Below are 144,179 nucleotides of genomic sequence, written 5' to 3'. Positions count from 1 at the left end.
TGATTTTATTGTTTGATGATTACTCGAACAGTCGTTATTTTACCGATATTCCTTGAGTGTGCTTTTTTTTAATTTAAACACGCAATCGGTGAATAGGACGAATTAAAGTAAATGAAATTTCCAATTGCATTGCAAATCTATACCCATCCAGAGAATAGGCATGTATAAACGGTACCATTTGAGAAAAAAAAATAAGAAAGAAATTTCTTCCAAGCTTCCAAGCTAAAAATCGTTAAATGTCAAACCATATTAAATGTTTGATATATGGCTAGATGATCAGACTCTAAGATTGACAAGCTTCTAAAATTACGCTTCTTTTGTATATGAGACATTAAAGATAAGTACGATATATATAGTTATGAAACTACATCAACTTATTTTATATGCGATCATAATTAAACAGAACTATAACAAAACTAACACAATCCATACACTGTTGATGGAATACTAAAAACAGCGTCACTGGGCAGGCGAGTGACTTTAAAAATCTACAGAAGCATTTAACGGTGTCATTAGAAACAAAGGGTAATGAGTCTCTCTTTCTCTCTTAATGGACAGAAGGTAAAGATGATGTAACTAGCAATGCAGGTCAATATATTTCTCCAAGGACAGAAGTTTTAACCGGGGTCACTGGAATTACAGTTTGGTGGACAAAATCGTAACTCGGAGTACTTGAATAAACAGGTTGGTGGTGTTTCACCTTAGACTAGGGAGTGAGTAAATTGTTAATCGTTAGCTATATATACTCATTTTAGCTGTTTCCGTCTCAAATTTATTTGACATTGAATAACTATATCTTAGCATTATATCGATTACAACACGACGTTTTAGAGTGGCAAGTCAAATTTCGAGCCACTAGTAAAAGAGTATCAAAAACTTTATCCAAGAATCCCCCAACTTCTGAATTGGCCTACATCTCTTTGTTCACCGGTAGAATCAGTGCTGGTAGTCGATCTAGCCTTTTTGTCAGCTTTGATGACAGCTACCAGTGTGCCGCTGATTTAGGGTTGCGTAGGATCAAATGTCCTGTTTGTGTTAGTATTTTGGCATACATTTACCAAGTTCTCTTTCTGCATACATGTTTATAGTTATTTCAGATCAATATGCGTTTGGGATTACCAGACATCGTATTTACAGATGAGATACCTTCACATTATATATTGCAAACACTGTTTCAACTTGATTTAAAGTTGTTTGTTTTTCTGCTTGCAGTTCTAAACAACAATTTTAAATTGCCTAATTATTCTGAAAGAGAGATACCTCGGATCAATGAACGTTCCGTTAAGTTTTATAATCCTTTGGCAGATAAACCTGTTCATTAAACGCATTATGAAGCAACCGAATGTTTGTGTTATTTAGCATTATTTTAGTTTATCAAAGGCATTATATAAACGAAATTATTTTTTAAGTATTGCGCGAACTTGTGTTGAGTGAACTGAGCCATGTACGTGTAAGTGCTTTTGAAAAGCCACTGAGAATTTTTAATTATCATCTTTCACGCGTCTCGCCACAGAAGCTAACAAATAAAAATAGTTTTTGTAATATGATCGGCTTAACGAGTTCTCGTTTAATAATAAAACACAAACACCCATTTTTTCTCAGTATTGTTCAGTAATATCTATTTTGTTTAAGTTGTTACCATGCCAACAATTTCTCGACAACATGAAAACTTAAAGTCAAATGTCATTAAAAGAGATTAAAGAAATATTTTCTACAATAGTCTGTTCAGTTTAATCACTTGAGAAAAAAAGATAAATTTCAACCCAAAGTAACGATTTCATATTTACTTTAATCGGAATTAAAATGGATATGGCAAAATCATGTGAACATTACTACGTATTTCATTATTAAATAGGTAATTAGGAAATGAAATGTCTCTTTTATATAACCAGTTATATCATATATGAATTATGTTACACTCAAACGTTATTTAATGTAATTTGTTATCCGAAACATTTTTCAATGTGCTCCTTGTCTCATACATGTTTTTTTTTGGATTTTGTCACAACAATATCATACAGTCATATTTACTCAATGTGTTGCTTAAAGACCAACTTTTGGAATGTAAAAACAAAACTTACATTAGGCCACACCAAATTGATGTTTGGTTCCGCGGATTTACCGCTCCTATTTTTTGAAAATGTAAAAACAATTTTAATTTTTTGTGCGTCCGCACCTTCATTTTGATCGGCAACAGATAATAGTTTTTTAAAAGGTTGAATAAAATCAATTACAATTTTTCTACGCTAGTTTACGTGTTTTTGTGAAGGGAAGTTACCGATGCGTGGTGTTTTTATACTTATATAAATCGGTTTAGCATGGGTTCCAAAAAATTCAATCTAAATGGCGGATTTCGGTATACACATTGTGGCTCAAATTTTGGAAATTAAATCTTATTTTTGATAATAAATATGTTTTAAGCATGCTTGAAGTCATTGTTCATCGTCTTATGCACTTAAGGATCATAAATTGAAGCAATAATTATGCAATAAAGCATGTGTATCTGAGACTGGTAGCTATTATATTATGTTGTTACAGACTAGATTTGGATGGAAATCGGATTAATCAACTTTAAGTATTATTTTGTTCAAGTCATAATACAAGTGAACAAAATTTAACCTTGTTACGATGATGCTGAAGATGACAGCTCAACTTTACAGGAACATAAGTCATTGTTTGGTCCAAATGAATGTATCAAGCTCATCTTGACCAAATCTGACAAAACAACAGTTTTGAATAAATATCCTTTCACCAATAGCGATATAAACACTGGTCTGGATTGACCAAAACATACGTAAGCCTAAGTTTAACACCTTAAATTTGGTTTTAATTTGCAGCATAACTCACCAGTCAATTGGAACCACTGCCCCCAGCCCGGGGACAGCGGGGACAATGGGCCGTGTTTGTACCTTTCAGGTGGCCCCGCAGTGCCAAGTGAATGCAGTGGTTTTGTCTTCACACTGAAAATAGCGGGAATTGGCCATACCTAGGTATTCCGGGGGGGGGGGGGGCAATTCGGCAGGGATTTTACCAACAGTTTGTCCCTGGGATTTTACCCGGGATTGGTAAAAATCATTTTTTGCAAATCCAAAATCAATCGTTAATATGTCTCAATACAGTTGCATATGATGTTAAAGTGATTAAGGTAGATTTATATAAGTCCTTTCAAACTTTTTACTAAAACCTGGGTTATTTTTTTATGAATGATCGCCATATTAAAATAGGTTTTAATTATTTTATAAATTTGATTTATCCATATAATGTTTGTACTAAACACGGATGATCGATAGTATGTATTCCGACATTTTTCCAATGTCGATAAGAGGTTCAGTTCAAGATTGCATTTAAATGGGTTAAAGGGCAATCATATTAAACAATCTTTCTTATTTATATTGATAATAAGGAAAAAATATATTTTCGCTCTTCGCTCGCTTCGAGTTTAATCAAAACTGACAAAAAAATTTTTTTTCGCTCGCTCGCATGTTTAATTGTGCGACTTATAATCTTATGAATCACAAATTAAACAAACCTATCAGGGAATTATGTTAAGACTCGTTTAATGGATTAATGCTTTATGGGAATTGTTTGTCTTTGTCAGTTGTCTTATAACGTATTTGCATTTATCTATCAGAAATATTGAACCTCGTGAAAAACAGTCCCTTTTTCGTTAATACTCAGGTATTTTTAGTTCATTTTTTAATATTCAAGAGTTTTGAGGACTGAACCAGTTAACTGCTTAAAGCGCTTTCCATTGAACTATCAATCTCACTCTTCCTTAGCGATTTTCACGCTCTGTTCAAATCTGCTTCAATTTAGAAATACTTAAAGTATTCGTCCCCATTTGTACGGCCTTGAAGAGTATCATAAATTGATAGCAGAAAACGCCATGTTATTGGAAACTTAAGCATTTAGTTGGCAGAGCTCTTTCCTAAACTTGTAGGCAGTAATTGCTGAAAAGTGTTATTTAGGAATTTCTGAATTATTTTTTAACACACACCCACGTTAGATTGGAAATAATAATTTCAAGATTTTACTCAACATTTGATATAACGTTTCGCATGGTAAGCCATTGTTGTAAATAGAAATACGGATTCATATAAGGTTACGGTTAACGTTAATCATTCTTGAATGTCCGTCGGCCCTCATTTAAATTCCGTGTAAACAGTCTAGCATCCAAAACACTCTCTAAATAGAAGGTGGCATCAAATTAAATGATGTGAGTTCCAATTATCTTTCATGTAAGCACAATAAATGACTCCCTTTCGCACAATTCATTTTTGCCTACGTTCCTATTTATTACGTTCTAGAACGTCTTATTAGGGTTCATTTCATTGCAAACTAATTATTTTTTTAAATAAACAAGAGCTGTCACAGAGACAGCGCGCTCAAATATTCCGCCGCTTTTCAATGTAAGGATTGAGAAGTTTTGGCGAAACATGCATGGATCACAGTTAGATTAGATTTCAATGCAATACATGGTGTGCTGAGATATTAACATAAACATGGTTTCATGCAAAATTTTAACGAGAATTTCTAAGTCTTATAATAAAGGGCCATTATCTGCAAAATACAGTTATCTAACTTGGTTATTCATTTAAGTTGGGTGGTTAAATACCATTGTATAAAGTCTCAACGCAATACATCAAATAGTTGCTGAGATATTATCCTATGTGTGCTAACATGCAAGACCCAAAATTTCTTAGTCGCATAATAAAGGGGCAAAAATTATATATTATAAAAGATAGAGTTATCTTACTTGATTAAATAAGAAGGTTAAATAGATGGGAGCCTGTGTGTAATGTTTCAATGCAATACATGATGTATTCGCTGAGGTATTGACTTAAAAGTGGTTACATGCAAAACCTTAACAAGAATTTCTATGTCAAATAAAAAAGGGGCCATTTTTTAATTTAATGCAAACTTGAGTTATCTTACTTGGTTATTTAAGTAGATTGGATGGTTGAGTACCATTGTATAAAGTCTCAATGCAATCCATCAAGTAATTGCTGAGATATTAACCTATGTTTGCTTACATGCAAAATCTTAACCAGAATTTCTAAGTCAAATAATAAAGGCCCATAATTTGCATTATATTCAAAAAGTATTATCTGGGAATACATATCTAATGTTTCAATGCAATACATGATATATTTGCTGACAAATTGACTTAAATGTGGTTACATGCAAAACCTTAACAAGAATTTCTAAGTCGAATAATAAAGGGCAATTATTTTGCATTTAATGCAAACTAGACTTATCTAACTTGGTTAATTAAGTAGGTTGGATGGTTGCCTACCATTGTATAAAGTCTCAATGCAATACCTCAAGTAGTTGCTGAGATATTAACCTATGTGTGCTTACACGCAGAACCTTAACCAGAATTTCTAAGTCGAATAATAAAGGGCAATTAATTGCATTAAATTCAAACCAGAGTTATCTAACTTGGTTAATTTAGTAGGTTGGATGGTTGAGTACTATTGTATCAAGTATCAATGCAATACCTCAAGTAGTTGCTGAGATATTAACCTATGTGTGCTTACACGCAAAACCTTAACCAGAATTTCTAAGTCGAATAATAAAGGCCTATTATTTGCATTATATTCAAATAATTGTAATCTAACTTCATTAATTTAGTATGTAAGTTAGTTGGGAATACATATCCAAAGTTTCAATGCAATAACTGATGTATTTACTGAGATAATGACTTAAAGGTGCTTACATGCAAAACCTTAACCAAGGTGTGCCGCCGCCGCCGACGCCGCCGCCGACGCCAGGGTGAGTAGTATAGCTCTCCTTATTCTTCGAATAGTCGAGCTAAAAACGTGAAAAGTGACATGCTTAGTTTATGTAATTGATAAGTTTTCATGCGTTTAAACTTGTGAAACAAATTTACACATTATTTGAAATAAATACTGTCAAGCCTTGGCAATATTAGAATTTTGATAAGCGCAACTGTGGTATTTTGCTGTTGAAAAAAAACTTTGTATGCGGAGTAAAACCATTAGTCCGGCTTCTTGCTAATTGGAAACCTAACAAATCCCCATAGTAATGGTTTTATCAGAATAACGAAATAACAATTATTACTTAAAGAATATTCAGCTTAGCAATATTTCCTTTTGAGTTCATTACAGCGATATTATGCGTAGATGTCTCATTATGAGTGCTATTACAGCCTAATTGATCGACACATTGTCTGAATACGATTTTTTATAAAGTATCAGATGCTCTCCCTCAGCATTTATATTGGTCATGAAACCTACTTGCAACCGACCTTCGACCTCAGCAGACCTAATTGTCTTGATATATCGCCCGTAGGGAGTTTAGAAAAGCGACGTATTTACGATCAAACGTTCAAGCAGTGATCACCGGTATTTTTAAGGATTGAAGTAGATTGAGCTCTAGTTTTCACTGACCGTTCCAAGGCGGAAACTACATCATTTAACGGTAAAGCAATGTCGATGAGAGAATGGTTTGTTTTTGGTGTTTGTATTTATATATGTTGTGTAATTTGTTTCCGGTGCTTTCTTTTGTGAACTAGATGATAGTATGCCTTTGTCTATAGCTCATGGTCGTTTGGACCATTGCCTTGTGTCCTAAACAGGCTTTAATTTTGAATCTTCGACTACTGGGCTTGTCCCTGTAATTTTCATTGTTTTATTTTAGAAGAAGACCACAAATAATCTTAATTAATTGTAAAATAATCATTATTAATTCAAAAGAAATTAGTAGAATATACCTAGAAACAAAAAAGATAAAAACAAACCATTTCCACATTTTATTCTATATAATCCAACATACAACATTTATAGGTAGACAAAGATTTCAAACAAACCATACACATAATAAAAACAGGTATATAACGACGGATTTTAACATACTTAATGTACATAGATAAATACTGTGACAGCATTCATTTAAATCAGTCAGGTAAATTATTTAAGTCGACTGTAATGAGAGCCATGACGTTTAGTATGTTCAAATGATTATAAATTCAAACACAATGAAAATGGTAAATAACGAAGCGTTACTTTAGTCAAAGCCTCAACAGTGTTGAGCAGAAGTCCCCTTTGGTCAGTATAAAGTGGACAGAAAACAAGATAATGATACATTGTTTCCTGAACTCCACACGCACAGAGGGATGAGAGAACAATATTTTTTTACTCGTTAGCGAGTGTGGATGACCTGTAATCGACGTTTTCCATAATAAATCAGAGTGTTTGGTTTGGAATTATCCGACTTAAGGTACGCTTTAAAACCAGAAACAGTGTCAATGTTTTGTGCTTCAGCTGGGAGACTATTCCATGCTGAGATTGATGAAGGAAGGAAGGAATTCATATAAAGTGACGTATGTGTACGAAAGCTAGTGATCTTGTTGATGCTTGACAGACTGTATAAGGAACCAAACTTGGAAGATAATCAGGGGAGAGACCATTTTTCATTTTGTAAAAGAATAAATGCTTGTGTTTTTCATGCCTTGTTTCCAAGCTCTCAACGCCAGATTTAATGTGAAGCAGACGCAAAGAAAGAAGGCGAGTGCAACCAGTAACTATGCGTTCGCATTCGTTTTGAATTTTGTAAAGATCATTCTTTTCATACTGTGTACAATTATTCCAGATGACATCCGCATACTCCAAGATTGGCCTAATAAAAGAGAAATAAATAATCTCCAGAGACCTCCTATCTAGTGATAGTGTAGACTTTTCATGATGTTAACTCTAGACCAAGCGTTGTTTTAATATAGTTAATGTGAGTATGCAAACATGTACAAAGGCGGATGAATGGGTTTGTCTCGTTTCCGAGAAATGACCATTTATTCAGATGTGTTAGGATTCTATTTAACAAGTTTTTAAGCTGCAGTAAGGGCGTGTTCACGATAACAAATAGACTTGTATCACCAGCACAAAGGTTGACATTTGCATCTATCTCGTTTACTATGTCATTTATGTATATAAGAAACAAAAGAGGACCCAAAATTGAGCCCTGTGGAACTCCAGCTTCAATCAGTTTTAATGCAGAAGTGGCTCCCGGAATTACCACACACTGGCGCCTATTCAGTAAGTGACCACAAATGCCTGCTTTTTCGAGTTTATACAGTACACCACGATGCCAAACTTTGTCAAATGCTTTACTGATATCAAAAAGACAACTCGTATTTCAAGACCATTGTCGACAGCTTGACAGAAAAAAATATAGAGGTAGGTAAGCTGGTTGACAGTAGAATCTCCTGGCAGAAAGCCGGATTGGGATCGGGTAAACAAACTTGTATCACGAAGAAAGTTAAATACATGTTTAAATATAATTCTTTCAAAGACCTTCTCCATAGTATTCAACAAAGCGATTGGGTGATAATTTGATGGATCGGAAGGATTCCGCCTTTTAAAGACAGCGCAAACATTTGAATATTTCCCATTAGACGGAACAACACAAGAAGTTAATGAGGCATTGAACAAATCACACAAAGGTTGGCTAAGTTCTAAGAAAAATACGATTATCAATGCCATCAGGCCCAAATGCTTTACCAACGGACATACTACTTATAGCATCTTTGACTTCGGAAGGTACGATAACAATCGAATCAAGTTTGCACCATCATTAGTGAAATCAAGTTCATGTAATATTTGAGATGAATCGTCAACGTAGGTCTAAAGGACAAAGAAATCATTAAGGAGTTCGGCCTTACCTTGGTCTTCTGCAACGTACTGACCATCTAATGGGTTGAGTAGTGAAGGAATGCATCGTGATTAAACCGGAGTGATAAATGACTTAAGTGTTTTCCACCAGTCCCTAGAACTAAGTTCACTGGATTTAAGTTTCAAAGCAAGAGAGTCAAAGTATTTTAGTTTTGAACTCCGAATAAGAGCGACAACTTCGTAACGCAATTTGCGAAACTAAGTCAAATGTATCGGATTGTTAGTGCTTTTGACCTTTCTACAAGCTCTATTACGCTGTCGAATTTTTATTTTAATGTCATTATTCATCCAAGGAGGTTGAAGAGGATTGATAGTAATAACCTTGATATGAACACACTGTTTGAAATATCAATAATTGATTTAGTAAAATTAGAGGTGAACAAATCAATATTTGTATTTTTAACTAGTGACCAATTTGAGTTGGAAATAAATAAGAAATCGATAATTGAGGGAAAAGTTTCTGTAAAGTGTGTTGGATCTGAGATGCATTGATCAATGACAAACTGTTGTGTTAAAGAGTTGATTTTTCGCCCCGAACTATCGACTTAAGTGTACAAATTGAAATCACCTGTAATGATAATATCTTCAATACCGCTTTCTCTCGCCAAACATATAGAATCTTTAATAAGGCTATACTAGTTATTATCAGAGTAAGGAGGACGATAGAACACACCGATTAGTACACGTTTAGACGTGCGTATTTTTATTTCTAACCGAAGACACTCTAGTGCAATTAACTCCAAATCATTCCTTCTTTTAAAATTGATACCGTCTTTGATATAAGCGGCAACACAACCATATGAATCTCCTTGCCGATCACGCCGAACTGGTCTTGAGAAGCCAGGGATTAGAATATGGTCGTCTGTGATTGCTTCAGCTAACGTAGTTTCAGAAAATGTAAGGATATCGAAAGAACTTAGTTCAGTTGACAATAAATCCAGTTTCGTTAGGAGACATTGAATATCATAGTGCATAATAGAAAGGTTGTTAGGATAATACAGAAAAGTTGAACGATTAGTGGACATATCGCTATGTGAACTACCACGGGAAGTGTCGTGTCTTGTACTGGGACCAGGATTAGGTTGAATATCACCTGACAGTTAAAGAAAACTATGCAACCAAGTTAAAACCATGGAAAACATAAATCACAAGCAATGTTTTGTGAAACTTGCATTTGTACTAAACGTTTCAATTGTCGTGTGACTTAATGTCCAACTGTACTTCGATCGCATACGTTGATCAAATTTGATTTGGAATCTTTGACGTGCAAGAATACCTTAGTTAGATGTAGCTGTGAGATTTAACTTTAAAGAATAAACATGACCTGCGTCGCTTGCTAAGCTCAGTAGAAAGAAAAGATTCACAGTAAGATGGAAACGACCGTTGTACCTATATTAAGCAATTCATTTTTGTTTGCCTATTAATGTAATTGAACTAACAAAACTGAGATATGCTAGAATTTTCGGCGAAACAATGTTACAAACAAGGTACGACCAAGATGTTTCTTTATTAGAACATGAAATATCCAGAACCACACCACCACTACACTGAAAGTGAAAGAAAGAGAGAGTACAAAGAAAGCAATGAGTATGTATATGATTAATCATATGATAGTGTATATGGAGGACATAGTATATCAGATTTTGTACCATTTATGAATAAAATTGTCAATGTTCATAGATCTATATGAAGACGTTTGACAAAATATAAAGAGAGCATATAGTCTGAAGTACAAGTAAACAGACGAAAAATCGTAAAGGATGCTGGAAGCGAAGTCAAGTACGTTATGTAAAAATAAATATAGGAATGCCTAAGAATAGCAATGATTATTTTTGTTATTAAACAAGAATTCGTTAAGCCGATCTTATTACAAGCAGTATTTTTATTTGTTTACTTATGTGGTAGAAAGCGTTTACAGATGATAATTAACAATTCTCATGCAAGGTCTTTTCAAAAGCTCTTACGCGAGTGTGGCTCAGTTCACTCAGCACAAGTACGCACACTACTTTTGTTTTCGTTTTTCTATTACCTTTAATGAACTAAACGACGGCAAAATATATGCTTCAACCAAACCGTGATTGCTGTGGCCGTGAATGGAACGTGTTTTATCCGAAGGATCTTTCTCCCCCCAAAATATTATCTATATATATTTTTTTAATCCCACCCTCCTTTTTTCTATATCAGATAATCGCAATAAAATTGGTTTCTTCATATGAGAAATTCTTTTTTATATACATGTCAAATGTTTTCTACGTATAGCTGTATGAGGTGCTTTTTGTATACGTTTCAATAATAAAAAAAATATTATATATATTTCACAGTTCATTCCAACTAGATCACATTATACTACAATTAAGATTAAGGCGTTTAATTAACGGATGGATATGTGAAAGGATTACTAAACTTTACTTTTATCAAACTGAGATGGCTGTGCATAATGATCTCTCCAGAACCATTTATCAAATTAAATTGATGTCTAAAGTTGCACACTCAGCTGTCTTACCAGTGAATCCACTTTACCCTTCTGTAATCTGTACATCCGAAACTGTACTCGAGCACGAAACGCCATTGTATCATGTCAATCACGATGTTTTTTCAAGACAGCGTCCAATAGGAAGCTAGCGAATAGGTAGATTTTGTCATCTATGATCCACACTGTAAATTGTTTATATATGTTATGTAATTTATCATTATTTGAATAGCTTATGTTTAATTATAATGGAATAATGCTTTATGAGAATTGTTTGTCTGCCTCAGTTACTGTCTTGTATCGTATTTGCATTTGACTACCAGAAATATAAAACCTCGTGAAAAAGCAGTCGCATTTTAATTAATACTCAGGTATGTTTTAGTTTCCTTTTTAAAATTGTTAAGTATTAAGGACTGGACAATTCAACTTCTAAAGGCGCTTTCCATTGAACCATCAATCTCATTCTTTCTTAGTTTTTCGAACTCTGTTCAGATCAGCTTCAATTTAGGAATACTTAAGGCATATGTTTCCCATTTACACAGGTTTAAAGAGTATCATAAATTGGTAGCAGAAAACGCCATGATTTTGGTAACTTAAGCATTCAGTTCACAGAGCTCTTTCTTAAACTTGCAGGCAGTTATTGCTGAAAAGGGTAATTTACAAATTTCTAAATTATTTTTTAACACATTCCAGTAATATTGGAAATAATTACTTGGAGCATTCATTTACAACAACTATCTTGTGTTAAGGCTTCGGTCATGTAAGCTTATGCGCAAAGTCGGAATACGAGTTTTTTGTTAAGAGTAATGGTCCTTGTTTAAATAGTGATTTCATATTTAAATGTCTGCTACAGAACTGTTCTGTATAGCGTTTCTCAGTTAATCAGAATAATAACGTTCAGGAAATAAAAGTATATCATTCGGTCATATCAAAGCTCTTAGTCAAATCATAGAAAAACCATTAAAAGTCCTAGATTAAAAAAATGTAAATTTTAGCAAAAAGGATTCTCTGATTAAAGGCCACATCTTTGATCAGCTGTTAACAAACCGGAATATCATTATCAATAAACAATTAGATGAGTTTGATACCAATAATAAAATGGAGACTAGAACTAGATTTGAAAAAACGGATTCGGATCTATAGTTTACTTTCAACACCGAATCTTAGCAACAGTTTGTACCAATCAAACCTCAACGAGATGTGATACTTGAGCAGTAATGCTTGCGCGTATTTGATGCTAATTCAATATTGTGTTAATGCGAATCATATAAAATTGTGTAAACACTATTGATGTTAATGTTTTAGTTTTGTAATGAATATGTAAAGATGACCAATGATAAGAATTTTCAGTTTTATTAAAGATCAGGACCAGATCATACTGGTCGCTGAACTGGATCAATAACTAGTAAAATATAAAAACCTTGTTTGGAAGCTAAGTTCTACAATAATAACACAAACTAAAATAATTTGTTTTAAATAAAATTGATTTTACCAAATGTTATAACTAGGTGTTTCGTACCGCCTGGAGGCACTTGTTTAGATTCAATGAAAATTTATGTATATTGCGTGTGTTTGCTAATTGAATTATGAATTCTGACACGTGACGGTTAATGCGGCTTGACGAAACCTGGTGAATGTATGAACAAATGTGCAGGTTATGTGACTCGACGTTCTTAAAAGGAGTAGAGAACTAAATACATCATGTTAAATTATAATATAAACACTATCAGTGTGCTGTTGGCGCGAATGAACTGTGAAATATATACGCGTTTGATTAATGTTGTTTTGGGATAAAGATCCTTCGGATAAAACACATCCCATTCACGGACACAGCAATCACCATTTGGTAGAAGCATATAAATTGTTATTATTTAACCGTCTATTAGTTCATTAAAGGTATCTTAAAAACGAAAACAAAAGTATTATGCGAAATTTTATTGAGTGAACTGAGCCATATATGTCTTAAATCTCTGAAAAGCCTTTGTTTGAGAATTGTTAATTATCATCCGTAAACGCCATCTGCCACAGATGTTAACCAATCAAAATAGTGCTTGTTATAAGATAGGTTTAATGAGTTTTCGTTTAATGATAAAACACAAACACACAATTATTCTCAATATAATTCAGGAATAACTACTTCAGAACGTTGTTACCATGCCAACAATTTCTCGACAACATAAATACTTAAAGGTTAATGGAATTAAAAAAGATTGAAGATATATGTGACTTAATTATTTTCTGTTTACATTCAGTTGCAAGTTGTCAATATTTAAATTAAACCCTAAGAAATTGAATGGCATGGAGTATGCTCAATATTAAGGTCAAATTTATGCGTATTGACATCGCTATTTTACCCATGAGATTCTTATTTTTAACAAAACATCTTAGTTTATTGTGTACAATGTCACAAAAGGTTTCCAGTTGATGTAATATTTCTTTACAAAATCACGTGTATCGTATATGAATTGTGTTACACTCAAACGTTTTTTAAGGTGTTTTATTACCCGAAACATTTTTCAAAGTGCTCCTTGTTTGAGACCCTGTGTTTTCTTGAAAATGGTAACTTCAATATGATTCAGTCATATTCACTCGATATATTGCTTGAATTATCCGTAAAGAGTAACTTTTTGACAGAAAAAAAGCTTAAAAATACATTGATATATTATTTTTCAGAAATAAAAAGCCTGTTCAAGAAATTTAATATCAGCCCTCATAGTTCAATTCTAGTAATGTTTAGTTTTGCTTTGTTTTACTTTGGAGTATTTATGTTCTAATTATGTCGAAATTTTGTTCTAGCCATATAGTCTTGTGTTCCAGTTATGTTCTTATGTGGTAGAAGTTATGCTGAATATATGTTTAAGTTATATTCTATTAGTTATATTAGTTATGTTGTTTAAGTAGTTATGTAGAAATATTTATCCCAGTTATGTCTCCGTGAGGTTCAATAGTTAAGATTATTTTGACGTTTGTCTATCATTTAGATGGCTTTGCCACAAATATTCACATTTAAACAACAATTATGTCTTTCATTCAAAAAATTAATCTAATGTTTTCCTAGGGAATGGTTGTGGCATATAAATGTCAGTATGTTGATAGTATGGCGTTTAAGGTTGACAATATAGGTAAATGCATTGCATCAGACAGGCGTATTTATTTACCTGTTTTTATATATGTATAATTAGTTTGAAATCTCTATCTTACAATATATGTTTTATGTTGGAATATAAGAATGCAATGTGGGAAAGGTTTGTTTTTATCTTTTTTGTTTCTAATTTTATCCTTCTAACTGATTTTGAATTAATAAGGATGATTTTACAATTGATGAAGATTCTTTGTCGTCCTATTTAAAGCTGCACTCTCACAGATTAAAGGTTTTGACAACTTCTTTATTTTTGTCTTGGAACGACCCAATTTTGCGAAAATCCATAGAAACCAGTTATTAAAGACTGCTGACAAAAAAAAAGCATCACAAATTTATATATTTCAGTTCATAAATTAATGTTTTATGCATTTTCTTAAACCGTTAGTAACGGGTTAAATCATAAAACATCAATATTCGAACGGCATTTGCAAATTTCAAATAAATAATAAGTATTCAATGAAATGAAAAACTACAGAAACAAGCTCAGTAGCACAAAGATTAAACATAAATCCGGTTTAATGGCACTGGGTAAACGCCAAAGACATAGACCACAAAAACAAATCACAAACAAGATACATGGAAGAACAATACTGGGGGTTTTAAACCAGTTTACGTGCACAAACCTCACTCTTATCCCAACAATCTTAAATAATGAAAAAACGTAAAAGGTAAATCTTATCAAAGTATGCAATAACTTGAGGAAACCTAATAACAACACAAATAATAATAAACATATAGGTGAACCCCAAGTACTTCAATGATAAAAGATCCCAACTCTTTCTGCAGACGGAGGAATTCAATTCAGAGCATCTAATGCAAAAAAAATCAAAGATACGATGTAGTCATTGTTTGAAACTATGAGCATCACACACAGTCTGCCTTATAAAATAAAAGGTTTAATATTGTGTGATCATAGCGTTTCATAATAAAAAGCATCATTGTACTAAAACTGGGAACAAATAAAAAAACACATTATTAAAAATAAACATGTATTAGCTAAGCTTTTTTTCCAAATGTTATTAACTTAAGTAAAATATTTGAAGAAAATGACGTCACATGCCAAAACACTCCGAGTCAGCCAAAGAAGGTTTTAAAGATAACATTAATTTGCAAAATTTTCATAAAATCAAAGGACTGAAAGCTTAAATATGTAAGGATGCTATATTTAACCCTATATTTTGTTTCAGGAATTCATCTTCAAAAACAAGAAGGCAATTGCTCTTCAAAGTATTGCCTTTATAACCACGGTTTAAATAAAATCCAAGTAATTCATTAAGTCTATCTGTGCATAAAGAACCCTAATAAGATGGTCTAGAACGTAAAAAATAGGAACGCAGGCAAAAATGAAATTGTGCGAAGCAATCATTTATTATGCTTAGATAAAGGATAATTACCACGCACATCATTAAATTTGATAACATCTGATATTAAGGGAGTGTGTAAAGGAAATGGGCATGGTCATTTATATTCGAACTGAAAAATATTACAATGATATGAAATCGTGCTTTCGATATCAGTGGAACCCCTACGATATCAGAATACAATGTCGTGAATGCTATGCATTTAGTCCTTGGAAAAGGCCTCATTTATAATATTCCTTGGTAGTTTATCATTACGATTCATTCGCGAGTCAATTTCATAATTTTGGAATTACATGAAATGCCATCTAAACATTAAATGGATTGTGTTCCATAATGTTCAAGAAGTGAATCTGGGAATCGTTGCACTTAAACGTCGTAGCTTAACGCATTGTTACAAAGCGGAGCCACATCATTACGTGACCATTTATGTCTTTTACACGCCGAATTTTCACAATTTCCGACTGTTCTTAGAAAGCTTTTAGGTATAATTAGGCACGATGCCTTCACTTTCACCCAATTACAAAGTCGTGTTTTTAAGTATTCAAGTTCAGACAGATGACAGTTTTAAAGTTCCTGATGTGAAGCTTTATTCAATATCAAAATGATCGTTTACTTTATCAGACTGAAATCCTTACATTGTTTCTCATTATCCAATGGTAACACTTTAATAGCAATTTGAAGTTTGGCTTTGCAATATTAAATAGCAGATATTTAAAAAAAGGAATTTGAGTAAAATGAACCGGAAGTTAATACAACAACAATGAAAAGCTATTTGGTCTCTATACCTTTTAGAATTATACTACAATAGCCTTCACACCTGTTTATAGAGGTATAAAAGTAAGCTTCCTTTAGACTAATGACAACTAGCATTGATATTTTTTTTAGAATTTGTTTCAAAATCGCCTTTTAATGTCTTTAATTGTTGATGTATTTCTAAAACCGCGTGGCGCAGAATTATTTAAAGAATAAATATTCATTTGGTATTATTCAAGCCAGACAATGAAGTAATTGACTTATTGTGCACCGGAACATTAACAAAGTGGTTAACAATTCTTAATGAAACAATAAAATAACCCCGAATCTGAATCCAAATTTTACTAAAGAGGATTGTTGGTAGCTGCGAAAACAATTAATTTATTTGTGTGCACAACGCTTTTACACGTTTGCCTTTTTATCTGTTGTAATAAAACGCATATCACTGTCCGATAAAGATATAATTGATTTGGGTGGCAATAATTGGTCGATGGTTACTCGAACAGCCATTATTTTAGCCCTTCAATGCGTTATTCTTGGGTGTATTTTTCTGATTAAAATACCCATTCGGTGAATATGACAATTAAAAATAAATTTCAAATTGTTTTGAAGTTATATACCCCTTCATGGATTTGGCATGTATGAATGGTCGAGAAAAAATAAGATAGAATTTTATTACAAGCTTCCAAGCTAAATATCGTTAAATTTTTCTACCATATATATGTTCAATAATTGTCTAGATAAGTAGATTATTCGCGTGAAAGGCTTCTAGAATTACACTTCTTTGGTTTATGAGACAATAAATATGATAACAATATATATAGTTATCAAATGCCATCAAATTCGTCTTACATATTCGATTATAATTCGAACAGAAATACTTCAAAACTAACGCAATCCATAAAATGTTGAAGGAAGGCTTAAAATGGCGTCACTGGACAGGCAAGTGACTTTCTTAATGAACAGAGCATTAAACTTTGTCGTTGCAAAACATGGGTTAATGACTCTTTCTCTCTTTCTAAATGGACAGAAGCGTAGAATTGCGTAACTGAAAACATAGGTCAGTAAATTTATACAAATACAGAAGCTTTAAACGGGGTCACTGAATATGTAGCGTAGTGAATTTTTTCATGAACAGAATCGTAAAACGGCGACACTTGGTATACAGATTAAAGGATTCGTACATGAACTAGAGCAAAAATCGGCGTCACTTGATATACAGCTTAGGGGCTTTCTACTTGGACAGAAGCGTAAAACTGCGTCACTGGATATACAGGTTGGTGGTGTTTAACATTAGGTAAGGGAGTAAGTAAATTGTTAATTCTTAGCTTAATATTCATTTTGGACTTGTGCACTTTCAAATTCATTTGGTGTTAAATGATTATATCTGAAAACTAAATCGATTCCGTCACGACGTTTTACAGTGGCAACAAGGAAGCTGATGTGTTAGGGTGCGTGGGATCGAAATTCCTGTTTGTAATAGTATGTTCTACATACATTTACCATATTCTCTTAATCTTAATAATAGATAAGATACCTAAGTACATGAAATAGATATACATAATATATATAATTTAGATTTGAAGTAAGTTGTTGTCTTTCTACTTGCAGTCTTAAACATCAATTTTAAATTGCCTACTGATTCTGGAAGAGAGATCCTTCGGTTAAAAACAAAAATAATCTAAGTATTGTGCTAGCTTGTTTTGAGGGAACTGAGCCATGTACGTATTAGAGCTTTTGAAAAACCATTGAGAATTGTTAATTATCATCGTTCACGCCTCCCGCCACAAAAGCTTACAAATAACAGTAAACGTCTGTTCAGTATAATCATTTGAGAAAAAAAGATGAATTTCAATGTAAAGTAATGATTTCATATTTACATTTATCGGAATTAAAACGAATATGGCGAAACCATGTGTACATAAGTATGACAATATTAAATGGGTATTCAGGATATGAAAGATCTCTTTTATATAACCAGTTATATCATATATGAATTTTATTACACTCAAACGTTAATTCGGGTATTTTATTATCCGAAACATTTTTCAAAGTGCCCCTTGTCTCATACTCAGTATTATCTTGGAATTTGTAACTATAGTATCATACAGTCATATTTACTCAATCTGTTGCTTACACACTGACTTTTTGAAATGTAAAAATAAAATAACATCAATATATAATTACCACAAAAGAAAACTGTTGTTCAATAAATTCAATATCAACCCGCATAGGTCTGTCCTCATAATGTTTTAGTTATGCTTTGTTCTACATATATAGCAGTAACGTTCTAATTATGTCGTAGTTTTATTCTGGTCATACAGTCCTTTTCTTCCAGTTTTATTCTTATGTTGTCGAAGTTAAGTTGAATGCCTGTTCTAGTTTTAAACTTATGTTAAAGTTATGTTAGAATTATGAATAAGTTATATTCTGGTTATCACGAAGTTACATTCTACGGTTCTAGTTATGTTGAACATTGTCGATCATTCTGGTGCCTTTGCCACAAACATTCACGCATAGCTGTATGGAATAATTATTGTCAGTAACTAGAGAGTATGGCGTTTCAAGATGATAAAATCGGCTGATGCACTGCACCAGACAGGCGTTCTTATTCATTGAAGAATCTCAAGACATGAATACATTTACAATTAATTTATACAAAAGCGAGAACTTTATAACAAGGAAGGTAATAATAATGAAAATATAAATTTTAACTACAGTATTGAAAAAAATGGAAACCATTCCATTTTTTCCACCTTAGAACTGTTATGTCAGGTGGAGGTTCATTTATAAAGCATAACGGACATTAGCCGATACAGGACCCAAGGATATGGGTAACTACTTGGTATGATAAGAGGTAAAGAAATTCTTGTTAAAGTTTTGTTGGGTTAAATCGACCCCTTTTGTTTTATCATTTCTACGTTAGTTCTGTGAAGTCTGGTGTTTTTTCGAAAGGTGGAAATACAGAAAGCAGCTATGTATAAGAAGGGAGGTAATAATAATGAAAATATAAATATAAATTTTAACTGCAGTACTGAAATGATAGAAACCGTTCCGTCTTTTCCATCTTGGAAGTGTTTTGTTAAGTGGAGGCTCATTTATGAACGAAACAAAGACATTAGCGGATACATAACTTAAGGCTATAGGGATCGTATTTGGTACAGTTAGAGGCAAATTATTTGTTAAGAGTATTATGGAATTGTTTGACTCGTTTGTTTCATCTTTTTTCATATAAATATTAGCCAAAACTGAGTTAATAAATGTTCTAACACAGACTTATTGATATGTTTTTTCAATATGTATTACCAAAACAGACTTTGTACTTTTTTAAGAAATCAATTATTTTATCCATGCATACATTTTGTCCAATTTATATTTCGATTCAGCCGGTGGTGTAGGCTCTTGATCGTAACAACTTGAAGGTTATCCTATGTTTCGACAATGTGACCTTGGTAGTAACCGAGCATTTTAACGGTATACCTTTATTTCCTGTACTTTATCAATCTTCTTTAATCCGATACTAGCGTGTGGATCATAAATAACAACATCTACGTGCTCGCTGGCTTACTAGTGAACGCTGTCTTGAACAAACGAACAGAGACTTATTAATATGACCAAAACCGACTTATAAGTTTTAAAAGAAATCAATTATTTCATCCATGCATCCATTGTGTCCAAATTATGTTTCGATTCAGATGGTATTATAGTCTCGATCGTAACAAGGTTATCCAATGTTTTGACATTGTACCTGGGTAGTAACCGTACATATTAACGATATTCCTTTATTTCCTGTACGTTATTAATCTGTTTAACTGAGAAACGCTGTACAAAACTGTTCAGTAGCAGATATTTTAATATGAAATCATTATTTTAACAAGGACCATTAACCTTAGCAAAGAGCTCGTTTTCCGACTTTGCGCGTAAGCTTATATTCTGGTTATCACAAAGAAAAAAATATATAAATTCTTAAATAACACTTTTTAGCAATAACTGCAAGTTTGCTATGTCAACTGAATGCTTAAGTTACCATGGCGTTTTCTGTTACCAATTTATGATACTCTTTAAACCTGTACAAATGAGAAAAATATGCTTTAAGCATTTCTAAATTGAAGCAGATCTGAACAGAGTGCGAAAATCACTAAGAAAGAATGAGATTGATGGTTCAATGGAAAGCGCTTTTCGCATTTAACTGGTACAGTCCTTAACACTTAACAATTTTAAAAAGGGAACTAAAAATACCTGAATATTTATTAAAATGCGACTGCTTTTTCACGAGGTTTTATATATCTGATAGTCAAATACAAACACGTTATAAGACAGTAACTGAGGCAGACAAGCAATCCCCATAAAGCATTATTCCATTAAACATAAGCTATTCAAATAATGATGTGTTACATAACATTCATAGAAGTTTTTCAGGACGCCGGTTGTTAATCAACAATTAATTTTATAAATGACTTCTTTTGTCAAAATAAAGTGCTGACTAAGACCGTGATATTCTGAGGACAAGACGATGTCATCCTGTACTGCCCAAACTCTATATTGGAGATTTTGCGTATTCATTTACTCCCATATCAGATTGTCACCAAATACCCGGTGCTTTACCATGAAATACTAGCGTGTGGATCATAGATGACAAAATCTTTGTATTTGCTAGCTTCCTATTGAACGCTGTCTTGAAAAAACCTTCGTGATTGACATGCGTTTCGCGCTCGAGTATAATTTCGGACGTACAGGTTACCGAAGGGTAAAGTGGATTCACTGTTTAGACAGCTAAGTGTGCAACCTTAAACATCAATTTAATTTGATAAATGATTCTGGAGAAATCATTTTGCACAGCCATCTTGGTTTGTCGAAGTAAAGTTTAGTAATCCTTTCACATATCCATCCGTTAATTAAACGCCTTATTTAGCATCTGAATCGTAGTATAATGTGATCTAGTTGAAATGAACTGTGAAATATATACGCGTTTCATTAATATGTTGGGGGGATCAAGATCCTTCGGATAAAACACGTCCCATTCACGTCCACAGCAATCTCGTTCTTTGTTATTATTTAGCCGTCTATTACGTCATTAAAGGTATCATAAAAACGAAAAGTATTTTGCGAACTTCTGTTGAATGAAATGAGCCATACACGTGTTTTGAAAAACCTTTGCATGAGAATTGTTAATTCTGCCAAAGATGTTAACAAATCAAAAAATGCTTGTAATAAGTTTGGCTGAACGAGTTCGGGTGTAATAATAAAACACAAACACAAACATTTTCTCATTGATATTTCCAAGTTGTTACCATGCCAACAATTTATTGACAACATGAACCCTTAAAAGTTCAATGTAATTAAAAGAGATTGAAGAGATATTTGACTTAATTATTTTCTGTTTACATTCAGCTGCAAGTTGTCAATGTTCAAATTAAATCCTAAGAAATTGAATTGCATTAGCGCATGCTCAGAATTAACGTAAAATTAACGTTTTCACAACGCTATTTTACCCATGAGTTACATAAGCCCATCAACTTCTTTTTATGTTATTAATAACAAAAACATCATATCTTATTGTGTTTAATGTCACAAACGATATTTATTTTGTGTAATATCTCTTTACAAAAGCAGGTGTATCATATATGAGTTGATACAAACGTTTTTTAAAAGGTATTTTATTACCCGAAACTTTTTTCAAAGTGCTCCTTGGATCAAACCCTGTGTTTTCTTGGAAATGGTTACTACAATATGATACAGTCATTTTACTTACATTGCTTGAAATATACGTAAAGAGTGTCTTTTTGAAAAATAACTTAAAAATACATTAATATAGTATTTCTCGGAAATAAAGAAACACCTGTTCAAGAAATTTAATATCAGCCCTGTTTTACTTTGGAGTATTTATGTTCTAATTATGTCGAAATTTTGTTCTAGCCATATAGTCTTGTGTTCCAGTTATGTTCTTGTGTGATAGAGGTTATGCTGGATGTATGTTTTAGTTTATTCTAGTCATTTAGTTATGTTGTATAAGTTGTTATGTAGAAATTTTATTCTAGTTATGTCTCAGTAATATTCAACAGTTATAGTTATTTTGACGATTGTCGATCATTTAGATGCCTTTGCCACAAATACTCACATTTAAAACAACCAATCATGCTTTTCGTTCAAACAATTAATGTGTTGTTTCCCTAGGGAATGGCTGTAGCATATAAATGTCAGTATTTCGACGCGCTTTAGGTTGATAATATACGTAAATGCACTGCATAACACAGGCGCATTTATTTACCTGCATTTATTATGTGGTTTATGTTTTATCTTTTTGCTACTGAGCTTGTTTCTGTAGCTTTTCGCATAAATATTGTTTGAAATCCCTGTCTTACAGTAGATGTTTTATGTTCGATTATATAATAGTAAAATGTGGAAAAGGTTTGTTTTTATCTCTACTTGTTTCTATGTTTATCCGACTAATTGAATTTAAATTAATAAAGATTCATTTACAATAAATGAAGATTCTTTGTCGTCTTATTTAATATAATACAATGAAAAAACATGGACAAGTCCAGTAGTCGAAAATTCAAAAATAAACCCTGTTTAGGACACAAGGCAAGGATCCAAACGACAAAAGCATACTATCATCACATTCACAAATAAAAACATCGGAAAAAAACAACATATATAAATAAAAATACCAAAAACAAACCATACCCTCATCGACATTGCTTTACTGTTAAATAATGGGATTTCCGCCTTAGAACGGTCAGTGAAACAAAAGTTCACTGGAACTCAATCTACTACAATCCTTAAAAGTACCCGTGTCTAATGATCACTGCTTGAACGTTTGATCGTAAATTCGTCGTTTTTCTAAACTCCCTGCGGATGATATATCAAGGCAATTTTGACTACTCAGGTCGATGGTCGGTCGCAAGTAGCTTTTCATGACCAATCTTAATGCCTGAGGGAGAGCATCTGATACTTTATGAAATCGTATCCAGACAATGTGTCGATTAATTAGGCTGTGTTCGCACTCATAATGCGACTTCTACGCATCATATTGGTGTGATGAACTCAAAACTCAATTTAGCTAAGCTAAAATTCCTTAAATGATTGTTATTTCGTTATTCGAATAAAACCGTTACTATGGGGGATGTGTTAGGTTTCCAGTCAGCAAGAAGCCGGACCAATGGTTTTCCAACGCATACAAAGGTTTTATCAACAGCAACATACCACAGTTTTGCTAATCAAAATTCTAACTTTATTGACAAGGCTTGGCGGTATTTTTTTCTAATTATGTTGAAATGTGGTTCACAGGTTTAAACTCATGAAACCGTATCAATAGCATAAACTAAACATGAGACGTTTTACGTTTTTTTATTTTAAATTATAAGAAGATTTCAATGAAATGAACCCTGATAAGACGTTCTAGAAAGTAATAAATAGGAACGCAGTCACAAATGAAATTGTGCTAAAAGGAGTCATTTATTATTCTTAGATGAAAGATATTTAGCACGAACATCGTTTAATTTGATGCCACCTGATATTTAGGGAGTATGTAAAGGATACTCAAAGCAATGGGAATGGTCCTTCATATTCGAACTGAAAAATATTACAATGATTAAGTCGTGCTTACAATATCAGTGGAGCCTCTACGATATCAGAATACAATGTCGTGAATGCTATGTATTAAGTCCTTGGAAAGGGCCTTATTTATTACATTCCTTAAGAGTTTATCTATATGATTCATTCGCGATTCAATAGCTTAACGCATTGTTACAAAGCGGAGCAACATCATTACGTGACCATTTATGTCTTTAATATGGCGAATATTTACAATTTCCGATTGTTATTAGAAAGCTTTTAGGTATAATTAGGCACGATGCCTTCATTTTCTCTCAATTTCAAAGTCGTGGATTCAAGCATTCACGTTCAGACTGATGACATTTTTAAAGTTCCTGATGTGAAGGTTTATTCAGTTTCAAAATGATCGTTTCCTATATCAAACTGAAATCCTTACATTGTTTCTCATTATCCAATGGTAATAACAAATTGAAGTTTGGCTTTGCAATTGTAAATAGCAGATAGTAAAAGATGAATTTGAGTTAAATGAATGGGAAGTTAAAACAACATCAATGAAAAGCTATTTGGTCTCTAAAACTTTTAGAATTATACGACAATAGCCTTTACACCTGTTTATAGAGGTATAAAAGTAAGCTTCCTTCAGACTAATGACAACTAACATTATTATTTTTCTAAGAATTTGATTCAAAATTGCCTTTTAATGTCTTAATTGTTGATGTATTTCTAAAACCGCGTGGCGCTGAGTTATTTAATGAATAAATATTCATTTGGTATTATTCAAGCCAGACAATGAAGTTATTGACTTAATGTGCACCGGGACGTTAATAAATCAGAAAACAATTCTTAATGAAACAATAAAATTACCCTGAATCTGAATCCAAATTTTACTCAAGAGGATTGTTTGTAGCTGCGAAAACAAATAATTTATTCGTGCGCACAACGTTATGCCGCTGTTTTAGAGTTGCGTAGGATCAAATTTCCTTGTTGTACTTGCAGTTCTAAACATCAATTTAAGATTGTCTAATTATTCTGGAAGAGAGATCCTTCGGAAGAAAGAGTGTTCCATTTACGACCACCGCTATCTCAGTTTTATTCAACTTAAGTTTTTTAATCCTTTGGCAGATAAATCTGCTAATTAAACAAACGTATAAACAAGCAATTGAAATTAAGATGTTGTTTTTATTTAGCACTATATTAGTTCATCAATATTATTATATGAACGACAAAAATCTAAGTATTGTGCGAATTTGTGTTGGGTGAACTGAGCCATGTACGTGCTGTTTGCTTTTGCAAAGGGAATCGAGATTTATTAATTTTTATCTTTCACACCTCTCGCTACAGAGGCTTACAAATAAAAATTGACTTTGTAATAGAATCGGCTTAACAAGTTCTTGTTAAATATAACAACACGCAAAACACATTTTTTTTCTCAGTATTGTTCAGTAATCACTATTTCAGAAAGTTGTTACTATGCCAACACTTTCTCGACAACATGAAAACTTAAAAGTCAAATGTGATTAAAAGAGATTGAAGAGATATTTGACTTGTCTTTTATGTGTTTACAAAAGTCTATTCAATATAATCACCTGAGTAAAACAAAAAATGCATTTCCACCAAAAGTTTGGATTTCACATTTACATAAATCGGGATTAAAACTGATATGGCGAAAGCATGTCGAGGGCTCAACGCAATACTGACGTAACTCCATTTTTCAAAATTGTTCAGGAGAAGGAAAAAACTTTCTTAATTAATTTGTGTTTGATATATTTGAAGTATTTGAACATAGCAATGCTGAACTGTATGTTAGTTTTAAACCAAAAAATATCATATATTAAAACATTGAACACAAAAGATGAATTTGATGAAAATTTGACTTACTACAGTTTTCCACCTCAAAAGTCAGATTTCATCAACGTATATATTTATGCAACACTGTCGTAACTTGACTTACGACAGTTTTCCACCTAACTTTATTTCAATTAGTGAAAATATATTTATGCAACACTGTAGCACTTTTTATTTTGTCATTATCAATGAGAAATATGGTTAATAACTGAATGCTAATGGACAACTGTTATATATGATAATTGTTACAACCACGTGGGGAAAAAGCCAGGTTCTATGAGCCTTAAAACAATGAAGCATAAACGAGAACATAACACAACATTACTGTATTACTTTTGAACATTTAATCACTCAAGTATTTAATTTGCCAACATCCTGAATCTCAAATTTAACAACAATGTTTAAGCTTTTACAAATCATAAATTCAAAAACAGCTCTAATTGATATCATTTTCTCAAAGCCAAGCACACTTACAATACCATCATTCAATTTTAAAATACATTTATTTTACATTCTTAACTTTATAACAATCATACCCATATAACTGAAAAAATGGCAAATTTCTTGATAATTCCATCTGACTATATCAAAATAAAACGACCTGCAATGGAATCTAATAATGACAATAGTGACCATTGTTTTTAAATATAGAAATTTTGGTTTGTTTCCATAAAGGGGAATTTCTTATTAATGTACAAAAGTTCACTTGGTTTATGAGCTGTAACTCAACCGGTTCAAAAACATTTTTGGTCATTGCCAGAAAAAGTGGTTTAGTAAAAGCAGCATAACATCAAGTAAAACAAGAACATCAAACTAACTTATTTTTTTCGGATGAATGCGAAAAATTATTTTCAGACTATACCAATGTATAGAATTCATGTGTTTTAAGCATCATTACATTTAAACAGTCATGTTTTCTTATTTGCCATGGCTACCCTAGACTTTGACACTGCAGTGTCGTGTGGGAGTAGGAGGGAAAAGGGGTGATGGACATCTGGAATGAAAAATGGACCATTGTGATGTTCCTGATATTTCAAGGCATTTGGACTGTCAGACGTGATATTAATAACCTTTATCTTGTTCCAATAGACCTTAAACCCATCAGTATTGACTTCAAAGTTTTTGATATTCTTGGACAATTGCTTGAAGTCAATGAAGTCTTTAAATGACATTTCCCTGACATTATATGGGTGGTCTCTCCATTCTTATAACAGCAGCCCACTGTGGTGTGGTATAGATTTTGACATGTTTACTTGCCTTTTCAATAGTTGCGTGAATGGAATCATTCTCATTCTGAGTGTGCCCCTTTTCTAGGTACCTGTGAGTTATGGACTTAAGTTTGAATTTCAAAAGGCAAAACCACAGCATTGTATCATAAAATTTGTTTTTATTCTGGGAACAGAGTTGTCACTGTAAAAGATGAATTGCGTTTTACCTTCAAGTGCTTTTTGGGCTATGAAATTATAAACGCATGTTGCTATTTCACAGGCTCCTCGGTTTGATATGGACTCATTCCATAAAAAACAATGACCATTTCTGTTTGCCATGTCATACACTGTTAAATTGAAAGTATTCAGGCGCCTCTTGTAGTAAAGGCTGCTTTCAAAGCTACTAGGGGTAAGAAGAATTTGCTGCAAATCAAAACAAGCACAAACTAGTGATGCATCTGTTTTTGCCCTTACCTTGTCCATTTCTTTTGCCTCACGTGTCAATGTCTTATTCTCTATGTGAGTTTTGTAAATATTCTGAAGTTTGGCCTTCTGTTCTTCATTTGAATTTTCAAATGAAACACATAAGTCACACTGATCTTTTATGGGATGATGAAAGGCAATGTTGTATTCATAGTTAAATATTTTCCGGTAAATGGATAGCGAAACTGGAGACTGTGATTGTTCTCTGCATTTTTCTAAATACAAAGAATACAATTTTGAAACACTCAACTCAGGGCCCAAATAGTCTTTGTTTGTATCTTTCCTGCAGTAATGGCTTTCCATTGTTGGAAAACTTTCAATGTGTAATCTTACCATATTTACCTTCGCAGGGGATATTCGGTTTGGCCGATTGGTATGCCGTCCCCTTTTGTCATCCTGACAAAACCCTGTTGTAGATACCCTATGGGCAGTGCTAATATACCTTTCCGATATGGAAAGAGTGTGCAAAAAGAATGTCTTGCACACTTTGACAACTTTAGTATTATCATGAACAGGAAAGTTGTAGGACACTGAAATATTTCGTCTTTGAGGCTTACCTTTTCTCTCAGTCCTCTTTTTCATACATGCAAACTTTGAAATAAAGCTTCTTTGTTTGTTTATATCACCCATTTGCCAAAACTTGTGAAATAATGTGTGCCTTTCAGTTGTGTTTAAGTGTTGGTGACAATGTACCTACATTTTGTTCAACATCCTGGTTTGACAGCCCTGGCTTTTTTTACACTACCTGTTTTTGTAATGTATTCCTTACCTTCATTTCTCCTACGTTTTGCTATGTTCCTTTTCCACTGGTCTATATTTCTGACCCTTTTCCTGCATCTCATTGTTTTGGACTGACCTGTTGTAACATTGGTTGGTTTTTTAATTGGGCTTTTATAAGCTAATGAAATTTCACCATTCTTAACAAGATTAATCAACGGTATGTAATCATCTTCCTCAAAAAGACCACCATCATCATCAACATCAGCATCTTTGCCATCACCCGAATCAGCATCATAACCATCAACATCAACATCATTGCCATCAACCAAATCAGCATCATAACTATTAACATCACCCCCATCAACAGCATTGCCATCAACCAAATCAGCATCATAACTATTAACATCACCCCCATCAACAGCATTGCCATCAACCAAATCAGCATCATAACTATTAACATCACCCCCATCAACAGCATTGCCATCAACTAAATCAGCATCATAACTATTAACATCACCCCCATCAACAGCATTGCCTTCATCCACACCAACAGCATAACCATTAACATCAACATCATTCCCATCAACATTATTACTATACATCCCAGTCCCTTCTACATCATAACTCTTAACATCACCTCCTTCACCATCACAATCATAACTATCAACACCAACCCCATCAACATCAGCTCCCTCAACATCATGCCCATCAATGCTGTCATTTGTAATGTAAACAGTAACATCATCACTGTGCAAGGTCTCACAAACATTTACATTATTTTGATAAGCATCTCTTAAATTATTCAAATCAAATGTTTCAAGGAATTCTGAACTGTTATTTAAGTCTGTCATTGCCTCATTCAGAAACAGGTCATCTAAAATGTAACTGTCTGTGTCCTCATTATCTGTACTGCCACATTCTTCACTGCTGACGTCCGATATATCTGAAACTTCCTGAGCCATGACTTCGCAAACATGCTCATTTGCTAGATATAGTTTGCAAGTTATTTCGCCCTCACTCATCTCACTAAACCCCGACCAATCTGAATCTGTATCTTCTTCAGTATTCATTTTGACTTTGAGTACTTCAAACGGTATATTTCTACTTGTCCCAGGCTCAAGAGACTCGGCTAACTGGTGAATAAACAATGTCATGCTGTCGATATCTTCATGACCTAACAGGACAGCTGACCCATCACATACAGGCATTCCTTTATTGGACCTACTATGGGGATCAAAAAAGAAGATGGTCTGTCTGTTTTTCATGATTGCGCATGTGTATGCTGGACTAGAACTACCCATGGTAAATATGCATTTGGAAGAATCCAATTCTAATGCATCTGCTAGGGCATCATTTAGAGACCAAAAGGGAACTTCGGTACTTTTTCTTTCTAAAGTTCCATGCAGTGAATATTCCTTTACAATGTTAACAAAGTCCAGAACATCAGGAATGTCATCTGTTGACCAGTATTGCCTTTTCAAACTGACATCGCTATAAAGTTTGTCACCCCTAAATAAAATTTCATCCATCATTTTCTCATTCCAGTTTGTTGGTTGAATTGTATAGGATGTTACTAATGCGCACACTGAATTTGCTACACATTGTCTCCCTCTGCCACAAAACACTTCGCTTCCTTGATGCCTAGAAGCTTTTGCTTGAAGCATGATGTGAAATCTGAAGATTGATAACGAAAAACTGACAAGAACTGCACTTAAATCAGCATTATTTGATTCGCAACCATTGTTACTTCTCAACTTCAGGGAGCAAAAATTTAATCACAATATTTTGCCTTATTATTTTTTTTTTCACCCAAAATAAGATTTCCAATACAAATTAAAAATGCAAGATATTTTAACTACTATGGCAAAGACCTATTAGTTAGACTCATTTATTTAACAAATATGCTATCATAAATATCCTATAAGTTTTATAAATTTGTTATGGAGAGTTTTATTAAGATAAGACTAAATTCACTTAAGATGCTACTGCACTAATTTATACAGCCTCAAAATATCATATATTTTAAGGTTATCATTTTACTTCCTTAAGCATAAGTTACAATACATAATTAAGATAAGGACTATTTTGATAAGTATTTAATAAACAAAACAAATAAAAATACTTACAAACTGTCTCCAGATGTGGCGTAAATAAATCTTCAAAATTCTTTGGATTTCATATTTGTTATTATATAAATGTTAATTTTACTGTTATTGTTTTTTTTTCTAAGAAAAGTGACATCACATCACTCATGACAACCTCATTATGACATCATTTTCTTCAAATTCATTGAGTTACTACAGTGTTGCATATTTTTTTTTAAATCAAACTTGGCATAGTTTTCAGTGCAATACTGTATGTAACTCAAGTTACGACAGTGTTGCATAAATGAAAATATTCAAATTAAGATACGACTTTTGGACAACTTTTCATTTTAAGTACTTAAAAATCAATATTTTTCAAAAATATTTTTATGACAGATGGAAAACTGTTAAAAGTTGTGAAAAATGCGAAAACATCATTTTGTGGAAAAAATTGAGTTACGACACTATTGCGTTGAGCCCTCGATGTGTGCAAACGTATGATATAATTAAACAACATTCAGTTTCATGTTGTTAATGTTCAAATTAAATCTTAAGAAAATGAATTGCATGGAGTTTTCTCAGAGTTAATGTCAATTTTATGCGTTTTGACATCGCTATTTTGAGATCTTCGCCAAAAAAATACATTTAAAGCAATCAAAATACCTTTCGTTCAAACAATTAGTGTGCTGTCTCCCTAGGGAATGGCTGTGGGAAATACATGCCATTAATTTGATAGTATGGCGTTTCAGTTTGATAATATAGGTAGATGCATTGCATCAGACAGGCGTATTTATTTATTTAAAACAAAATCAATATATCAGAAATGATTAACCCCAACAGTGAAAACATATATATCGTATTCAATATCATACAGCAATTGTAACATTTCTTTTTTGAAAATAAATTTCAATCGCGAATAAATCTTTCACTATAATATAGTCCATCGCCTAAGATGGTTTTAGATTTATGACAGTAAATATGATACTTTTCAAAGAACAATCCTACTGGTATTATTTCCAAGAAGTCATATAGTTATTACCTTAGTGTTAAGGTGTTGTGTGACGGTATTCAAAGATCATTAAACAGTAAACATGCATATAGGGGTAAGTGGAAAGTTTAATGTTAATGTTGATAAAAGGAAAAGCTATTTATAAGAAGGGAGATAATAATAATGAAAATATAAATCTTAGGTATGGTATGAATTAATATAAACAGTTTTATCTTATAACTGTTTTGGAATTGTTCGGTTCAGTGGAGGTTAAGCAATGAACAAAATAGAGACATTAGCAGATAAAGGTGTTAAAGCTATAGGAATTTTATGTGATACAACTAGAAGGAAAGAAATTACTGTAAATATTATATTTGGTTTATTCGTCTCATTTGTTTCATTTTTTACCTTATTCCTGCGAAGTATGGGGCTTTTATTAAGCTAAATTTATACGAATGGTCCATAGGAAATTTATATAAAGACTAGTTGAGGTAAAACTTTGTACAAGTACCTCTGTAATATATGGCTAACAAGGGCGATTCCTGCTTTATGGCACTAGACATGTATTTATAGGAAGATATTTCCTTAAAATTTATGAATTTAAAACAAATACTTGCTTTTTATACCATATACTACAAAGCTTAAGCAGAAAATAAACCAAACTCCAAGTAATTGGTGTTCCAACAATCGCATTGTGTTACAAAACGCATGATTACATGAGTAATCAAGTATTAAGAGTCTTTTCTTATCTGACATATTTTTGGGGGTACTGGTAAAATCCCATAAACACATTAGGCTCACTTGTGTAAGAGAACTTAGAACTTCTAAAAATATATCTTATATAAAAAATTTGCATAGCTATAAACTTAAGAATAGTATCGCTTGGCTAAGATTGTCTTCTCACATGTTAAACGTTGAAATAGGCAGATATGTAAATTTTGGAATAAATGAACGTTAATTTGTTTTATGTATTAAAAATGAATTTGAAGATAAAAACGAGTTTGTTTTGGTTTGTCCACAATATTTTGAATCACAATAAAAAGATAAAAGATACATTAATGATTTGTAATGTACGACCAATTACGATATGTTTAAATTTATCGAACTTTTAATTTCTGAAACTACTGCATGTCTAAGTAATTTAGCATTATAATAAATGACAGTATAACGTTTTTATACTAATATTAATGATACTTAACTTAAATCATTTTAACATGTGTTCATATTATAACATATTACACTCACTCATTTAATTTTTGTTGCCATACCATGTATTTATGTTATTGTTACAGCGATAAACTATACATGTTCAAGTTAACAACAACTGTTCTGTTCTGCTGTGTATGTTTGTATATCAGTAAATGTTCAATTTAGGTGAAATAAAAACGAATTTATCTCGCCTTCAAAAGCAGAAAACACAATATCATGTCCGTTCTGCCATTATCACACTCAGTCTGATAGTATTTATCATATATTAGAACATTAAACATTTAGTTCTATATTCCTTTCGAGAACGACAGATCACATAACCTGCGCATGTGTTTCATACATTCACCGCCTTTCGTCAAACCTCATTACCCACCTCGTGTCTGAACTCCTTATTCAGAAAGCAATTGCGCAATATACCTATATCTTTAAATGAATCTTAAAGCTGCATTCTCACAGATTTACCGTTTTGACAACTGTTTTTATCTTTTGTCTTGGAATGAACCAAATGGCATAAATATCTGCAAACTAAAGGTATATGACTGCTGACAAAAGATAAGATCGCAGATTTTCATATTTATGTTCGAAAAATATGTTTTATGTCTTAAACCGTTACTAACGGTTTAAGAAAAATGCATAAAACATCAATTTTTGAAATTAAATATGAAAATCTGCGATCTACATTTTCGTCAGCAATCTTATCAGTCATATCACTGGTTTCCATACATTTTGAATAATTGGCTCGTCCCAAGACAAAAAAATAAAAATGTTGTCAAAACGTTTAATCTGTAAGAGTGCAGCTTTAACAAGTGCCTGCGGAAGGTACGGAACACCTAGGTATAACATTTGGTAAAAACAAGTGTACAATGTATTTAAATAAATCATTTCAATTTGTGTTAATATTGTAGTACTGAACTTATAACAATGTTTCTCTATTTTGCATAGTATTTACCTAATTCACCAGCCATTACGATCTGGTTGTGATCCTAAATGATGCTGAAATTCTTATTTTTGGTCATCTTTACATAATCATTATAATAAACATTCACCGCAATAGTGTAAATACAATTCGTTGTGGGTTCACATTAACACAATATTGATTTAGCTTAAGCTACGCTGTAGTATAAATGTTCAAGGATCCAATATGGTTCAGTTTGGTTTGGTGTTATTAAGATTGGGTAAAAATAACACCTTTGGAAAGTAAAATATTGTCCCGATGCGGTATTCTTTACATCAAGATGACTCTGGTAGTATTCATGGTATCATCGGTATCAAATTCATCTATCTGTCTGTTGATAATGATATTCTGGTTCGTGTCTATTGGTCAATGATGTAGCCCGTGAGCAAAGTATAATTTTACTTATTTATTATAATAAATGTAAGACCTGTCTTTTCTATGATTTGATTAATTGCTGTTAAATGATTCACTCAATAATCTAGTGTTTTTTTTTAAAATCCAGAATACCCAGTTTCAAGGTCGTCAGAAATGGAATCGACACGAAAATTCTGGGGAAATTAAATTAATTTTAATCCTAAACTGTATCTATAAATGTTTTAACAAAGATCTAATTTGGAATGTTTGCCAATATGTTTGACTCAAAAAGCTCAATATCTTTATTATGAGGAATCAACAAATTCAACAATACATCCATTTCGTCAAATTTATATTTCGATTCAGCCGGTAGTATGGTTTCTAAATTGTAACTAGATTATCGTATGTTTTGACATTGTGACCTGGGTTTAATTTAACATATTTACGCTAGACATTTATTTCTTGTTTAATCTGATTTACTGAGAAACACAGGTCATAGAGTGCAGGAGCAATATTTATATTATTACATCAATGGCCATTACACTTGACAAAAGACTCGTACTCCGACCTTGCCTCTAAACTTACTTTTTACTGAATTCTAACAGCTTCATGAATTGAGATATTACGCTGTTCACACATGGGGCATTTGATGAGTAACGACAGATATCCAAGTAAACTTAAGTTCATTACAATCCGTATTTCTTTGAATTAAAACAACGTCTTATAATGCGAAAAGTAATTTCAGATTATAAAGTAAAATTTTAAGTTTGTATTTCCCTAATTCTAAAATAACTGTTGTCAGCAGTAACGGCCTGCAAGTTTAAGAAAGAGCTCTTTCACCTGAATGCTTAAGTTATCAAAAACATTGCATTTTCTGCTACCAATTTTTGAATCTCTGCAATCTCGTACAAATGGAACAACTTCTTCTATAAGTATGCTTAAATTGAGGCAAATTTGAGTCAGAGTACACATGTAACTAAGAAAGAGTGAGATTGATAATTGAATGGAAAACGCTTAAAGCAGCTCACTTGTCGAAGGGATGATACATTTAAGCATCATCAGTGATAGTAGATTGGTAGGGAAGAAATGGTATCCTGAATTGTCCCATTACTAATAGAGACTAACGACAACAAATTTAGTGAAAAAAATGTACATTGACATTAATACAGTGCATATGCAAATAAGAGTTAGTGACATTTTAATTGCGATCTGACCCTCATACTATAAGTTAACGTCCTTCAATTTAAAGCAAAACAATTAAACTTAAACGAAGATAACTAATTATCAAAAATTCATTTGTTCTTATCATTTTAATGTTTATTTTTTCACTAAAAATATATAACATTTTCGATTTCGTCGATTTAAATATGCACTTACGGAAAATGTTGACAGTTTTTGGGGATATGAGGACAAAAGAAGTGTTATTTTTTCCTATTTACAACGCAGCCAACGATTTCAGGTTGTATGTCCTCAATAGCCGCAAAATAATCATTTAATAGGTCGCATTCGAATAGGAAAATCTTTTCGACTTCCATTTGGCCTAGTTTACATAGTCCGCATGTTCTCTGATCTTATTGTTCTCCAATATAATGTCCAGTTTCTATCCTCAGTGGTACGATTCCAATTCCCAATTGAAACAACAGTGATGTTTCCATTCTTTCTAAGATTAAGACTAATTTACTTCTCTATATTAAATGTACTTTTGAAATGTCTATTTGACCGTACATTCGGCTTTGGATTTCCTGACGCCTTACATTTGCGTTGTGTTTTTATATCTATTCATTTGCCTGTGGAAGGTTAACAAATATATTATTTTCAAACGTATTCGTAAAGTGTATAACACTGAACATTTCTTTAACACCCTTAGTCCAATTCGTGTTGTGTATTTGGCTAGTGTAGTCAACAATAAACACTTTCTTGGTTATTTTGTCGTCGTTTATTAATGCTAAACTGTTTTAGTATCGAATCATGCAGTGCCAGTGCCTACAAATAGTTGGAAGCCATCTAGTGTCCCCGATATAGCGAGAATTGGCGTGAAGCCGTGAACGCCAAATAAAATCGTTTGCCCTGTTATATGCATTGGCAATAGCCTAGTTCTTGAACTATTATCTATTTAATATCATTTCAAACCGTCTGCATTTGTTATACAAACTTCCTTAACTTTCACACAGCAATTAACTGATTAATTAAAATACCCTACCACAGCTTTCGTCAGAATACCTTTTCTATGGAAAAACATTAGTATGAGTGTCTGTTCATTTTCCGGAGAGGTTTCATTGCAGAACCAACGAAACTGCCTCATTTGGTCATTCATGATAACTACACGTTCTCAACCAAATCGCCAAGGAACACAATGACAAAAGCGCATATGTTTTAAGGTATACGATTATAAAGATATTTGACGATATGACAATATTGATGATATGACGAAGCATTTTTAGTAGCCGTATACCGCCGGTCAGCAATAAAGCTTACGTCACTAAGCCAAAAACAACTGAAATGTAAGGTTGAAGTCGATTTTGAATTATGGTGTTAACTATGCCATGTATTCTTACCTTATTGGGATGCAGCGCTGTCTTCAACTAACCAGCTTAACACAGAGTTGCCTCTTAGTAAGGCAGCTGCCTGTATACGTGTGTGGGCACCTGCAAACGCTTGTAGAATTCAGTGAGGCGATTGTACGCCCGTCAAATCACAGGCCTACTGGAGCTTCAATTTGGGGATTAGACAATCGGATGTAAGCCCACATTTGATGTGCGCGTATGATAAACAGAAGTTCCAAAACTGTGACATCAAATTTATTTAATAAAATAGTGATTAATACATTTCCAAAACTATGTTTCTAGTTCAGTTAACATGAAAAAAATACATTTAGTAATTCATTTCTTAATCTTGCGGTTACGTTTTTCGTATCCTTTGGGATTTACGGTAATGTAACCAGGTTTCGTTCAACACTCTGAAGACCAACTATGCACCATTAGTAAATGTTTATGTAATGACTAAACTTGTTTGAGTTATTCTTATAACATATCTGTCAAATTTGGCAATCGAATTCTCGCCATCGATCACAACATTCTGACCTTCCGTGAAGTTTTTTTATAAATGCATTGACGGTAGTTGTAACCAGGTCCCCGGGAAGCCTCGCGAGTGTCTGCCTCAGCACGCCTCCTAGACTTGCATCGCGCGGTAGGTCATGTTCGTATAAATTGTTATAAAAATTGGACTCATATTAGCCTTGAAGTGTCAGTGAGAAAAAGGTAGATTTAGAACAGGACTAACGTAAGTTCAAATAAGTCAATCAAAAATGTTGATGACCATGGCTTCTCTAATACTTAAAGACGGTATGTATACTACTACGTTCTATAGAACAGATATACGATGTGTTTGGTTTATCGTTCTCTATTTTTAGAATGCTGATTGTACCACGAGGAAAGTTAACAGCGTTGCGTTTAAGAATCGTGCGTGTTCAATGGAAAACGAGTTTAAGTGTTTAGGGGATTCCATTTTGGAATAACATAAACGGTAATGGTTAGTATCTGGTTTTGAATCGCCTTCATCATTTAAAAAGGCGAAAACATTTCTCATTTTATCTCCCCCTTGAAGCTCATTTTGCCATTAGGTTTAGCGGGAAATTACCCCCAGCTCGAAAGCTTGTGTGCCATGGAAGGTGGAAATATTTACGAAAAACATTGCTGAAGCAACATTTTTTTACGATATTGAAGATGAATGTTAGTTTTAATTGCAACCAAACTTCGGTGTATAACCACACAATGCGCATATGTTTCCGATAGTGCATACATCATTTAAACGCAATCAAATCAAATTTCAATTCCTATAAATGCAACTTTAAAAAAAACAAAATGTATTTAATTCAAATTGTTTACGAATCGCAATCGGTCCCTTTCCCGTACTTTTAATGAATTGTAGCTTTCAATCGACTTGTGAATACCGTTGTCCCTAGAGACGAATTAACTATTATTTAAACATTTCAACGGATAGGTTGGCACAATTTGAGACAAAAACAGTACATCAAGAGAAAGCAAGTATTTCAATGAAAGAAAGACAATATTTGGCATTAGTGAATGGATGAGGTGGCAAATTCACCACAAACAAAGGTTGTGCGTATTATATCGTATAAGGTTACTTGTGTGTCACGTAACGTGTCCGTCTGTCAGTCAATCATTTTGAATTAGATTTGTGTAGAAAAATACCGATTTGTAAAATTGACAGCATACAACTGAATTATCCATCCTAGTATATTATATTGTTTCGCTAATACAATTTTGATGCTATCTTAACATAGTTGACGGTTCCGCTTTGGGAAAAAGGTACTTAAAGCAATTTTGTAACCTATAGTTCTGCTTATGTCTCAAATGCATAATAAGCTAGCAAATTCATGGAACCATTTCCCATAACGATAGAAGATGCTTTATTGCTATCAAGAGCATCATTTAACATGTTTTGTTTTTGTTTTTAGCAACCTATTCATCCGAACTTATTGTAACAGGTTTGCTAAAATACGACCTTTTTGTCACATTCCTAATCATAGGTTCGCATTAATTGTTAATTGCACTTATTGCCAATTGTTAACATAAATGTCATCTGATGTTTTATTGTTAACTGCATCACAGGAAAAAAAACAACATTGTTTTACACAAACCATATTATTGTCACATGAATCATGAGATATTATTGCATCTTGCACACGTTATGTCAGGTTTATGCTAGTGATGATATACAAGAAATGCGCATTGCATGGCACTATACGTTTAGTTGGCATTGCATTTCGATACTTGAGACCGACATAGTATTATTTCAGGTTGATGGTTTAAACATACTAGCAAAGAAAGCATCGTAACATTGAAATTGCGATTAAGATTAATCCAATCACATTAATGTCGACCTAAGACCGGTTGGACTTCGGGGATTGATAAAAAGGGCCGAAAGTGACATGAATTGTGTTTTGGTCAGACTAAATCGCAGTTATTATTGAAAAAAATCAACGACAAAAGCAACACAACATGTCATCAATAAGACGAAGGTTCCGTGCATACATCAAGGCCATATTTATATCAATCATGCTTTTAATGCCTTTGAAATTGTTAGTAAAAAGAAACAAATGTTCAATACATTCTGGAGACGTAGTAATTCAAGTGAATGTGCACATACAGTTTGTGACCCTATTTTGGTATAGATATAACACGCGAGGGAATCGAAGCAAATATTTAGAGATATACGTGTGGTCGAGTACAGGCTTTTTATGTTTATCATGATGGTCCTCGTATCTCCGGAATTTGTCCCAAAACGTCTGTTTAGGTATTGAATTATGGCCATCAATCAGAATGTTCTCGTCTTCCGTGACGTTTATATAAAGCTATTGTAAGCAGTCGTAAAACCAAGCCACCGGGAAGCTTCGTTAGTATCTCAATCAGACATTCCGCCCAGACTAGGTAATATATGTGCTGTGTGTGTAGGTAAAACGTATCAGACCGTATGCCGATTTATTTCACCGTTCCATTGTTTAAAAAAGCATGACTTACAATAATGTATTGTATAAACATATGACAGAAGATGCTTCAGATGCGGCACGTATAACCGAATAAATTCAGTGAGCAATATGGTTCAGTTAGCTGATTAAATGGCCATACACCAAAGTGTAGCCAAATAACCGGAATCCTAGTTTATGATGGGTACTTATATGCCTATTGTATACCTCTTTTCTGACAATAATTTAGATTAATATTATTTTGAGTAAAGTCCTAAAAATATATTTAAGAATGCGAAATGTAGTAGAAGGACTGCAGGATCCAGGACTGGGCGGCAGAGCATAGTTTGGTGAAGTTTCTACACGAAAAAGAACTGCTATGAAACTCAAAGAAGACAGTGTACAGAAAAAAGGCGAAACGGCAACGGATACTCGAGACCAAGGCCACAGAGACGGTAATCCGGGTGAACCACTTGCGGCACAGTTACTTGGTATTTGGACTGCATTTTTGTCCAGTCGAGCTACCTGATTCGAGCGATTGGTCCCTAGGTTGATCTCTTGGGCTGAGAATCATAAAAATGTGTTTTAGTACTCTATGATACACATAATAAACAAATAATCCACTTTTGGTCGTTAATTTTACATATTAAATATTTTAAAATTTCATACAATCTTTATCATTCACAAGTTATGAAGGTTACCGGGTTTCGGATTGAGACATATGTATGGAAACGAGCTCAGATCTACAAGATTTTTCAATAAAACAAATGTATACGTCGCATGCATGTTCAGAAGGAAGTTATCTCCAAGGTGCAATCGCTCAACAAGCACAAACTAATAGCGTTTTCGCAAATTTCTTTGATAACTCTTCCAAGAATACTGTTTATTTTCCTACTCACAGATCTTCGCCAGTAATTTTGACCATGCACACCGGCCGGACCCGGCATGCGCTTTTCAACTTTACGCGCGAACGGGAACCGGGGATATGTTTACCTCGTGACTGGTACCCGTCCGCGCATAAAGTTGAAAAGCGCATGCCGGGTTCGGCCCTTGTGCATACTCAAAAGTACTGGCGAAGATCTGTGAGTCGGTATATAAACAGTATTCTTGGCAGAGTTATTAAAGAAAATTGCGAACACGCGTCTAGTTTGTGCTTGTTGAGCGATTGCACCTTGGAGATAACTTCCTTCTGAACATGCATGCGACGTATACAGTTGTTTTATCGAAGAAATCTTGTAGATCTGAGCTCATTTCCATACATATGTCTCAATCCGAAATCCGCTAACCTTCATAACTTGTGAATGTTAAGATTGTATGAAATTTTAAAATATTTAATTTGTAAAAATAAACGACCAAAAGTGGATTATTTGTTTATAATGTGTATCATAGAGTACTAAAACACATTTTTTGTGATTCTCAGCCCAAGAGATCAACCTAGGGACCAATCGCTCGAATCAGGTAGCTCGACTGGACAAAAATGCAGTCCAAATACCAAGTAACTGTGACTTGCGGACCTGGTTCATGTCCCTCAGGGATATGTTCACAGGGTCATTCAGTGTCTTTCCAGTGGAAGGCGATCATAGCCCAGACCAGGGGAGAACTGGATTAGGTCGAGCGGGAATGAATACTTGTGAGAATGTGCGAGTGTGATAAGCATTCCCGTTTTGTAGTATAATATTATATTCATGAACTTTTATCATCACTATGAATAACAAAATAATGGCTGTTATTCCTGGTGTTGGATGTTATTATTAAAAGATTTTTTTTTTTTAATTTGACACTGAATTTGTGTTTCTAAATGTATTTTGTTTACTAGACATATCCGTACACATTGTCAGCCAGTATTCCTGGTGTTGGATGTTATTATTAAAAAAAACAATTGCCACTGAATTTGTGTTTCTTAATGTAATTTGTTTACTATACATATCCGTACACATTGTCAATGCCACAAGATTCATCATAACATATCAATCTGCCATGGAACAGCACCAGCCTTCGAGTTACCCCAGACTGTTATGACATTCTTTGGCGTTTCCCCTATCTGTTATCGAATTTGTACCTTCTGACACTGACGGTTTCCTTAATATTACACTGATTTCTCCACTGTCCAGGAATCACTTGTCGGCACGAAGGTTCTGCTGACGTGAATACGATGTTGTAGACAAACATGGCTTGATGATGTTAATAATCCCTCACGTTGTGATACTTTAAATGCTTTAAGTCTTTATTGAATGTTGAAAGATACCTAAATATCACTTTGCCGTTTCCTATACCTCTAGTCATAAACTCCATATTGCAATTGGTCGATTTTTTAGTATTGATATAAATGATTGCTTCCGTATTTATTGTTAATTGGATAAAGTCATAGAGGATATTTGTTTATTTTAGTGTAAGATCGTATTTTATTTCACGAGTGTCATAGAAAAACATATTTTCACGAGTGGCGAAGCCACGAGTGGAAATGTAGTTTTTTATGATCACGAGTTAATATTCAGTCATCTTGCTGTCAGAGACCAGTCTGTTTCGCTTTCCAGATAAAGAGTAAATGTCACGCTAGTTTGTTGACACATTTTGAAGAGTGGGTGGGGTAATAAATATCGGATCTATCTGTAAATTGTTATGTGAATTCTCCAGGAAGCTCATTGTACGTACTACAACGGTTAACAGTTAAAAATACATTTGAACGATGATATAAAAATGTATTTATGTTCGAACAGTTGTTTTTGTCTGTTATTTGTTTGGTATGAAAGCAACTGTTCGAACATTCAGCTTCAAAGATCAGTAAAATGTTTGATAAACGGGATAACCGGTAATAAACGGTAAGTTGTTAATTTCCAATTATAAATTTATTTAAATTTATAAAATATTTCTTTATTATTTTTAACATTTTTTGACATAATTTACTGAAGTCCAGTGTTCTGTTTTGATCAAGGCAAGTACATGTAACAACAAAGGAATTTAAAAGTAGTTCTGAAAATTGATAGTTTCACTCCTTATTTTGCAGTGAAAATATCAAATTGATCTTTTCACTGTTGTTATTTCACTGTTAAAACCACATATTTCATCGTAAAGCATGAAAGAAATACTTGTTATTGAAGATGAATATCATGTATTTTTTACGTGTACAAGATTTCATGAAATCCGGGAAAACTATTTGTTTTCTAGGTATTGTGGAAATATTGACATTGTTCATTTCTATAATTTGATGGCATCGGAATATGTTACCCATATTAAATCCATTACTCTGTACGCTCATAAACTCATGTTAGCTATAGATAACACTTAACTTTGTTAACCAAAAGACACAACTCTTAGTTAGTTACACATATGTATTTTGTTATTTTTGATTTGCATTGTAGCATGTATTATGGGCCGGGGGCCTTTTTTAAATAAACTTTCGTTCGTTATATACCCCATACGCATGAAATTGTGCAAACACATGCAAGAAGTAACGATAGGTTTTAAGCCAGGTTCTAGGGACTCACGGTATGACGTCATTCTGCCTCTAAAACGCTCAGGGTTCTCATGAAACATTTCGAGAGGCATGCGCATGAGTTTGGGTAAAAGAACTAAGTTCCTCCCAGCGAAGCTTAACAAAGTGTTAATTGTGCAGTCCAAAATCTTGGTGCTCAAGATCAATGATTTAGTCCTGCGTTGTCGTCTTCGTCGGGGACAATTTCTTTGCAGGTGAGGTCCTTCAGTTTGCTCGGTTAAGGTTCAGTTCGTCTACACTATGCTGGACTATGGCAAGCATATGTACCCCAACCCCTTTGTCATTTTGGTTCCTTCATTGCGGGTGTACTCTATGGTAGCCCAACATAACTGAACTTGCATTAAAAGCATCGTTTGATATACCCCCATGGACGTTCGGGGATCGCCTAATTGACGTTCATTGGACGTCATATTGCGTTCGTGTGACTTTACACCCTGCGAGCGATAGAGGTCCTTGGTTGTGAATGATTAATAACAACCACGAACGTACTCCAGCAATCTTCAGCTTTTAAGCTTCAAACTCCGCCGATCACCGACGATTATCCGTAACTTTTGAATTAAGATTGCAAGTTCTTCGTAAATACGTTCTTAACGTATGAGTGTATTTATAAATGTTAATTTAATAAATGAATTTGCGTGTGTTTGAGGGAATCAGAAATTCCAACACAAAGCGGTTAATTCTGTTAAAGGGTGGTGCCTTTGATTTACGAAGCCCGGTGAATGTATAAACAAGCCTGTCCTTTGCGCAAGATATATGTCTGTATGTAATTAAGAGGAGTCCAGAATTAATTGCATAATGAAAATGTAAGTGAAATATTGGAAGAACTAAAAACATAACTTGAAACAAGTTTGAGCTACTTTTATCATTTGCTGCTCTACAATTTGCTTTTCGCCAACATCAATGTAATCTGCTTCAAATAAATCCAGTATTGTTGTTGAAATAATTTTAAAACCAACTTTGCCAATTACCCACAGAAACAATAACAGTTCCAATTTTGTAAAATACAAAAAAATATTAACGGGTTTGTTTAAGATTTAAATGTTTATGTTCTATTGATTACAGGGGTTTCTTTAATAATCTACCTAAGACGTAATTTTTAACCAAAGGCATCAACTTTTGACGAAACCCTACAACCGAATAAGAACCTAGAAAAGAACCATAATAACAATAACTCAATTACATGGATGGAATATAACTTGACCATCAATATAACCTTTGTTAGAACATAATAAGAAAACAACCACTATATTACTAAATTATAATAACAACAAACTACAACATAACACATTCGTAATACCAACATAGCTAGAACACAGCTATTACATACATTACCTAAAACATAATTGCAGCATAACTTAAACATACATACTACATTAATTGACCATAGCTAGATCATACAATATACATAACTAAAACATAACTGGAATACGGCTGCGGCTGTTCTTAAGGGTTTGCGGATAGCCTTTATATAAAATGTTTTTAACATATGGAGTTGTATCAAATTCAAAGAATTATTTTTAAAATCCCTAGTAGTTATCTGCCCTTAAAGCATAAAGATTACTTCTGAAACAGAAAACGTTGCCAAAAATACTTTGACATTTAAATATATGTTCTCATATGTTTAGATAAATGTGTGAAATGTTTGGAAATATAGAACTTACCTTTTATTAGAAATATGAAAGTCTTGTTTTTCAAACGTTTTCTTGGACTTTGTAGCTGAGTGTTCGAACAATTGTGTTCATGAAAACAAATTATAGACGAATTATAGACGAAAACAACTGCTCGATCATAAATAGGATGTTACATCATTGTTCAAATAACTATTTAAACTGCTTGACGCTGAAATAGGTAATACGAACTTCCCGAAAAACACACAACAAAAACATATTAACTGATTTTTTTATACCCAACCAATGCTTCAACATTTATCAATAACCTAGCGTGGGTTTTTGTTTCTGTTGATTTTATATAGGTTTCGGGTAAAGAGTACATCAGTAATAATCCTTATAGTTCACTCTTCACTTTGAAAACGTCCTCTCTTCAAGCGAGCCAGACTGCTATCTCACAAACTAAGAAAACTTAGAAAATTGTTATTGTTTTTCTTCAGTGGTTATCCGCAATTGTTTTGCTTACACGCTCGACCTTTCAAATTGTATTCAATAAATGGCGTCGTAGTTTTTATGTCATGTTATCAGACTCTGTTTAATTGAAAAGCGGTTTCTTTTTCCATTGGATCATATGTGAATTTATAAAAGTTCTTTGATTTATGTTCATAAAAAATTTGCACTAAAAACTAGTGAATTATAAACTATAAATAACATGGTAGAATGTTTATATCCACGAATCGGAAAGAGAAAGTTGACGGTTACATCATCTGCATTATGCGTGAGGGGAGTCACACGGATTGCGGCGTATAAGACAACATTAAAGAGGGCCTATTCAGAAAAGTAAATTAAGATACTAAAAACTCTGCATTAAAAATATGCATTAAAGTAACAGAAAATTTGTTTAGCATAGACAAACTTTATTTTCTATGACCTTCGTGAAACAAGATCTTACACTGTAATCAACAAATATCCTCTGTCCATATATATGTATATATGTACATGCATGTGTGTGTGTGTGTGTGTGTGTGCGCGCGTGTGCGCGCGCATGTGTGTGCGTGTGCGTGTACGTCTGTGTGTATTCGGTTACTGATGTTGAGTAACAGTGGTTAACAAGGAGTGAAATGTAACATTTTATTAACCGAAGGTCAACTGGAGTCAATTCACATGAATTGTATATTGCTCTTTTTAATTTCTATTTGGAATTGAAATAAATGTCGCTAAACCAATATTGATCACTTGTCATACAGCGTTCTTTTAAATCAAGTCAACTACGATACAAGGAGTGTTAAAGATAATGGATGTTTTTGATGTAAAGTTAACACTTTTAAAATGTCACTTACTACGTATGATTTAAAGCACTTTTTAAACAATTGTAACTTGCAGCTGAATAATTTATGTATCTCGAATGCGAATGTTTTCGCCACATTCGCTTCATCTAGATTAATTGAAACACACTTGTTCCGTTTGATGGAGAACTCTTTTTACTAAAGTAATTATACTAAACAATCGTTTGTAAAAACAATTAAAGTCAAGTCAAATACCCCTTCTATTTCTTTTAAATGCATTTTCCATTTAAGTGTTCATGTCGGTGATAATGTGTTGTCATGGTTACAACTTTCTGTAAAAGTTATTGTTTAGCTTTGTCCTGTTTTATACTGAAAAACGTTGTGTGTTGATATTTTATTATTTTCAAGGGAACTCTTTAAACGGATCCGTAAATGAAATTTCTTAATTCATAAGCTTCTTTTCGCGTTTAGTAATGACATTTTAGCATTTTGCAAAGGCTATTCAAAAGCTATAACACGTTTATTGTTCTCGTTATCTAACACTTTCGCACAATACAAACATTAGCTTTTTATTATTTTTCAAAGCGTTAAATGAACTAATGAACCTGCAATAAAAGAAGAAAGCTTATGTTAAAATCAAATTTCTGATACCTTTTAGGGTCTTTTTAATTGCAAAAAAGTAAGATTTGTTTTCAACATTTTTGTATCTTTTGTCTGTCATATTTGTAGTATTTTGCTTAAAAAATATTTAATGTTTTCCTTTGAAATTGGATCAGAAAAAGATGCGAGCTTTCCGTGATTCTTTTTTAAAAGTTTCTATGCCAAGAGAGAAAAACAAATTGCGATAATCATTGTTGCATCTTTTTATTTTCTTCGATAACGTCCAAGAGGTTTTACCATCTAAATAACGTACCAAAACGTACAATTGAAAAACGCGTCATTTTAGCAAACAATTATAGCGCTGTTTTCTTGGTCAATTTCTTAAGGTGAGGGGCAGGGACGCAATAGCTGAGGCCGTAAATGGAACGTTGTTTTATCCGAGGGATCGCCCTTCAAGAGTCGTTTATCAAGTGAGAATTGATGCTTAAGAATGCAAACTAAAATTCCTGGGTAAAACCGTGTTTGCTAAATTTGGCACTGATTTGGACTTGATCTTCATCAGGAAACCCACTTTGATTTTTAGGGTCAAACATTTCAATGTGGTCGTACTGATTTTATGGTTCAGGCTCAATGGATTATTAAAAAATACGAGTGCTGCACGGCGAGGTGCGATCGCGTCTGCCTGTGCTGGTTTTGTAAGGTGTTGCATCCAATCGAACTCTTCACTACTAAGAATAGTTTACTTTTACAGACGACTATGCTTTAAATACAGAAAAGCACGATTGGTATACAAAGTTCTCTTAATCTCATAAAACGGTTAAACAGGAAAAGTCATGTTCATGTATATGAGACTGAATTCCAAAATTCATTATTGAATTTTCAAAACGCACCTTCTCATTTTATAGCCCAGTTATAAACCACATTTTCACACTTTTATATTTACCAATGTTCGTGTAATTCACCAATTTGTTTTTCTTACTTCGCCATATCACTGAATGTGGTAAAAGTATACTCTTCGTTCTGAAAAGTTGCAAACACCGATAAATACAGATATACATAATGTTAAAAACTTAAAATACAACCTCCATTCTCAGCCAATGGAATGGCAGTTTGGCATTCATAAAATACTAGATCTTATCATTAAGAATTTCATTTTACATGTAGGTTAAAAGGTCCGCCTACTGTCACTCATCCAATACACAACCCCTGAGTCAGATTTTGCGTTTACAGTGTGTCAGCCAATGATGTTGTATTTTAAGTCAATCAAATAATCTGAAGTAATATCTTAATCATAAAGAATGGGTCGTTCGCTACGCTCACTACGGCTGTTCTTAATCACTTAAATTTTACCTCATGTCTAACACTAGCGCTTTTTATCTCAGACTTGGGAAACTAAAATGTATACTTTCAGACGCGTGTGCTATGTGAAAGTATCATGTCAACTAGTCAAAACTGTCAGTGTGTGGCAGTATAAAATTGTCCATGATGGGTATATGATCATTTAACACGGCAAGGTCACGTGAGGTATACTAACAGCAAAGATTGCACAGTACGCATTACGTTGAAGAAATTGCACAGTACATACTCTATTGATATTGAAATCAGGATCAGTGTTTGTGAAGGACATACATTCCCCATATTGACTACGTGATCCTACATTCAAGTATTCGGATTAACTTGTGTGTGGTTTCCAATCTCATATTAATCTTCTTAAAAAAGAATGCATCAGTTTCATACGTTTTCTGTTAATTATTATCCAATATAAGGGCGGAACGTTATGGGGTTTTATAACGATAAACATTTCTTACACACCAAGAAGAATACATGTAAACGTTTTTTTAGAAAATAAAATATTACGAGTGTAACGAGTTCCCTTGAAATAATAAAATCATATAAAAGTACAAATTGAACATTTTACGATTTTTTCTGAAAATAGTCTTGCTTTTGTTGGTCGCTGTTTTAACTTAAACATTACTCACACCCTAGAATTGCACAAGCTTGCAATGCGGAAGAATGCAGGACGAGTCGTTTTGTAAGACCTTATATAGCATAGAAGTCAAATCGATTTGAAACTAAGAATTCTTTAAGTGGATTCATTCTATTTTTTTAAACCGGTTTCGGTTTAAGACCTCATTTTTATCTGAGCATTGAAAAGGTATTTGGCCACTATACCTTCTGCGTTTTAACGCCGTTTACTTCTACAAAGAACATACAACTAAGTTCAATCCTTTCGTAAGATTGATGACAACCAGCAATCGTATCGTATCCTATCAGGAATTTGTACAACCGTTAGTATTTTGCAGACCTTATCGAATTCAATAAAAAACTGTTTAAATAAATAATATTATACAATTTCTTTAGTAATAAAATTAAGAGAGTGGTGAGCAGCGACAAGTATATATATGATCTGATTGCCAAGACTATTTAAACACAAACGCTTCATGGAAGACTAAGGATGCCAAATAGACTAACCTTACACTGGATGAGGCTGATAGCATTGTTCTCGAAGGTAAGCAGAAATCAAAACAAGAAAAGGAACTATTTCCAATGGGAGTTTTAAGTGCCGAGAAGTATGAAGTAAAAAACGAAACGATGCATACGCAGGCGCGTGTCAGAACAAAGTTCCATGTAAATGGTAGTGCTGTGTGAGGGCAAATATTTCAGTTATTTTATGATGTGAAACGGACATTGCTAAATAATATTATCCAGGACGTAAAAAACACCAGCAACAGACCACGAGTGCATGGGAACACAGGGCGGCGTCCGAAGCACGCACTGTATTTCGATGATGTTCAGAGCGTAGTGTAATTAATATTGAATCAGGCTGAAGAAAAGGGTATCCCGTATCCGGTAGCACCCCGTGGCCGTGACAAGCTGCCTACAGTAGTTTTGCCGTCCGAAGTTGCTTCTCCATAAAGACTACAGTGGTATTTGCACAGAAAAGAATGTACGGCAAGTGAAACTGCATTTAAAACAATCTGGTCATCATGCGTCCCCTATAATAAAATGGCAAAGCCAAGAGATGACGTGTGCGCATAATGCGAGAAAATGAGACAGCAGATCGCCAACGCCGTCACTGAGGAAGAGAAGATGGAGGCAACGGTAGCCATACGCGCCCATATCATTGAGGCTCAACAGGTACACACAAGCATTTGTACAATAAGAGTTTGACTGAAATCTATCAATTAGTATTACACGTTTAAACGATATTTATGTAATAGAGATATTCTACGCGGTGTCTTTGATATATAGAGTGATGGTATTTTATTCACGTATTTTAAAAAAAAAAAGTTACCATATTGAAATATGCAGGCGATATACCATACAGCAATGTTTACAGAATTACGAAAGGTCATTACTTATAGATATGCAGTGCAATCAATTAACTATGCACTTATGTGTTTACATTATGGGAAAGGGAGGAATATAATGTGTGTGTAGCGAGGGCCAAGATGAAACCAGACACATTCAACCATTACAGGTTTGATTTCAGTCAGTGTGGTAGTGTCACCCACTACAGTCGACAGATTAGCCCAATATGCCTCCTCTCCCTGCGAAAAGTAGATGAAGATGAAGCCATGGGAAAAGATTGGAAGGAAACACATGGTCCCAACGCCATCCTGTCCATGACCAACTATGCGCTTTACGCGGGGGTTGCATCTTAAAAGATCTTCATGTTATATGTAGTGATCGGATTTAAGTGACACTTAATAAACATGTTTTGTCAAGTTATCCATAGCTGTTAAACATTGCATTTTAAAAACTCGACAAATATTGATAGAAAATTAACATCGAAAAAATCGTAGGTACACCCCATACACGATTATTGTATAACGTTCAGAAAACGACCGTTTTGAAACTCAAGAGAACATAACATCAATAACTTTGCAATGTCATTATGGGATTTCTTAAAAGCAAGACGTAGTAATTGTGAGAAAGTGAAAGCATCGTTCATAATTATGCCTAAAAGCTTTGATGAAGGTTGATAATTGGAAAATGTATAAAAGTAAAAAATGTATTAATTGGAAAGTTAATGATGGTCTCCACTTTGCTATAACGCGTTCTATACACAGTTTCAAAGTCTCAATTGGCATAGACTTTTGCAAAGATGGTGTACGTGTTAATAATCGTTTGCCCGCTCTTAATAAATATCTCACGTTCCAAAAGTTTCATGATTCGTTTACATTTCTATTTATAACGTTTTTATTAACGTCTTTTTGGTAAGTCTTTAAAGCAAAAATATTATTAGCCTAAAAACGTTAAGATGATTATTCATTGAGGATTAGGATTCATTATATTAATACTTGTAAAACATATAACAAAACTATTTTAAAAAAGGATGACGTGATATATAAATGATACTAGGCACAACGATGGTGCTTTGCTGTTAGGAAATCCTAATTACGCGTAGAAATCACACTGATGACGGGAAATCTAAAGAATACTTAGAGGAATGATTTAAAGAGAATATTATATAAGCATTACAAGGCTTATGCTGTCTTTAATAAGATTTAAACTTCGTCTCCTTTTGTTTCTTAACCCTTGTCTGCTGTGAACCTAAAACGTGCAAGTCATCTTAATACATGTATGTTGTCCTCCTCAACCTGGGATTTATTTTGAAGACAAAACCAGCAGGGAAGGAAAACTGTGGCTTTTTAATACTTTATATCAAAGGGACAACAAGCTATTAACCATCAAGCGCATCTGTGTGAACAATATGTCTTGGTTTTAGATTTCTGACTACGTTTTTGGTCCAATAATAAACGATATGATTCAATAATATATGCTCAGTACATTTCAAACAAGGTCGGTACCATAAGTCATATTGTTTGCCCCTATGTAATAATCTTAAAAAATATCTCTAACAAAAAAAACTTGATTTCATGATTAGAATGTATTTGAAACATTAAAATGAATTCCGTCGAGCGAAATGCACACAAATCACTTAATCACTGCATTCAGCGAAAAAAATCAAACAGGATTCGTTCTGTTTTGAAGCAAAAGTTGTTTGAATAAGGAACATAAAACACATTTGCAGAACTTTCGTTTTGAAAACAGGTCTGGGAGACGAGGGGATGAGAAATAAATTCAATTTAAAATGTGTAGAAAAAATCGGCAATCAGTTTAAAAGCTCAAGTCTATCACATAAAATGTTAAATAGTCACTTGCTTTGTAAATTTGCAGACTAATCTTGTAGAAATGTGGTTATGGTAAAAAAAACAAATTCGTTGCACTTTAAAAATACAGGTTAGCATATGATCTCGTGTCCCAGTGGACCAAAACAATATTCACTGAAATGTATAGGGGATGAAATCATACTGGCTACTTGTATTGTCCTTGTCCTTCTGAAGAAAGTTACTGCAATGTACTCCCCTTTATGTCATGATGGTAATCATTATAGTTTGGTTACAGTTCATTTTTATTTAATGACTCTTTATTTGCATAATATGTGCAATGAAATGCTCATTTGTCATGCATGTATGACAAACAAATGGAACACATTATAGGATTTATATCTGAAACGATCGCTTTGAAAATCAAGAGAGCATAACATCAATAACTTTGCAATGTTATTACGAGATTTCTTAAATACAAAACCTTATAATTGCGAGAAAGTGAAAGCATCGTTCGTTATAATACCTTAAAGCTTTGATGAAAACTGATAATTGGAAAATTTTAAAATGTAATGGAAAGTTAATGATAGGATTCACTTTGCGTTAACGCGTTTATTTACAACGTTATAGTCTTGAACATAATGGGACGCTGTTTATCTTTGTTTATCTTTAAGATGCCATTTATTGTGATTCTAAAATTATGTTATTGTTTTGAGAATGAACCGTGAAGGCAAATATGCAATAAATGTAAAACGTGAGACCTTTTCAACGAACAAAATCATAACATTCGTAATATCCATTGTTTTATTGGAAATTTCTTCCGATAATATAAGCACTACTTAACACTATTTATTTACGTTCGTTTCCTTTTAGATTGGTCTTGGAAGCAAATATGTTATTAGCCTTGACAACGTAAAGAAGAATATTCATTGAGAATTGATATTCATTATGTTTATACTTGTGAAACACACTGGAAAACTTTTTCAAAAAGATAACATGATGTAAAAATGCTGATCGGCAAATCAATGGTACTTTGCTGTGAGGGAAAGGAAACCCACTTGTCTAAATTTTTGCTTATGGGAAACCTTAACAATACTCTGTGGAAGGATTTCAAGGGAATATCATTCAAGCAATCTTATTTACAGCTATAGACAATGTGTGTGCGAGTACAGCATTATTATTTAAATCACTGTCTGGATACGATTTCATCATATGCTCTCCCTTAGGAATTATGTTCGCTCATGAATAGGCATGCTTGCGCCTGAACTTTGGCCATACCAAGTCTTTACATATCAACCGAAGTGAGTTTAACAAAAGTTCAAACTCACAAAAGACATCATTCTAAGCCGTATTAATGGCTTTAAGGACCAATATCGCCATGCTTTTAGAAGATTTGGATCTAATGGCCATTATAAAAGACGACAAAGCGTCTTCGATAGTTGTTGCTTATCTGCGTTTATTCAATTGAAATCATAGGTACATACATAGAAATAAACGTATGAAAACAACATTTTCCACAGTCTTATATAACGGACACCAAATTTAATATCTTTAGGAAGAGATGGATTTAAAAATGAACATTCGGATGTGGAATAACATTTAATAGTTCATATGAAACGTTCAAAATATAAAACAAACATTATAATGTCTAGACTAGCAATATGTAATGGGCCTTAACTTATTTTTCCTTAGATTTGCCATAAAGGTTAAACAACAATGTTTGTGACCGTTTGGATAAACTGAAATCTAAGCTTTAGACCCACTGGAGTGAATATAGCTCAAAATGAGTCCCATTAATTACCTCAGAAAACACGGTTGTATGTTGGTTTAAATTAGATTTAACTTCGTCTGGTCGTTTTGTTTCGTCGTATCTGCTGTAAACTTTAAAACGTGCGAGTCATTGTAATATATAATATGCGGAAGAACAAATGTAAAAAAAATGCAAGGGTTTATTTCATTTTTTGTAAATATAACTTATTTAAATGAGGAACATTAAACACACACGCAAAACATTAAACAGCTTACAAAACTTTCGTTTTAACGAAACAGGTCTGATAAAATGAGGAATAAATTCGACTTAAAAAGTGGAGAAAAAATCGGCGATCAGTGTAAGAGATTTAATCTATCACATAAATTGATACAATTCATATAATGATCAATTGCTTTGTAAATTTGCAGACTAATCTTGTAGAAGTGAGAAATGAGAAAAGTGCTTTTGGTAAAGACAACAACAAAAACCAAGTTCGCCTAATGTTTGATGAAATTTCACAGACATTGTGCCTTAAGTACGAGTTCTTATAACATAATGTTATGATATCTCATCGCAGACTTTACAGAAGATTATATATTCACTCAACCTTTCTTAAATATATCCATACACTGCTGTTTTCTTTGGTGTCGATTAAGAAATGTAAATCTTTTTAGGGTTGGGTTCGTTTATAGTTTAATTAGAATTATATAGAAACAAGACAAATTTTTAGCAGTTTTTTAACTGCACAGTCAAGTGTTAAAACGAATTCCTGCGAACAAATTATAAGACATACATTCTGCTGCAACTTAACTATGCAGTTTAGGATACGAACACGTGTCTATGTGGACCAAAATAGTATTCGTTAAAATATCTACGAGATGAAATCATATCAACCGATGCAAAGTGCTATTTGCTATTGAACACATCACATTCGGTATCTGGCTATCTTTTGATTTTTTGTGTTAAGTGTGTCATGTTTGCTACACTGTACATGTGTAAAAGCTTTGAGATATGAACCCGCCTCATTAGAAGAAACTTCCTGGCTTTACGTCAAAGTTGATGCCAAATCGCTGAGGTTTTCAGTCGGTTCCATAGATTTGAAAAGTAGATAGATTTAAAGATTTAAGGTTAGAGAATGATATTGATCTTCGTTTGAATGTCACTTGTATGATAAACATCTATGCTTTACAAAGTTGAAATATTTGTATGCAAACAGTAATATAAGGTGCTTTAAATTATAGGTTCAAATCGAGCAAATAATATGTATTCCCTGCATTCAATTGATAAGCTTCACTTCAGACCGCTTGCTAGCCTGAATGTAAAGGAAGGCGCCAAGACATCGGCAACCATATGTAGGCAGAGAATCTGTGTGTCATTGACATAGTTATAAATTCCAATCAAGCGAAACCCTGGTTCAATAATTCGAAGAAAATCACAGGGACAAGCCCAGTCAAACAATCAAATACCCTCATCAAGGCCTTAAACAACATTGAACGATATACACTTGTTATAAGTTATGATGTTACAAATTACAGTTAACCGTCTTTCGAAAAGTAAAAGATTCTGATAATGAATTTAATCAGATTTCGCGATGCAAAAGTAATGTTTAAAATTGAATTCGCGACCAGGGTATTTAACTCCCCCCCCCCCCCCCCCCACTCTCCCCATTTGTGTATTTTTTGTTGGTGTACGAGTCACAAATTTGGTCTAATGGATGCATTAGTTTTGTTAGATTACTGCAATTATGGTCGATTGAGGTGGTTATATTTTATTGAGTTTCATCATAATACAAATCGTTATTATAGTTCATGTCGTGTAAACAAAATAAGTGTGCCCTTTCATCGAATAGCATGACCTTCTAGAGACATATTGAACATTCAATACCGTCTAACATTTAAGAATTTTTGCTGAAAAGTTTCTGCCTGATTTGATTTCGCACGTGTTTCAGTTTTATTCTCTACTTTCATTTGCCAAATCTCGCGTGATATATATTTTTAAAAATGAAATTGGAACACTAATTATTTATACAAAAAACCGTCTCATACACCGAATGCGTAGTCAGTTCAGAAAAAAACACTGAAGAAATAGTGCATTGATCTGTTTCATTAACGACTTTTCGAGTAATCACCAACCATCAAAACAAATATCATCCCAAGTTTATATTTTACTGACAGTAATGTTAGGTTACATTACGAGGATCCAAAATGCAAAATTTGTGAATAATATGCGTGTATGAATAGATAAAGTGTTTTCCTAGTACATCAACAATTCTCTTGTGTAAAATTTAGAAATAAGGAGGTTTGGGTTAATGTTTCTGTTACGCTATGACATAAATGCTGATATATTGATGTGCCGGTGCTTATTCAGCCAATAAATTCATTGTCAGTTTCGTTATACCGAATACAATAATTTAAGTGTCAAGAAATGGTAGAATCATATTAAACATGTAGATAAAATTAACGCCATGTTCAAAGTATTTTTAGTTGATTATTGTTTTTAAAGTGATATACATAAGTATGTTACGAGTTTGTTTTTATTATTTGTTACAATCGGTTCTAATCATTTGCCAAGGTGGTATTATATGATGTACTATTGACTAAATTCAATCATTTCTAGTGCTCAAAGAAAGAAAATGAATGTAATGCTGTTTCGCTTCGAAAATAAAAGAAATAAGTTGGATGCACAGATTTTTAATACTTTTTTTCCGTTATATTGACATTATACCTAAATTCAAGCTCAATTGTAATATAAAACAAGAAACGCCGCAATGCGACGAAACCAGGTTTTCAATGATTGACAGAAGAACTTCAGCCTGTGTCTATTTTTCTTTTTTTAGTAACAGTGGCCTTGACCATAAGGGCAAACGCAATTACATGAAAGGTATTCATACATAAACTCTTCCTTTATATCAAGTTGGGTCAAGATATGTCAACCCTAACTTAAGTTATACAGTTTCAACTGTGTTTCTATTTTTAGTAAAGTGACCTTGGCCTTGATCCTAGGGACCCCAAACGCAATCCCATGAAAGGTATCAATAAACTCTTCCTATGGACCAAGCTTGGTCAAGATATGTGAACCCTGACTAAAGTTATTCAGTTTCAACAATTCTCTTATTTCAAGCAACAGTGACCTTGATCCTAGCGACGCCAAACAAAATCACACGACAGGTCTTCATAATCTCTTCTTTTATACCAAGTTTGACCAAAATATGTGGAACATGACTTAAGTTATTCAGTTTCAACTGTTGTTTTTCAGTAACAGTGACCATGACCCTATGGACCCCAAACGCAATCCTATGAAAGGTCTCCATAAACACTTCCTTTATACCAAGTTTGGTCAAGATATGTGGACCCTGTCTAAAGTAATTCATTTTCAACTGGGTTTTTTCTCTATTTTTTGTAACAGTGACCTTGACCTTGACCCTAGGAACCACAAACAAAATACAATGAAAAGTCTCCATAAACTCTTCCTTTAAACCAAGTTTGATCAAGATAATTGACCCTAACAAAAGTTATTCAGTTCCAACCATTCATCTTTTTTTAAGTAACAGTGACCTTGATCCTATGGACCCCAAACACAATCCCATGAAAGGTCTCAATAAACTCTTCCTTTATACCAAGTTGGGTCTAGATATGTCAACCCTAACTAATGTTACTCAGTTTCAACTGATTTTTCTATTTTTAGTAACTGTGACCTTGACTTTGACCCTATGAACCCCAAACGCAATCCAATGAAAGGTCTCCATAAACTCTTCCTTTAAACCAAGTTTGGTCAAGATATGTGGACCCTATCAAATGTTATTCAGTTTCAACCATTTTTCTATTTTTAGAAACAGTGACCTTGACCTTGACATTGGGGACCCCAAATGCAATCCTATGAAGGGTGTCCATATGCTTTTCCCATAGACCAAGTTTGGTCAAGATATGTCAACCCAACTAAATTCATTCAGTTTCAATTGTTTGTCTATCTTTAGTATCAGTGACCTTGACCTTGACCCTAGGGACCCCAAACGCAATCCCATAAATGCTATTTATAAACTCTTCCTATAGACCAAGTTTGATCAAGATATGTCAACCCTTACTGAAATTATTCATTTTTATTGGTAAGTTTGACGCCGCCCAGCCGCCCTGCCGCCCGCCCGGCCGCATGCCCGCCCGCCCGAACAACGACGTTCGTCATTCTAATAACCAAGGTTCTCTTTGTGAAAACCTGGTTAAAAATATTGATTAAATATTGCCCTAAACTAAACATCTAGGATATTGTATGGAATAAAAAATGATAATGTATACACAATAAATACAATTTTAGATTGCCCCTATCGTCAAAACATCACCAGCAGTTGTAGTGTTAGTAATGCATCATTATTCATATTTTATAGATCAACCAATTTATGATGCTTTGGATATTAACTCTCGGTTGAAAGAATTCGCTGAAATATTCACCAACATATGTCAAGAAATGTTATTTACTTGGGGTTATTTTGAGGTCAATGGTTTTAGATAAAACAAAATAAACTATTAAAAAAACAATTCTATAGAAAGTGTATCATTTGTAATTGATACTGATAGAAATGAGAAATATCTCGGACTCTACAAGCGGCCATTTCATAAAAAATAACATCAAGGGTCAGACTGAATTCACTTTAAATTATGAAAACGGGATTAAGGTACATAACTTTAATTATAACATTAATACCATTTAAAGAGGTAATTACCCGAATGCAACATAAATACTGCTCAAAATACTAAGCAAATTGCGGAGATAACTTATCATTGATCACAAATAATATTTTCAACGTGTATCTTAAAAAAAGAACTTATTTTATGGTAAAAAAGAGCATAAAAATGCAATTTTATTTATTCGATTAAATTAACATGATTGCTGGTTGTCTTATTAAAGGCGTGCATTTTACTTGCATAGCTCTATTAACAGGTGTAAAAGCTTTTGGCGTAGAATTGTTAAGGATGTAGTGACCAAACAGCTTTTATTAGCGCTGTTGGATTTGCCTCCCCTTTTACTGGATTAAACTGAAACGTCTTCTCGCTCATCAATATCTACATACGTTACATGTGAAAAGCTACTGCTGTTCAGACAGAAGTCCACATTGCTGGATCGTGGTGTAGATCGGTAGCGTGGCGATCTGTCTAAAGAACTCGTACGCGACTGAGAATGATTACCAACCCTTTTTGACTTCAACTGATATGTAGCGTTATGAATACTTAATTCCTCTTCAAACTTCAGCTGCAGTTCATAAAGCACACCCGTAAGGTGTTAGTCTATTTCTTCATGTAAATGTTTCTGTACAATAAATCATCCTATTTGATATTAAATATTGAAATGGTATATTAGTCGTTTAAATCCAAGTAGTCATGTGTATTAAATTGAAGAAATACGCCCTTGATATCGATATCCGTAAATATATTAGTAAACAGTTTTTGCACTATGTCAGAGTTTAATTACTCAAACTGAGTGCTGGTGCTGTTTCCCTCCATAATTAAAAGACGGAGAACTGATATTAGTAGTTATTATTTTCTGCGCATAAAAGTCTCTCTAAATATATTTACAAATTAGACTGGATTAAGCATTCCTTGGTTGCACAAACCAACTATAATAAACAATTAAGTGTAAACAATAGCTAATGCCTATATGTATTTCAGTTTGATATTGAAAACTATCTTTTTGAAACTAAAAAAGCTTTACATCACTAACGTGTAAAATGACATCCGACTAAACGTGATTACTCAATATTTATGCGAAAAGCTACAGAAACAAGCTCAGTAGCAAAAAGTTTAAACATAAACCCGGTTTAATGGCACTGGGTAAACGCCAAAGACATAGAACATCAAATCCACGACGTGATAATTTTACGAGGAATTGAAAGCATCGTTCAATATTATACCTAAATGCTTTTTAATAAAAGTCCATAATTGTGGAAAGTGTGTTTTTAACGACATAACTGGTATTAAGAAGAGAAAGTGATGTGGCTCCGCTTTGCGAATATTTGTTAAGGTGCAACTTTTAAGTTCAAGGTTCAGAGATTTTGCAACATTATGGAATGCCAATCCGTTTAACTTGTGAATGGCATTGCTTGTGTTTCTAAATTTATGAAATTGTTCCTAGAACGTATATACCTAAAGAATGTTATAAGTGAGGCGTTTTCCGAGAAAAAGATACATGAATTCACAGAATTGCACTGTTATTTAGGTTTGTCTCTCTAATATTAAAAAATATCATATTTCTTTTCGAATATGGAGAAAAATGGCCACATGTTTGAGGATCCAGTATACATTGAAAAAGTCTCAGGTGGCATCGAGTATGCAAAGTTGATATTGGTTGTCATTATAATCGAACAATAATAATGTTTCTTTTTCATAACAGTTTCATAATTTGTCTGATTTTCTTTTATGACGTTCGTGAACATAATATAAGGTCCATATTCCAAACTTATTTATTACTTGTTTGTATAAAAAAGGTGAACAGCCTTATCCATATATATTGAAATTTTACTTGTTTAAGCTCGTGAAATACATAACAACAACATCAGAAATGAATTGCGATAAGCCTACCTATATAGTATTATTTGTTGGGAAACTCTGACTATGCGGAGAAAAGCCACTTGTCCGTCTTTTTGCTGATGGCAAGCCTTTCAATTCCCTGCAACGTAAAAATCGAAATAACAATCATTTAAGGAATCTTTCACTGAGCTCATTACATCACTATGATGCGTATAGGTCGCATTGTGTGTGCATTATGAACCAGCGCATTCTTTGGATATGGATTTTTAAAGTATTAGATTCTCTTCCTTAGGAATTTGGATCGCTCATGAATAGTGATATTTCTGCGACCCACCTTTGACCAAAGCAGACACAATTGTCATCATATATAACCCGAAGTGAGTTTAAAAAAACCCTCCCCCACCACCTCCCCCCTCCCCAACCCCAGAAGTCCTCTGGAAGCCTCGTAAGTGTCTCTTTATATAACATATAGAGTTTATGTATAAATATATACATATTTAGAAAATGTCATGGCGACCAAGATTATAACTTAACAAGAAATGTTTATAAAACTTTTATCCGCTGCAATGGCAGCTAACTAGTCAATCGTAAAACATATATGTGGGGGTAATTAAAGATATTGATCAACATCCCCTCCAAAATCAACATTACCAACCTTCAGACGATGTTTGATTCATATTGACAGGATAATGTAAACGTGTTCAATGTCACTGTTACCATGACCTTTTAACTACTGACAGCGACATCAATATGGGTCATTTCAGCCGCCCTCAATGTAAGAAGATTGTACGGCAAAACCCAAACTAGTTATAATGTGGACATACTTTAGTGGACCGCCCGACGGACCGCTAGAAATCTTAAATTAATATACACCCGCTTCTCTGAGGGAGGAGCATTTGGATTATTTAGATAAATTAGTGAATGCTTTAAAGTACTAGAACAAGCCTTCTCGTTATAAAAACCGTATGCGAACACTGACATGTTGATTATATTCAGTTTTCTACTGATTGATGAAATTGCCAACATAAATTTGACTAATATTTCAAATAACAATAAGAAATATAATTTTAAATATGTTGCTTTAATATCAAAGTTGACTTCTCCTCTTTGGAAACAACATAGATGAAAATAATTGTCTATTTTGTGGCATCTCGTTTTCTTTATGTCTCCAATGAATATGAGCTATTCAATTCATGGAACAATTACCATAACTTTAAATAATGGTTTTTGGCAAACATCGTTTTATATGGTAAAGATCGCCATTGCTATGAATTAATAATCCAGCTGTATCGTTTCTAGTTGTCTATAGATGTACTTTCACACTGAATGGCACAGTGGTCTCGTAAGGTGCCAGCCAATGATTCATGAGAGTAGAGTATTATGTGACTCCATACTTGTAGTGAACAATGTAAACCACAGACTGACATTAAATCATTTTACGTAGATCGGAAACGCTTCGCTGCAACAATATAACATAGAACACATGGTCTGGCAGCCTTCCGTTATAGGGACTCAGACTGGTTTAAAAAAGGCCTCCTTAAGTTTGAACTTGGAGCGCATATACTTGCCTTCGTGTTAAGCGCAAACGTCGTTCATAACATTAACAAAACGAAGGCGAATTTAACGTTAAAATGTGAACTCGGGGACTGCATAGCTAGACACTCCACTCAGCCAAGAAAAATTATCATGTTGTGTGTATAGGCGTTGACTTAACTGTTCCACAGCTCAAGAGTGTCTGGCTCTAAACTGTAAAATGATTTTAGAAGATTACCTGATTTTGTTACAGAAATATGCTTGGAGATATGTCCGAACGAAGGTATTTCATAAGCTGTATAAAAGGCGATTGACTATAAACCAAAGTTATGTACAATTTTTACCACACCATCACACAGGATAACAAGTACTCACTTTCTAGAAATCTGTTGGTATGCCACCGAATTATCGAAATTACTTTCTGTTTTCTTCTAATCTATGATAAATATTTGACCGCAATTCTTTTTTATTAAACAGCATGGGCCACAAACCTTATTTGACATTCAGGCCATTGTTGATGCAATGTTATTTCTGGATTTTTATAGGCGTTTCCGTGTTATTAGAACACAATAGTTAAACACCTTAATATCTCGTTCTACACGCTACGCAATCTTGTTCCTCAGCCTGTGCAATCTAATACATCCCGATCTCTGCAGCAATCTTAACCATACTTTATAACCATTTACACAGTGACACGATTAAGGTAAAGGTAGAATATTGGCAAGGTCAGAGAAAATTAAATCAAGATCGAGATTTGATTAAACAAGGCATATGTAATTGTGTTCTTCTAAAGACTCTACCCGCTATATTGTTCCTCATATTTAAAGAATTATAGCACACGTTTTTGACGATGGCATTACAAAATACACAAATGACAGTAAAATAATCAGATTGGTAACATCATTTTAAGCTCCTAAACAAAGTTTATCTAAAAGAAGGAAATAATCAGAACTTACAACACTACGTCTTTACATCCAAACACAATATTGAATGGTTTCTTACTTAAAAAACGGATACATATTCGTACCCTGCACACTCGAAAGACACTTGTCCTTTGAAAATATTATCCGCATAAGAACGCATCAACCCACGACTGTTAGAAAATAGGTATGCTGTAATTATGCTGTAATTATAAACAGTTTTATGTACATAAAGTGTGAGTGTGTTATCATATATTATTTTATGTCTACGGTATTAGACCTTCGAAGATCATTCTTTGATAAGTGCTTTCAATATGCGTATAACTCGTTTTAAATGGCATAGTTGAAGCGTTTGAATGTATATCCGTAAATAAAACATTTTGTGCTTCAGTCATATAACTCATGAAAATGATATACATAATTTAGCAGATATTACAGCAGATATTTCTAGTTAAAAGAATTCAAGTGATGGCGAAAAAACGTGATATATTTATAAACCTAATGTTCTTTGACAATTCAACTTCAAATATTGTTTAACTGCATGTTCCCAGCGGTTCTACCCTTTGAATGAAAGTCCTCAAAGTTGTTATTTGTGTTTGATAATCAAATTTGTATTATTTCGTTATTCAGAAGAAATGTTATCATAATTGATAACCTGAAGCATTTTCTATTTGAAATAAAAAGTAAAAAAAAAAACAACAACAACAATGTGATTCTTATTTACGACACAGGTGACCGTTCCAATTCTTCATATACACCACCATGAGATGAAATAAGCCTTATCATTATGCTTTACGACATTCAAATTTCAATGATTCTTTTGCACACCTTTTTTGTTTTTTATTGTGAAATGCTTTCCCTTAAAATTTGTTTAATACATTTTTATTAAACATAACACATTAAATTCAACATTCGGCATTAGGTTTGTGAACTCTACACAATAAATGTTAATTAATTTGTATTAACATATGTTAAACATTTAAAGCTGCACTCTCACAGATGGAATGTTTTGACAACTTTTTTTTATTGTTTGTCTTTGAACGTGCCAATTTTTGCAAATATGCATGGACACCAGTTATATAAGACTGTTAACAAAACATTAGATCGCAGATTTTATCTATATTTATGTTCAAAAATTGATGTGTTATGCATTTTTTTAAACCGTTAGTAACGGTTTAACTATTAAACATTAATTTCCGAACGGAAATATGAAAATCTGCGATCTGATCTTTTGTCGCAATCTTTCATCATTGGTTTGCAGATATTTACGCCAAAATCTTCTCTTTCCAAGACAAAAAATAAAAAAAAAATAAAAAAAAAACAGTATATCTGTGAGAGTGCAGCTTTGATAAAAAATAACCAAGTTTAGCAGGACGTATTTATGAGACAGAGGTCGTCTGTTTAATACTGACTTATCCCTCCCGGACGTCAAATTCAGCTCAGGCGTAATGGAGTCTATATCATACTAATTATTATGTCCTTTATATTTAGTCATAAACCTGACCATCTTCAAATTAGTTTAAGAGGGATTTCGTTGTGTTCGCATCTAAACAAACCCTTTATTTTCTGATTTGTAAATGTTTGCCCAATACTTTAAGCGAATAAACATAGACACGGTGTCAACCTGTCCCTTATTCGCTGATACCATGTGTTAGCCTACCTGCTTCTTATAGTAATATCCCTCACCAATAGCTCACACACTGGTCTATATTATTAACAACTGTGGTCCTTGACCCTTGTAGAAGGTTTTGATAAACCTGACCTGGAAAATCACATCGTGTCCTTCACCTCAATTGTATTCACCTCAACCAAACGTCAACATATTATAATAGAAAAAAATATGGTTGAATAACTGTTTGAATTATTTTGGTAATTCTGACCAAAGCTGGCCCTTATTCGCCAGTACCAGGTGTTTGCCGGAGACAACTTCTGCATACTAGTATCCTGGTTTCGGACGTCACCTCATATCCTTCTAGTTGTTGTATCCCTTCTAAAAGTCCACACACTGGCTAGTTTTAGCGATATATGTGGCCATTGACCTATGATGACGTTTTTGGTCAGCCTCACCCGTATGTGCCATTACTCAGTCTTTGGCGGTCACATCAATTTTTTCTAGTAGCATTAACCCTAAAGTTAGCATGCAGACATTCTCGTTTAATTATGCATGAAATAAACACCAACTGTTACCCTCGCTTTTTATGAAGTAAGGTGTGGTCGTATACACATTTAGCAAAGAATACTAAATACTAATAACTGTTATTTAGCAGAAAACCTGTCTTAATTGTTAATTTTCTAATACATGTAGTTTGGTTATGTTTCGGCGTATCTAATTTTGTTATTTGTTGTTGGCTGTTCCTTATTGTTCGCTAACTCATTTATTACTTGTTACATTTTTCCCTGTTGACGATAAGGAATATTTTAAGCGCACACATCTAATGAAAGCGAAATTATACTCCGAAACCCTTATTGTGATATGCAGAATGCTGTTTTAAAAAGATAATACACAATGTCAGTATACGACTGAAACTACCATGAATTAAACAAACAATTATAGTGTGCATATTTACGTATTCATGAAGCTTTTTAGAACTGAAGTATAAATTGAATGTTCCCATTTTCGTTACGGGCTCATCAAGTACACCAATATATAAAAGCTGCCAAACAGGAAAATGCAATTCTCAAATGCAAGATATGAAATGGATTGCATGTTAGAAATTTATAAAGCATGGTGTTACTTGTGAGTTAGGCGCCATTTTGCATGTTTTTTTATCCCATTTCCAAAGACAATACTGCAAGGAGCCAGACAAAAGGATCTAAATTGTAAATTAAATTGTTTGCTACCAATCATTTTTGAAATTGAGACATAATTGAGGGTATTTTTCTTTATAAGCTGCACCAAGGAATAACAATATCAATAACGATAAATTTCACTGTTTCAAGTTGCTGTTCAAATAGAAAGTGTTTTTGTTTTCGTATTTCTTCTCTTACACCAACGTCTTGGCTGGATAAGACGGCAATGTAACAGGATCGTTTTCACAGAAGAATCCAAGTTTAATATACAAGGGGCAGATGGAAGGGTGTGTGTATGGAGACGCATAGGTGAACGACTGGATCCGGCTAACATCATCCCACGTGATCGATACGGTGGAGGATGTGTTATGATATGGGGCGGGATTCCATACAGTTGGAAAACAGATCTTAAAACAAAACGTGGAAATCTAAATGCTGTTCGCTATTGTAATGTAATCACTATCCCCGTCGTTGTACCGTACATTGCCAACCGTCATGCTGACGTTCTACCGCATGATAACGCTCGCTGCCACACTGCACGTTACACACAAAACGTTCTGGCTGGACACAACATCGCCAACCTTGATTGGCCTGCAAAATCACCTGAACTCTCACCGATCGAACATATGTGGGATTATCTTGGACGTTAAGTACGTAGCAGTGATGACGTCAATAACATTGCGGACCTTGAGCGGGATTTACAGGAGGAATGGGCGAGAATACCACTTCACGTTATTAAAACACTTATAAACAGCATGAGACGTCGGTGTGTTGCTGTTATTGAAGCGAGGGGTGGCCACACTAGACATTGACATCGATATAATTTTTCATTTGGACCCCTATACTAAATATGAAGTGTAAAATACCAGAATCAGCTGTTATTGTCTGTTTAAATTGTTAACAAATGTTGGATATTAAATAAACTATGTGGTAAGTCAAATGGTTTTACGTTATAGTTTTATTTACGAAAATTATTTGACAAAGTACTGACTAAACTTCTTCTTCTGAACACGCAATGTAAGATATTTCCCGCACTACGGCCGCTATCGTCTTCTGATATGCAAGGAGAACAATTGAGACTACAAGGACCAGAAGCCGACACAAAGATATTGTTTAAAGATATAGGTATCCAGGCCTAATACACAAACAATTGAATCATACTTGTATCATACCACTTACTACAGAAAATATACGTAGGAAAACGTCAAAACTCGTGAAAGACCAAATGCGTACTAAAATTGACACTACCGAACACTACAGGCACAAGCATGGCAGTCAAATTCATCATGACCCTATTTAAGGCACATGGTTCAAGGCACAAAAAGGCACTTGACGAGATGATCGTTTGGACACAATGCTGTAAAGACAGATCACATTGTGCATAAATATTTTTATTTACAGAACAGAATACTTAATGTAAAAACTGAATGTAGCCCTCGCACTGTGTTTTGTATTCTTTGTCGTATGCCATAAATTGGTGTAAAAATAGACAATACGTGTCTGGGAAGCTGCTCTGTCACTTTATGACTAAATCGTGACCGTATTTAACATACCAATGTTTTCAAATGCCAAGCTCAACAACAACCATTTAATTAAGTGTTACCAAAAGCTATATATACTACTCAAAATTTGATAAGGATCACTTGATTAGTTATTTGTAAAAACTTAACCAAATAAGCATGCTTATTTAATTTCAAAGCATTAGTTTTATCCCTTCGTAGGCCTCTACAATTTTCGATGATTTTGATTGTATTGCTACCAGCGCGTGCACGGGCGGCACGGAAAACTGCATACCCACGAAATAAGGCTTTTTGGCATACATGTAACAACTAAAACACGGATGAATAAATAGTATGTTTTCCGACATTTTCCCAATGTCCATTAGAGGTTCAGTTCAAGAAGGCATTAAAATGGCTTTAAGGGCAATTAATTTGAACAATCTTTCTTATTTATATTGAATAATTTTAAGGAAAATATATTTTTCGCTCTTCGCTCGCTTCGGTTTTTATGAAAACTGACAAAAAAATAAATATATATTTTTTTTTCGCTCGCTCGCTCCAATTTTTTTTGGCAAAAATCCGAGGAACTAAACATTAATTTGGTGTGGCCTAAACGATGTTGAAAAAAGCCTGTGATTGCGAAAGGTCTGTATGTAAAAGTCATAAATGGTCAGGTAATGCTGTAGCTTCACGATAATGAGTTTAGGTAAACGTTGAATGTAAGGTCCAACAACTTCCAAATTGACGACTGGAATATTATGGAAAAAATATATTTTCATTCTTGATAGTTTTTATTGTGATTCCAAACTAATTGCTATAATTGAGCCCGTTTTCATTGAATGAGTAATTCACATTCACATTATCCACTCTAGTATTGCATATTAAGTGCATCTTTAATAATTTTAATTTTAAAATAAATTCGAGCAATATTAAATCATGTCCACGTACATAAGAAAGATGTTTGGTAAAACTTTTATATTTTGCTATTGTGGTAACCGGAGTTGGCGGAGGAAACCCATTTATCCGGCTTATTTCTGAAACCTTACGAATCGTAATTGGTAGGTCTAGACAAGAATATCGAAATACCAATCATTTACGGAAATATGTTTTTAACTGTTTACACCAATATGATTATTTGAAGTATCATTGTGTGAATCAGGAAGCCAAATTATCAGATGTCTGGATACAATTTTTTAGGGTGTCAGATAGTCTCCCTGCGGAATGTGGCTTGCTCATGAAGTGTTATTTGTGACTGATCTTTGACCAAACCTTCCACTATTGTCTTCATAAATCACCCGAAAAAGGCTTAAAAATGTACTAATTCGGCAACAGAGTTCATTACATACTAGTTTTATGGTTCTTGAGAATATGGAAATCGCCATTTAAGAAGATTGGGTTCTTAAGGTCATGAAATAAAGCGGCGAAAGATTTCAACAATTGTTCAATAATGGTGGTGTCTTAAAGTGTAATTAAAATGACATGCATATAGTTATTTTATATGGCGTGGTCTGTATGTATGGCCTTTGCCTTGTGCGTGTGCGTGTGCGTGCGCGTGTGCGTGCGCTTGCCCTAGCAAACAAGCGAGTGAGTGAGTGTATTTGTCTTAAGGGTTCGAGGTTCGTTTGGTAACTCTGGTAACATGCTTGTGCATATCGAGTGACATGCTAGCAAACGATATTAAACCGTTTCAAGCTGTGATGCAATTGATAAGGACCAAACTGGTAGTTTATTCCATTTAGTAACAATATATATTTATGTCAGTGCATTTTGAAAGGATTTGCCTTTTTAATATTATCGTGTTCAGTGTGAAACATAAACATACTGACTGACAACATGCATCAACACCTAAATACACAAGCTGTATTACGGTATAAAAATGTGTAATGGTGAGTTTCTCGGAGACGAACACAGCATGATTCACAAAATAGATATCCGGCAACTGTACATGTTCATGTTTATACTGCGTTACTTGTTTTAGATCAAGTTGGTTATCAAAACTGCACCTCAAATACAACAGCAAAAAAGCAACAGTAATGACACTTAATGTGAAAGACCTTGGTCGTAGCGTTTATGATAAGTGTATGTATTCTGACAAAACCAGGGAATGTCTCGAATAAACCATATTCAGCACCTACTTTGTATGCCTTGAACTGGGACAATTTTGAGAATGTCTCCATACAAAAACGGATGAGTTATAGCATAAACAAGCAGAGATTTAAGATTATATGTATTCGGAGATTGTCGTCAAACATAAAGGTTTTCGTCAATTTCTGATATCCTAGTTCATCAGCGTTTACATACTCTAGCAAATCAAAATAGTTGCGAAATAAATAAGACGGTGAAATTGGAACATATAAAGACCTTTCCTTGAAGAAGAAATATGGTCTGGAAACGCATTTTGAGACTAAAGCATTGTGTCACGGTATAATTATCATAAATTGATGTTTTATGCAAGAAATGTATTTTCTAAGTCCAAGGACGTTAACTCCGCTGCACCAAAACTATAACAGATATGGATAAATAATCTGCGTTATTATTTCTAGGGGATAAAACAACCACCGGAGATGAACAAAAACGGTCACGTGACCACAAATGCAAACGCAAGTAGTATTTTGGCTCGATTGATCGTCAATCCAAGTAAGTTTCTTATCGTTATTTTTGTTATGCACGAGAGTTCGTTAAAGTGACATAGCTCAAAAGAGAATGCATTGTTTTGTCTTTCGATCGGTGTATTGGTCACCATTCATGTTTGCATAGTTTCCAAGAATACTTCCATACAAATAGTGTCCAGGAATGTAAACGCACGTAGCTAGTGTTAAAATGTCATAGCTTGATGACAATGTAATCCTGGGGCCGTATTAAATAAATAACTGAGATTGCTGCTTTTCCTGTTCCTGTGTCTTTGTCGCATCATTGCAAACGGTTTGCCGTGTTTTCTACATACGTAATCCACAAAGATTTCGTCAATGCACTGGCATGTTTATAAAGAAACCATACGAATCCCTAGGTATACTTCTTTAAATTGTTATACTATTACTTCATCAATAAGGTAATACATAGTATTCAGATTCTTATGTTGAGGTGCTGAATAAGCACACTCTCTAAAGAGAATGTCAGAAAATGTGCCTCTTATCAAATAAATTATATGACACTATGTCCGGATTTTGTTTTTTTTTTTGTTTTCCGAATTGTCTGCGATATTAACAATGTTTGCAACAACATACCATGTCAAAGAACTTATACTCGTAAAGCAATTAATCAAACACGACCGCCATTTTGGGTTATGGTCACAGGTGCGCGTTTTTTCAGTTTCGCGGCTAATTAATACAGCAGTGCAAAGACATTCTGTGTAATTTGATTCTTTCTTGGCGTTGTATGCAACTCGTTTATTAATTGTCCAGACCATTGTAATGGAATGGAGGACACCGCTTGTGTCCAATTATGCTTGGTATAAGATGACTTCACCGATATCAATTTCTGATGAGAACTTACATTGACACATTTGTACTCGTTTTGAAAATACTAAGGGCCGAGTTCAGAACATCCACTCTCACTCACACTCCAACCACATTTCCGTGATCACTTGAGTGGAATAAGGGGAGTGACACTCAAGTGATCTGTTCGTATGCACACGCCTTGCTAACACTCCACTTCATTAAGTGACCAATACAGTATATGTACATGTATGTTTACATGATCATATCGGATCTGTTTGACGATGGTGATATTTACATTATACAATGTGGAAATAAAACCTCGGAGTGAAAAACAACTGAAGAAATGTAGGGGAAAATAGATGAAAATAATATTTTTAATAATGATGATGATGATGATGATGATGATGATGATGATGATGATGATGATGATGATGATGATGATGAAAGTGTTTTTGTTGTTGTTGTTGTTGTTGGTGGTGGTGGTGGTGGTGGTGCTGCTGCTGCTTCTGCTGCTGCTACTGCTGCTGCTGATGATGATGATGATGATGATGATGATGATGATGATGATGATGATGATGATGATAATAATAATAATGATAATAATCCAACTGAATGTAGGCTGGAAAATACATGTTTATTCCCTGACCACGTTCTGAAATGGCCTAGCGAATAAAAATCATTGATCAATCATATTTCCCAAATATTTACACCTCAACTTCCATTCCTTAAATGAATTGCAATTAAATGAATCAGCAATTGCGTTCATCAATCGATGAACGCAACATCTTCGGATATGTTCGAATCGCAATTCATCGCATAACAATATACATGAAAAATATTGATCTTGTTATTGTTGTATTGTTTCTGCAGGTCCCGTAAATATAAATCAACATTTTAGAAAGTGCTAAGATATTATATTTTAAACGTTTTGTTGCCAAAGGTGTTTCAATTTTACGTTTAAAAGTGATTTCAAGTGGTTGATCTTTTCCCGCGTTATTTTGACGTCATTTGAAAAAATGTTTCCGGTAACAGTCGGGTCGTCCTATTTAAAGAATTGGTAAGAAAGGATTACTGAAAGCTATCCCAAATGAAATGAAGTATTTTTTTAACGTTTCTTGAATAAAGTAATGAACTAATGGTGTAAATATAAGGAAATGCGGGTTTGATATCGGGGATATGAACGCAATTTGGCTGGTCAAAGTACGCGTGGAGTCCTTCGGACTCCACACACTTAGACCAACCCATTTGCGTTCATACCCCGATAATGATATCAACCCTGCAATTCATTCCTTAAATTAAACGCATAAACAATAACCTTCAAATAGAGAACAAATTTAGGCCGCTAGTCCGCCAACTTCACGCTGCTAGGCTGCTAACGCGTACATTCAGCTGCCTGTCTTGGCAGCCATCGATGAATTGCATCTTTGATGGGCGTTCAAGAACAATAAAGAAACAAAACAAATATATGATTGGCGCATTCTTTTGAATATTTGATTTTTCATAGATGACCATGTTATTGAAGTTACTTCAATGGATTATCCTGGTCTGGGAACGAGGATCTCCGTTATTTGTTCCAAATATCTGATATAATTCATCTTTTCTACTTGTCATGTACCTTTATCACTCACACTCATTCAATTCGTATTCACAACCAATCCTCGAGGGCGGTTCAAGTGGCCTAGCCGAGCACTCACAAATGTCCCACTCACGCAAAACACTTGAGTCTCACTCTCACCTGTGAATACAGATATACATTTCATTCGAAAATATCTCGACCGTTATGTGATTACAGAGGATTATCTCATTGAGTGTGTGTGAGAGTGATTGTTCTAAATTTGGTCCTAACTGCATTACGCTTAAATAAGGCATTTAAAATATACTAGCAGAATCTAGCCCACGGGCCGGTTGTTCAAAACCTCCGTTAGGCTTCACAGACCGTTAAACAGCTAACGGTTCGTTATGTTTTAACATTCATTACTGTTGAGCTGCTGGTGAGTCCCGTTATTTTAACAGCTTGATTAAACGGTTGAACCTGTCGTTAAACTTAACTGACCTCCAAACCTCAATTAAATCTTAAAGGGAGGTTTGAGATTGGCAGAAAATTGAAAGTTAAGTAATTAAAAATGAGGAAAAATAAGTAGAAACAACAACACATTTATTTTTAGCTCTTTAGTGGTAGTTGGCTAGATAAAGTTAAAACATGATAACCGAGTATTTTTTTAGAAATATTCCCTTTTGACAATTGAAACATTCAATGAGGTACAATATTGCAACTTATTTTGCCACTTACCTTTACTGGTCATGCGTTTGAATTCGACATGGAGAATTTGATGACAGATTGGGCTTCCACAAATGCACTTTCAATGTGACTAGTGTGGTAGACCAACTCACTTTCCTATTTCCGGAGCTATAGCTTACCTAAACTGGAGGAACGACATAAGGTATTGTTTTAAATCCAATTGTTTTTAGCAAATATTTCAACTGTTTACTTCAAATGAACACTTGAAAACACAACACAGATAAGTCGGTAAAGTAGATACTGTTCGGTTGGACGCTTCGCGCCACTGATACTTCGTCCCTGTGATTACCAACCCCTTTCCCTTCAGCTAAAAGGTCTATTTTGTGTGTAAAGGGGCGTGGTGTAAATAAGAATTCAACATTGCATCAGAGATTCCATAAGTGAACAGAATTGTGAGATAGCATCATTAATTGCTAAACGTTTTCAAAATCACATTTGTGGAAATCCCCATTAAAACTGGACTCATTGGTCCTTTGGTTGGTGGAATTACCGAAAAACCGAAAAACCCGGAAGACACTTATATATGCTTTAATAGTTTCCTTAAGGCTCGGTACAACTTTTGCAAGTACCCGAGTAAAAACGACTCGACATATTTCTCAGTTTGTAAATACCCTACGCTCTGATTCTCCGTTGACAGATGCAATGAGGGATGCTCGGATTCATACTATATTGTGGGTGAGGGGCTATGTCGTGTTTGATGGGATTGATCAGGCGGGGGAGGGAGCACGTGTATTACTTTTTACAAAAGGGTCTTATATGCAACTTTAATTCGCGGAAAACACTTTAATGTTTTAAGATATATACAGAAGACTGTGCAAGGGGCAACCATTTCTTATGGTGTCATTTCGTAACCAATCTTTATTTTATTTAGTCATTACTGTATTTCATATGAAAACATAATAATATAACAATATAATTCGACAGTGTAGGGAATGAAACTCCCGTTACCATGTTTGATGCCTAAATTATTTCATTTATGTTGCGCCCCCCAAGTACATTAACTGGACGTTTTGACATAATTTATCTGTACATTTTACAAGGTAATAAAGTTACAGATTTGACAGGTAGCAAAACAAATCTTTTTAGATGAAAATACATTGATTGACTTCGGATTTTGTGGATAATTGATAATGGAATTACTATTGAAGATAAAATATGTTGTGATTTTTATGTAATTGATGGTAGGTCACTTAATGACACTGATCTCAATAAATAAAATATCACGATCTTGAGACGACCAGACTGTTGTCTGACGCCAAATATATCAATTTATCATGAATACAGCGGTCAATGCAGTGTGTTGGAGAATAAATGCAAATATATTTTATTTATAAAATGTATGCAATAATTTAATATGATGGAATTTAATATGTGATATGTTTTTCGTTTCATCTTTTAAGGATCCAATGCATGAACAGTAATTCATTGTTCCATTAGCCTGTGCGGAATTTGCTTGAATCCGATGAGTTGGATTAAATTCTCATTTCAGCTTTTGGTAAATCAGTGTAAATATTAACAATTTACATTGAAATAATAAAAATCTTCAATGGTCTATACTTTCCTAAATTATGAGTGACTGTAAGTAGCTAGCATATCCACCAATGTAGCATAATGTCAACACCAACGATCACGTTCTGGGTGTCTGTAAAAAGCCTAACAGTCAATTTTACAATATACTGTCAATACCAACGATCACGTTCTGGGTGTCTGTAAAAAGCCTTACCGTCAATTTTACAATATACTGTCAATACCCATGTTCACGTTCACGGTGCCTGTAAATAGCCTAGCCATCAATGTAACAATATACTGCCAATACCCACGTTCACGTTCTGGGTGTCTGTAAATAGCCTAACCGTCAATTTTACAATATACTGCCAATACCCACGTTCACGTTCTGGGTGTCTGTAAATAGCCTAACCGTCAATTTTACAATATACTGTCAATACCCACGTTCACGTTCTGGGTGTCTGTAAATAGCCTAACCGTCAATTTTACAATATACTGTCAATACCCATGTTCACGTTCTGGGTGTCTGTAAATAGCCTAGCCATCAATGTAACAATATACTGCCAATACCCACGTTCACGTTCTGGGTGTCTGTAAATAGCCTAGCCATCAATGTAACAATATACTGCTAATACCCACGTTCACGTTCTGGGTGTCTGTAAATAGCCTAGCCATCAATGTAATAATATACTGCCAATAACCATGTTCACGTTCTGGGTGTCTGTAAATAGCCTAGCCATCAATGTTACAATATACTGTCAATACCCACGTTCACGTTCTGGGTGTCTGTAAATAGCCTAGCCATCAATGTAACAATATACTGCTAATACCCACGTTCACGTTCTGGGTGTCTGTAAATAGCCTAGCCATCAATGTAACAATATACTGCCAATACCCACGTTCACGTTCTGGGTGTCTGTAAATAGCCTAGCCATCAATGTAACAATATACTGTCAATACCCACGTGCACGTTCTGGGTGTCTGTAAATAGCCTAGCCATCAATGTAACAATATACTGTCAATACCCACGTGCACGTTCTGGGTGTCTGTAAATAGCCTAGCCATCAATGTAACAATATACTGTCAATACCCACGTTCACGTTCTGGGTGTCTGTAAATAGCCTAGCCATCAATGTAACAATTTACTGCCAATACCCATGTTCACGTTCTGGGTGTCTGTAAATAGCCTAGCCATCAATGTTACAATATACTGTCAATACCCACGTTCACGTTCTGGGTGTCTGTAAATAGCCTAGCCATCAATGTAACAATATACTGCTAATACCCACGTTCACGTTCTGGGTGTCTGTAAATGGCCTAGCCATCAATGTAACAATATACTGCCAATACCCATGTTCACGTTCTGGGTGTCTGTAAATAGCCTAGCCATCAATGTAACAATATACTGTCAATTCCCACGTGCACGTTCTGGGTGTCTGTAATTAGCCTAGCCATCAATGTAACAATATACTGTCAATACCCACGTGCACGTTCTGGGTGTCTGTAAATAGCCTAGCCGTCAATGTAACAATTTACTGCCAATACCCACGTTCACGTTCTGGGTGTCTGTAAATAGCCTAGCAATCAATGTAACAATATACTGCCAATACCCACGTTCACGTTCTGGGTGTCTGTGAATAGCCTAGCCATCAATGTAACAATATACTGCCAATACCCACGTTCACGTTCTGGGTGTCTGTAAATAGCCTAGCCATCAATGTAACAATATACTGTCAATACCCACGTTCACGTTCTGGGTGTCTGTAAATAGCCTAGCCATCAATGTAACAATATACTGCCAATACCCACGTTCACGTTCTGGGTGTCTGTAAATAGCCTAGCCATCAATGTAACAATACACTGCCAATACCCACGTTCACGTTCTGGGTGTCTGTAAATAGCCTAGCCATCAATGTAACAATACACTGCCAATACCCACGTTCACGTTCTGGGTGTCTGTAAATAGCCTAGCCATCAATGTAACAATATACTGCCAATACCCACGTTCACGTTCTGGGTGTCTGTAAATAGCCTAGCCATCAATGTAACAATATACTGCCAATACCCACGTTCACGTTCTGGGTGTCTGTAAATAGCCTAGCCATCAATGTAACAATATACTGCCAATACCCACGTTCACGTTCTGGGTGTCTGTAAATAGCCTAGCCATCAATGTAACAATATACTGCCAATACCCACGTTCACGTTCTGGGTGTCTGTAAATAGCCTAGCCATCAATGTAACAATATACTGCTAATACCCACTTTCACGTTCTGGGTGTCTGTAAATAGCCTAGCCATCAATGTAACAATATACTGCCAATACCCACGTTCACGTTCTGGGTGTCCATAAATAGCCTAGCCATCAATGTAACAATATACTGTCAATACCCACGTTCACGTTCTGGGTGTCTGTAAATAGCTTAGCCATCAATGTAACAATATACTGCCAATACCCACGTTCACGTTCTGGGTGTCTGTAAATAGCCTAGCCATCAATGTTACAATATACTGCCAATACCCACGTTCACGTTCTGGTTGTCTGTAAATAGCCTAGCCATCAATGTAACACTATACTGCCAATACCCATGTTCACGTTTATGGTGTCTGTAAATAGCCTAGCCATCAATGTAACAATATACTGCCAATACCCACGTTCACGTTCTGGGTGTCTGTAAATAGCCTAGCCATCAATGTTACAATATCCTGCCAATACCCATGTTCACGTTCCACGTGACTGGAAATTGCCTAAACGTCAATGGTACTCTATGCTGTCAATATCCATTTTCACGTTCTGAGTAACTTTAAATAGCCTAGCCATCAATGGTACTCTATACTGTCACTATCCACTTTCACGTTCTGAGTGACTGGAAATAGCCTAACCGGCAATGTCTCTTTATGGTCACTTCACCCTTTCACCTTACCCCATTGTTCCCTTCCTGCTAATACATGTATGTTTCTTGATTTATATAACTTTTTAATCGTTGTATCATGATTGAAAAAAGCTATTTCTTTGTATTATATCTTTGATATCTGATGTGCTTGATGGTATCACTGGTGAATCAATGAGCAACCATTACCGTGGAGGAATACATGTAGGTAATCTTCCTATAACAGACATTCAAATGATAGTTTATATCATTTTGATTGATTTTGTTTTGCATGTTGGTGTTATATTCAAAGAATGGCAGAAACTTCTGGATTGCATTGTTTGGCAAAGGTATCTAAATCTATTTTGATTTGAAGCATTTTCTTTTGAGTAATTTACTGTACAGTACATCTTAAAACTTGGAATGCACATGGGTTTTATCCAAATTTTCACGGTCAGATACTCTACAGTATCATAGTTGCCTGAAACTCAGTATGACTATGCATACATGTGCTACAACAACTTCCATTGCATCAAGGCAAACAACTCGTATCAGTTTGCTACATAGCATAAAAGAAAAACATCCGTGCCATGAGTTCATCCGTGCCATGAGGCCCCCATGGATGTATGATGAAGTTGGAGGGAAAAAAAAAGAAATAGTGCCATCAATATCAGTGCTTACAGTTGTGCTTATAGTGTTCTGTGACTTAAGTTAATCTGTACTAAATGTGATACAACATTAAATTTATGTGCAAGTTGTGATATATTACTTTGAAATATGCTTTGGAATACAAAATGATGCACAATATGGCCCTTGTTTAATGCTTATACTAGAAGAACTATTTAAATATATCAAAATTTAATATATACAATTAAAATTATAATAATAATACCTACATTTGGGTGAAACTTTCTTGAAAATTGATTCACTCCATATTACATTCAAAAAAAAGTTTTTAAAGATTCACTCTCACAGATTTACTGTAAGGGTTTTGACCCTTTTTTATTTTTGTCTTGGAATGACCCAATTTTTGAGTAAATAGCTGAAAACCAGTGATATGAGACTGCTGACAAAAGATCAGATCGCAGTTTTTCAAATATACGTTTAAAGAATGAACTCTTTGCACACTCAGCAACCTATATTTCACCTGGACATTAAGTAATTAATGTATTTAATAGATTAATTAGTGTGTAATTGTATTAATGCAAATGCAACATAAATTAACATGTTTATAATAACTTGTGTTTGCTCTTGATAATATAAAAAAAAAAATATAGTGTAACATATTACATTTCTAGAATCCAGTCACATCTCATTTAAACATCACCAAAACATCTACAAATTACTGGCATAAGGCTGTATAAGCATAATTGTCGCGTGTGTAATTTTGGTCTCCTTTGTATTTTGCACACATTGCCTTATCAGTCTTCACAGTAAGACTGAGTCTGGTGGCGTTTCAATACTCTGCCAAATCTTCTTCCATCTCCAATCCTTTTTGGAATTAGACTAGGGAAGTGCCTAGCTGAGATTCTATTCTATCTATGTGGATTGATAGAAAGTCTGCAGAAAGGCCGGTCTATTTGGTGTAGCCGTCCAAAAGTCCTTCTATGATAGTGAGTCGAATACTTTCGCTTGTTCTGATAAGGTGGCAATTCTCTGTAAATGATCTTAGCATTAACAATTCTTCGATCAAATAACACAAAAACAGTTCCACCATTTTAACATTTTGTGGAGAGGCACACTGTTTTGTGTTTATTGATCCGCCAGATATACCCCACCCATATAATGTGTATATAACTGAGCAGCTTCAGGGTGGTCAACTTCTCGGACAGAGTTCTGATGGAATCTTGAGCTAACTTGTTTGCTGTTAGTGGAACAACTATGTACACTAGTCAGAAGATGGACTAGCTGTTTGTCTATCCAAATGATGAACACCATGCGTCTGTCATGGGATGTCATTGATGGATCACCTATAGCGTGTTTTGACCTGAAAGCAGTAAAACCAACATGTTAAGCTTAAAATAACATAATATTTATTATTATTAGCTGAACCACTTGTATTCTTACTCAAATACATCTAAAAACATAAAAGTAACAGGTCTGTACAACAGCTATGTCTATATTTTCAAGATACATGTAATTCAGATACACAATAGATGGAAGGAAGCAGAAAAAGTCCTATCGTCTTTAAACTCACCCGTTTGACAGAGAGCAGCAAATATTTTCTGATTATTACTCCCTGACATGAATACCTTCTCATTTATGATTTCATATTATAATGTCGTTACCTGAAATAATAAGGATGTGAAATTGAAAGTATTTGGAAGGCAAATGAATGGAATGGCATTGGTACGCATCGATGAAAACAATCTAACATTCTTTTTGGTAAATATTTTGAACAAGTTTCATAAAGTTCTGATAGGGATTTCCATTTATATGCTTAATGGCTAATAAGAAATTAATTGTATATGGTCAATCGCAAATAAGCAATAAATATATATGGTCAGTCACCAAAAAATATGTCTGATTAGTGCACTCGTTTCTCCGTTAGACGACCCAGGCTCTATTCATGGCTTCGGCACATGTGAGTTTGACTGGTGGTCACGAAGTTGAACAAGTAGGTCTTTCACTGATACATGTTCTTCAGTTTCCCCCACGTCAAAAGACCACACTCCCCACATCATGGGCCTTTAGTTATCATATTCATTTCTATATATACCTAAATAGTGTTCATATATAATTACCGTAGTCTTCACCGTCAGCTCATTGAGGACTACAGCACAGGTTTTCTCCTGAAAAGGACAACACGTTTTTATCCAAGTCTTCACTGTATGTCTTTGTATTTTTTTACTTCAAGCTTAGAAGAAAATTCACTCTGAACTGTTTGTTAATTTTTATTAATTCTAGAACATGACTGAACTGCTTATTATTCTAAACCTTAATTTGTAGCTATCTTTTCATGTGTTTTCCATGTAATTGATGAACTCGGAATTACTGTCAGATTTGTTAATTTCATTAAATATATATTAGAATTGGTGTTGTAAAAGAAAATTTAATATAAAAAGGACCTCTTCAAAGATCCTTCCTTCTTAGATAAACTGCTCCCTGCAATCCACTTGCAATACCAAACTCCAATCCAATATTTATACTTTTTAATAGAAATAATTCATAAAACATTTTTAATGAGCCATACAATGAATTTCAACTCCTCTTTCCTCCTTTTTGCTTCTGCTCTGGAAAGATTATATACAAATCATAAATATCAGCCGACATCTCAGCTGAGACGACAGATGTTTCAGCTTCTAGCTTTGTTTGTACAAAATGACAATCAATATACTAGGATATTTCCAGTCACTCTGAACGTGACTTTCTACAACAGCTTAAGATGGTGAGCTAAAATATTAGGCTATTTGGCCTTAAGTACTAGGCTTTTTCCAGTCACTCAGAGTCAAGAGCGTGACTTGATGTACCAACATAATATAGTGAGCTAATATTCAAGCCCAGTTTAGGTACTCAGAACGAGACATTCTGTTACAACATGATGTGAAATAAGGAGACAATATTAAACTGATCATCGTAGCAACGTTCGACTGTTCATAGCATCGGATTATTTTCGTCATAATAGCTAATATTAGAAGGTAAACACCATTTACCATATACCCAAATCCTTAAGAGCTTGAGTCGGCTGCGTGCCTGTGGACACTTCGTATTGAACTTATCTTTTGTTTAGCCGCTTCACATTCTTCGCAGGAAAACCGTCAATTTACTTAAAATTCTAATTTTCTGGCCCTCTTTTTCGAAGAATTTAAACTGCAGTCAACAGTTTACAAATCGTAATTGAACTACTTCGAATACTTATGTGAAAAAAACTACAGAAACAAGCTCATTAGCCAACAGTTTAAACATAAACTCCCTTAAATGGCACAGGGTAAACAACAAAGACAAAGAACACAAGAACAAAAAATCACAAACATGAAACATGGAACGACAGCACAAAACTCCAAACAACACCACAGTGCATATATACTATATATGAAAACTAGGTATGTTTATCAAGGATTGTCCAAGGTACGGTCAGTAAAGCGCAAATTTACTGGGGGTTAAACCAGTTTACGTGCACAAACCTCGCTCTTATCACAACAATCCTGAATCAAGTAAAAACGTAAAAGGTAAATCTTATCAAAGTATGCATTAACTTCAGGAAACTTAATAATAAAACAAATAATAAGAAACTTATAGGTAAACCCAAGTCACTTCAATAATTAGATGTCTCAACTCTATCTGCAGACGGAAGAAAACATTTCAGAGTACCTTATGCAAAACATTTCAAAGATATGATGCAGTTATTGTTTGAAACTATGAGCATCACACACAGCCTGCCTTAAAAATAAAAGGTTTATGACTGTGTGATTATAAAGTTTCATAATAAAACACATGATTGTACTAAACTTGGAAACAAATAAAGAAAACATTATAAACATGTATAAGCTTAACCTTTCTTCCAAATAATTACCTATGTAAAATATTTAAAGAAGAAGACGTCAAATGCCGGAACATTCCGAGCCAGCAAAAGGCGTTTTAAAGATAACATAAATCTGCAAAATTTATGAAAATCAAAGAACTGAAAGTTTAGTTATGTACTGATGCTATATTCAACCTTATATTTTGTTTCAATACGCATCTTCAACAACTAAAATCAGTGTGATTTTAAGCCTTTCCCGTCATGGATACTGATTTCCATAATCTATTATTCAGCTATGTGAAGTAAAACATTTTTTTTATTTCTTTCGTAATAATGTTTCTACTTATCACTTCTTCATTTGATTTTATCTTTTTCCATCAATCTTTCGTTTGTCTCAAATTATTTAATTTATTGATATTAATTTAATTTCCCAATTCATTTCTTTAAAGTATCTTTTTTCAGTTTCAAAAGAAATCTGGACGTCCACCATCTTGGAATGGTAGTTTTTGGATCGAATGATGCATTATGGGACAGGAAGAAGGAGTTAACGGACTGTTAAGCATTTAACGCTGGCGTTATTTTACGTCAGCGTTAAATTGCTTCGAGCATCTCTTATTTAACAAAGCGTTAGATAACGCCCCGTTAGGGATTTAACGGACTGTTAAGGTAACGTAGCGTTATATTTAACAGAGGATTTGAGCAACTGGCCCAAGGTCTAACGTGGTTTCGTATTTAATGAGTTTTACTTTTTCGCAGTTCTAATAGCTTCAGGAATGTTTAAAACAGCCGTATGTTGTTTATGGATAGAACTTTTTGGTTGTGTGAGTATTGAAATATGCATATTGGTATACGTATGGGTTCAGGGGATCTGACTGAAGCAAACTTTCGGGTTAACGGGTTCACGTCAGTATGAGGATGATTGAAAGCGTATAACGAGAGGCCGAAGAAGACCTGAGAGAACCACGGTAAGACTTAAAGTAAGGCTTAATGGAATGACAAAAGAGATAGTGGGCCGAATTCAGAATATCCACTCTCACTCACACCAACCACATTCCCGTAAAGGACACTCAAGTGATCACTTAAGTGAAATAAGGGGAGTGACACTCAATGGATCTGTTCGTATTCACACGCCTCGCTAACACTCCACTTCGTCAAGTGATCAATACAGTACAAATACATGTATGTTTTCATGATCATAGCGGATTATCTGGTTGACTATGGTGATGTTTACAGTAAACATGTGTTTAATTGCGATTTGAGTACCCTATTGGTAGAAATGGCGACAAACAAATGACAATAATTGTTATTCTGAAACTTAACATTTTAAAACATTTGGTTAATAAAAATAAAATTGCACAATGCTTTTAAATGCATGTTGTTGTTTTTTGTTGTTATTGTTTTAAATATGTAGAAGTTTTCCATTGTATCACATGATTTTAATATGTATTGGTATATAATCTTGCTTTTGTAGTCTGCATAAAGCGGTCTTTGACGTTTGAAAAAAGTATGAAAGTTGAAAACACTTAATTAAAAATAGCACATTAACGAATGAATCTACCTCTTATGGGAAAATTAGATCTCTTCGGAGTGAAAAACAACTTACGAAATGTAGGGGAAATTGGATGAAGATGACGATAATAATAATACTAATACTAATACTAATACTACTACTACTACTTATAATAATAATAATAATAATGATGTTGGTGGTGACGGTGGTGATGGAGGTGGTGATGACAATGATGGATGATGATGATGATGATGATGATGATGATGATGATGATGATGATGATGATGATGATGATGATGATGATTATAATCCAACTGAATATAGGCTGGAAAATACATATCAATTTCACGCTCTGAAATGAACATGAACATTGCGTAAAACCGTGTACATAAGGTCTAGCGGTCTAGCGGCATATAGTTAGCGGCCTGGTGGCCTAGCTGCTTCAAGTGCCTAACGGCCTAAAATTGTTGCCTATCTCAGCATTTCCCCCTTTTGGGGGGTGCGGGATTGGGAATAGTAGGCCACTAGGCCGCTAACTTCACGCCACTAGGCCGCTGGCATGCTTTATCGACTTTTTAAAACAAAAATCGCTCCAGCGTGATGAATTTTGCATAGAAAAACATTATTAGAGGAAAACTCATACAAACATGCTTTGATGTGAAAACTATTTAAGACCGTTATGATTATGTTCGAAAAAAAGCATTGAATTATCATATTTTCCAATTAAACGTATGAACAATAACTTTGAAATATAGAACAAATTTAGGCCGCTAGTCCGCCAAGTTCACGCCGCTAGGCCGCTAACTTCATGCCCCGAGGCTGCTAGCTTCGCGTACATTTAGCTGCATGTTCTTGCAGCCATCGATGAAACGCAACAATCAACTTTGCTGTGCGTTCAAGATCATTACGAAACAAAACACATATATGATTGGCGCATCTTTTTGAAAATTTGATTTTTATAGAAGGCAACGTTTTGGAAGCACACGTACTTCAATAGATTATCCCGGTCACTTAAATGTGTTCTGGGAACGAGGATGTCCCTTGTTTGTTCCAAAATCTGATATATTTGACCTTTTCTACTTGTCATGTTCATTTACCCCTCACACTCATTCAATTCGTATTCACAACCAATCCTCGAGGGCTGTTCAAGTGGTCTAGCCGAGCACTCACAAATGTCCCACTCACACCTGTGAATACGGATATACTTTTTACTCGAAAATATCTGGACCGTTATGTGATTACAGAGGATTAACTCATTGAGTGTGAGTGAGAGTGGTTGTTCTGAATTCGGCCCAGTGTGTTTATATTTGCTCATTCAAGCTTTCATGTCTCGGAAATATCATTTATGTCACGAGAAAGGCCAAGGACAAAGTGGATTTAAATATCAGGCATATATCTAATGCCAGACGTTCTTATTGAATGTAGGAAAATGGATTGAGAAGATATATCAAATGCGCCTTCGTTTAAAATGCATGTAAGATTAAAAAAAATTGAAAAGGTTTGGCATTCATCTTATGTCAGACGTTCTATTAAAGTCGGATTGAAAGATCTGGCATTCATCTGATGCCAGACTTATGACAAAGTTGAACGGCCACAAATGCCACAATCACAATAAGTCTGTTATAAAGAGTCTTACTTACGAAACAGTAACTCCATAAGAGCTGAATTTAAATGAATTTAAAAAAGTTTTTCTTCAATTTTCATCACAAATGACAATATTTATAGTATATAGGATTCATATTGAAAACGCACATGAATGTGAACACTTACTGTTATTAGCGTTGTTTTTGTACCACTCGTGACCTTGCCGCTATTTAAATTAATTATTTTGCTAGTTTACAGACGTCTTTGACACAAAAAATCATGACTATGAAAATATATATGATCAGGTAATTCACAAGATTTTAGGACCAAATGCATTCACAACATGTGCAGTTGAAGTAATGACTGATATTGCATATCGATATTTTAATTTTCCAATATAATTAAAACAGTAGGTACAAGCCCATTTCATGATTCGTTAAGCGGTAAAAGATCACTATTAAAAAGTTCTATGATTAAAAAGGATTTTTTTTAAAGTAGCCATATTGGAGTTATCTTATCAATAGCCGTACCACAACACAGTAGGGACAAGCCCATTTCATGATTCGTTAAGCGGCTAAGAATTATCATTACCACAGTTATATGATTAAAAAGGACTTAATAATTTTAAAAGTAGCGATATTGGAGTTATCTCTTCAATTAGCGTACCACAACATATCGTAAGACCCTGACTTTCAGTTTAATAATGTGTCCCTGTTTGCATTGTATTGATTTCATTTTTAATAGCAAATCTTCTCACAAAGTTGTATTCGAAAAAGCGATGGTACGATACGTGCGTTCATAATATCGGCCCATAATGAATACAATATTATGAATCCTTTTTTAACATATTCTACTTTTCCCCTGACAGAGTGAATCCAATTTTCGGACGTCTATCACCACAGGAAGACGTCCGAGACATTCTCTTTTATCGGTGTTGATTCTGTTCCCAACCCTGGTCCAAAACGACCGTTCAATTTCTTCGGATACTTCACAGAAGTATGTGTTACTTTTGTTTGGCAAATGTTTTCCTATAATAGAACCAAACAAAAATGTCGTCGCCCCTAAACTAAACCAGCTAACAATAAAATATATCTTCGACAAAGGAAACGAAATTTGTATTTGTCATTGTATTCTTGATTTTACTGTTGGAATGTTGAATTTCTAGCTATGTTATTTTACTTAAGCTGGCATGTAACGAAATTCGTGAAAGAAAACGTACATCAAGAGGTAGCAAAATATATATACAATTAATTCAATACGTTTACATTATTTATGGAATGTGTTCAGTCAATTACACTGGGTAACGTGTGCCGAATAGGCAGTTACTAGGAGTATAATCACATTATATGTCCGTCTGTCAGCCAGTAAATGTAAATTTGATTTTGTGTCAGTATTGTACCATTTTGTCAAACTGCCTCCATAAAGCCTGTTGACTTAAATACATTTAATTTTATTTATTTTTTGAGCAGTTTCAATATATACAACAATAATATCAAGTTTACCGAAGCCAATTCCCGATTAGCACTTATAATTGATTAGTAATTGATGCAACGCAATTATAAGGAAAAGGTAAGGCACAATTAGTTTCTGAAGTAATGTAAGTATTCATATAAGACGCGATAAGGACAGAAATAAAGGTATCTGACTCGCCGCTTTAAATGTGATCACTAGTCGAAACTGACTGTTATCAACTGCGAAACATTCTGCCTTATTGTGATGAACATAGAGGTTCTTCTGTATTCGGTTAAGTGACTGGAGTGTTTAACTTTTCTATCATAGTGGAAAAAAACACTAATTGTATCATCTGACAATAGCGGTTAAGCAAACATTGAAGAAGACTATTCGTCCTTGAGGTTATCGATTGCACCTCGAGAAATAATGTTCTGCACCTTCAACAGGATAACTACGACTGTCTGCATGTGAATTGTTATTGAAAAGGTCGTCATTAAGATCACTTCACTGGTACTGTCCTACAGCCAAATAAATAGGGGGTTTAATGTTTTTACTTAAATTTCTTTTAAATTTTAACATTGGTGATGACAATGTAATATTGTGTTCTTATTATGAAATGGACTGACTGCTGATGGAATAAAATACTTTAAACATAACACAGTTATGCAAGGAATGGGTACAACATTATAATTATTTCGTTAAATGTAAGTTGTTAATCACAACATATTCATAGGCTAGTTTTTTAATATAAGGCCCATCCATTCTGAACCACAGACTCACATTTTAAATGAGGTCGCAGACATGAAATATAGATAATTTCTGCTAACTTTGATTTTTATCATTCTAATTGTATGTACGTTAGACGCTAATTTTGTTATTTGGGTTATGTAATTGTGCCTATTTACAATTATAAAGCTTGCTTATATTTTCTATGACAAAAACTGTCCCGACAAATTATTGCAGAGTGTCTAAGATAACATAGTTAACGTCTCTTCGTCTACGTTAATGGAGATGAAGACCATATTTTCTTCATTTTGACATTAAGATTGTACCTGCTATTCAATATAAAATAATCTATAAAGTTCGTGTGTGTTGAAAAACGCCTCTTGGTATTTTTTTCTGAGCAAACAGTTTACAAAAAAACTTACATGTAAACACCAATTGTTACATCAGTTCCTGAATTAATCACCTGTAGCATTCCAGTAAAGAAATATGCATTATAATAATACTGTAATGATGCCTCACATATAACGTTATAACTTCGTTTAATGGAAGCGTTTTGTCTCGTTGGTTGTCTGTGCACATTTTAGCATGCACATTAAGTGACAAAGTGGTCTGGTAAAGGCATCGTTCAACGTTGTATGTGATAAGCGATTTGCGTGACGCCATGCTTTAATAATCGGACAAACATGAGAAACTCATCGCCGGCCTCCTACATTTAAGCAGAAGCAGCAATATGACCATAATTTTCGGGCACTATCCCACTTCTGTATTCGCAACCAGGACTGGTTCTTATATTCGAGAAAATGCTGAGGTACTTTAACTGAATATATGTCGTCTTTATGTTCATATAAGCACAAATTTAGTTTTAGCAATGCTAAATATTGTAAAGAGCAAAAGTTTAGAAAAAAGTATTAGAAATGAAGAATACGAGACATACCACAACTAAAACATCAATAGTAAACCCCCGATCACACTAGAGATATGACCGACTATCGACCGCCAACTGTCGTTAGCTAGTTATCCATGTTGCTACAGTCTGTAAGACTTTATTATAAGTTATCGTTGTCACGTCTACAACAGTTTGAGACTGAAAGGGTCTGGGAAGACTTGTTTTGTGATTAATCTGTTGTTCGATGGAACGCGACGTTTTTCGAACTCATCTCGAAATACCGATCAGATATTCTTGTCGGAATATTTCAGATGGCAAACAATTCGCAAACAAACAAAAATATTTTCCAGACAATGGCTAAATATCTAAAACAGCATTTTGGCTAGCACCGGCAATCGGTCAGCAACTGTTCGCCTACTATTGTAAATAAATGTTCGTCGTTTTGAAACATAAGATGACCATACAACACTCGTCATCGAATGCAATATGGCTCTCTGTGTTTGTCGTTGGTCGTAGGGTTTTTGGTTTCTGTATGTCGGTGAGCGGTAATATCTCTAACACATAACACATCAAATGTCACGCTTATCTCGATCCTGATTAAGTTTTGTAATATATGCCACGTATCTACCTTATTGTGATGCAACAACGTATTTTACTTGTTTCAAGGAATTTGTCTGCATACGTGTGTGGGCACCTGCACATACTTAGCGGAATGGCGAGGCGAATGTACGCCCGTAACAACACAGGCCTTCTGGAGCTGTATCTTGGGGTTTAGAAAGACAACAGGATGTAAGCTCAACATTGTTAAAACGTGTACGATTAATACATGGATCTAAACTCTTATTTTAAATAAATGGGCCGAGTATTTTAACATCATGCCGTTGGCTCGACCTCGTTGGAACCGACCAGAACACTTAAAGACATGATAAGTTCAGTAGTTACGTTTTTTGCTTTGAAATTAAAAAAATATTAACACATTAAAACAGTTTGTTATTGATATAACGAAACAGTCATATTTTTAACAAATAGTAATATGAATTAAAGCACTGAAAGTGCTGAGTGACTGGGGGAATGGATAAGTAGGTGTCGAGACTGAATTTCACGACGCATATTGCAGAGGTTATTACGAGATAAGGTAAACATCAAAATTACGTCAATACTAAACGAGACTTATGTGTTAGAACTGTTGATGTTTGTTATCTGCAAGAAGTGTAATTTCAAAGTAAAAATGTGTTATAGTGTAAGAAATCGTTACAAAAGATGCAGAGACGAATGGTTTGTGAACTCAGCAAACATAAATTGATATTTACTAACTACCTGTACGTTGATATTGCAAATATTGAGCTGTGAATGCTCTCCTCAATCTGCAGAGCCAAATTTGTTTAAAGCATAAAACACGCATGTCACCTCCCAAAATGTTTTACGTCATAAAATCAGTCTCAACAACAAATATTTCCCCAGTCTCGACACATTTGTAATGCTCGGATTTTTGGATAACAATCGCCGATAAGAAGACGTCAATGAGTAGGCAATGACCACATCCATTACGGAACGTATGTCAATTTTAACAACATTTCCAGGTGGTGGTTTTTCGCCTATTTATACCTTAATGCCATGCAATATTGCTAATGAAATGCCTTTTCATATTAAGATTAAGAGGTATATTAAGTAAATCCATTTTGGGTTTTTGTGACAAAACACTTTTTTACTATCGGTCTACTATCATTTTTGCACTCATTTCAAGTTCTCGCGAAGTCGAGCAAAGCTACTTCAATTCAAATCAACGAAATTCGAAAATTTTATTTTTACTATTATGATTTGTGTTTTACTTTATATGCTTATAGTTATCAGATTAATTTCAATACTATGGAGACCAATGTCCACACTAAGTGAATGTTTACGTGGTCATACACCTTGTTTGAGTTAATCTATCAACATAAATGTTAAATTAAGGTATCGAATTCTGGTCTAAAACTGTCTCCTTCCATGACGTTTCTATGAACACGTTGCCAGAAGTTGTGGTAACTAGCGCTTGGGAAGCCTCGATAGTGCCTCATTCAGACACTCCGCCTAGACTTACTGACCGTTCGAAGGCGGTACCAAAACAATCTTGATAAACACACCTAGTTTTTATAAAGTATGAATGCATTTTATTGCTTGTGGAGTTTAGTGCTGTGGTTCCGTGTTTCTTGTTTTCAATTCTCTGGCGTTTACCCTGTGCCATTAAACTTTTCTTTAGCTTTTATTGTAAAAAAATGAATCGTCAATTAAGTAATGTTAGTGCTAATTGCGATTGAACCGGCTTGGATTTTGATCTAACATAAGACTAACGTTCACATTTGTCAATAAAAATGTTGTTGATCTTAACTCTGAGTCATAAAACCTTTCTTCTCTGTAAAGACTTAAATGAGAGCTTTGATATAAGGTTTATTACATTTTCTTAAGGTACTCTACCAAATTTGTTCAAATTATGCCCCTGTTGTCACAAGTGTCTTACAAATTTAGATAGGGAACTCTTTCAAAATTGTCTGGTCTGAAGCCAGATTTTACGGTATTGAATGTTTTATATTGAAGTCCTTTATCAAGTTGGTTTAAATCTATCTCCTCGGGTCAAAACTTTCCACGCCCCGGGGGCCAAAAGATTCATACAACTATGCCTCTGGGGACAAAACTGGCCACGCCCTGTGGTTTACAAGTTTCCCATAGATTTATTTATGAGATTTATAAAATATTTTGATTTAATGCATATAATGAGCCTTAAGTTATTGACTTGGAAATCTGTTGCAGGTGTCGCACGTAAGTGCACATAGGTTTATGTCTCCTCCAATACTTCATGTATTACATTGAAACTTTATACAGGAACTCTCCCATTCAACCTACATAAATACTAAAGTTGTTTTTTGCATACAATGGCTCTTCTTTACTTTTTTCTGGTTAAGGTTTTGCATGTTAGGACAGTTAATTCAATATTTTAGCAAATACGCCACGAGTTGATTTGAAACTTTATACAACTGCTCCCAAATATACAACCTTGTTCAATAATAAAGTTAGTTAACTCTATATCTAATATAAATTTGGCAACATTATTATTTCACTTTTGGTTAAGATTTGCATGTAAGCCAATTTAAGTCAATAACTTGATGTATTGCATTGAAACTTCCTACAATCAAGTATCTTTCTTTTAGCTCACATGTGCGATACACAATTGCCCCTTTAATATTTAACTAAGAAATACTGAATTTGGTCTTGCATGTAGTCAAGTTCAACAGTCATCTATGCGTGTTTCACCAAAACTTTGCAATTGTTAACGTTATCAGCGGCGGAATAGTCGAGAGCGCTGTCTCTGTTACAGATCTTTTTGTTGTTGTTTTTTATGCCATTTAATAGCCCTCTGCCAAGTGTTTTCAAATAATGCCCATGTGGTAAAAGCTGGCCTCACCCTTTTGACCTATCTTGTTATTTTTGAAGCAACAGCACTGATATTTTGACCATGTGTACAATATTGAAAACAAATATCAAGTGAGTACTCGGATGGCATTGACCCTGATAGTTTGACCTACCTTCTAGTTTTTAAAATTTCAGAAATGAAATTTGGACCAGGTGTATTTTTTTGTAAACAAATATTGATGTAGTGCTTGGATGACCTTGACTTGACCTCTTGACCAACCTATTGATGTTTGCAGCTTCATCAACTGATTTTGGACAACGTGTACAGTTTTGGAAACAAATATCAATGATGTGCTTGGATGACTTTGACTGAGACCTTTTGACCTACGTTCTTATTTTGAAACCTCAGCATTGAAACTTGGCCTTGTGTGCAGTGTATCTAAATAAATATCAATGTTGTCCTCGGATGAGCTATCATGGAAATTTTTAGACCTACCTATTTTTGTTTTATCTACAACAATCAAATCTCAATATTATGCTTCGTTGACCTTAACTACTACAACATTTGACCATACTCGTTTAAAATTTAATCCCTTGTTCCATTGTCATACACCAATAAATAAGGCCGTCATGGTCCTCTAGTTTCAGTAAAATGTGATTGTATTGTCAGTTTTACTTTGTAGGGTTTAAGAATATATTGAACTATCAAGATGAATATGCGTTTAATTCCCGCACTTTTATTGATTACTGTGTTGTTGTTTTTCTAAACACAGCTCGATAGAAAATATCTTTCCCGTTTAGCTTCTGACGTTCAACTTTCCGCTTTCAATCTTCTCGGATCATTATCTTCATAGGAAGCTGGTCTGTGATAATTGCAGTAGTTCGTTTTATTATTGAATGAATCATTCACGCTGACTTTATGTTCATTCTGCAGTGATACGACACATTCAACAACATTGTGATTATAATGCATCTTCTGTAATGATAGACACACTGACATTGACTATAATAATGTTTATGCAATGATATTGAATACTCTAAAATACTATTATCCTGCTTTGATGTTGATTTGACACATACACACTGACTATAATGCTGCTTCTGCAATGGTACGAAACATTCACAACGATTATAATGATGCTTCTGCAATGTTGGAAAACAATCACACTGACTAGAATGCTGGTTTTGTGATGTTAAGACGCATTTAGCCTGACTATACTGCTGCTTTTGAACAGACATACTGACAACAATTCTGCTTTTGAAACAAAAAATGCAGGATACATCAATACAGTCTATAATGCTGCATCTGCGATGTACTTCTTCAATGACGGGTTACATCCACACTGTCTATAATGTTGCTTCTGTAATGATAGGACACATTCACACTGACTATAATGTTGCTTTTGTTTTGTTAGACACATTCACACTGATTGACTGACTAAAATGCTGCTTTTGTTTTGATAGGACACATTCCCACTGACTATAATGCTGCTATTGTTTTGATAGGACACATTCCCACTGACTAAAATGCTGCTTTTGTTTTGATAGGACAAATTCCCACTGACTATAATGCTGCTATTGATTTGTTAGGACACATTCCCACTGACTATAATGTTGCTTTTGTTTTGTTAGAACACAAGCTGACTATTATCATGCGTTTGTAATGATAGGACACATTTACACTGAATATATCTAGCCTCTTTCAGAAGTTGTTCCATTTTAAAAAATCACTATCTTTAATTAATAAAGGATGCAGCTTTAAGGCAGAATCACAACATCTTTCAGAAGTGGCTCCCTTTTTTAAAGTTCACTATCTTTAATAAGTGCCTACTAGGGCAACAGCGCCACCACTTTAAAAGATACGTGCATATTTCCTTTTTAAGAAGTGCTCATTAGTTTTGTTGAAATCCGGTGTAAGTAGTATACATAGGAGTTATATTTGCATGCGCCAGGAGGTTCTTAAGGTGTGTGTAAGCAACCAAGTGTACTTGAATGCAAAAAAAATCTCAAAATATGTTCAAGTCCGATCCGGGAGAAAAGCTACTGGCACCACAGTTCGCACAATATTGAAACGAAATCGAAGCCAACCTGTAGTAGAAGTGTTCTTACACGGTACTACATTTTCCATGTTTCGAAATATCTTCGTTAAATATTTTTTTCAAAAACATTTGTAAAATTTAAACCATATTCACGTTTGTTCGGGTAGATGTTGGGCACAGCTGCACCACAATATAAGTGTCGACAGCTCATTTTCTTTGCATCACCATTAAGTGGTGGAGCTTGCGTTTAGTATGAATTGAAATTGAAACTAGATTGAATAGATTTCCTTGAAGGAGAATTCTGCCGTTCTGAGAACACATTTTGAGACAAATACATTCTGACACACTATCATTATCCTAAACTGTTCTCTTCTGCAAGATATGTTTTCCCTAGTCCAAAAATAATTGAAATGTCAGCGATCCATTAACTTACTTTTTAAATTTCCATTTATATTGAAAACAATAATATAATCATACACAAACGTCCCCCTTTAACATCTTAGGTCACAATGAACCAAATAACGTACTTTATTTATCTACGTAAAACACCATATCGTGAACTGGATCCGTCTCGATCCTTGAGCCATTTAACGATACTGTAGTATTGTGTTCAGTGTTTTCTACGCATAAAACAAGTACTTCTTTAAGAACTAATACGGAGTTTAAAATATGTTTGCATTCTGTATTGCATGTACGCAAGTAGCATTACTGTTTTAACATGTTTATTGTAACATTTCATCTCAATTATTGAAACAAACTCTAGATTATAGTAGAGTTTTTTATCAAGTATGCACTCTGAACATTTTTTGGAGAGTGCCAATGGATTGTGTCCTATTGATATTTCCATAACTTCCTCTTATTTGTTTTAATGAACTATACAAAAACAGCACATTTATTTCTCCATATATTGAGGACATGTGATAAAGTTTAAGCTCGTCTGTATTTCAGAGATATTGTCATAGCCTTGGTGTCTATCATTTTGTCCTCAATCGTTCGTATAAGCTCATCCACGATGTGTTAAAAAATTCATTTAATAAATCGTTATACGAGAGCTTGTAGAGGCAACAGTCAAAAATGACGGAAAGCGAGGAATGACATTTTTTAACACGCTGGTTTTATAAGCAGGACATATTTTTTATTTATACCATCTCTTTATTGATTGAGAATATGAAACCACTGTCATTCTAAAATAAAACCAATTTGATGAAAAGAAAACGTGAATTCTCGATAACGTCTTTTTCACATTTGGCCTGGTTTTTGCAGATTGCGTCACGTATCTCTCTGCTCGCAGGTTTTGACGCCGCCCATGTTTATACCGATAAAAGACAAACTATCAACCGAAGGAATGCAATAGAACCTCAGAGACAAGCAGAGTAGTCAATATAATACACTATAAACATGTTAAGTAAATCTACATGTTGGATGGATTATCATGTCAACGCACATAAGACAACAAAGATAAGTAATACGTGTGCAAGACTGAAGCCGCTTAAACTTCGAGTTTGATAAAAACTCGTTTAACGCTAGTGAGAAACCTTAAGGGAATCATTTGGGTGTTATGCTACTCAATACGTTTTGTATGAATAAGGTGTAGGACATCAGCCAGTTCTATCGACTTAACTGTTTAATATTTGAGCTATTGCTTCGTTATCAAACTCCGTTTATAATTGATACTAATATCTCACATGATATTATCTAGATATTCCTAGGTCATGAAATCTCTTCTATCTCCCGTTATGAACTGATTTTTCAATCATGTTTTGATGACACTTGAAAATCATGCCAAAATGCAGGCAATCGGTGCAGTCAAACCTTCATAAACTCAAACAAACATTCTTCCGGCCAGCAATTACAGACGTTCATTGGTAACCAGCTCGGCATGATTCGCCCAGACCTGATGATGGCCACAGGTGCGTGTTTTCTCAGGTTTCCTGCCAATTAATACAGCAGCACTTAACCAGTAAAGATTTATCATTACGATGTAATTTCCGTGAATTGACACCGCATGCATCTCTTAATTCGATTTCCTAAAATACTCTAAGCACAACGTGGACACCAATTAATTCGTTTTGCGAATACTAGTAATATTACGATTTAAAAAAGGTAAAACGTTAGTGCAGAATTGAGCAAAAAATGACATTTTTGACATACAGTTCGTTTTTGATGAACACAAGCAATATTAAGCAGTTTTTAGCCGAGTTCTAGCTTTGTTTTGAATATGATATATTTTCCCTTTTTCTTTTAAACTGTCTTGGTACATTCTTAAACTCCTTGTATTTGAATGGAGTAAATAGCTGAATAAGAGTGAAAGGCATTTTTTGTTTATATGTATATATTGGTGTGGACCTTACTTGCACCTTATTTCGGGACTTAAAGAGTTCATGTTAGAATGATGACGATTCAGACGATTTCTAAGGAAGTTCTAGGATTTGTCAACATAGAAGGCGTAACTTAGGGGTGTAACCTTTTGATATGCGACTGTCCTTTAAATTGTTTGAAAGGGGGTAGGGGTACTCCCGAAAGAAAATTTTATCAATCGTATTTCGTTATTGTGCATTTGGGGCGTGTTTTATTACTTATTTGTCCTTTATAAAAAATAAGTAGTAAACTTTGACGATTTGTGTGGAGGAATGCGTTTGGGCCCGCCCTTACTCCGCTACTGGTGTCCCACTGTAAGAGGACGGTAAAAAAAAACGTGGTTAAATCTACGATGAGACCACTGATATGCTCAAGGAATTGTCAACACGACAGTTAACATCAGTTTGGCTGTAACTGTAAATCGTAAATCAGTAGCGACCAAATAATTACATGTTTTTTGCAAAGATATGAACTTCACTAAGTTATGAGTGCAATAGTTAAAGCTGTTATATACTATGTATTACCACATATCATAGAATCTCTAAGGTAATACTAATTGCGGAGTAAAACCATATATGGAGTATATAAGGAACGGCGCGTTAAATAAGGTTCATAACCTCAGTAGATATGTATGGTACCAGAAACAATTTATATGCGCATGTGTACCAAACTATTGGACTTAATTTTAGCATATTGTGTCCGATGAAACCGATATACATATACATGTATAGTTGGCCAGTGAAGCCTTTCACTTGTTAGAAGTCCCATCACGATGACTTATAAAATAGCTTAGTATTCAATTGTTGTAAAAACAGAAAACTACTTCTCACATTTTATTTCAGCCATTTTATATTTGATCAAAGATAGAAAGAACTATAATACAATGAACAAATATATGGACTTTAACAAAAACTGACAAAATACAAAACAGATGCAATCAAAAATCGGCGCATTAAACATTAACATGAAAGTTTAAACATTTCATACTTTTATTGATACAGATATTTAGTCATGCTATTTGGTAAAATATGAAGTTTTTCAGTGAAATAACAGCAGTAAAAATGTTCACTGCAAATTCGTAAGTGAACACATTAACTTGATGAACTACTTATAAATCAATTGTAGTTACTTCCCTTCGATCAAAATCTATATAATTACATAAATACTTTTTAGAAATACTATGAACTTATGACAATCCCATATTTACCGATTTTATAAAGCTGAATGTTCGAACATTAACAAAATAATAGACCAAAAAACTTTTCGAGTCAAAATTAGATGTCATATCATCCTTTTTATAAACCGTTAGGTTTTGTTATATGAACTTCCTGAAAAATGGACACATACAGTAGTTACCTGATATACTAAAGTTCTTAACCACACGTCCATTTTTTAAAGAAGTTCAACTTCAATTTTCATGCATTTTGCACACTATATTAGACATCAGACAATGATATTCATCGTCAGTGTACACGGTACTTTACTCCATAACACTTAATGCATACCGTGGGAAAATTGACTGAAATGAGATTGGGGTGACAACCCTTCCAATGAATTTGCATGGAACAATCAGATCTTCAATAACCCTGGGCATAAGTGATTTGGGAGTATGCCGCATACAGTTCGTCAGTGCATACAGTTCGCTCCAATCGCATATAGCTCATTTACTGCTTCTGTTGTTGTTGTTACTGCTGCCACTCCTGCTGCTGCAGCGGCTGCAGCTGCTGCTGTTGCTGCTGCTCTAATGATAATGATGATGATGATGATGATGATGATGATGATGATGATGATGATGATGATGATGATGATGATGATGATGACGACGACGAAGATGATGATGATGAGATATTTTATCGAAGGAGGTTTTTTTTAAAACATTAGATGTTTAGAGATTAATCATGAGACATATCTTATATGGTTTATTACTGATCTCCAAACATTTAACGTCATATAAAGAAATAAATCAAAGCGCTAAAAACATTTTAAAGGCTTTAAATTATTTATTTTACCATTTGATTAATGGCCAAAACAAATCTGAACCAAAACCGTATTTCAGTTGTCCTAAACTACATCCTGACAATTATCTCAAAGCCCCGATTATTCTAGAAATATGACCGATTGTGGACTTTCACAAACACGGTCGTTAGTTACTTGTCAGCCAATGTAAAATCGTGTTCCAATTTTAAAAAAATATACGTATATGTATCTTAAAATATGAAACTTGCCGCGGTGACAACCGCTTTTTACTACAAATGTCGGGGGTTTATTTTACAGCATGTCAATAATCTGTTTTTGGGGGTACCCGCCACTTTGTGGACTCCACGCTCAACAGTCTGCACTGGTTGCCCAGATTTTTTGTCACATGTTTTAGACAATTAACAAACGTAAATCATTAATATCAAGAGGCTGTAAGAGGTCTACAAAAGATTGCCGAGCACCGTATAAACAACGAGTCTTCTACCAGTTGGTAATTTTGCCAAACATTGGGTGTAGCAACTGTTGCCTTGTTGTCGACATTCTTCATACTGGTCGTACAACTGCCCTACAAATAATCTTCGAATAAATAGTTGCTGTTGGCCGGAGAATCATAAGTTTCAGTATATCGCTGGTCGTCAATAAATCTTACGTGAATGATCCATAAACAACTGCAACGTAACAAGGACGTCGATGTTGATATAGTGGTGTCATCTATACCAGGTATTTTTACCTTATTGTGATGCAAAATGTCTTTGACTTACCAATCCAAAACAATGTTGCATCTCAATAAGGTATGTGCCTGTATTCGTGTGTGGGCACATGCAGATGATTGGCGGAGCGGTGTAGCGAATGTACCACCGTCACAACATATGCTTTTTGGAGCTTGAATTCGGTGATTGGTAGGAGGTCCAGATGTAAGCCTTTATTTCGTGTACGCGTTTGATAATGATCAATGCATTTTTTTAAAATATGTATATTGTTCAGTTACCAGGCTATATACATCTTATCAATACACTATTCGTTTCCCTTGGGATTTACATAACTGAAACCAGGCTTTGTTCAATACTCTGGGGACCAATTATGCACCATCAGTGAATGTTTATGTAATATAAGACTTGTTTGAGTTCTTCTTATAATATATTTGTCGATTTTGGCTATCGTATGCTTTCCATCGATCACAACATTCTCGCCTTCCATGACGTTTAATGAATGCATTAACGGTAGTTGTAATAACCAGGTCCCCGGGAAGCCTCTCAGACTCAAAGATTTTATGACTTCGACCAGCTTACTGCTTTAAGCCAATGTCACCACAACTTATAATATCAGTCTTTCTTGGTCCCCTTTAGTTAGAAATAATTGAAGCAGATATGTTTCCCACTCTTTTGGCTTTGTAGTCATAAATTGAGCACAGACAATGCCATCTTCCTACACTTAAGGCTGAAATATAATAGGAAGATATTTGTACTTAAATATTCTTCATTAACATTTTAGTCGATTGTTAATTCGGAATGTCTGTATTTTGAAGACGTTCACACGAGTTAAGTGAGATAATTACCTTAAGAGTTCGTTCAACTGAAATAGCGTTTTGAATTATTTGAAAAGAAAAAACGGATTCTTATGAGTATATTGTACTTTTGGATGTCCATCTATCAGATGTGTTCTTGTCAATGTTCTAACATCCCTATGTTAGAGTGATCCTTTATAATAATTTACATTTTGTAATGAGTTCAGTAAAGTTAGCTTATAGGCAATGCCATAAAATGAGAATTCGGTCAAGAGTTATGTTCCTTGCTTCATTTGAGATGTATATACGTATGCTCCTGAACGCTAAACCTGCTATATTGTTCCTCAAATTTGAAAGTCGATTGAGTGACCTCATCCTTTAAACGGCTAAAATCGAAACGAAATACTTTCTACCGAATCGTGATATAAAGTGGACAAATTGGATAAAATCATGTATTCGATTGAATTTTAGGGATGGCAAAAAGTACCTGAGTTTTTAGTACTCGATCAATCGTCCGAGCACTCGAATACGAATTATTTGAAGTTATAATACAGATTTAAAATATTTTGAGGTATCAGGTATTCTAAAAATACTTAATTAAACATTGTAAGACATAGTTTATGCCTATGATTAATAACAAGTCTCAGAATGTTTATATGGATTTGATGTCTGGCAAAACTAGGTCATTGAGTGACTTATATCAAGCAACGAACAGCTTCTAAATCTAGATACCACATTTTCGGGCCTTTTGTACTAATATAATGTCGAACTTCATTGATTATATCGGCAATAAATTGACCCATAAGTTAACTCATCAAACAACTATTCATGGTTTAACACAACCTATCGATAATGAAACAAAGTAAAAAGGTTTCCCTTGCTACGGGCCACGTTTGTCCTGATTTTTACGAAACTTCACTAGGCTATCAGTATCGAAGAACTTGTGGATAAAGTTGATACCGAGTCACCTTGATTAACTGAAAAATACTCCGGTGTAATAGTTTAGTATCCGCACATACTAATACGTTGACCCAATTCTCATGGAACTTTGTAAACGTTCGTATTAATCAGACCTAAACGAGATTTGGTACCTGAGCGTTTTTAAACGAAAACAATATTTGGTTAGATCAAACAACAACGAATCGTGTCTATACTTTTGCGACACGTGTTTTATTATAATTATGACCCATAATAAAAAATAGTAGCAAAATTAAAACCTTACTAGGTGATGATCTGAGTCTCTTTTAGCACTACTATGAAAACACAAAAATAAAACATTTCATTTAAAATAGAAGTGCATACCAAAACGTCCGGAGGAACTTGTTGATATTCATTGAATCACAATATGCATATTGCTTGGGTCTGCCGTCTTTAATAGAACTTTCCACACGAAGGTTAATCTGATCAAATCAATTCTTAATTAAATATTGTCAATGGCCCCAATGTGCAGAATTGTAGGACATCTTTCATTTCTTCCTCACCTTTACCCTAATTGATACTTAATGGCTTTACTTATTCGACCGACTTCTATTAGGCCTAATTTCAACTCCTACTGTTTTGATCTACTTCCCTGTTCCTTTCCGTTTCTTTATGTTTGTCTTCTGGCATTCCTCCAACGCAAATAACCACTAACTTCGTTGTACATTTGTCATACAACTTCCAACTTATCCATTACAATATAGCAAGCATAAATTTTCTACAAATTATAACCTTTATACAAATATAAGCAGCTTGAAATAGTGACAGAAGCGAGACATAGTCTGAGCTGCGATGCTTCCTTCCTTTTTCTGTCGTGGTTTAACTTTTTATATCATTGAAACAAATATTGTTTAAACCAGAGGCGTTTAATGATGATTTTTTACCAACCTCATAGAGTTGTAAAAAGCTCTTACACGTGTATTGTTCAGTTCAGTCAACAAGTTCGCACACTACTCAAATTATGTTAATGCAATGACTGAATTTTGGGTTTAACTAACGGATTAATGCGCCAAAAGATTACTTAACTTACATTTCAATCATTCGGAGGTACATGTGGTCGTATTTGGGACGAATGATCTCTCTTCTAAATCTTAAATCAAATTAAAATTGATGCTAAAGACTTTTAAAATGGACAAATAACGTACTACAAATTAAGGGTTAGATACTGCTTTCAAAATTATTTGTATGCAATAGCTGTTGATCCTTAGATTTGGCCCAAATGTTAGACAAATGAATAAGATTGTAGACCAATCAAATATTGTATCGAATGAATTTAAAATCAAATGTTCTAGATGTTTTAAACATAGTATGTTCAGTTATTATCGTCTGTAGAGACCAATAACCCCCATTGTGAGTTTGCAGTAGAGAAATAAACTTAGCCAAGCTAGGATGTTCTGAATGGTACCTTGGTTTATACTTTCTACGAACATCAGCATACACTGGACATTTTAAGACAAAATCAAACTCGTCTTTGAAGATCGTTGAAGTTATAAAAGTTACACTTTCCTTCATTTCTTACAATGTTATTAGGTCTCCAGTCTCCAATATTAATGTAATCTGATTTATAAATATAGCTTGAAAAACTTATGTATGCATCTTTAGGTTCTGTATATATAAATAATATCTTGTAACCTATTTCGTTTCAAAGTTACAAATGCAGTCATTTACTGATTCTGGATAAAGCTACACGTCATGAAATCCCGAATGTTGTAAAATATCTCGAATTTCTAAAATCAGGATTTCCATCCATCTCTCTTAATTCTAGACCAATAGTTATTCTTAAAATAAAAATATTTTTGCTCTCTTTCCAAGCACTCATATTTCCCAAATCCCCAAACCTCCGATCTATAATTAAGTATAGATACAACATATGAATCAAATAGATTTAACATAATTTTAAGTGGAACAATTTTATAATAGAAAGTAAGCCTTTCATTGCCCGAAGAGCTTTTCCAGTTTAGGTTTTAGCTACTTGAGCAAAAGAGCCACAATACGTTAGTACTACACCTACGTAATAAAAAGGGTTAACTATTTCAACATCGACACCGTCATATTTCCATTTATCGGTTCGCGAAAGTCTACCACCTTTTTTGAAGAAAACAATTTTAGTTTTCTCAACATTTGCTGTGCGTTTCCAACGACTAAAATAAGTTTACAGGTAATCTTGCAATTCTTTTAGGCCTTCCTTTGACCCTTATATTAAAGAGGCATCGTCAGCAAACAACACTAGGGAAATATTAAGTACATCAATGGTGAGCCCGACGGTGGCTCCTTGCTGCATATGTAACTCAATGCCATTTACAAATAGGGAACAAACAGATCGGGGATGTTATGTCCCCTTGAAATAATCCTACATTACTATAAAAGAAATCAGACCCTGTATATACATGTTTAATTTCACTTCATTTAAATGCAGCTATATGGGTTTTTTTTTAAAGTCAACAAAACAACAGTATAACTTCTGCTTAGAATTTAACTGCATTTGAATCAGCGAGTGTAAAATAAAGATAAAACCAACGGTACTTTAACTTTTTTAAAGTCTAATTGAACATCATAGAGAACATCATACCCCTTATTCCATTCTTTGAGCATGACCTTCCAGATTCATACTGAACTTTTTATAAGGTTTAGCAGTACAGGAACCTTTGTTAGGAAGTTTTCAAGCGAATTCGTTCGTTTTTCATTTCGCCCCCGTTTCGGGTTAATTTCCCATTCTTATTTGCCAAGTTTTTTGAGGAGTTTATTTCATTCAATACCCATTCATTTATTTAAAAAAAACGTCTCATTCAACAAATTCGTATGCAAATCAGAAAAAAACACTAAAGGAACATTGCACTGAGCTGTTCTATTTACGACTATTTTACTATTTTATCACCGACCAGAAATACAAATGTAATCTAAAGTCAATTATATAATTTACTGACTGTTATGTGAGTTTTTATTACGACGAACAAAAAGGCAAAATGTGTGAATTATATGCGTGTCTGAATAGATAAACTGTTTTCATGATAAATCAACATTTCTCTTGTGTAAAAATTGGAAACAAAATGAGATTTGGGTAAATGTTTCTGTCATACTATGACACTATTGCTGATATATTTAGTGCCGTGGATTAATCGGGCAATAATTCCCTTGTCTGCCTTGCGTTATACCGAAGACATATTAATTCCACAATAATATAAGCGTAACACATTAGAAACATAAACAATGTAGACAATATCATTGCAAATTTCACATTATTTTGAGCTTTATTGCTTTCAATGCTAAGCATTAGCCTGTAATACGTGTGTGTGCATTAGTAGTTGAAATCGGTTCTAATCATAGGCCAAGGTGATGTTCTATCTTATCTTATGTAGCATTGCTTTCTGAATTCCATCATTTGTTTTACTTTGACATTGTATAAAATAGTGTACTTTAAATGTTATGCTGTTAGGCTTCAGAAAATATAAATTAGATTCGTAATATATTTTCAATTCTATTCGTACAGTATTGAAAAAATAACTGTTAAATATCAATTAATACATAAATAATGATTGGTGGTTATCACCATCTTAAGATGTCGTACAAGCGATAAAAACATAGATTATGTATTATACACACAAAAAACCATTTCAAATTGTCCATATAGTGTAACATTACAGCAGTTGTAGTGTCCGTGATGCATCATTAACATTTCGATATTTTGCACCAAATCAAAATGAAATTATTTTGTTTCTAGGTTTGAAGAACGTGCTGGAATATTCACAAAAATATATCAAGAAATTTAATCACTGAGGGTTAATTTCGAGTGTAAATGGTTTTAAATACATAAAAGATGATTAACGTAACAAAGGAACAGAAACGTGATAATGAATAGAACAAAAGTTTCATTGACTCTACAAACGACCATTTTTAATGCGCCAGACTCAAATCATTTTAGATAATGAAAATTCGAGTAGGTGACATAACTTTAATTGTAAAATTTATACCATTGAAAGAGGGTTTATTTTAATCCGAGTGCAACATCGCTGCTCAAAATACTGTGAAAATGGTGGAGATAATTATTATTAGATAAAACGGGAACTATTTTTTGAACGTGTATCTTAACGATAACGATTTGGCTACTGGGCTTGTTTCTTCAGTTATTAACATAACTATTGAAAAAAGCATCAATTTTATAGTAAAAAAATCATAAACAAGTTTTTTTATTCATTTTGATAAGGTCTGTCAATATTATTATTGTTATTAGCTATTGCCGAATTAGCAAGAGTGTAGTTACCAAATAACTTTTTCCCAACACTGTTGGATTTACTTCCCCTTCATTAAACTGAATCCTTCTTGTCAAGCTGTTCTCGCTCATCAATATCTATATACATAGCATGTGAATTGCCACTGCTCTTCAGACTGAAGTCCACATTGCTGGATCGTGGTGTGGATCGGTAGCGTGGTGATATGTTTAAAGACCTCGTACGCGACTGAAAAGAATTACCACCCATTTTTGACTTCAACTTATCCGTAGCGTAATGAATACGACTTAATTCCTTTACAAACTTCAACTTCAATTCATGAAGCATACCCGGTATGTGTCGATCCATTTCTTCATGTAAACGTTTCTTTTTTTCTCTTATCTTTTTATAGTGCCCTCCATGTTCATCGTCAAGGCATCTTCATATGTTCGAATGTCCCTGAAGGCCCTATGCTTCGCTGCATCATCTTTGAATCCCATTTCTCTGTTATATTGTCTTCAAAAATCCTTAATGAATAAAAACATTATATCTAGTATCAAATATTGAAACAGTATAAAGACGTTTAAAAAAAAGAAGCAATGATTGTGTATTCAATTGAAGCAATGCGTTTTCGATATCTATACCTGTAAATAGATCAGTTAACATTTTTACGCCAAGTCAGTGTTTGAATACTAAAACATTTTTTATTGATATATATGCAAAAAGCTACAGAAAATACAGATGTTTAATATTGTATTGTTGTTTAATAAATAAAAGTGTTATTTGACCTTTCAGTGTTTTACTTTTAGCAATGTAGTGACTTAAATATGTAATTTATTTTACTGAAACGCAGCCTTGAGTAAGTCTTCCAGTGTATTCCTTCTCGTTTGCCATTAAAAACTATAAAAATAGACGTAGCACTGACTAATATCTTCATCTCGTAAACCATGTGTCGGATGGTGCTGTGTCCCTCATAACTAATCGACAGAGCACTGTTATTAGTATTTAATACCTTTTTGCATTTAAAAAAAACATCTCTCTAAATACATTTACAAATAAGACCGGATATAATTTACATTTGTTGTTGTACAGATCAACAAAAATAATTTATGTGTTACCAATAGCTTATGCATAAATATAATTTCAGTTGCAAAATAGGAACTTTCATTTTGAAGCTGAAGAGCTTTACATCAATAACTTTGAAAATGTCATCCGACTAAACGTTAATACTATAAAACACAACGTGATAATTGAGAGAAATTTAAGGCATCGTTTATAATAATACCTAAAATATTTTCGATAAAAGTCTATAATTGTGGACAGTCTGTATAAAAAAGACATACACGGTAGTGATGTGGCACCGCTGATAATGCGTTAAGGTGCAACGTTTTAGTTCAAGGTTCAACGATTTCCAGATGCACGTCTGGAACATTATAAAATGCAAATCCGTTTAACTTGTGGATGGTATTGCTTGTGTTTCTTAAATTATGAAATTGTTTTGAGAACGGATATATCCAATAACTGTTATAAGTGAGGTTGCAAGGAATAAATACATTAACAACATTGGACTTTCATATTGCATTGCACCTTCATATTAAAACAGGATTTAATACCATCGTAATTCTCATGTTTGAGGAACCAATATATATAAAGTCTCAGGTGGCATCGTTTTAAAAGTTAATGTGTGTGGTCTTAATCTTTCATCTAACAATAATAATGTGTATTCTTCTAATAGTTTCATTATTTGTCTGCGTTCATTCGTTTGTGAAATAAGGTCCAAATATCAAGCTTAAGTATTATTTGTTTGAACTTTAAAAAGAACGTGGATAGAATAATGCATAGTTATTGAAATTACTCAGATTTCCTTTGCCTAGGCTCGTGGTAACACCTATTTAAAGATTCTTTTTTCTAAGCTCATCACATTAATATGATGCGTTTCGTTTGTGCCTAATGAAGCAACACATTTGGATACGTTTCTAAAGTATCAAATACTCTCATTTAGGTTTTTGGATTGCTATTGCTTAATCCCCCTCCCCACATCAAACTCATAGACAAACGTACAAGCAGAGTTCATTGGGCACCTCTTTGATGGTTTTTCAGGATGGAATTTGCCATAGAAGATTTTATTCATTAAGTTTTCAAATTAGACGACGATGAAAACTCAATTATTGTTCGTTAATCCTTGTTTGTCCATATGCAATTATAAGGGCATATCTCGTTGTATCAGGTTTTAACACCTTTCGGCCGATAACATCAAGTGGTTGGAAGAGCAAAGAAATTTACAACAACATCCGTTTAACATAAAAAACGTACGACAAAGTTAAATGTTATTTTAACACTTAACCACAACTACTCTGGGGCAGTATCCAAAGAGATTCTTAGTGAAAACTTGCAAAACCTTTCAAGGTTGAATTGAAAGAAAAGTAATGATAATATACACAAAAATGATGAAAGGAATGGTCTTAATACCAAAGTATATGAATAAGAGAAGTTTTCAAAATCGTTTTTAACAAAAAGGAGTATTAAACTGTTTTCTTTTTAGTAGATGCTATATGAATACAGCTGCTTTTCACAAAACCTTTAATTATGCCTCCCCTTCGATTGAAAGGAAAACCCCGTGTTCATTGTTTTTTTTGTCCTACATCATTGAAAAATTGATTGAAACTTGGAACATGTATATAGTGGTATAAGGTAGCGAATCGTCGTAGAACTATAAATTTGAGATACTTGGATACAGAGTTATCTTCTGTTATTTTGTTTGTTATAATGTCAAATGTAAAAACTACCGTACCCCCTCTTCGGCTGAGCTCCCGCTTAAGGGGAGACACCAGTTTGGGAAGACGGAGCTTCGAAAACAACATTTCTAGTTGTTATTTTTATTTCCTGAGAAATTGAATTCATTCACTGTTATATGATGGTTTATGTGTGCTCGCATGCGTGCGTGCTAAAGTAAGTTTTTATTACGAGATGAATTATTTTGATGAATTCGAAGGTTGTGTATAAAAAGAAACAGGTTTATTTTTTAAATACTGACTATTTTCATACCACTTTATATATTATAAAACCTTTAGTGATTTTTATTTAACCTTCCCACAAGAGTATCGTTTGTTTAATGTAATGTATTTTTGTATTAGAGACGAAAACTAATTGTAGCATTGTTCTGAAAACAATGCATGCCTACATAGAAATTATAAATGTGCATTTGCGACATAATTGAAGCTTAATTTGAAATTAGGAACTGACAGGATACAATTGCTGCTATCATTAAATTGAGGCGTTCTCAATATCAATATCAACATGTTTTACTACATAACATTACAGTTATTCGCTTCTATCCTTTTTATAAACATAATGTAACGGTCCGCTGTAGGCGGATGTGCGTTCATAATATTCCGTATAAAACGGAAGTACGTTCGTAGTACGTATGTTAACTTGGTAATATGCAAATTAGCAAAGCCCGGGATCTGCAAGAATAGAGAAGTTAATGTATATAAAGATCAGTGGGGCCCTTCAGGGTCGAGCATGCTTTTTTCACTGAAGGGATCTGTTGGTGTTTGTTTCATTACGCCAGAAAGCTCGCCTATCTGGTGTTTGCTTGTTTCATTGACGTCGCACGTTACAAATGGTTGCAGCGGTGGGATAATGACAACTGCCGGAACGGAGTTACCTTACCCTTGCGTTTCCCAGACCAAGACTCGGAGGGGAAAGTAATGTAACGGTCCGCTGTAGGCGGATGTGCGTTCATAATATTTCGTATAAAACGGAAGTACGTTCGTAGTACGTATGTTAACCTGGGTAATATGCAAATTATCAAAGCCCGGGATCTGTAAGAATAGAGAAATTAGTGTATATAAAGACCAGTGGACCCCTTCAGGGTCGAGCATTCTTTTCCCTGAAGGGATCTGGTGGTATTTGTTTCATTACGCCAGAAAGCTCGGCTATCTGGTGTTTGTTTGTTTGTTTGTTTCATTGACGTCGCACGTTACAATAGTATCTCATTCAATGAGTTTTTAAAAAATAATTTGGGCAACATTTCATAGTACACATATTCTACAGTTAAAAATGTTAAGTGTTAAACGCATTGTTATTTCGCAATTATACAAGTACTTTTTTTTAACTACATTTCCCTTTTATCAACAAAATCTATCAAAAAATAAGTCTTTTAAAAGGGTAAAATGATACAGAACATTGAATCGTACAATGCTCTAATGTGGTAGAATGAGTTGAGGTCTTAGTTTGATATATTTTCATTTTTTTTCTCCCAATCATTTATATGTGATAGTTAATAATTGTTGAAAGAACAGTATAAATAAGCTAATATGTATTATTTCGTGCGTTTCAGAGGTTGCTATGTGTTAACATCGAACATGGGTATTACAAAATATGAAAGTGTATTTCACGTTCCCGATTTCGATTTACACAAATAATATTGCAAATACAGAGACAAGCTTAATGGTGTTTATGTAAAAAGGCATAAATCCCAAAGACAAGCAGCCGCACGATTATAAGAAATACATTAATGCATAAAAGAAAACAGAAGCCACGACATACTAGGATCATACGGGTCAAAGACAACACTTTGTATCGAAAATTTCACCATGCACAATACATTAACGACACAATTATATGATAGCCATTAATTGCATTAACTCAATAAACCACCTTCGAATCATTTTGAACGGTAATCGAACGATCGACCTCGAACTTAAAGGCTTAAAAAACATATCATTAATAAAATGGAAACTAATTATATATATGCAATCATGTTTTAATACAATCATTTAAACGTTTGGAGTTATGTAATACATTTTCTTATGTTTTCATATTAATCTGTACGTCCGTCAAGTTTAAAAATATAGAAACAAGACATTCTATCTCAGAAACTAGACACAAAACGTCGAGGTACCGATTTATTCCTATCAGTTACGACGCTTTTTCTTCCGTAACGTTTCTATGAGAATGCGATCGGTAGTTGTGTAGGCCAGCCCCTTCGAAACCTTGATAGGATCTCGCCCTGACACTCCGCCCAAAGTTTGTAATATCCATTTCGTGTGCATTGCTTATATCTGTATTAACGTAGTGTTACAACGGGTCAGATTAACTTTCAAATCAACATCAAGCTTGCAGATAAGACTTGTTAATCGACCGTAAGTTAACAGTCGACTAATTATTTAAGGGTTTAAGTAAGAGCATTCCTTTTTAGCAAATAGAGACTGTCTCTAGATGGGTATTATGAATTTATTTGCAATCGCCTTATGCACAAAATCAGAAAATAAACACAAAATGAATAGTTCATGTATTGTTTTGTTAACAAACATAATGTCTGACGAAATTCAATATTTGTACAAATTGTTCTAAGAATGATTTGATTGTGATTCGTTTTTACGACAGAAATATAACGTCTTTGTATAGCTCTATGTTTAGATATTAAAGCTTATGGCAAAGAAATCTCGAAGTTGTAGTGACCAATATATTGTTCAGTGATGTTGGATTTACTTCCCTTAATTGAACTGAAAAGCCTTCTTCTCTACTTGTTATCGCTCTTCAATATAGCATGTGAGTGACTGAAGTCCACATTTTTTTATATTAATGTAGATCGGTAGCGAGGATATATGTCAAAAGAACTCTTTCATTACAGAGATTGTTAGCCACCCCTTTCGGACTTCATAGTCTTCGTAACCAACTTTCTGAAGCATACCAGCCGCATACAATGTCTCGCTCTGTTAAATCATATACATTTTTGTCATATCTGTTATCTCTGTAATCTGTCTTTAAAATACTTACTTGAAAAACTACAAAAAACAAGCCCAGTCGCCAAATGTTTAAACATAAACCCCGTTTACTGGCACAGGGTAATCGCCGAAGACATAGAACACAGAAACAAAAACTCACAAACAGGAAACATGAAACAACAGCACAAAACTCCACAAACAGCACAGTGCATACATACTAGATATAACAAACTAGGTATGTTTATCAAGGATTGTTAGGTACCGCCTTGCAACGGTCAGTAAAATGTAAATCTACTGGGGGGTTAAACCAGTGTACGTGCACAAACATCACTCTTATCCCAACAATCCTGAATAAGAAATAAACATAAATCTTACCAAAGTATTCGTTAACTAAACAAAACTTAATTATGAAACAATTAATAATTAACTAATAGGTAAACTCAAGAACTTCAAAGATTTGGGATCCCAACTCTATCTGTAGACGGAGGAAAACAATTCAGAGTACCTAATGCAAAACTTTTTTAAAGATACGATGCAGTTATTGTGTCACTATGAGCATCACACACAGTTTGTCTTAGAAAATACAAGGTTCATGATTGTGTGGTCATAGAGTTTGAAAATAAAAAAAACATCGCTGTACTAAAACTGGGATCAAATAAAGAAAACATTATTAAATATAAAAACGACATGTATAAGCTAACCCTTTCGTCCAAATGATTACTTATGTAAACTATTTGAAAAAAGACGTAACATGCCGGAAATGCATTCATTTGAAAAAGCCTACGACTTGCTGCATCATCTTTGGTTCCACGGTTATAATTTCTTTAAAAAATAAAATGTGCAATTATGTAGAAAAATAAGTTCAAAAGTGTTACGCCATGTGCGAGTTTACTTAAACATTGGAGTTGACACATAACAATACTTAGTACATGATATCTGAGGTCTTGGAAGCTGTTGTGTCACTTTATAACTGAAAGACGGAGCATTGCTATAAGCATTTTTAGGTTTCAAGTCAAACCCCGTCTCACCCAATTACCGTACTTAATATATCTTCGCAACATGCGTTAATTGCTCAGCCACACGACAATTATTAGCAGCAGAAGCATCATCATCATCATCATCATCAGCAGCAGCAGCAGCAGCAGCAGCAGCAGCATAAACATAAGTAGTACTAATAGAGTGGTAGTAGTAGTAGTACAAGTAGTAGTAGTTTTAGTAGAAGAAGTAGTAGTGGAAGTAGTTGTAGCAGCAGCAGTAGCAACAGTAGCAGCAGCAGCAGTAGTAGTAGTAGTAGTAGTAGTAGTAGTAGTAGTAGTAGTAGTAATAGTAGTAGTAGTAGTAGTAGTAGTAGTAGTAGTAGTAGTAAACATTTACATGCAAGCATTTGTGATACTTTTGCTTTCTTTTTGCGTTGTACTGATGATTTGACTATCAACAGACCTGTCTATCAATGGCTTCATTTGTTTATATTTGATCATTGAACTGTAAGACTCCACCATGAACTTGATGAGCATATCCATTGTTTTCTTGGTGGCGGGCTATTGTCAAATGAGATTAAGTTGCCGACCCTTTTAATATAGACGTCTGCTATAATGCTGCTCGTCGAATTGAACATCATCTTATTTTAAGGTAGGATTTTCAAATCAGAAATTGAAAAAATGGAATAAACCAAAGTACATCTGACATAATTATTATTCGAGATTTTCAACAAAGCTTCCTTCAATCAACATTTATAAGCATTCAGCTCACCACGTCTTTCGACTGGGAGTTGTGGCGTGCTCCTGTAATCCAGCTGCTTGGAGGTCGGTGTTAGGGACTGTTTGAGGGCGGGGGTTCTGCCTTCCGGTGTACTATGTCGATCGGGCGTCCGCACTAAGCTCGGCATCAATATGGGCCCTTTGGGGGAGCCCAGGGGGTCCAGGTTGTCTAAGGAGGGACGTACCGGCCCAGGGTGGTGACACAGCAGGCAAAAGTTCCCGTGTCGAGCAGTAGTGGGATCGCGCCCGTGAATAGGCATCGGTTGGTAGCCCGTCCAACATAATGGGACCTGATACTTTTTTGCTTTTTCTTTTTCTTTAAAACATAGTATTTATAATTAAAACAGATCCAATCGCACATATTTAATTCAACTTTTAGTTCACATTCATTTTACCGTTTCAAGATAATTATACAATACATTCGATATATTGTTGTTCTTATTTAAATGAGTCTCTTTTATCAAGGTGCAACATATCAGTAAATATTTGTATTTGTATTATTTTCTAGTAGATGAAGCAGCGGTGGCAACAACAAGAACACAGACACCACCCCCACTACCACCACCACCAGCAGCAGCAATAGTGGTATTATGTAGTAATAGTGTAAAAGTATAAGCAGATTTAAATTACAAGTAATAGAAATACTAGTAATAGTAGAAATATCAATCGGCTTGAAAAGCAGCAGAAGCATCATCATCATCATCATCATCATCATCAGCAGCAGCAGCAGCAGCAGCAGCAGCAGCAGCAGCAGCATAAACATAAGTAGTACTAATAGAGTGGTAGTAGTAGTAGTACAAGTAGTAGTAGTTTTAGTAGAAGTAGTAGTAGTGGAAGTAGTTGTAGCAGTAGCAGTAGCAACAGTAGCAGCAGTAGTAGTAGTGGTAGTAGTAATAGTAGTAGTAGTAGTAGTAGTAGTAGTAGTAGTAGTAGTAGTAGTAGTAGTAGTAGTAGTAAACATTTACATGCAAGCATTTGTGATACTTTTTCTTTCTTTTTGCGTTGTACTGATGATTTGACTATCAACAGACCTGTCTATCAATGGCTTCATTTGTTTATATTTGATCATTGAACTGTAAGACTCCACCATGAACTTGATGAGCATATCCATTGTTTTCTTGGTGGCGGGCTATTGTCAAATGAGATTAAGTTGCCGACCCTTTTAATATAGACGTCTGCTATAATGCTGCTCGTCGAATTGAACATCATCTTATTTTAAGGTAGGATTTTCAAATCAGAAATTGAAAAAATGGAATAAACCAAAGTACATCTGACATAATTATTATTCGAGATTTTCAACAAAGCTTCCTTCGATCAACATTTATAAGCATTCAGCTCACCACGTCTTTCGACTGGGAGTTGTGGCGTGCTCCTGTAATCCAGCTGCTTGGAGGTCGGTGTTAGGGACTGTTTGAGGGCGGGGGTTCTGCCTTCCGGTGTACTATGTCGATCGGGCGTCCGCACTAAGCTCGGCATCAATATGGGCCCTTTGGGGGAGCCCAGGGGGTCCAGGTTGTCTAAGGAGGGACGTACCGGCCCAGGGTGGTGACACAGCAGGCAAAAGTTCCCGTGTCGAGCAGTAGTGGGATCGCGCCCGTGAATAGGCATCGGTTGGTAGCCCGTCCAACATAATGGGACCTGATACTTTTTTGCTTTTTCTTTTTCTTTAAAACATAGTATTTATAATTAAAACAGATCCAATCGCACATATTTAATTCAACTTTTAGTTCACATTCATTTTACCGTTTCAAGATAATTATACAATACATTCGATATATTGTTGTTCTTATTTAAATGAGTCTCTTTTATCAAGGTGCAACATATCAGTAAATATTTGTATTTGTATTATTTTCTAGTAGATGAAGCAGCGGTGGCAACAACAAGAACACAGACACCACCCCCACTACCACCACCACCAGCAGCAGCAATAGTGGTATTATGTAGTAATAGTGTAAAAGTATAAGCAGATTTAAATTACAAGTAATAGAAATACTAGTAATAGTAGAAATATCAATCGGCTTGAAAAGCAGCAGAAGCATCATCATCATCATCATCATCAGCAGCAGCAGCAGCAGCAGCAGCAGCAGCAGCAGCAGCAGCAGCATAAACATAAGTAGTACTAATAGAGTGGTAGTAGTAGTAGTACAAGTAGTAGTAGTTTTAGTAGAAGTAGTAGTAGTGGAAGTAGTTGTAGCAGTAGCAGTAGCAACAGTAGCAGCAGTAGTAGTAGTGGTAGTAGTAATAGTAGTAGTAGTAGTAGTAGTAGTAGTAGTAGTAGTAGTAGTAGTAGTAGTAGTAAACATTTACATGCAAGCATTTGTGATACTTTTTCTTTCTTTTTGCGTTGTACTGATGATTTGACTATCAACAGACCTGTCTATCAATGGCTTCATTTGTTTATATTTGATCATTGAACTGTAAGACTCCACCATGAACTTGATGAGCATATCCATTGTTTTCTTGGTGGCGGGCTATTGTCAAATGAGATTAAGTTGCCGAACCTTTTAATATAGACGTCTGCTATAATGCTGCTCGTCGAATTGAACATCATCTTATTTTAAGGTAGGATTTTCAAATCAGAAATTGAAAAAAATGGAATAAACCAAAGTACATCTGACATAATTATTATTCGAGATTTTCAACAAAGCTTCCTTCAATCAACATTTATAAGCATTCAGCTCACCACGTCTTTCGACTGGGAGTTGTGGCGTGCTCCTGTAATCCAGCTGCTTGGAGGTCGGTGTTAGGGACTGTTTGAGGGCGGGGGTTCTGCCTTCCGGTGTACTATGTCGATCGGGCGTCCGCACTAAGCTCGGCATCAATATGGGCCCTTTGGGGGATCCCAGGGGGTCCAGGTTGTCTAAGGAGGGACGTACCGGCCCAGGGTGTTGACACAGCAGGCAAAAGTTCCGTGTCGAGCAGTAGTGGGATCGCGCCCGTGAATAGGCATCGGTTGGTAGCCCGTCCAACATAATGGGACCTGATACTTTTTTGCTTTTTCTTTTTCTTTAAAACATAGTATTTATAATTAAAACAGATCCAATCGCACATATTTAATTCAACTTTTAGTTCACATTCATTTTACCGTTTCAAGATAATTATACAATACATTCGATATATTGTTGTTCTTATTTAAATGAGTCTCTTTTATCAAGGTGCAACATATCAGTAAATATTTGTATTTGTATTATTTTCTAGTAGATGAAGCAGCGGTGGCAACAACAAGAACACAGACACCACCACCACCACCACCACCACCAGCAGCAGCAATAGTGGTATTATGTAGTAATAGTGTAAAAGTATAAGCAGATTTAAATTACAAGTAATAGAAATACTAGTAATAGTAGAAATATCAATCGGCTTGAAAAGCAGCAGAAGCAGCATCATCATCATCATCAGCAGCAGCAGCAGCAGCAGCAGCAGCAGCATAAACATAAGTAGTACTAATAGAGTGGTAGTAGTAGTAGTACAAGTAGTAGTAGTTTTAGTAGAAGTAGTAGTAGTGGAAGTAGTTGTAGCAGCAGAAGTAGCAACAGTAGCAGCAGTAGTAGTAGTGGTAGTAGTAGTAGTAGTAGTAGTAGTAGTAGTAGTAGTAGTAGTAGTAGTAGTAGTAGTAGTAGTAGTAGTAGTAAACATTTACATGCAAGCATTTGTGATACTTTTCCTTTCTTTTTGCGTTGTACTGATGATTTGACTATCAACAGACCTGTCTATCAATGGCTTCATTTGTTTATATTTGATCATTGAACTGTAAGACTCCATCATGAACTTGATGAGCATATCCATTGTTTTCTTGGTGGCAGGCTATTGTCAAATGAGATTAAGTTGCCGACCCTTTTAATATAGACGTCTGCTATAATGCTGCTCGTCGAATTGAACATCATCTTATTTTAAGGTAGGATTTTCAAATCAGAAATTGAAAAAATGGAATAAACCAAAGTACATCTGACATAATTATTATTCGAGATTTTCAACAAAGCTTCCTTCAATCAACATTAATAAGCATTCAGCTCACCACGTCTTTCGACTGGGAGTTGTGGCGTGCTCCTGTAATCCAGCTGCTTGGAGGTCGGTGTTAGGGACTGTTTGAGGGCGGGGGTTCTGCCTTCCGGTGTACTATGTCGATCGGGCGTCCGCACTAAGCTCGGCATCAATATGGCCCCTTTGGGGGAGCCCAGGGGGTCCAGGTTGTCTAAGGAGGGACGTACCGGCCCAGGGTGGTGACACAGCAGGCAAAAGTTCCCGTGTCGAGCAGTAGTGGGATCGCGCCCGTGAATAGGCATCGGTTGGTAGCCCGTCCAACATAATGGGACCTGATACTTTTTTGCTTTTTCTTTTTCTTTAAAACATAGTATTTATAATTAAAACAGATCCAATCGCACATATTTAATTCAACTTTTAGTTCACATTCATTTTACCGTTTCAAGATAATTATACAATACATTCGATATATTGTTGTTCTTATTTAAATGAGTCTCTTTTATCAAGGTGCAACATATCAGTAAATATTTGTATTTGTATTATTTTCTAGTAGATGAAGCAGCGGTGGCAACAACAAGAACACAGACACCACCCCCACCACCACCACCACCACCACCAGCAGCAGCAATAGTGGTATTATGTAGTAATAGTGTAAAAGTATAAGCAGATTTAAATTACAAGTAATAGAAATACTAGTAATAGTAGAAATATCAATCGGCTTGAAAAGCAGCAGAAGCATCATCATCATCATCATCATCATCATCATCATCAGCAGCAGCAGCAGCAGCAGCAGCAGCAGCAGGAGCAGCAGCAGCAGCAGCAGGAGCAGCAGCAGCAGCATAAACATAAGTAGTACTTATAGAGTGGTAGTAGTAGTAGTACAAGTAGTAGTAGTTTTAGTAGAAGTAGTAGTAGTGGAAGTAGTTGTAGCAGCAGCAGTAGCAACAGTAGCAGCAGTAGTAGTAGTGGTAGTAGTAGTAGTAGTAGTAGTAGTAGTAGAAGTAGTAATAGTAGTAGTGGTAGTAGTAGTAGTAGTAGTAGTAGTAGTAGTAGTAGTAGTAGTAGTAGTAGTAGTAGTAGTAGTAGTAGTAGTAGTAAACATTTACATGCAAGCATTTGTGATACTTTTTCTTTCTTTTTGCGTTGTACTGATGATTTGACTATCAACAGACCTGTCTAGCAATGGCTTCATTTGTTTATATTTGATCATTGAACTGTAAGACTCCACCATGAACTTGATGAGCATATCCATTGTTTTCTTGGTGGCGGGCTATTGTCAAATGATATTAAGTTGCCGACCCTTTTAATATAGACGTCTGCTATAATGCTGCTCGTCGAATTGAACATCATCTTATTTTAAGGTAGGATTTTCAAATCAGAAATTGAAAAAATGGAATAAACCAAAGTACATCTGACATAATTATTATTCGAGATTTTCAACAAAGCTTCCTTCAATCAACATTTATAAGCATTCAGCTCACCACGTCTTTCGACTGGGAGTTGTGGCGTGCTCCTGTAATCCAGCTGCTTGGAGGTCGGTGTTAGGGACTGTTTGAGGGCGGGGGTTCTGCCTTCCGGTGTACTATGTCGATCGGGCTTCCGCACTAAGCTCGGCATCAATATGGCCCCTTTGGGGGAGCCCAGGGAGTCCAGGTTGTCTAAGGAGGGACGTACCGGCCCAGGGTGGTGACACAGCAGGCAAAAGTTCCCGTGTCGAGCAGTAGTGGGATCGCTCCCGTGAATAGGCATCGGTTGGTAGCCCGTCCACCATAATGGGACCTGATACTTTTTTGCTTTTTCTTTTTCTTTAAAACATAGTATTTATAATTAAAACAGATCCAATCGCACATATTTAATTCAACTTTTAGTTCACATTCATTTTACCGTTTCAAGATAATTATACAATACATTCGATATATTGTTGTTCTTATTTAAATGAGTCTCTTTTATCAAGGTGCATCATATCAGTAAATATTTGTATTTGTATTATTTTCTAGTAGATGAAGCAGCGGTGGCAACAACAAGAACACAGACACCACCCCCACCACCACCACCACCACCACCAGCAGCAGCAATAGTGGTATTTTGTAGTAATAGTGTAAAAGTATAAGCAGATTTAAATTACAAGTAATAGAAATACTATTAATAGTAGAAATATCAATCGGCTTGAAAAGCAGCAGAAGCATCTTCATCATCATCATCAGCAGCAGCAGCAGCAGCAGCAGCAGCAGCAGCATAAACATAAGTAGTACTAATAGAGTGGTAGTAGTAGTAGTACAAGTAGTAGTAGTTTTAGTAGAAGTAGTAGTAGTGGAAGTAGTTGTAGCAGCAGCAGTAGCAACAGTAGCAGCAGTAGTAGTAGTGGTAGTAGTAGTAGTAGTAGTAGTAGTAGTAGTAGTAGTAGTAGTAGTAGTAGTAGTAGTAAACATTTACATGCAAGCATTTGTGATACTTTTTCTTTCTTTTTGCGTTGTACTGATGATTTGACTATCAACAGACCTGTCTATCAATGGCTTCATTTGTTTATATTTGATCATTGAACTGTAAGACTCCACCATGAACTTGATGAGCATATCCATTGTTTTCTTGGTGGCGGGCTATTGTCAAATGAGATTAAGTTGCCGGCCCTTTTAATATAGACGTCGGCTATAATGCTGCTCGTCGAATTGAACATCATCGTATTTTGAGGTAGGATTTTCAAATCAGAAATTGAAAAAAATGGAATGAACCAAAGTACGTCTGACATAATTATTATACGAGCTTTTCAACAAAGCTTCCTTCAATCAACATTTATAAGCATTCAGCTCACCACGTCTTTCGACTGGGAGTTGTGGCGTGCCCCTGTAATCCAGCTGCTTGGAGGTCGGTGTTAGGGACTGTTTGAGGGCGGGGGTTCTGCCTTCCGGTGTACTATGTCGATCGGGCGTCCGCACTATTATATGTATTATTTTCAAGTAGATTTAGCAGCGGTGGCAACAACATGAACACCACCACCACCACCACCATTAGGAGCAGTAATAGTATTAAAATTAGTACTATTGTAATAGTATCAGTAGATTTGAAGTACTAGTAATAGTAATACTAGTAATATTAGTAAAAGTAGAAATATCAGTCGGCTTGAAAAGCAGCATTATCAGCAATAACAGAAACAGTAGTAGTAGTAGTAGTAGTAGTAGTAGTAGTAGTAGTAGTAGTAGTAGTAGTAGTAGTAGTAGTAGTAGTAGAAGTAGTAGTAGTAGTAGTAGTAGAAGTAGTAGTAGTAGTAGTAGTAGTAGTAGCAGCAGCAGCAGCAGCAGCAGCAGCAGCAGCAGCAGCAGCAGCAGCAGCAGCAGCAGCAGTAGTAGTAGTAGTAGTAGTAGTAGTAGTAGTAGTAGTAGTAGTAGTAGTAGTAGTAGAAGTAGTAGTAGTAGTAGTAGTGGTAGCGAGTTTAAAGTGTCTTCCCGGCGGCATGAACGCACAGTATTTGTTGAATGAATGGTAATAGATCATAAAGAAACATTGTATGAACATTTAATAGTCATAGTTCTTTTTTTTTTCAATTATTGAATATAAGAACAAGTGCCCATCTAGAATGCACATAACCTTATTAAGTTCTAATGATGGAACCTTTGTGTCCATCTGGAATCACGACCCGCACTATTCAAGTTATTTTTACTAGTCCTTTTCTGCACTTTCTGCTGATTATTCGCTTGCTCTTCTTCACCCTTGGTCTTTATTTGGTCGCCCCAATTCGTATAGTCAGCTTACCCGCGGTTAACGATGATTATAGTATAACCTAGTGGTAGTTGATATTTCTGTTTATCGGGTAAGAATAGTCCTTTTCGGACCACGTCAACAAAAGGCTTACGTTACTTAAAAAACTTTGATCTTGTTGTTTGGTTGTCAATTATCCATCTTGCTTGTGGAGACATATTATCCCAATCCGAGTCCAATAGCCTCATCTGACAATTCTTTGAGCTAAGAGAATTTGATGAACAGCTTAAGATCGAATCAATAGTTCATAACAACGTCCAAAGTATTATCCATAAGCGAGATATGCTGAGCTCCCTAAATTTGATATTTTGTGCTTCATGGAAACATGGTTAGATGATACTGACGACCCTGAACTCTTACATTTCGACTCGTACAATTCGTTTAGAAGAGATAGACTGGGGGACAGGCATGGCGGCATCCTAGTATGTGTACGCGACAATATACCTGCAATCGGAAGGCCTGATTTAGAATCGAACGGCATTGAATGTCTTTGGCTTGAAATTCGCCTTAAGAACCGCAAAGTGTTGCTTAGTAAATTTTACCGTCCCCCTAATTCATCCCCACTTGTCCTATCTTTCATCGAAAACTCAATTGATCTTGCATTCAATCTCAACATTCAAGATGTAATTATCACCGGGGACTTCAACTTTGATATGAAGAAACATCCCTCTTGCTCGAAAGTGAAAAGCATAGCAAAGCAATACGGGGTGACCCAAATGATATTGGATTTCACTAACATCACTGAACATTCCAGTTCATTTATTAAGATTTTCCTTGTCTCAAGTCCGTTACTTGATACTATTTCTGGCGTTGCTGGGCCCTTTTTAGATCAAAATTTGCGCTTTCATTGTCCTATCTATTGTTGTTTCAAATTCTCTAAACCTAGCAATTCGACTTTTAAAAGGATAATATGGCAATATGGTCAAGGCAACTTCAATCTATTAAGAGGAAATGTTTCTGAATTCAACTGGGACTCTTGTTTTGATACCTGTATTGATACCTATGTTGACAATTTTACAACTAGTCTCCTATAACTATGTAACGTTTCTCACATCGATAAATTTTATACTGAACATGTTGACAAGGTCAATATTCTAAATACCTCTTTTTCCAGTCGCAAACAATACTTGATGATTCTAACAAAGTTCTTCCAGAATATCGTCCTCCTAATGATCAACACAACTTCAGCTCTATTCTGATAACTGAACTAGAGGTGTTTTCTATACCTTAATCTCTATTAGCTGGAAAGGCTTCAGGTCTGGATCAATTAAATAATAATGTTTGAAAGATTTGGCAACTGAACTCGCAAATCCTCTATGTACCCTTAGCAATAACTCCGTTTGAGGTTGCTAAGTTCCTAAAAAGTGGCTAAATTAGCTCATGTTTGTGCTGTTTACAAGAAAAACGACCCACAGTTAGTTGGGAACTATCTCATTGTTAGGTTGTATTAAAGTACTTGAGAAGATCATACACAAGCACATGTTCAATTTTTTCGTTGCCATTAATTTCATTTCTTCCTTGTAATCTGGTTTTGTTCCGAATGATTCAACCGTTAATAAGCTATCGTACATATAACATACTTTCTGTCAAGCTATGTATGAAGGTAAAGAAATTCGTGCTGTGTTTTGTGATATTTTAAAGGCATTTGATAGAGTCTGGCAAAAAAATCTTCTACACAAATTATCACAAAAAGGTGTATCAGGAGCTTTTTTCGATTGGTTATCTGATTATTTTACATGGTCGACAGCAATGTGTAGTCCTGAATAGACACTATTCAGACACTCTTCCAATTGAAGCCGCAATGCTCAATCCTTGGACCGCTTCTTTTTGTAATATTTATGAATGATTTATAAATAAATTGTTGAAGATATTCAATATAACATCTCTTTGCAAAATCCAAATTATGGTCTTTCGTAAAAGGGTAGGGCTATTGCCAACAGAAAATTGGACATACAATGGCCAGCCTATTGACGTCGTGAAGGATTTTTATTATTTAGGTATTATTATTTACGTCCGTCAAGTTCATTAATCACACAAGAAATAAACAAGAACTAATAAAATAATATTTATTTGTCAAACAAGCTCTGAGTATTAGAGGATCAACTTTCAATATTTATTTATTATAATAGTTTTGTTCATCCTCACCTGATTTGAATATATATTTATGATTCTATTTGATATAATGTATAACCCATATGTCATACCATTTGTTTGTTTATTATTATTTATTTGTAGTTAATGAGATGATGTACTTTGTACAAGTCTTAATAAAGTATCTGTTTTGTTCTGTTCTGGTAATTAGATCGCTGGAATATTGAGTGTTAAAGATTTTTAATCAGTTAATTTATACTAACATATACCTGCGAAAGCGTTTTTACGCCTCCCAGAAGCGTCTGTACCAGTAGCTTCGTTCGTTTTTCATGTGTCTTTGTTGGAAGAACAGAGATTATTGACAGTTATTGTAAAATTACGAACAGAATAGAACAGAGTTTATTCGACTTAAACCATTACGGCTTCTCATCATAAAGATATACATAATAGATGAATACAAATGTTAAAACATCAACAATACACAAGTATGGGTTGCTACATATGACGTATCAACAAAGTGATACTTAAATATTAAGCAATGCATAAGTTCATAAAGATGAAAACAAGAGAACAAATACTAATGTTTCATCACATCATGAATATATTATACAAAGAAAGAAAATCGTACAGTGTTCTTTCGTACGTTATTTCTAATTCTATATTTATCTCTTATATAGGTAGCAAGATTATTATGTTCGTTTCTTTTTTTAAGGATTAAGCAGTGAAATCATCTTGAAAACACTTGGATTTCTCCAATAAAGCGTTTTAATGTGTCTTCGTCTAAGTGTTCCATAAAGTTCACATTTAAATAAAAATAGAAACTCATCTTCAAAGTATTTGATTCGCACACTTGGCATACAAGTTCATGTCTTTCAATACGGTTTTGTCCGTATAATCCGGTGTATATTCTTAATCGGTGTGGAAGTTCTCATCTGAACGACTTAAAGTCTCTTTTTTGCATTTTTAATAACGTCCAAAATTGTTCGTACTCGAACTTTTTCATATGTTTATACATTTGTATAATAAGGATAATACGAGATGTTATTTTCTAAATCCCCATGTCATTCCTGCATAAAACTGTCGATCATGGTTTGCTTAAATTGTACAATTAAATAATTACAGTTAATAGATTGGGTATCGTACCATACATATGCATAGCCATATCTGCATAATAATTCTTTAACTTTTGATAACCAATTTGATTTACCATCCATACAGTCTTGTAACACACAGTTATATACAGCATTTACAACACATATTTTTACTCTTAGCCACTTTTAACCAATATTTTATCATTCTTGAAAATCTGGTTATATACAATGGATATAGCAATTCTCCATAAATAGAGGCATTGCTACACGACAATTTATAATCTCAAATGTGTTGTATAAACTTCAAAAGTATGCGTTCGATCTCCTTGGATTTAACATGACATTTAAAATTGACGCTACAAATGAGTCAAAGAGTTCACTACAAACCTTAGAACTAAACGTTAAGTAATTTGTCTTCGGTAACAGTCTGTCCATGGCCCTTAATCCTTTACTTGCTATAGTGCTTTGATTCGTACTGGATGTACCATTTGCACTAAGCACACTGCCTAAGTAGTTCAATTTGTTAACAGCATCTAATTCAACACCTTCATAAAACCATTGTTCACTGTTAAGTTTTCTGACTCTCCGCTTTTAAACTATATCTGTTTTGCCTGTATTGACACTGACTCCAAAAGCAATATTCACGTAGTTGTTTTAAGCTGTTTGGAGATCGTCGGGGGGTTCCACAAGAAGGGCCATATCATTGGCCTATAATAGCAATTTAAGGGTAATGTCGTTTAACTATACTCCGCATTCGAATCTAGATGCATTTTCTAGGTCTTCAACGTAGAGTGAATAAAATATCGAAGAACATACCGAGTTTTAAGTCTATAAAATCGGAGAAGCTTCCACAATAATACAGTCTTTTACCCTTCCGCAGATAGTGCTCAATACGCCCATTTAAACAAAATATGGCATCTACAGAAGACATGTCTTTTGTGAACCCAAATTGGTGATAATATAGAACTTCTCACAGTAAACAGACGGTGGCGAATAACATAGTTTATATCTTTTTAGAGTCTCGTCCATATACATACTAAAAGTTACATGCAACACATAAAACAAATAATTACATGGCCATTCTATACAGAATTACAGGAGACTATTTGACAAATACACAGAACATATTAATACAAAATAAAATACTGACTTGTTATAAAATATGTGACTGATACTGACTGGTAAAAAACAACAACTGTACTTACAAATTAAACACTAATATGCCACACAAACAATTTTCTTCCATCAATGAGCATAAGATTTGCTTTAAAAGCCCATAGAAAAAAGTGAAACAACCGACTTAATACTGACAAAAGTTCCCAGAAACACTAAAACAAGCAGGTGAAATTGGATTTACCGACCATTATATAGGAGGTTCATCTAATAACAAGGAGCCAATATCATTTGTGTGACCTATTAGAATATCACATACTTAAAAGTATATACATGAACGCAGTGACTATTTACACAGATAAAACTGTCTTCTCTTTAAAATCAAATTACAGGTTTTGGCAGCAAGTCGTAGCAATGCAGAATTACAGAGTATAAATTTCAACTTTTCAGTATTACTCACAGTTAGAAATAAGTTATCAATTTCAACGGCCTTAGCAAACAATGTAACACGGTAATCATCATATGCTCTACAATCAAAGATAACATGAGACTCGTTTTCTACAGTATCACAAAAAGGGCATTTTCTAGCTTCAACCGGTAAGTTTTCATATCTGCCAGTTTCAATTCGTAGAGGAGCTACACCACATCTACATTTACTCAGTGCCGATCTATGCTGCAGCGGCATGATTATTTTACAATACTTTTCTGTACCAAATTTAGTTTTCAACAAACAGTATGTACGCAATTTGTTGCGCCCTCTACCTGATGTACCAACTGTACTATTAATCTAAGCCAACCAGCCCTGCGTAAACTGATGCAGCAACAACTCTTCTACTTTACTTAAAATAGCATGTTTAGGTATAACGGTTTCAATACTGCAATAAATATCCAGGTTCAGAGAACACAGTTTCTGCTTAACCAAATAAAACCAGTTACGACATGAGTTACTCCCCTTTGCACCAGCTTAGAGTGCAATACGTTTATTGAGCCGTGACAAACAAAGGTTGGAAAGGCGCGACCAGTAGGTACATATAGATTTCCACTGTCGGACTTCTAATGGCAACCACCCCATTTCCCCTTTAACTGCAGCATTGGTAGTATATTTACCCACACCAAGGAAAAAACCGCATGGCTCTGTTAAATACAGCATTTATACAGGGAAAGGACTTATTACCATATATAGCTATCCCATAATTAATAACAGGCCACACAACAGAATCAAAAAGCTTAGTGAAGACATCAAAGGGACCCCCCCCCCCCCCCAATTAACTTGCACTTGGCAATAACCAGGCCCAATGCCCGGCTTGCACTCTGAGCTACTGCCTTGGCAGTAATATTCCATTCTAAGAACTCATGCAAAACTAAACCAAGATATGTGTATCTCTCAACAACACCAATACTACTTTGACCACATTTGAAAATTGTACTTGTTCTTTCATGAGCATTTGGTCTAAAATGAACAACACTGCTTTTACTACAGTGAATCTCCATTTCATTCATACAACACCAGTCATATAATGTACTTAATAAAAACTGCAAATCAGCTGAATTTTCAGTTAACAAAACAATATCATCTGCGTATAACATAATACATATACATTCGTTGTAGAGTGTTACACCTTTACCAAATGATTTCAAATATACAACAAGATCATTGATGTACATGTTAAACAACAGTGGTGACAAAATACAACCTTGACGGAGACCGCAGTGTGTCTCAAATCAATCAGTTTTATAACCGTTAATTCTTACACAAGATAGAACAGATGAATAAATTGACTTAATAGCTATCAACATTTTACCTGACACGCCACAGTCGCTAAGCATATGTGAAAATCTTGGCGAAGCATTTAAGTAATACCTCTGTAATTATTGACGTCATGTCGGTCCCCCCCCCTTCTTAAATATTGGTATTATAGTACAAATCATCCATTTAACTGTATGGCACTTTGTCTTGTTTCACTTTTTGTAATAACACATGCATTTTAATAAATCTTCAGGCATTGAATATAAATGCCAGATATTTTCAATCCAACCTGGCTTACGTCTTCCTTGTGACATAAACGAAATTTCAGAGGCTTTGATGCGCAAATATAAAATACACAATCAAACAATTGTTAACACCATGCTTCTTGCACATAACAAACATCAACAGTTCTAACACATAAGCCGTGTTCAGTATTGACGTAAGTTCAATTGATGTTTACCTTATCTCGCAATCACCTCTTCAATTCTTTGCGTCATCAAAATCAGACCCGACACCTACTTCACCATCCCCCATGTCTCTCAGCTCTTTCAGTGCTTTGATTCAATTAAGTTACTTGAAACAAATTATTACGTAAATCACCATTCTTTGTATGGTCAAAGGGGGGTAACTTTAAAACTTCTTGATTGCTAGTATTGTTCAAGATTTTCAAAAGTTCATACAATGATCACAATTTCTTTTCGTAAAAGTACAATGTTCTGCGTTTACGAATTTGTTAGGTTACAAAACGTAACATCTGAACATATATTTCATGAAAGAGTTGAAACATGCATCCATATCATTCGCTATTTGATCCATTATTAAACATATTGAAAACCAAGTCAGGTTTCTGAAGCATGATTTGAATAACGCTCTCGTCACGTTCATTGGGAAGTGCTCGCCGTCTGTTCCTCCGACCAACCTGCGCAAAGTATTTCAAGTTATTCTTAATAGTATTTATCCCCTTTAAGAGATTGCAAAACAAAATCAGTAATACTTAAGGTTATAAAACGTACAATTAGACAATCGTTATTCTTACCTCATTCACAAAAAGTTTTCCTTTCTGTAAGATTATATGGAGACAGTTTGGGCTGATTTTTGCATGTTCCAACCATGGGTCAAGGTTGCCGTCACCTTTTAATTCCTTCATTAAGTGTCCACACCAATAACACCTCACACAACCATCTACAAATGCAACATTCTAGTGAAGGCAAATCTGGCTAACATCAGTTTCAGTTTCATTTTATTTGCAATATCAGCCTAAATACACAAAGATGGCCACAACAAAAATGTGAAGGTTCAGGGTATTTCAATATCAAACGTTTTAACGCCTTGTTTAATTAATTTTTGTTTCGTCTCAATACTCAATTTCACGATGTGAATGCGGATTTAAAAGAAAAGTTGGGTAAATCTTTCAATTTGTTGCAGATGTTCCTCCCGAATGTGATTAGAAATACAACAAAGCTGAAGCCGATATGGATGGAAACAATCATAAAAAGACAAAATAGATATTGGCTGCAAAACTGTACACAATGTTCAAATTCCCTTGCTGTAGACCCCAAAAAGAAAACTGTCCAAATGATCAAAGTAAATGTTATACAATCAAATACAACTGTAGAACATTACACATGTTAAGGCCGCTGCTTCAAGAGTTTTGCTTCATATTAAAAGGTAGGTAAAAAGGTCATGGTTAAAACCATCTGAGGACAATATAGACATGTGTTTGTAAAAAAAATACATAATATCTTAAGTCAATTTTGGCATTGTCCTTATTCCAATGCTGTAACAGATTTCTGAAAGGAAGAGTTACTTCACTTTCTCTAAAACAAATTACTGTCAGCTAACCAGTTAAACATGAAACAACTTCAATTGAAGAAATATGAAATAATTCACCCAAAGGAAATGTTTTGTGAAACTATTTCAAAATTGTGCCAGTGATTTCAGGGAAGATTTTCAAAGTGTTCACTATATATATATAAAATCAGTCCCGAACCTTGAGCGCAATATAAACCAGCGGCAGCGTATTCCTGGTACCTTTCTGGATCACCGAACGTTTTCAAACGATCTATCTTTGCCATCATACCCGGTGCCTTGGGAAGCAACGACTCCTCGTGTATCGGCGTTTGCCCGGTCATTGAAAGGCGCTGGGTTGCTTGTACAAGTGTTGCATCAACATCACGCACGACGTATGCTAAAATAAGCAATATTACTATTTTGACAGATGTTGAATATGGCCCTATATTTAGGAATAATTTTATTATGACCATGCAATTAAAATAGAAATTATTTTGTTAACTTCAGCACGTATTAAATGTTGCATTTTTTGACTAATTATTTTCTTTCATGTTGTTGATATAAATGTATGTAATTGGCTATTTTAAAGAGTTTATGATTTGTAACATACCTGGCCCCACGTCGATAGACATGGAAGCATTTCGCTGAAAACATAAATATCATGAGTAACAGGTGTTTAATATTATACCATTTATCAGCAGAAAACAAAAAAAATTCAAACGTCTATCAATGTGTTATACTAGTATGACTACACATATACCTTTACTTTCCTTGGACCCATGTATCATTCTGTCAGGTTTGAATATAACCTATCCCTTTCCAGTAATAAACGTGAATACAATGTGGAAAATGCATAGCAGAAGCATGGTAGTCCCAAATCGTATCAAAGTCCTCAGGAACTATATTCGTGATCGATAGATTGCAAGCATAACACCTTAATACTTCTATGCCTATAGTTAAATAGAAAAGGGTGTTGTTTTTCACTTATCCTACAAACGAAACTTCAAGACATTGCTAACTACCACGACGATATGGCGTATATCGTTTTGTTTAAGTGTCCGGTTAAATTTTGACAGTCCGCCGGATCACTGGCACACTTGTTTCCTCCATTTCAACAGCAAGTTAATTTAACACCACCAAAGCATAACAACATCTATACTACAAGATACTACAAGTTGAAGAATATTATTTAAGATTATTACCAAATTGTTCATTTTAATAAAGGCTATAAAATGGTATTGGATATGAATGATTGGTATGTTAGATTATTTCTCGTTATTTAGCATTTTCTCTTCATCCGCTCAGTCATCAACGATACTCATTTTTTTTTTGGCTTGAATGTACCATGGATGTACCAAACATTAAATATCACCTTAATTGAAGGGTTAACTGCTTCCAGCAAAGGATGAAAAATAACATAACATATATTTCGATATAAAATCTACATATCATATTATAATATACAAAGATATGTCGTATTTAGGGTAAAATGTACAACATTTTAACAATTCTTTTAACAGAAGTCACAGAATAGATGATCTTGTGACAATAACAATATTCGTTCTCTTAAAATAATGCATGTTATTCGATTACTCGCTTGATTTATTCATTCAAGAAATGTCACATTTATAAAGTAATATTTAACGAGTATTTCAAGTGGCTGTCACTTTATGGTTAAACATGTTAATTATGGTGTAAAAAACATTTTTACTTGACATTTAGCGGGAAACTGATCATTATACTGAAACGCTTGCAAAAAAACACACCCGTATCCGATTTATACGATCGTATTTACACGGCCATCAACGGTAGGCTGCTTGAGACATATGCTGAGGTCGTCGTTTATTTTCGGTTTTGTTCCGACAAAACGGTCGGCCAATCACGGAAACCGATCACCCAGATTCTATTTTATTTCTGCTTTTCATAATGCGTTTTGGTTGGGCATGCTCGGCACGCATCGTTACCGGCTTACGCGCGTGCCCTCGGGTCGGAATTTTCGAACCGTACCGGAAACACATGATAGATACTTACAATATCGCTCACCTTATTGGACAAATGTTCTTATGTTATTGATCGGACAACATACTGGACGCATCCCGTCCGTACGCCGCAGGTGAAACTGTTAGACTTCCCGATTTTTAAACAGGCTTATAAAACATGAAAAAAGTGTGTATGATTAAAACTGTTACAAAGGGCCATAACACTTACACTATCTAAGTTCGAGTTCAATAACTTGTCACAAAAGAGCACATTGTAACTGTGAATAAGTCCAAAAAGTTGAAATCGTCAATTGTTGTAAAAAAAAAAGTAATAATAAAATATTTGATGTATCTAAAAAATAGTTATAATTTTGTTAAAAGGGTCACACATATAAGGAACATTTTTGTGAAATTATTATTGAAATCGGGCCAATAGTTTCTGAGATTTTTTTTAAAGTTTTCCGTATAGATACAGTGAAAAGTAGCCACGCCCCTGGCGGCCATGTTTTTTTATCAATCACCATGCATGGGTTAAAGGAATTTGATAGAGGGTCACTTAAGTAATATTTCTGTGATATTATTTTGAAATCGGGCAAGCAGAATCTGAGGAGAAGTTTTGGCCTTGGCGGCCATGTTTTTACCAATTAACATAGGGGTGAAGGAATTTGATAGAGGGTCACCTAAGGGTCATTTCTGTTAAATAATTTTGAAATTGGGCCAACGGATTCTGAGGAGAAGTTTTCAGTATAGACATATATAATGAAAAGTAGCCCTGCCCCTGCCGGACATGTTGTATACCAATCAACATAGGGTGAAGGAATTTGATAGAGGGTCACCTAAGGGTCATTTCTGTTATATAATTTTGAAATTGGGCCAACGGATTCTGAGAAGTTTTCAGTATAGACATATATAATGAAAAGTAGCCCCGCCCCTGGCGGCCAGTTATTTTTTACAAATAAAGTCACTCACTCATGTTTTTGAACCAAAAATTGGTTTTCCTGGTAAGGCATCTGAAAACACTTATTTTATCATTATTTTACTCTATGATCTTGAAATCAGATGCTTGTAAATGAGTCATCCATAAAGACAATCTAAAAAAGGTTAAATACAGATAGATACAGCGAAGCAACAAACCTGGTCGAATACTTTTTCAGATTTGTATAGCATAATTGCTAATTTACTGTATAGGAAAAATGAGAATGTTCAAATAAACGTCAAAGAGCACATTGTTAACAATAAAAAGGTCCTGATGGGAAAACACACTAAATTACATCATATATGGAAAAAAACACATTCAAATGAAAATCAATACATAACGTAATGCACCAGTTAATTGTAACCACAGCTCCTCAAGGTCCAGGGAATAGCTGGGACTTTGACTTTCAGTCCAGCCAAGCCCGGGTAAAATCCCCGCCCTACGGGGACTAACTGCTAGTAAAATCCCCGCCAAATGCCACCGCACCCCAGGGACCCTAGGTAAGGCCCAATCCCCGCTATTTTTAGTGCGAAGACAAAACTACCGCATTCACCTGGCTTCACTCGGCACTGCAGGGCCACCTTGAAGGTAAAAACACGGCCCATTTCCCCTGCTCTCCCCGGTATACCCCCGGACCTGGGGTGGCCGTGGTTACAATTGATTGGTGCATAAACTTCAAGTGTGTGCTTTATTTTTTTCTGTTAGAAATGGAAAAGGAAATTTATAGGCATGTAATAAATACTGACATCTCCAAATGTGTGATCTGTACAGCATATATGTGTGGGTCTAATATTGCCAAGATATATTAATGAACAATATATATGTTTTTTACCAGTAAGATTGTTTTCATATATCAGCTAACAGTCTTATAACTATTCAATCTTCAAACAAGTGATTACAAGTATACTTTTCACTAAATTATACAATATGTTTATTATTTATATACTTCAGGATCACTTCCGGTATGAGTGTGGGTCTTAATGGTGTAAACTTAGATTTTGTATTTGTTTACTATGAGAAATTCCATGAAAATGCATATTGTATCTCTTCTCGCTAAATTAACAACAGCTATATAGCTGTATGATTTGCTCTTTCATACCTGTCATGGAAGTATGGTAAACAATATACCGGGGTATTATAAAAATTAGTTGAAGTTAACAAGGAATTCAATCTTAAATTTATATTTGTTGGTAGGATATTTATGTAATATTAATGTAAAAGCAAGAGCTGTTGTAAGACAGCTGTTGTAAGACAGCGCGCTCGACTACGCGGCTTTGACTTAGAAGTGAATACAATAATGATGTACCAACCATTTTTCGATTAATTGTAACTTTGACCTCTTTGACCTTGACCATGAATGATCCCAGGAGCCTTAAACGCAATCCCATGAAATGTCTCCATAACTCTTCCTATATACCAAGTTTGGTCACCATATGTCAAACCTAGCTAAAATTGGTCTTAACAGTATTGTATGATCTACTATAGTCTCATAAGGTAGAAATACTGAGTTTTACGCACATTTCTTTCAAATTAAACTCGCTAATGTATCATTCATAAGAACTATTGTTTTCGACATTTATTTACCCCTTTTGGAATATTAAAACCACAGGCATCTGAATCATTGTTTGTCACTAAAATGTTGTTTAAAACCATTTTGGGTACATACAATGAGATAAACAACACATCTGAAGATATTTAGTGTCTTTGATATACAAAAAAAGAAACAAGGTATGTAACTCAAACTTACCGATTTTACGATAGAGTCCAGTTTTATGCAAATTTCTCAACCAACATATAAACAATCCATTTTAAATAAGTGACATGGAAAAGAAGAGTCAATTACCTTTAAAATGGTGTGCGATATGTTGGTATAACTATAGTGTCTTGAGACAAACAAGCATAATTCAATGTCCAATTCTCGTGTTTTTCTTTAGTCGGAAAGAGTACAGCAAATTCAAATCTTCAATTTTCCTCCTGTAAACAGTACTAAACACAGACCTATTGAAGTTATTTTATGCTTCAGTGTACTGATAAATTAATTCCATTCCTTAATATGACAATAAGACTAACACCACAGTTTAAGAAACAACCGTATCAGTCTTCAAATTAAATCCACTTTAAAATTTTGTTTGAGGCGAACATGTTCCTGACAGCGCTCAGATGTTTCTGATCAACCTCCAAAGAAGAGTATTTGACCCATCCAAGCTTGTGTGGCTCACATTCAAGCCGGTACAAAGATGTTAAATGTACATGTCAATGTCATCATCTGGGCGCTTGTCAGTAAAATGGCTGGCTGCCTACCAAATTTAAAGAGGATTTAATTTAAAGACTGATACAGTTGTTTCTAACATTGTGATGTTAGTCTTTTCGTGATATTATGGAATGGAATTAATTTATCTGTACACTGAAGCATAAAATTATTAAACTGTTTTCTTATTTATTTTCAGCCTTAAAAAAGACCAATGATGGATGAGAAATTGTCCATATGTAAAACAACATTCAAATTAAAAACAAAAACAAAAACAACATCAACAAAATCTTAAGAAATCATTTTGGGTTGACTGGCATTTTTCTGAAACAGTAGGAGCGTGCACAAAACGAAACGTAAATAATTACCCTTTATAAATGAGTATCGTACAAAAATGGAAATTGGCAAAATTGTGAAAAAGTATTAAAGTATTCCATATTAATTATATAGACCAAACCTAGCTGACCATTTAGTCTTAGGAATAAAGACGTGAGATCTTTTATTAAGCAGTTAACTAGCAGGTCTTGCTTCGCCAACAGCTGGTCTCGATCTCTCTGAGATCTGCCCACAGACCAGTGACGTCAGCACTTTATGTGTAAACAGGTCAAATAGTGCACTCGCACAACACTCTCCCCCTGTTTCTTTTGTTGGAACGGCACCGGGGTTGGCTGAAGACCGATCAAGTCAACATGAACTGACAAGATCGCTGCTATGACTGGTCCAACCAGGGAGTTGAACGAGCCAATGTCGACTACAAAAATTTCTACACCAGAAAATATTTACATCCAGCACTTCAGGTTGGGGCTACTTGAAGTAACCATGCAACTGCACCTAGGTGTTATGGGCTCAAATTTTGTAAACCCATCTATTTCACATTCCTCCTCCCACCTAGAAGAAAAGGAAGGGAGCCAGTCCTGTACTTCAGGATACTGCATACAGCCTCTGACCATAAACGTCGGCTGTCATCGATACTTTTCCCTCCTGGATCCCATGTCCTGCTTTCTGCTGTTGTCGGAGAAGCCTGAATATCAGGCTCAGTTGAAACGGCTATTTCAGAGACAGCTATTTGCGGAGAACCCCCTCGGCCCACCGGCTTGCCACTGTTGTCACAGACATGGTGTTGTTGCTCTGTAATGTATTGAGCATTCGCTGACCCCAGTGGGCACAATCTCACTGTACCTCACTGAGCCCTCCGGCTACGATATATTATGTACCCGTTGTGTACTACCCAATGCGGCTGTAGCCTCCACTCCCTGACAGACGCTCCCGGATGCTTGGTTCTCGAAGGCGCGACCTTCCCGAACCTCAGCCTTCTGCGCTGCCACCGGAACTACATCTACCTTCCGGGAAAATGAAACACATTGGTTGTCAGCCCTCGCACAATAATAACAACCACCGCAAGGAAGATCTTCAACTGCAACTCCAGCTTCATATGAATTGCAGTGACCAGGATGTGACTTATTTCCTGATCGGCACTCCAAAACCATGTTGAACTGAGCCAATTCCTCAATCAAATAAGCTAGCTGACCATGCATTTCTTTGTACATTGTTAACAACTTAGTCAAACTTGAGTGGTCGGTCTGGACCTTGAAAGGTCTACCGAGCAAATAATGTCTATACTGCCGAGTAAATCTTACAACTGCTAACAGCTCTTTTCTCGTAGTGCAGTATTTCTGCTCCTCTTCCGTTAGGATGTAACTGCCATAGGCAATGTCATGTTCTGCACCGTTCTGATTCCCACTGACAACATTGTCCGACACGTCGTAATTCAGAACAAACTCGCATACCGGTTTTGCTAATGTTGACATGGACATGTTCAACAAACAAACCTTGACAGGAGGTGCAATCTCGTCTAGTACTGTACCATCAGCTGACAGAGAGCCTGGTGTCAAACAAGGAAAAGGTGTTTCGCCTTGTTCTTCTGGCTGTATGTCATTTGTGGTCTCATTAAATGAAACAATGACTGCAGATGGGGCGTCTGGTAGTGAATTGGATGGTACGATCTCATTAGAAACAAGTTTGCTACTTACCTCGCTCTTCTGGGTTTGAGCCGGAGTATTCTTGGGTCGAGGATGGGATCCATATCCTGACCCTTTTGCGTTTAAAATAAACGCCTTAAGGTCCTTCTTGTGGGGACATGCGTGACTTACTATCACAAATGTAACAGCTATACGTACATCACGGACGGTTGAAACGCTGCTGTCTGCTACGCTGTTGAGTGGGCATAGCTTCTCCAAGCCGCTTCACCTCTTCTCGCAGACTCTGTATTTCCCTGTGGAGAACGCTCATGTCTAACGCATGTCCAGTAGGATTTTGAACGGCGTAAACATTTGCTGTAGCATTGTCATAATCTACTACTTTATAAATAGATTTTCTCTTACCCATAGCACTCTTGGAAGGATGAAAAACCTTATGTTATTCATAGCCTCTTCAATGGTTGTATACTTACGCATGAAGGTGCTATGACCAACTTCTCGATCTTGCAGGTCTTGACAGAAACGGTCTATCGCCTGCTAGTTTGTGAAGGTCGCCGGAAGTGACCGAAAAGCTTCGGCAGCTAGTTCCTTTACCCTATCTGTCCAGTCTTCCATACACTCACCCTTTTTCTGAGAAGCGTCAGCAAACTTGGCCTGCACGGAGGCAGGAAACTCTGAACCGAACCGTTCAATAAGTTTCCTCAATAAAGAACGGTAGGGCATTTGTGGACTGCATTGAAGCAATCGAGCACACTTGTCGAGTGCCTTTCCTGACAAACAATGTAATAAGTAAAGTTGACAATCATCTGTACTCCAGCCAACTGATTGTACACACTGCTGAAACTTCATTTCGAATGAATGCCAGGTAGATTTACTATCATATACCAGAGATTTAGTTATATCCTTCAATGCATATGTACCCCTGCGCACAGAGTGGCCATGGGGGACGCCTGTACTATCTCTTGGGGATATTCCGAATGTTTTCGCGAAATATATTCCTTATCAGGTATGGAGGAATGCAACTTATCTTGCTCGCCCTTCTTCATATGTGGGGCATGTCTAGCGTCGGACTCATCAGATGATGAATCAAAACGGTGAAGGGACAGGAGTTTGGAGTGAGGTAACCGGGGCAATCTAGAGTTAGCTCTGCACGGTGACTTACCTTTAATGATGTAGCTACGTATAAAACTGCTGGACACAGTAGTTTCTTAAGACGGACATACATTGCAGTACGTAACATGTAGGGCTGTAATGCAAGAGGTTGCGAGTTCAAATCAGTTTGGGATTACTATTCATTGTTATATTTTGTATCATTTTCCGTTATCATGATTTCAAATAAGTTCCTAACAATTATATTGTATTCAAAACATTTCTTCTTTTTAGCTCTACTGGCCAAAGGCCAGAAAACTTATGCGATGCCGTGGTGTACGTCGTATGTGCGTCAGTGCGTATGTAAACAATTGCGTTTAAACATGATTAAGTTTTCAGTTTTGATTGTATTTCGATAAAAATGTGTACAGTAGTCAAGTATCCATGAGAACTCGGTTTCTTTCGAAAACCAGCCAGATCCGTCCATTCATGTCTAACTTATGGTCTATTGAAAGTATAAAAAAGTATTATTTTAGCCAATATGTATCTCAAGTCTAGGCTTAAAGAGAGCCAACTTGTTTCTTGGTTGTGCAGTTGGTTTTATGTTCTACTCTCCCTTGCCCTTGTTAAAGAGAGATCAAAATTACAGTTCAAAGAGGTTGGTTGATTTATAGCTCTATTGGCCAAAGGCCAGAAGTGTCTTTCATTGTTCGTGCATCCATCTGAACACAATTTCTTTGTAAATGGTTGTTCAAATTATGACCGTGGGATCATTACTGGCCACGCCTCGGGGTTCAAAAGTTTGCTATACTTATATAGGGAAATGTTTGAAATTAATTTTGTATGAAACAGCTAAGCCGAGACCCTTGATATTTTGAATAAGGCATCATTTAGTTGTCCTCTACCAAGATTGGTCAATTTATACACCGGGGGTCACAAGTTTCCTAGACACTTATATAAGAAAAACTTTCAAAATTTTCTTGTTTCAAACCGCAAGGCTCATACCTTTGATATTTATTGTAGAGCATCGTATGATGGCCTTCTACCAAGACAGTCGAAATTATGCCCCTAGGATCAAAGCTTGCCCACTGCTTTTAACCTATTTTCTTATGTTTGAAGCTACAACAATTACATTTGGACCATGTGTACAGTTTTGAAAACAATTATCAATGTTGTCTTTGAAGGACCTTAAATGAGACCTTCTGACTTACTTTCTTATTTTTTTAAGCTAAAGCTAAAACATTTGGACCATGTGTTCAGTGTTACAAACATGTATCAATCTTCTCGGATGACCTTGACTGTGACCTTTTAACCTACTTTCTTATTTTTGAAACTTAAGCAATGAATTGACCTCGGATGGCATTGCTGTGACCCTTTGACCTACTTTCTTTCGTTGGAACCTACAGCAATGACACTTTGACCATGTGTAAATATTTGAAAACAAATATTTATTTTGTACTTTGGTGACCTTGTTTGTGACCCTTTTGACCTACTTTCTTATTTTTGAAGCTAAGCAATGACTTTTGGACCATGGGTACAGTTTTGCAAACATGTATCAATGCTGTTTACTGATGACATTGACTGTGACCTTTTGACCTACTTTCTTATTTTTGAAGCTACCGCAATGAAACTTTGACCATGTGTACTGATTTTCAAACAAGTATCAATGTTGTCCTCGGATGACATTGACTGTGACATTTTGACGTTTTTTTTTTAATTTTTGACCCTACAACATAGCAATTTCGACCTTGTGTACAGATCTTGACAGTATTCTTTTGACCTACTTTCTTATTATTGAAGCTGCAGCAATGTTATTTGGACCATGTTCATAGTTTGAAAACAATTATCAATGTTGTCCTCGGATGACTTTGACTGTACCTTTTGACCTTTTTTTATTTCGGTATTATTGAGTAAAATAATGAAAAAATAAGTGATTTCAGATGCATTACCGGGTCCCTTCAAAACATATGGTTCTCTTTGAATATGTGCTGTAACTAGTTTGTACATGATTTTGATATGAACTACTGTCACTGACACATATTAAATAGCCCATGCAACTTATCTGCTTACAACATTTTCTGTCCTCATTATGTTGAACTTGCAACGTTTTCAGCTAACCCAAACACAAACCGTTCCAAGTGAACCATATGTTTGTTGCCTATTACCCATACATACATGCTCTAGGTTGAAAATGACCACAGGAGCCATGCCAGTAGAGTTTAGGCCGTCACGGGCCTCTTTTTTTAATGTGCTATTTAAATTTTCATGTCCATTCATTTATGGTCTCAATATGTTTCATGAAAACAATCGAAATTTCAGGCAATTTGTGATATATCAACATCTATGTAATGGAATTGGGACATATTAGATGAAATAAGAACTGATGAATTACGAACCCACAACCATATGATTAGAAGTCCAGCACGCTACCGCATCGGCTATGACACCTTCTGCATAATGAGTTGAACTTTTCAGTTATGAGCTACGATTGAAATAACCAAATTATCCATTCTGTGGAATGGCCCAATTATCAATACATAAAAAATTACAGTCGTGCCCTGTCATGTTAAAATTTAAAAAAATTTGTAAAGATCCTATTTCAAGTTATTCTTTCAGGTATGTTCTAAATGTAGACGTTACGTAGATGGCCGACCATACAAGAAGAATCACCTCCGGGGTAGGACATGGGCTACACATAAATATATACGCCAAAACGCGCTGACTGATAAGGAATCTCCTAGAATATTTATGCCAGTTACAGTGAAACTGATGTCAATAATAGTAACCCTGTTGTAATTTGTCGCAAGATTTTTCACTTTACCCAAGACACATAGCTTCAGTTCGCATTCATGTTGCGAGATTTATCAAAAGGCTTAATTGTTACTGATCATAATATCTATTACAAAAAATGGACGAACATGCTCTCTGACCTTTGCAATCTTCAAAAGCCATTGATAAAAGATGAAATATCTGAGGACTAAGTCCCCAAGCCTACTACAACATGTAGTTTGAAATCTTTGTGTAAATTTGCTATGGTAGTATCATAACTATTAACTAGCATCCTCGGCACTCCAGCGTATGCATGATCTATATCATATAGGTTATGTATACATTTGGGTGCCGAGGATGCATAACTAGAATATCATACTGAATACATCATAATAAATATAATAATGTATGTGTTTGTAAATGTATATGTAACTTAATTGTGTTTGAAAACTTCAATTGATTAAATTGCTGATGAAAAGGACTTTGTGATTTTGTAAGTATGAACTGGATGCATGATACAATGTAAGGCTCCTTCTGGTCAACTTTCGTGTTCTGATTGAGTAGCCTGCTCCCCTGTGGTATGTCCAAACACCATGAGCGCGCACCAGCTTCCTGCTCCCCTGTGGTATGTCCAAACACCATGAGCGCGCACCAGCTTCCTGCTCCCCTGTGGTATGTCCAAACACCATGAGCGCGCACCAGCTTCCTGCTCCCCTGTGGTATGTCCAAACACCATGAGCGCGCACCAGCTTCATGTTTTGGTCCGTGTTGAGTTGCACTGTTCGCTTAAAACGCGGGTAGGTCTAGTTGGTCACAAACTTGTTCGGATCTGCACGCATTGTTTTTGGCAATGCATTTACGAAATCCGCAGTTTATGCACACTCAACACAAGACTGATGACTCCTTTGAGGTAGAATCACTTCAATGTTGATGTTTGTATGTCATTCTTAATAGCACGTAAAAAGGCCAAATTCGGTGAAAGCTTGACAGCGAGGACTTGAAATGTATGCAAAGATGTGTAGTACTGCACCATTTGATGCTTAAAATGTCCTTTGAGACCAGGTTCAGTTGATAAACCTCGAATTATTTTTGGTCCAAACGCTTTTAAATTAGCTGTGTGAAGTTAGCTAAACATACGACATTGGACATTGGACATTCAAAATCGAATGTTGTGCTGGCACGACATTGGACATTGGACATTCAAAAGTGAAAGTCGTGCTAGCACGACATTGGACATTGGACATTCAAAATCGAATGTTGTGCTGGCACGACATTGGACATTGGACATTCAAAAGTGAAAGTCGTGCTAGCACGACATTGGACATTGGACATTCAAAATCGAATGTTGTGCTGGCACGACATTGGACATTGGACATTCAAAAGTGAAAGTCGTGCTAGCACGACATTGGACATTGGACATTCAAAATCGAATGTTGTGCTGGCACGACATTGGACATTGGACATTCAAAAGTGAAAGTCGTGCTAGCACGACATTGGACATTGGACATTCAAAATCGAATGTTGTGCTGGCACGACATTGGACATTGGACATTCAAAAGTGAAAGTCGTGCTAGCACGACATTGGACATTGGACATTCAAAATCGAATGTTGTGCTGGCACGACATTGGACATTGGACATTCAAAAGTGAAAGTCGTGCTAGCACGACATTGGACATTGGACATTCATAATCGAATGTTGTGCTGGCACGACATTGGACATTGGACATTCAAAAGTGAAAGTCGTGCTAGCACGACATTGGACATTGGACATTCATAATCGAATGTTGTGCTGGCACGACATTGGACATTCAAAAGTGAAAGTCGTGCTAGCACGACATTGGACATTGGACATTCAAAATCGAATGTTGTGCTGGCAGGACATTGGACATTGGACATTCAAAAACGATTGTCGTGCCGGCACGACATTGGAATTGGACATTCATAATCGAATGTTGTGCTGGCACGACATTGGACATTGGACATTCAAAAGTGAAAGTCGTGCTAGCACGACATTGGACATTGGACATTCAAAATCGAATGTTGTGCTGGCACGACATTGGACATTGGACATTCAAAAGTGAAAGTCGTGCTAGCACGACATTGGACATTCAAAATTGAATGTTGTGCTGGCACGACATTGGACATTGGACATTCAAAAGTGAAAGTCGTGCTAGCACGACATTGGACGTTGGACATTCAAAATCGAATGTTGTGCTGGCACGACATTGGATATTGGACATTCAAAAGTGAAAGTCGTGCTAGCACGACATTGGACATTGGACATTCAAAAGTGAAAGTCGTGCTAGCACGACATTGGACATTGGACATTCATAATCGAATGTTGTGCTGGCACGACATTTGACATTGGACATTCAAAAGTGAAAGTCGTGCTAGCACGACATTGGACATTGGACATTCAAAATCGAATGTTGTGCTGGCACGACATTGGACATTGGACATTCAAAAGTGAAAGTCGTGCCAGCACGACATTGGACATTGGACATTCAAAATCGAATGTTGTGCTGGCACGACATTGGACATTGGACACTCAAAAGTGAAAGTCGTGCTAGCACGACATTGGACATTGGACATTCAAAATCGAATGTTGTGCTGGCACGACATTAGACATTGGACATTCAAAAGTAAAAATCGTGCTGGCACGACATTGGACATTGGACATTCAAAAGTGAAAGTCGTGCTAGCACGACATTGGACATTGGACATTCATAATCGAATGTTATGCTGGCACGATATTGGACATTGAACATTCAAAAGTGAAAGTCGTGCGAGCACGACATTGGACATTGGACATTCAAAATCGAATGTTGTGCTGGCACGACATTGGACATTGGACATTCAAAAGTGAAAGTCGTGCTAGCACGACATTGGACATTGGACATTCAAAATCGAATGTTGTGCTGGCACGACATTGGACATTGGACATTCAAAAGTGAAAGTCGTGCTAGCACGACATTGGACATTGGACATTCAAAATCGAATGCTGTGCTGGCACAACATTAGACATTGGACATTCAAAAGTGAAAGTCGTGCTAGCACGACATTGGACATTCAAAATCGAATGTTATGCTGGCACGACATTGGACATTGGACATTCAAAAACGATCGTCGTGCCGGCACGACATTGGACATTGGACATTCATAATCGAATGTTGTGCTGGCACGACATTGGACATTGGACATTCAAAAGTGAAAGTCGTGCTAGCACGACATTGGACATTGGACATTCAAAATCGAATGTTGTGCTGGCACGACATTGGACATTGGACATTCAAAAGTGAAAGTCGTGCTAGCACGACATTGGACATTCAAAATCGAATGTTGTGCTGGCACGACATTGGACATTGGACATTCAAAAGTGAAAGTCGTGCCGGCACGACATTGGACGTTGGACATTCAAAATCGAATGTTGTGCTGGCACGACATTGGATATTGGACATTCAAAAGTGAAAGTCGTGCTAGCACGACATTGGACATTGGACATTCAAAAGTAAAAATCGTGCTGGCACGACATTGGACATTGGACATTCAAAAGTGAAAGTCGTGCTAGCACGACATTGGACATTGGACATTCATAATCGAATGTTATGCTGGCACGATATTGGACATTGAACATTCAAAAGTGAAAGTCGTGCTAGCACGACATTGGACATTGGACATTCAAAATCGAATGTTGTGCTGGCACGACATTGGACATTGGACATTCAAAAGAGAAAGTCGTGCTAGCACGACATTGGACATTGGACATTCAAAATCGAATGTTGTGCTGGCACGACATTGGACATTGGACATTCAAAAGTGAAAGTCGTGCTAGCACGACATTGGACATTGGACATTCAAAATCGAATGTTGTGCTGGCACAACATTAGACATTGGACATTCAAAAGTGAAAGTCGTGCTAGCACGACATTGGACATTGGACATTCAAAATCGAATGTTATGCTGGCACGACATTGGACATTGGACATTCAAAAACGATCGTCGTGCCGGCACGACATTGGACATTGGACATTCATAATCGAATGTTGTGCTGGCACGACATTGTACATTGGACATTCAAAAGTGAAAGTCGTGCTAGCACGACATTGGACATTGGACATTCAAAATCGAATGTTGTGCTGGCACGACATTGGACATTGGACATTCAAAAGTGAAAGTCGTGCTAGCACGACATTGGACATTGGACATTCAAAATCGAATGTTGTGCTGGCACGACATTGGACATTGGACATTCAAAAGTGAAAGTCGTGCTAGCACGACATTGGACGTTGGACATTCAAAATCGAATGTTGTGCTGGCACGACATTGGATATTGGACATTCAAAAGTGAAAGTCGTGCTAGCACGACATTGGACATTGGAAATTCAAAAGTGAAAGTCGTGCTAGCACGACATTGGACATTCATAATCGAATGTTGTGCTGGCACGACATTGGACATTGGACATTCAAAAGTGAAAGTCGTGCTAGCACGACATTGGACATTGGACATTCAAAATCGAATGTTGTGCTGGCACGACATTGGACATTGGACATTCAAAAGTGAAAGTCGTGCTAGCACGACATTGGACATTGGACATTCAAAATCGAATGTTGTGCAGGCACGACATTGGACATTGGACATTCAAAAGTGAAAGTCGTGCTAGCACGACATTGGACATTGGACATTCATAATCGAATGTTGTGCTGGCACGACATTGGACATTGGACATTCAAAAGTGAAAGTCGTGCTAGCACGACATTGGACATTGGACATTCAAAATCGAATGTTGTGCTGGCACGACATTGGACATTGAACATTCAAAATCGAAATAGCACGACATTGGGCATTCAAAATAATATGTCGTGCTGGCTAGTTGTCTTGGTAATAAATATAAATTTTGGACCCATGATAGACAGAGAATTGGTGGTGGTGTTGTTGTTATTGTTGTTGTAAGAATATGATTTATTGTTTTTGTATAAGGCGTAGTTTTAAGAATATATGTTGTTGTTGTTGTTATTGTTGTTGTTAATTATTATTATTATTAGTAGTAGTAGTAGTATTAGTATTAGTATTAGTATTAGTATTAGTATTATTCATTTTAATATTACATTTTTAAAATCATAATTATCAAACAGCAATGTCATCGACAAAATCTGTGAAGAATATGATTCTCTTGCTTACCACCATTTTGGTCAATCATATATGTCACAGTTTGAAACTGTGAAGAATAGGATCCTATTTTTCCCAGACCTGTGAAGAATATGATCTGGGAATATTAAGGTACTAGAGTGCTCCGTAATGACGCTAAGTAACACTCGAAAACTAATAGAAAATTGTATACTTCAAACTGATATAAAGAAGTCAATTTTGAACGGTACTTTTCAAAAAGGATCTCTTCTTTAGTTTGTTCTAAACAAAATCCATTGTTGTTTCTTATATTTGGAACACTATTTCTTAATTGTATTCGTCTATCACTAGTAATCTTGATTTTAATTATCAAAATCCCTCGACTGAAAACACGTCCACTACTGCTTACACCCCACGACCAACCCAAATAACCACACCAACAACGGCCATAACTATAACTCAAACTACAACAACAACATAAACGACAGAAACATATTCTTTATAACTACTACAACAACAAATATCTCTATATCAAACGTTACTATGCCTTCAATCGCAGTAAAGTCGCAACTACCAATACAGCAACAACAACATCAACAACACACCATAAACAACGTGTTTTTTTACTTCAGTAATCACGCCTAGAACAACAAAAACAACTATGAATAGAAAAGTGGCTCTTTAGACGAACATTTTACCATAGCTTTAAATTCCCAACACTATCTTCATTTAAAAAATGTGACAGAGATGTAAAAAAAATAAACATTTTGGTAAAAAAACTCACAGGAACGTATGTGTTTGAAATATATGTGGCAAATGAGATCCTATTATTCCCACCTTTTTTATGGATGTGACAATATGATACAGTATGGGTAAAATAAGGTCATAGGCATCTCGGGCCGATCGTTCATATTTTTTTTAAAGTTAACATCGTTGTTAACTTTTAAATCTTTCCTGCTCTGGAAGTTTAATGAACTCACTTGTGATCTGCTGTATTTCAAACAATATTTGAGCTGTACTTGTTAGCATTTAAATAAATCAGCACATCATCACTTATTCACGTTTAAAATAACAACGATGTCGTTAAACACGTTGTTAACTTTAACAAAGTTCTGGTTAGAGTGTGTCGGGAGCTCTATGTTTCCGAACAATGCTGAACGCAAATTAAAAAATCGTTATAGTTTCAATTTCTCGCCGATACTAGGGGGAACACACAGCGTTTTACATGTAATGCTAGTATATCCATTTTTTTATGCTACTTAAGATAATTTTACCGGTGATAATACTCCAATTCTTAACTCATTAACAGCAAATAACAAAAATCAAGCGTTTTCCGGACGTAAAAAATGCTAAAATTGTAAATATAGTTT

This window comes from Mya arenaria, chromosome 11 (assembly GCF_026914265.1).
Source record: "Mya arenaria isolate MELC-2E11 chromosome 11, ASM2691426v1".
In the NCBI taxonomy this organism is placed as follows: Eukaryota; Metazoa; Mollusca; class Bivalvia; order Myida; family Myidae; genus Mya; species Mya arenaria.
This window is presented reverse-complemented; position numbering follows the sequence as displayed.